This window comes from Salmo trutta, chromosome 39, assembly GCF_901001165.1.
Source record: "Salmo trutta chromosome 39, fSalTru1.1, whole genome shotgun sequence".
NCBI classification, from domain to species: Eukaryota; Metazoa; Chordata; class Actinopteri; order Salmoniformes; family Salmonidae; genus Salmo; species Salmo trutta.
Window position 1 is genome coordinate 17102714 of NC_042995.1, and position 103771 is coordinate 17206484.

Consider the following 103771-nt stretch of genomic DNA (forward strand, 5'->3'; position numbering starts at 1 on the left):
CTGGCGCCTTCTGAGAGCCAATGGAAGCCCTAGAAAATGTCACGTTACAGCAGAGATGCTGTATTTTTGATAGAGATGCCACAGAAGGAGAACAAATTGTCAGACAGGGCACTTCCTGTATGGAATCTTCTCAGGTTTTGGCCTGCCATATGAGTTCTGTTTTACTCACAGACACCATTCAAACAGTTTTAGAAACTTTAGAGTGTTTTCTATCCAAATCTAATTATATGCATATTCTCGTTTCTGGGCAAGAGTAGTAACCAGTTTAAATCGGGTATGTTTTTTATCCGGCCGTGCAAATACTGCCCCCTAGCCCCAACAGGTTAACTAGCCTCTCAAAGCACTTCATGATGACAGGAGTGAGTGCTACGGGGCGATAGTCATTTAGTTCAGTTACCTTTGCTTTCTTGGATACAGGAACAATGGTGGACATCTTGAAGCAAGTGGGAACAGCAGACTGGGATAGGGAGAGATTGAATATATCCGTATAACACTCCAGCCAGCTGGTCTGCGCATGCTCTGAGGACGCGGCTAGGGATGTCGTCTGTGCCGGCATCCTTCGAGGATTAACACGCTTAAATGTCTTACTCACGTCGGCCACGGAGAACGAGAGCCCACAGTCCTTGGGAGCGGGCCGTATCGGTGGCACTGTGCTATCCTCAAAGCGAGCAAAGAAGGTGTTTAGCTTGTCCGGGAGCAAGACGTTGGTATCTGTGACGCGGCTGGTTTTCCCTTTGTAATCCGTGATTGCAAACTGGATAGGTTTTAATAGTCACAGTGGGAACAATATCCCCTATACACTTCCTGATGAACTCAGTCACGTGTCCGTGTATACATCAATGCTATTCTCAGAGGCTACCCAGAACATATCCCAGTCCACTTGATCAAAACAATCTTGAAGCATCGATTCCGATTGGTCAGACCAGGGTTGAATAGACCTTAGCACGGGTACTTCATGTTTGAGTGACTGCCTATAGGAAGGGAGAAGCAAAATAGAGTCATGATCTGATTTGCCAAAGGGAGGGCGGGGGAGGGCCTTGTGGGCATCCCGGGAGGGGGAGAGTAGCAGTATTCAAGTGTTTTACCAGAGCGAGTACTACAGTCAATGTGTTGATTGAACTTTGGTAGCGTTTTCCTCAAATTTGCTTTATTAATATCCCCAGCTACAATAAATGTGGCCTCAGGTTATGTGCTTTCCAGTTTACATAAAGTCCAGTGTAGTTCCTTGAGGGCCGTCGTGGTATTGGCTTGAGGGGGAATATATACGGCTGTGACTATAACCGAAGAGAATTCTCTTGGGAGATAATATGGTCGGCATTTGATTGAGAGGTATTCTAAGTCGGGTGAACAAGAGGACATGAGTTTCTGTATGTTATCACAATCACACCATGGGTAGTTAATCATGAAACATACACCCCCGCCTTTCTTCTTCCCGGAGAGTTCTTTATTCCTGTCTGTGCAATGTACTGAGAGCCCAGCTGGCTGTATGGATGGGGACAGTATATCCACAGAGAGCCATGATTCCATGAAACAGAGTATGTTACAGTCCCTGATGTCTCTCTGGAAGGAGATCCTCGCCCTGAGCTTGTCTACTGTATTGTCCAGAGACTGAACATTAGCGAGTAATATGCTCGGAAGCAGTGGATGGTGTGCATGTCTCCTGAGTCGGACTAGAAGTCCACTCCGAATGTTTCTTCTCCGCTGGCGGTGTCTTGGAGCAGCCTCTGGGATGAGATCAATTGCTCTGGTGGGTACAAACAAAGAATCCAATTTGGGAAAGTCGTATTCCTGGTCGTAATGCTGGGAGTTAACGCCGCTCTGGTATCCACAAGTTATTTCCGGCGGTATGTAATAGCAAAAAAACGTTCTGAGCTAATAATGTACATAACACACAAAAAAACGAAATACTGCAAAGTTGCTTAGGAGCTAGAAGTAGAGCTGCCATGTCTGTCGGCGCCAACTTGCCATCTTCTGTAGATCAATGGAAACAGGATGCACCTGAGCTCAATTTCGAGTCTCACAGCAAAGGGTCTGAATACTCATGTAAGTAAGGTAATACTGTTTTTATTTTTAATACATTTGCAAAAAATTCTAAAAACCTGTTTTCACTTTGTCATTATGGTGTGTTGTGTGTAGATTGATTATATATTTTTCATCCATTTTAGAATAAGGCTGTAACGTAACTAAATGTGGAAAAAGTCAAGGGGTCTGAATGCTTTCCGAATGCACTGTATAACCTGTCAGGTCCAAAATGATTGGCACCCTTCATAAAGATGAGAAAACATTATTGGCGCCCCTGTTTTGAATGCTCCAGCACCCTCCCCAAGTGAGAATAATGACACAGATTATTTTTCTAAAACGTTTTTTTGAGATTGGAGAACATATTGGGAGCGATCATAGACCATTCCTCCATATAGATCCTTGATATCCTTTATCTGCTCTTATGGACTGCCCTCTTCAATTCAAACCATCAACAGTGTTCAAGTCCAGAGACTGTGATGGTCAATAGAAATTCCTTTGTGGATTTGATGTGTGCTTGGTGTTATTGTCTTGCTGGAAGATCGACTTGTGGCCAAGTTTCAGCCTCCTAGCAGAGGCAACCAGGTTTTGGGCTAAAATGTCTTGGTACTTGGTCAAGTTCATGACACCATTGACCTTAACAAGGGCCCCAGGACCAGCGGAAGCAAAATAGCCCCATTACATCAAAGATCCATCACCATATTTGACAGTATTTTACACCAGTGGTAGGTTTGGCGTGGGAAGAAAGATGCAGAAAATATCCAATAGTGTTAATGTAATATTTGTTTTACCATAAAACAACAGTACAGTGCATAATTGTAATCTTATTTTGGTAATTGTAACGAATGGATGAATTAAACTCAATAAGAGCAGATGGGGTTTATATTTTACAGTATTTTACAGTAATTGCATGGGATTCGTGAAAGTATGTTGGCTGCTAGGTAATGTGTTTACATATTACAGAATATCAATGAATGCCAGTTTGGAAGTCTTTGCTAAGGCCTCTGAAAGTGCAAGTGCTATAAAATACCACCTTTTGGTATTCCAAACTGGAGGTGAGCACAGGGCAAAGGACATGGCAAATACTGTACTCAACCATTAAAGGTTTGAGACTTGCTGCCACTTCAATCTGTCCGCAATACACATTTAATTGTTGTGGCACTACTACCACATATCAGTTAAATTGGTACAACACTCTCACTAATGTGTAGCACAAATGTAGCTTCTTTCTGGCTCATTAAAATAGGTTAATGAGCCAGAAACAACAATACCATGCAACCACAAAATAACTTCTTATAGCAACAAAATAACTTATCTTAAAACAATTTCTTTGTAATTAACGGTAACATACTGTAAAAAAAATACAGTAACTTACAGGTAACTGGCTGCCAATAAGTTACCGTAAAAACAAGTTAAAGTTTTTACAGTGTGGTCAAATGGTTTTTGGCGCTCCAAAAATATGGTACAGTACTGTATTCTATGGGGTGGAATTACAGTACCCTTTTGAAATAGAGCAGTTATTTCCCTGCCCACAACATTTTCCCACAATGCACCATAATTTACAGTATGCTGGAGTGTAGTGCTTCACAGTATTTCACTGTTGATAAATGTAAAAATGTACCATGTAGATCACAGTTTTCCATTACAGTGTAATATTCAGACATCTTTCAATCCTATCACTCAGAACTGTTTGAAAAGTTGCCAGTTGCCAATCCAACAATGCTGTGCAGTTACAGTAATGTACTGTTAAACCAAAGTTTCTTTGGAATTTACGATATCATTTACTGTTTACGCCTAAAATCACCCAGAGTGCATTGTCATTTATGGCAATTTACTGAAAATAATGAATATGATACTTTACTGTTAGTTTTATTGTATAATACTGTCAAAACAACAAGACAGTTTTACAGTGTGGTGGAGAGAGAGGTGGTGCGGTAGGGTGTTAGAAGGTTGGGGGAAGTGTTGCACTTTGCATGTAAATGGTTGTAAGACTGCTGCAGAGACCTGTATAGAGACTGAAAGAGAATGACGATGACGACATTTAAGCACTTGGAAAGATAGTTGAGGACAGAGTTAATCAAGGGCAACCATTATGACGTACTGTGACCTGGAATGACGTATGATCCGATCTATGACGTCTCAGACAAAGAAAGGGTTTGTTTCTGTTTGGAGGTGATGAGAGCACTTTGTACACCCCACCAAGACCTAAAGTGAGAGGATTATTTAACCCTGTCAGTCCCGAGACCCCAGCAAAAACACACATTTATGTCCAGCCCTTATATTTAAACTCACAATTAAATGTTTTACCATTTTCTTTTCAGGACAACCAGGGCTACAAGAACACCCAACTATTTGATATAAACAGTTGGAATCATGAGTTTTATTGACAAATGTTGAAAAATGTCAATAAAAACCCCTGATAAAAAGGAATTGATGAATGCTGTAAGTACAGAAATGGTTTGCTCAGTGCGAAATGAATATTCAACTAGTCAGTGACAACTGTATTGAGTTTAGAGTTTGTGACAGCAACAATGTAAGATTATTACAGTATTACAGATACTATGTCCTGGGATTTACTATTATCTTCTATATAGAAGTGTCATAGAGCAAATATGTTTGTGTTCGTGAGTCTCAGCCTTTCATAGACAGCCTTTAATAGTTTTTAGTTCAAATCATTCAGACACTATATACTATATAAAAAGACCTGGCCCCGGGCCCCTTCAGGCATCCTCCCTTGTCTCACAAACACAGATTTAGCTCAGCCCCTGTTAATCACACAGACTAGTGGTACCAACAGATGCGGAAGAAACAGACAAATCAAATGTTACAACCCAGAAGTTTGCTCAAACGCACAATGTTTAAAAGGAGTTAGAAGCCGAAAACGTGCTGGCGTCGTGGTGGGACTCATTGGGTTAAGGACACTTTAATTATTTATTTAACCTTTATTTAACTAGGCAGGTCAGTTAAGAACAAATTCTCATTTACAATGACGGCTTACCCCAGCCAAACCCTAACGCGGACGACGCTGTGCCAACTGTGCGCCGCCCTATGGGACTCCCAATCACGGCCAGTTGTGATACAGCCTGGAATAGAACCAGGGTCTGTAGCAACACCTCTAGCACTGAGATGCAGCGCCTTAGACTGTTGCGCCACTCAGGATCTCAATGCAGCGGATACAAAAGAGTGGCAGACTCTAATGTCTCATCAAGATGACTCAATCGATTTTGTGCCACAATCATGAGATTACCTTTCTGAGGCAAAAAACCCATCAGGACTTCAAATTTGTTCGGTTTTCCTGAAATTCAAAACATCAATCCCTTTTCTGTGAAATGAGTCTGATCCCTCATTTTAAAAGGTCACCATTGTTATTGTCTTCTGATTGACTGAACAAGACTATAACATAAGATATCACAAATCACGCAAAAGACAACTTTGTTAGGACAAACTTCATAATGCTTCTGATAAACAATATTTTATATTGTTGGGACAAACTTCATATTGCTTCTGATAAATTATATTTTATATTGTTGGGACAAACTTCACATTGCTTCTGCTAAATTATATTTTATATTGTATTTTTTTAAGAGAGATACTATAAATACAATATTTTATTTAAATAATAAATGACAAAAGAAAAACTTTCATATGTCACTTCAATAGATTTATGCTTCATATTCCAGTTACCTCTGTTTGGTTTCCATGTCTGTATTCCACCCAGAGCATCTTAGTATGCTTCATATTCCAGTTAGTTCTGTTTGGTTTCCATGTCTGTATTCCGCCCGGAGCATCTAAGTGAAATATGTTCACAGCATATGCCATGTCCAGAAAAGGCATCAGGAGGCCGGAGAGTCAGAATAAGTTAATTAAACGCTGAGGTGGTAACTAGGCATGGCATTGGGCTGCCCTTCGGCTATTAGACAAGGTCACTCACACTACAATGCTCGCCCACGCTCTGGTGAGAAAACAAACCTCAACCCGGACCAACCCGGACCAGTAGAGCACCCATGTGGCCATTATTTTTTATGATTTGGTTTTAGATTACATTAGAAAACTTTATTATCCTCTATTATTTCCCTCTATGGGTTGAAATGTCACATTTTGTCGTTCTCAAATAATTCTGAAGTGTCATTAAAAATTCCCTGTGAGTCAATGTATACCTGACTGTCCTCCTCTGTCCCTGTCAGTAATTTAGTGGCCGGTCTTCACTGCATACTGCATAAAAGCCAGACATGACCAGTATCTCTCTTTGGGGTTGGAACATGGTTTGCCAATCACACATAGAGACTTTGGTGTGAGCCCAGGGGAATACTGGATGAATACTGGATGTGAAAAGAGAGAGGACTTTAAATCTCTTCTGTTTCCTCTTTGGCTTCTAACCAGAACGGCCTGGATTCTGTCTTAAGGTCCTAGAGGGCAGAGGGTGATTTAGTTAGAGTAGACCTTTCATGCAGATGTAGGCTATGTCTGATGTTTTGAGTCTATGAAGTTTATGATGAAAGTGATTGTTTTCGATAGACGTTTGTGCCATTTAGCATGAAAGCTTGTGACAGAGGCCTAGGGATCGTTGTAGAAATAGTTCTGTCTGATGAGACATGACAGAAACATCATATCCACTTTCCCGTTACCTCATCTCACATGTCAATAAGCAACACTGATCTTTGCTGATTATTCTCCAGTGTCACGTGACCACGTCGCCTGCGGCTTCAGGGAGGTGCTTTCATCAAGTTCTGCCTGTCCTGTGTGGATTATGATGATGCATAGGAACCATCTATCTGGACCATCATAAACTTCTTAAATTTGAGCTATTGTCATTTTTCTAAGTGAAAGAAACTAGAGGAGCTGGGATCATATGAAAATATCTGTTTTTCTATATGCGGGCATCCTCAACCATGGAGGGGTTCGAGAGAAAATGACTCACATCCCGGTAGAGGTAGATGATCTGTCAATGGAGCTCCAACTGCAGTTGCTCTAACTTGTCTGTTTGACGAGCCAGATTCTCATCCCAAAGTGGTTTTACTTCATAGCATGTGGTGCAGAGTGGAAGTGCTTAGGCTGTTAGCAAGCTGTGCTGGAGTCAAACAAGCATTGAATGACATACAGTTGAAGTTAGAAGTTTACATACGCCTTAGCCAAATACATTTAAACTCAGTTTTTCACAATTCCTGACATTCAATACTAGAAAAAATTCCCTGTCTTAGGTCAGTTAGGATCACCACTTTATTTTTAAGAATGTGAAATGTGAGAATAATATTAGAGAGAATGATTTATTTCAGCTTGTATTTCTTTCATCACATTCTCAGTGGGTCAGAAGTTTACTTAAACTCAATTAGTATTTGGTAGCATTGCCTTTCAATTGTTTCACTTTGGTCAAATGTTTTGGGTAGCCTTCCACAAGCTTCCCACAACAAGTTGGGTGAATTTTGGCCCATTCCTCCTGACAGAGCTGGTGTAACTGAGTCAGGTTTGTAGGCCTCCTTGCTTGCACATGCATTTTCAGTTATGCCCACACATTTTCTATGGGATTGAGGTCAGGGATTTGTGATGGCCACTCCAATACCTTGACTTTGTTGTCCTTAAGCCATTTTGCCACAAATTCGGAAGTATGCTTGGGGTCATTGTCCATTTGGAAGACCCATTTGCGACCAAACTTTAACTTCCTGACTGATGTCTTGAGATGTTGCTTCAATATATCCACGTAATTTTCCTCCTTCATGATGCCATTTATTTTGTGAAGTGCACCAGCCCCTCCTGCAGCAAAGCACCCCCACAACATGATGCTGCCACCCCCGTGCTTCATGGTTGGGATGGTGTTCTTCGGCTTGTCACAGCTCTTCTAAAGCCATGACATAATTTTCTGGAATTTTCCAAGCTGTTTAAAGACACAGTCAACTTAGTGTTTCTGACCCACTGGGATTGTGATACAGTGAATTATAAGTGAAATAATCTGTCTGTAAACAATTGTTGGAAAAATGACTTGTAGATGTCCTAACCGACTTGCCAAAACTATAGTTTAAGAAGAAATTTGTGGAGTGGTTGAAAAACGAGTTTTAATGACTCCAACCTAAGTGTATATAAACTTCCGACTTAAACTGTACATTTTCAAACTCATCTACATTGACTGAACCTGGGACCTACTTCCATCATCCTTGATAGAAAAAATGTATACCGGTATTCTATTTTTATAAATTGCAGGAAACATGTCAGTGACACTCGCAGTTATATTGTCTTTAATTAGTGCATCATAAAAATGTGTGCGTGTGTGTCTCTCGGTGTGTGTCTCTTTGTGTGCGTGTGGCATCAGTTCCATCAACTTAGCTAAAGTAAAGATTCACCCATTTTGAATGTTATATCGTATTTGTGCATCTTTGAGCTATTCACCATGCAAGCAGGCAGAAATACAGCCAGTATGATGCGTCATACAGGCTGTATTTCTGCCTGTTTGAACGGCGAAGCACTCAGATACACATGAAAATATGAAATGACCCCAGGAATCGATAGAACACAAATACGATATAACATTACTTTAACCGCCACATTTCTACTGTATTGGCCCACCGCTTCTCCAATCTCATCACACAAATCTATAATATGATGGACTGTTTGAAAATAAAGATAGATCCTATATTCCAATGGATTGTATCAACATTAATATAGAATGACTTGTTAGACCCTATATTCTACACAGTAATTAAACACTCCAGTCTCCAAGTGCCTTGCTAGTATTTATCTACAACACCTGCCTCTTAGACCTCTTCTCATGTGAGACGGACAGCTATTAAGCCCTCTGGCTCGGCCCTTGTTTAGCTCTGTAGCCTATGGCCATGCAATACACATCCTCCACTAAGCAGAGCGCTGATAAACAAACCCAACTCAATTAAATTAATCCATGACATCCCCCCTGAGATCTACGGCTCTGAAAGAGCATTTGTCTAATGAACTGAAACTGTCATGTAGAAGCTATGTTGTGCTGATGGGCTGAGCTGTTTGCTGGGGTGTATAGTGTCCCAGAGGCATGCATCCAAGGCCGTTGATTAAATGATAGTCAACATGCCATTTTTTAAAGCTATAATCCTTAGTTGCTACATCAAATGTTTTTAGCAATAAATTAATGATATATACCCATTGATTGTCAAAGAATAGAACTTATAAATGCCTCATGACCTTAGTTCAACTGTCATACCCCATCAGAACACAAATTAGAAGCTTTTTTTACACCAATGTTTGCAAACAATATAAAACACTGTAAAGCATCAAAATATGGTTAAAACTAAAACATTAATACCATGGATATTCAGTCCTTGCATCCACAGGTCTCTACATGAATTTGAGAGTGGTTATGTTTCTCCAGGCCCATCCCTCAGCTTTTTACCAAAACAGAGTCAGGGGGGTGCTTTGTTATTGTTTCAATTAAGGATTCTAGCTTTAAGGCAATACATTCTCCCTGATGTCTCTCATTCTTTTATAGCAGGTTTCCAGTTGTATTCTTTCCAATTCTGGTGTCACGTCTACTCCCGCTCCCCCCTCCCTCCCTCCCTCCCTCCCCCCCTCCCTCCCCCCCTCCCTCCCCCTCCCCCTCCCCCTCCAGCACCCGACGTTGTGGTCTACTAACCACCGGTCCTGGCAACCAGAATTGCGCACACCTGCTCCCCATCGTTACACACACCTGGACTTCATCACCACCCTGATTACTCTCCCTTCATATAGCCCTCAGTAAGTCTCAGTCATCAGGCAGTATTGGTTTTGGGTTCCTGTTTAGTATTAACGTCATGATTACTACCAATCCCACCTTCTGTGCCTTTCCCTGCATATATGTACCCACAAATGCTGATGCTCCAGATACTCAACAAGTCTAAAGAAGGCCAGTTTTATTGCTTCTTTAATCAGGACAACAGTTTTCAGCTGTGCTAACATCATTGCAAAAGGGTTTTCTAATGATCAATTAGCCTTTTAAAATGATAAACTTGGATTAGCTAACACAACATGCCATTGGAACACAGGAGGGATGGTTGCTGATAATGGGCCTCTGTACGCCTATGTAGATATTCCATAACAAATCTGCCGTTTCCAGCTACAATAATCATTTTTCAACATTAATGTTTACGCTGTATTTCTGATCAATTTGATGTTATTTTAATGGACAAAAAAATTTGCTTTTCTTTCAAAAACAAGGATATTTCTCAGTGACCCCAAACTTTTGAACGGTAGTGTACATTATTATTGAAATCTATGACAGATCAACTTGTTTGTGTTACAAATTAGAGGCAGGAACTCTAAATGGCTGCGATAAGGCTGATTTGTGTGAAATAGAAAGATGGGAAACAGTGATGTGTGAATGTAGCTATTCTCAGAGGAAATATTCTGACTTCTGTCCCTGCGGTGAGGCGGACAGAGCAGGGAGCAACCTCCCTGGTGTAGTGTTGACAGAGAAGTAGTTTTGACAAGATGGTACACAGCTTATTTCAGAAATGACTTTCGCAGCAGGTCAGGAGAACTTATGAGATGTACAGTAAGCTAGGGATATGAAAGCAATAACATACCGCTCAGAACTTTACTCCCGGTCCATACTGCTGTTTGTCTACAAAGTCGTGCCCCCTTTTCAGATTTGTTTAGTGTGTGTGTGTGGGTGTACAGCAACTGCAAAATTCAATAGTTAACTACAAGACTCTGTCTTATCTGTAAGAGACAATGGACATGAACAAATCACTGACAGATATTCCATTGTGCTTCAGAGTGGAACATTTATCATCCACTGTTGCTCGTTTCTGACTGTTGACAGTTGTATAAGGCAGCCCTATCACAGAGAGCAACTCAAAGAACTCAAACACAACATACTTTAATTACACAGTGGCAGAAACCTTCCCAATCGGTCAGTGCTATCTGGGAACCTTGAGATGTCCCTACTCTGACTTGAACACAATGAAGTTGACATTTTAAATGGTTAAGTTAAGGGTTAAGGTTAGGGTTTAGGGTAGGGACATCCCAAGGATTCAAAATAGCACTAACTCTTCCCAATCACACAGAAAATCAATTTCAGTGGGACAAACCACAGGTTAGAAGCGATAGCACTCACTACCTAGTTTCTCTCCTCTTTTAACCTCCGTCTTTTTCTTCCATTAAACTGTTTGACTGTGGTTGGTGTTGCTGTCTCCTCAGCTTGCTGTGTCGCCCCTCCTTTGCCTTTATTTCACCATGATGGTTTGTTTTTCTGCATCAGTTTAGGGATAGATTGGCATCCAATCTACAGGCTGGTTGAGGTACTGCCTGTATCTGTACGGTCTGCTGGTTCACCACACACTGGACACAACATGTACAAGAGTCATGAATTATTAAAGGTTTTGACGGTCTTTATTTAGTTATTCAGACAGATCAACCCAATGCATTGTGGTCCCATCACAGCATGTACACCAGCAGGTCTCAATCTCCCAGACAGCAAAGGATACAATGTAAAGACCGTGAAACCCAATCCATAGTCTGGGACAGGCATGTCTTAGCTCCATTTCTAGCATTACAGAGAAGGCTACATTACTGTATGTGTGCAGAATAGCATCAGAGGGATACGTTGTAGAAGGCAGAAGAGGGAAGCACTCATGTGATTGGGACAGTTCAGCGATTTTACAAAACAACACATTTGTTTCCTTACTTTGAAGTCGTCTAAGGAAACATATATCTTACTATGTAAAATCGCAGAACTCTCTCTTTAAGCTCATGTGATTGTTGCGGGCCAATTAATAGTAGTCATAATTGACATTGGCGCCGTGTCTGTAGGAACCGGGGTCCTGGGGCACGATGGGGGCGTTCTCGTCATAATGGTGCTGGCGACCTTGGTCTGACGACCGGGCCAGGTCCATCCAGTAGGACAGGTCAGTCTCAAGCCTCTGTGGGATGGATGGACAACAAGAGATAAAACGTTAACAAAATCGAGCTAGAAGACTCGTGAACTTGTTTGAATGAGAGTGAATAGAGACAAGTTGTTAGAATACACAGTGTGTGTGTTTGTGTGACAGATGCAGTTGGAGTGATCCAACTCAAGGACAACTGGAGATACAATGAAATAATATCATAATAGCAGATGCTTTGATCCAAAGTGACTTGCAGTACATTGAGTGCATATATTTTTGTTGTTGTATATAATGTATGACCCCTGCGGGAAATCAACTTAAAGTAGTGTAAATATGTCTGAATAGGTGAAGTCTTGGAAGGGACGGTGTGTCTGAGTTAGAGTATGACTGGCGTTAGAGGGCAGCCTTACGTTTGTGCTTGTTTGTCTTGAATAATTAACTGACACATTTTCTATTAGGCTTTATGTGACGAGAAGGTTTGGACAGGTCCGCCGCTGTTGGACGATGGACGCAGACGTGAGGGAAATATTACGGCCCTTCATCGACTGATGTTGGAGCTGGAATGAACTGACACACACAGGGGGCAGCTGCTGGGCCCGGTAAGAGACATGTGTCACAGATACCGACATTAATCCAATCACACAGCCTCGCTAGCTTTCATATAAATATCAACACACACCCTATAATAGAGCTGGCTGGACAGTGTAGAGAGGTTACACACAGACACACACTTTCTAATCGAGCTGTCTAGACGGCGGAGAGTGGTTGCATTGTGTTGCTAAGACATTGCTGTAGACGGGAAGCCATGTTTCTGTACAGCCTGTATGAGACTGAAGCAAACACAAAGACTGACCTTTTCATATGTTCACCTATCATTCCTGTAAATGCCACCATGGGACTTATACAAGGAAGGAAAAATAGTCAGAGTTTCTATAACCATATTAAAGGAAAATTATTCAGATTAGATTAATGGTATAAGGAACATAACTAGGAACATAATAGGAATGTGCTGGTACTGTGCTGTAATTCTTCCTTTAAGCCAGTTATTTGTAATGTTACATGGAATTGTATATTTAAGCAATAAGGCATGAGGGGGTGTGGCATATGGCCAATACACCACGGCTAATAGCTGTTCTTGCATTGTGCCTGGATACAGCCCTTAGCCGTGGTATATTGGTCATATACCACAAACAATAGAGGTGCCTTATTGCTATTATAAACTGATTACCATCATAACTAGAGCAGTAAAAATAAATATTTTGTCATACCCGTGGTATACCATCTGATATAACACGGCTGTCAGCCAATCAGCATTCAGGGCTCAAACCACCCACTTTATAATACATGATAGTATATGATGCAGTTGTAGTTTACTAGATCGGATTACTCTAAGGACTGTAGGAATGCTTTACTGACCAATGGGTAAAGCGTCTGTGTGTGCAGAGTGCAGTGCATTGTGAAGGGTACAGTGTGCAGTGCACCTACCGCCTCGTCATACCCCATGTGCATAAACTGCATGATCCATTGCTGCACATCTGGCCTGCTGCGGTCCCAGATGTTCCTCTTGGGCCTCCGTAGGGATGTCAGGAACTCTTTGGCCTTGGAGGGGGCCACCGCCACCCACACAGGCTTCGTACCTCCGCCCACTAAGGAAATACAGGTAAGGAGAGGTCATGGGTCAAGGTGTGGATGTAAAGAAGTCAATAAGCACACCTGTTTGCCTACAGCAGGGTCAGAGGCAGGGGAAGTGTGTAGGAAGCAGGGGAGCTGTCAGTGACAGAGAGAGAGAGTGGTTCTGACCGACCAGCAGCAGCCAGGACAGACAGGAGAGGAGCCTAAGGCTGCATCAGCGACACTCTATAAATATCAACGGGTGTTTTTATATTATTAATAAGACTCATGAAGCTATCATCATCTGAGACTGTCACTTATCAGTCCAGGCACTCATCCCACAGAGGACTGCGTGTGCTGCGTGCCATGGAGGTCTGTCTGAACTTGACAGGGCTATTCAAAGCTAGACAAGTGTGAAAAGATTACCGCCTGAGGTGGATTTGTCGATAAAGTTATTTATTTTTATTTCACCTTTATTTAACTAGGCAAGTGAAAGGTGAATTGTTTTCCTGACATTAATGATGCAGACATGTGGATGTAGTTGTAATGAATACGATTGGAGACAGAGTGCTGGTTTAAAGCGCAGGGCGCAGCAGGTGTTTGTTAGCAAAGGATCACAGGAGGAGGCAGGTAGCTGTGTCCAGGGACAGGCAGAAGGTCATACACACGGAATCCAAAAAGGTAACAGAACACGCAGGGAAAAGGCTAATAGCGTAGTGCGGGAGATCAGGCAAGAGGTTGACGACAGGAAATCTGATAGGCTAAAGTACAGGCAGGGAAGAGGCAAAAAGGCGTCGTTAGCGAGGATGGCCAAAAACTATGATACACAGGAGGACTAATACGGAAATAAACAGAGCTCTGAATAGAATGTGTATCAAAACAAACAATACCTCACAATGATGGGGTGCAATGAACTGAACTAAATAGTGTGTGTAAATGACATACAGGTGTGTGAACAGGTGATCAGAATTCAGGTGATTGGGATCTGGAGTGTGAACTGCGTTCAGGGGATCTATGTGTTTGAGAGCGTGAGCTGGAAGCAGACGTTACAGTAGCGTGGCTCAGTGTAGTCAGTGTGTGTGTAGTCTCAGCTGTGAGATGTTTCTCATGAAAAACAGCCATAATCCATATTACCATCTCTTTTCTTCAGTAGTCTGTGGAGCTTGTTCTCCCCTGCGCCATCTGTTGGAGACGCACAGACAAAAATAGGTTAAATAAAGACAAATCAGATACATTCTACTTGATCTAAACATTACAATCAGTTTGTATCAACTATTATATCATTACTATGAAAGACGTACAGTGAGTGTACAAAATATTTGTGTTGAGTTGCCCCCCCTTTTCCCCTCAGAACAGCCTCAATTCGCCGGGGCGTGGACTCTACAAGGGGCTGGCCCATATTGACTCCAGTGCTTCCCACAGTCGTGTCAAGTTGGCTGGATGTTCTTTGGGTGGTGGACCATTCTTGATACACACGGGAAACGTTGCAGTTCTTGACACACTCGCCTGGCACCTACTACCATACCCTGTTCAAAGGCACTTAAATATTTTTGTCTTGCCCATTCACCCTCTGAATGGCACACATATCCACACAATCCATGTCTCAATTGTCTCAAGGCTTAAAAATCCTTTTTTAACCTGATTTAACAAGTGACATCAATAAGGGATTCTAGCTTTCACCTGGATTCACCTGGTCAGTCTACTCTATGTCATGGCAAGAGCAGGTGTTTTGTACACTCAGTGTATATCATTGTTATGCCCTATGACAGAGAGAGAGTTCATGAAAGGAGTATCTAAGAAATCTAATTCTGAAACATTTAAGTGTTACAATTCTCCTATCAAGACGCCAGACCTGTGCAGTATACAAAAAACGAGTATATCTCTCCCTTCATACCCATTCACCATACCAATACTTGAAAAACACTCCAGTTAATCAAAGTGTTACCAAAGCAGGGATGCAGGGTTGTGTTCCAAATGAAACAACTACAAGTATGCTTGCTCTAGATCCTCAATGGCTCAGCTAGGAGCGCAAAAAAACAACAACGTATAATTGAAGACTCTTCTTTGAGTCATAAAAGTGCATTGACATTGCTTAGGAACTGTGCCCACTTTGGAGAGGAGTGTGACCACTTGGAGACACCAGTTAGACCTCTCACTCAAACGCTTTAAACGTTTTTGTTGCACCTACCCCACATTCTCCAGAAATATTATCGTCATGTTATAAGAATATATCCAGAGTATTTTCAGATTTTGTTTTCAACAAATGTGGCAAAAAGTACAGTAAAATACACATAAAATCAACAGTATAATGTTTGGATTCAGTCTTGTGTCAAGTTTGGTCTAATCATTTTCCCATTATCTCCAAACTGTTCCCTTTCAACTGTTACCATGATTATGAGTATGCTTTTCATATTTATTCTGTAAGAAACATTTCAATGTAGCCCTATCCATGTAGGCCCATTCCCACAAGTGTAAAGGGTAATGGATGGGTTGTATCGGTGTAGTTCTTTAAATGTAGTGGGGTCTGGTTTGATATTAGACGGCCGGTTAGAGAGGTAGAGAGCGGAGACCTTCCTCTAGCTAGCAGACAGTAGACGGTAGGAGGGTGATATTCACGGACAAACAATGTGACACGAGGGTGTGAAATCCTCCCTCCAGGAGCTGTGTTTTGGTTTGACCTCCTTTTGTCCTCCACACAGAAATACTTCAATCCCTATCTCTCTCTCTCTCACCCGCTTTTTTTTTACTCTCCCTCCCTCTTGCTATTCCTCTTGGTTTTACCTCTCCTTTTTTCTCCCTCTCTCTCTCTCTTAACCATTATTCTTTCTCCCGGTGGACTTCAAAAATCAAAGCTTCCTACAGAGAATCCAAGATGGTGGCTACAAGGCGGATAGAATAGCCACTGAACTCTTTCAAAATCAGATGTCACACTGTCCTCAGGAAGAAGAAAAAATCCAGTCTCGGCTGATCTCAGCAATTTAAAAAAAAAGAAGGGAGATGGGAAAATGTATCGAGACAGGCATGCAGGCACCCCTTTCCAAATCTCTATTCTTTGTAACAATTTTGTCACGTGGCAACATACTATGACATTTGAATGCATCAACCTGCAAATTTACAGTATAAATGTGATGGTTCAGTGACTACACTCAATCACAAATGTACAATATGGATGTGAGTGACGGAAGGGTTTTACCTGAGTGAGCGCAGTAGGAGAGGAAGGCAGTTAGCAGTAGAACCTGCAGACAGAGGTTGTGGAAAGCCATGGTCTCCGTCTCAGTCCCAGACGTCTCTCTGAGTCTCGGGAAGCAGTGGTTAGAGGAAGCAGGAGGAGAAGCAGGAGCAGTGGAAAGGAGTCTCCCCACAGGCCCAGAGAACAAACATTCTTTCCTGGAGGAAAACCTGCTTGTGCCGGTTCAGGAATGTCGTAAAAGGAAGACCCAGCCAAACAGAAGCACTCAGTTATTCTCTCTCGTTTAATGTGAGGGTGATATGTTTGTTGGATGGGTAACACTTTGTTTGGATAGTCCATCTGAAGATGCTCTACAGACTATCAGTAACACTTCAACTAACTATCTACTAACCATAACCTTATCCTAACCCTAAACTTAACACTTACCCTAACCTTAGCCCTTACCCCTAACCCTTATTCTAAACTGAGCCCTAACCATAGCAAGCAGTTGCTTATCAACAGATCATTTGTTGATAGTATGACCATCTGTAGAGCATGTACAGATGGACTATTCGGACTATCCAAATAAAGTGTGACCGAGCATTGCTACATCTAGAGTAGTGTCCAGCTAAGATATTGTGCTTTCTCTTACTGAGATATTTAGTTGTTTTTCTGTCCAATGTCTTTACACAGAAAGTGGAAATTGTAAATGTCAAACAACTGTCAAGCCTGACCAATGATGTCATAGAAACACTGAGAACAGAAACATTTCCTCAAAGACAACACAGAAAACCTCCATATCATATTTCCTCCACACATTCAGCAGTAAATTATCATTTTCCTGTGTGCTTTTTTCAGACCAAGTAGTAACTTAACAAATAGCATCATGATGCTGCAATCAACAAATCTGGGACCATATTTATGGAACACCGCTCAAGGAAGTGTATGTTTCCATGCAGAAAGAGCAAAATATCTCAAGGGAAGGACAGATGTTTCTGAACATGAAAAAACACATCCCCACAGAGAAAAAAAAAACGTTTGAATTAAATTAAATTTCCTTACTTTTCTTTGAAGTTTGTCAGAGCCCCAAGATCATGGAGACTAGTCCTCTCTACACAGGTAGGGGGCAGTAGAATTGATTTTAAATTGTCCCAATTCTGCACCCTTTTCCCAGTACCAGTCAAAAGCTTGAACACACCTACTCATTCCAGGGTTTTTCTTTATTTGTACTATTTTCTACATTGTAGAATCATAGTGAAGACATCAAAACTTTGAAATAACACATATGGAAACACGTAGTAACTAAAAAAGTGTTAAACAAATTGAAATATTATATATTTGAGATTATTCAAAGTAGCCACCCTTTGCCTTAATGACAGCTTTGCACACTCTTGGAATTCTCTCAACCAGCTTCATGAGGTAGTCAATGCGTTTCAATTAACAGGTGTACCTTGTTAAAAGTTAATTTGGGGAATTTCTTTCCTTTTTCATGCATTTGAGGCAAATCAGGTGTGTTGTGACAAATTAGGGGTGATATACAGAAGATAGCCCTATTTGGTAAAAGACCAAGTCCATATTATGGCAAGAACAGCTCAAATAAGCAAAGAGAAACAACAATCCATCATTACTTTAAGACATGAAGTTTAGTCAATATGGAAAATGTCAAGTACTTTGAAAGTTTCTTCAAGTGCAATCGCAAAAGTGCTATGATGAAACTGGCTGTTATGAGGACCGCCACAGGAAATAAAGACCCAGAACTACCTCTGCTGCAGAGGATAAGTTCATTAGTTACCAGCCTCAGATTGCAGCCCAAATAAATGCTTCACAGTGTTCAAGTAACAGACCAGTGGCGACCCATCATTCAGGGCCCCACATTTTTAGGCTTGCCTGTTTTGCTTGTTATTTTGACATTTATACGTGTCACATATCAGTTTGCAAACAATATAAAAAAACTATTTCCTTTCGTTAATAAAATCATACAAACATGGTCTCTTTTTTGCTTTCTTGAGTAAGGCAGCTCCAAAATGCAGGTGTTTCAGCCTAGCTCAGTGCTTTCTGTGGTGGTGGGGCTAGCCAGCAGAAAATACAGAGCGTTGCGCCTGATTGGCTCAGTTTTCTGTCATGATTGGCTCAGTTTTCTTTCACTCATGGGACAGTACGTCACCCCCAAGTCTAACGTTAGAGCTCGAAAATGTTTGCCCCTTGGGTTCTCCCATAGAGTTATATTAGAAGTGCCCATCCAAGAAGGCTTAAGGTCATTGGCCACAGATAGAATGACATCAAATCACGTTATATCTACAGTAGCTTTGATTGGACTGATCATGTCAACATCTTACTTTCAAAGTCTTAGCTAGTAGTCATCATTTTACAATCTAATAGCAAATCCTTTTTAATTCTTGTCATGTGAAGAGAAATTATAGATAAAACGTATCGGTGCTCATCGGCTATTGGACATAAAGATTACACAACAAGTTAGAAATTGCAAATTCAACAATGAGTCATTTGGAAGGAATCAGTGGCTAACTGCAAGCAGTGCAAAGCAATCAGTAACAGTAGCCTGCTATTCAATGGAGTGGCTGTGTGTTTTTTCTCCCGAGTTCCCACCAGAGAATGCCAGACTTTGATGACAAAACCGCCGCGCCACCTTCATGTTTAAGTGAGCACATCACAAGCCAAGGAGTGAGTCGAAAAATGTATTGTATGCTGCTGCATAAATGCTGTAATATGCCAGGGAGATATGTATACTGTAGCTAAGAAAGTAATACTAAGTGTATGTTGTGTAGTAAGATGTTAGTAACCCTAATCATTTGGGCTATTTTCACCTCTTAATTTCGCCTAACATTACTGTTCTGACTCATGTAACCTGTTTTTGAGAAATGTCATCTAATATCGTCAGAGATTTTAATGTCTGCTTATATACCCCCCTTATCTGACTTGGTGTACAGGGAAAATACTGGAAGAGTGGCCCATGTTCTGCATTCTGTCGCTGTACATTTCAAAAGTGCTGAACATATAGTTATATTGCCTACGTCCGTCATCGCTGGCTCATTAATGTCTTAATCGAAATTACAGAACGCCTCTTATCCGCTCATTGTTCCCGTATGCCATAGTTTGTACATCTCAATTGTCAGTAGAAACTACATTTGTTTAAGCAAGTCAGTCATATCAGCTATGTTTTTTTTAAGGCAGTAAACAAGGCTGAATTAACTGTTTCGCTGCCAGACAAGGCTCTGCTGATAGCCAGGTGTAGCAGTGGTAAGGATTCACTCCATTGTGCTGGAAGGAAAGGTCTGCTGTTCGGACAGCTTTAACAGTTTGTGGGCACCGCTTGTCGCTTATAAAGTGCAATTCATGTATTGTTTAGAGTTGCATTGTTTAGTGTTGTGTTGTGTAGTGTCTTTGCTGGCATGCATCAAAAAAATGTACATGCTAAAATCACCACTGTAACAGACATCTCAACATCAACTGTTCAGAGGAGACTGTGTGAATCAGGCCTTCATGGTCGAATTGCTGCAAAGAAACCACTACTAAAGGACACCAATAAGAAGAAGAGATTTGCTTGGGCCAAGAAACAAGCAATGGACATTAGACCGGTGGAATCTGTCCTTTGGTCTGATGAGTCCAAATTTCAGATTTTTGGTTCCAATCGCTGTGTCTTTGTGAGACGCAGAGTAGGTGAATGGATAATCTCCTCATGTATAGTTCCCACCGTGAAGCATGGAGGAGGAGTGATTGTGTGGGGGTGCTTTGCTGGTGACACTGTCAGTGATTAATTTAGAATTCAAGTCACACTTAACCAGCATGGCTACCACAGCATTCTGTAGCGATACGCCATCCCATCTGGTTTGGGCTTAGTGGCACTATCATTTATTTTTCAACAGGACAATGACCCAACACACTTCCAGCCTGTGTAAGGGCTATTTGACCATGAAGGAGATTGATGATGCTGCATCAGATGACCTGGCCTCCACAATCACCTGACCTCAACCCAATTGAGATGGTTTAGGATGAGTTGGACCACAGAGTGAAGGAAAAGCAGCCAAAAAGTGCTCAGCATATGTGGGAACTCCTTCAAGACTGTTGGAAAAGCATTCCTCATGAAGCTGGTTGAGAGAATGCCCAGAGTTTGCAAAGCTGTCAAGGCAAAGGGATGCTACTTTTAAGAATCTAAAATATATTTGTTTAACCCTTCTTTGATTACTACATGATTCCATATCTGTGATTTCATAGTTTTGATGTCTTCACTATTATTCTACAATGTAGAAAATAGTAAAAATAAAGAAAAACCCTGGAATGAGCGGTAGCGGTATCCAAACCTTTGACTGGTACTGTATATATTTCCATACTTTTGATTCCTGTCAACCAAGATGACACCACCATGTATAAGACATACTATAACCTCGTCCTTGTCCGCTCACTGAACTGAAGGTAGGAGAGGTGTTAAAGGCATTATATGTGAAATCAATAATTGGATATTTGCCATCAGTTATCTTTCTCTTCATTGCAGATGGGGCCAGGAGGCAAGGCAACAATGTGCCCTCTTTTGTTATGTTGAATACCTCATTGAACCTCTCTGCAGCTTGCAAATCAAGGAATGCTGTGTTTGTTAGTGTGGCATTGTGAAAAAGTGTTCGTGTCTATTCTACATTATGGACAAACCATATTTGTCCTTGTCCCTAGGAGAGACGGTACAGCTACCGGTCTATTTCTTACTGTGGTGTACAGACAGTATATCAACAGTAAATAAAAAGCACAGGACACAACTTAAAAACAGAACAAGACTCACCTCCAGGCCTGTTGTCTGTCTCAATCCCAATATGTATTTATATACTCAATATATACCATGTCTGTAATACACACTAATTGGCTACCAGTCTGTTGTTGGTAAATACAGTTGAAGTAGGAAGTTTCCATAAACTTAGGTTGGAGTCATTAAAACTTATTTTTCAACCACTCCACAAATTTCTTGTTAACAAACTATAGTTTTGGCAAGTCGGTTAAGACATCTACTTTGTGCAGGACACAAGTCATTTTTCCAACAATTGTTTAAAGACTTTTATTTCACTTATAATTCACTGTATCACAATTCCAGTGGGTCAGAAGTTTTCATACACTAAGTTGACTGTGCCTTTAAACAACTTGGAAAATTCCATAAAATGATGTCATGGCTTTAGAAGCTTCTGATAGGCTAATTGACATAATTTGAGTCAATTGGAGGTGTACCTGTGGATACATTCAAGACCTACCTTCAAACTCAGTGCCTCTTTGCTTGACATCATGGGAAAATCAAAAGAAATCAGCCAAGACCTCAGAAAAATAATTGTAGACCTCCACAAGTCTGGTTCATCCTTGGGAGCAATTTCGAAACGCCTGAAGGTACCACGTTCATCTGTACAAACAATAGTACACAAGTATAAACACCATGGGACCACGCAGCTGTCATACCGCTCAGGAAGGAGACGCCTTCTGTCTCCTAGAGATTAACGTATTTTGGTGCGAAAAGTGCAAATCAATCTCAGAACAACAGGAAAGGACCTTGTGCAGATGCTGGAGGAAACAGGTACAAAAGTATCTATATCCACAGTAAAACGAGTCCTATATCGACATAACCAGAAAGGCCGCTCAGCAAGGAAGACGTCACTGCTCCCAAACCGCCATAAAAAAGCCAGACTACGGTTTGCAACTGCACATGGGGACATAGATCGTACTTTTTGGAGAAATGTCCTCTGGTCTGATGAAACAAAAATAGAACTGTTTGGCCATAATGACCATTGTTATGTTTGGAGGAAAAAGGGGGAGGCTTGCAAGCCGAAGAACACCATCCCAACCATGAAGCACAGGGGTGGCAGCATCATGTTGTGGGGGTGCTTTGCTGTAGGAGGGACTGGTGCACTTCACAAAATAGATGGCGTCTGGAGGGAGGAAAATTGTGTGGATATTTTGAAGCAACATCTCAAGACATCAATCAGGAAGTTAAAGCTTAGTCGCAAATGGGTCTTCCAAATGGACAATGACCCCAAGTATACTTCCAAAGTTGTGGCAAAATGGCTTAAGGACAACAAAGTCAAGGTATTGGAGTGGCCATCACAAAGCCCTGACCTCAATCCTATAGAAAATTTGTGGGCAGAACTGAAAGGGCGTGTGCGAGCAAGGAGGCCTACAAACCGGACTCAGTTACACCAGCTCTGTCAGGAGGAATGAGCCAAAATTCACCCAACTTGTTGTGGGAAATTTGTGGAAGGCTACCCGAAACGTTTGACCCAAGGTAAACAATTGAAAGGCAATGCTAACAAATACTAATTGAGTGTATGTAAACTTCTGACCCACTGGGAATGTGATGAAAGAAATAAAAGCATAAATAAATAATTCTCTCTACTATTATTCTGACATTTCACATTCTTAAAAATAAAGTGCTGATCCTAACTGACCTAAGACAGGGAATTTTTACTGGGATTAAATGTCAGGAATTGTGAAAAACTGAGTTTAAATGTATTTGGCTAAGGTGTACCTTCCGACTTCAACTGTATATATCATTGTCTGTGGGATCAAATATTTTTCTTTACCTTGTTAGTAAATTAGATCTAATACATTTACCAACGCAAGAATTTGATCACATTCCATTGTTTACTAGGGATGAAATGAATGAAAGGATTTCTCTGCGCTTCAAAGCAAGCCATCCTTGAGCGGGCGATGTTCAGTTAATGGTCGATTAGGCTTTCAGGGAGCCACTGCTTCATCAATCGACAGAGGACGATATGGCAAACATCTGTCAGCGTGCAAACTGACTCTTCCTCAAGAGTCAAGATACACAGAGAACTCAGCTGCTGTGGCTTGCATCGGAGTCACACAACAGACCCCTCTGTCTGTAAGGAACATACACACAGGGGAGATTCCCCTTGTGATTTGTATGTGATAATCTGCGAATAGCATTATAAACTGGGATGGAACACACCTTAACCTTGGGGTTTGAATGGTTTGCCTGCCACGTACCCTGAGAGTGAGAGTCTCAGTCTGCATTCCTGACTGTGCTGCTGTGAGAGGAAGGAACACCTGCACTCAGCTCAGGGCTGGTCTCTGCTGTGAAACAGGGTTCAAAGAGAAGTCACAGAGATGGGCAAAAAGCGCTCTTTCACTCTCACACACACACACTCACTTGTGGAATAACTAACACTTAAGCTGGGTAGATTCGAAGAAATAGGAGAAAGGTCACGCTTCATGAGATTTATACACAACACACAGCTTCTCAATGCTCCTTTTGCCCGTGATTTCTTCGAACCGGCGGCCGTAGATAAGTGTTTAGGTGTACTGTGTATCTATGGCAATGGGGATGATACACTCCCATCTTAACCTGACACCATCCCCTTGGTTCTGGGGCCCATCCTTATAACAACTCTACATCCCCCTATCCTATCCCCTCCGTCCATTCGGTTACCATGGCAACTGGGGGAGGGCTTCCTCTTTAAAGAGTGTGTTATTAATGGTAAAGTCCCCCCCCCCCCCGTGCTGCGTGATCACTCCGCACACCACTACACAGCATGTCCTGTTCCCTGCCCCCGCACAGCGCTACACGGCCTCTCTCTGATCTCTCTCAACATGCAGTTGCTGCCCGCCAGGGGAAAGAACACACAGATATGAAGAGGTAAAAAATGAATTCTTGGAGTATTCAAACACACCCACATCCCTGCTCTTTGAATCACTCAATAGTTACAGACATCTCTGGTATGTGGATTTGCATAGGGTTGATTACACAGATTAAGCCTAGTAAGCAAGTTATTTTTAGTCCAAGAATAAACTAAATCTGTGTTCAGGAAACTAGACCTGAGTAGTAGTTTCAAGCGAGCCAGGATTCTGACAGACAAACATGTTGATAGCCGCTGCACGATTGTACTTTTCCATCAATCAATTGTTTAACAACTTTAACTTCTGCGCCAAGCACATCTTTTGGGAGGAGAGCTTTGCATGCAACGGCTGTTCAAGACAAGTTTAAAGAAACAGACTATTCACAAGAATTAAATCTCCAGGGCCCTGGGAGTTTAATTGGGTCGTGGAAAAGCAGTTTCACACACAGAACGCATACAGATTTATTGTTCATGGACACAAAACAAGGCAAAGTCAAGTGTATGAGAGGCCTGATCTGGTGTCAACGTGTGTTCTCTGTCTATCCCACCTACAGTACTGAGCATCACATGACCTCCATGCAGACATTCCATCCCTTCCCTTTCTCCTCTTTGGTGAGTGTCAATACATGTCTTTTCTAGGGTCCTCTGAGGACATAGAGTAGGCCTCTATATACAAGTAGGCCTACAAGTATATAGAGTAGGCCTCTATATACAATTTACACTAGTTGCATGCAGTAGAGAGATGTTGGTTCTAGTTCTGGTCCCGTAATCATAAAGTGTGTCAGAGTAGGAGTGCTGATCTAGGGTCAGTTTCTTCATTTTAGATCACAATTCAGTAGATTACATGGACAGGGGGGCCTGATCCTAGATCAGCATTCCTACTCTGATCTAGGCTCAGGTTCCCCCCTGTCCATATACTCTTATTCTTTTGGATCTAAAAAGGCAAAACTGATCCTTCACCAGTTTTTATATACGTCGTTGTTGTTGTGGTTCTGGTTCCTCACTCCTCGTCGGGGTCGGACAGCTCATAGCCCAGGCGGCTAGCGGAGGGGAAGTGAGCCCAGAAGGTTCTGGCCAGGTCTTCAATCTTCTCATAACCGGCGTGCTCGCGCAGGGCCTCCACCCAGCCGAAGAAGTCAGAGGAGGTCAGAGCCCAGTTGGGCATGCTGCGCTTCTCACGCCCCAAATCTGCTGCTGGGAACCAATGAGAGCACGAGAAGAGAAGAGGACGTCAAAAGGGAACCAATCAGAGGCTGAGTGAATGATACTGCACTTCACTAAGACTGGACACATGACACAACTTGACATGGATTGATAGCCGTTTACTACATACATTCTTTTCAATGTAATACACAAATCAACACACAATCTGTATTCATTGATTACACATGTGTGTTTGTGACAGTGATAGAACCACTGTACGGAACCTTTGCTAAAGGGAAGTCTGCCTCACCAATGGGAAAATCTACCCTGGCAATTTTCCCACTTCCCAGCCTTCCTCCCTGCTACACCAACCATAGCAGCCTCGTTCATTTCTCAGTGTTCACCTCTCTGTCACCCCTTCACTACAACCTGATCTTAAGCCGCATTCCTTTAATCAAAGTCAATAAAATACCTTGTAAAAAAAACGGCTCTTCTTCGAATTGAAACCAAAGCCCCCGTTGAGCATCTCAGGCTTATGGTTGATTAAAGACCAGTCTGGGGCGAGGGGCGCCGGACATCCCCTAAGCCCAGAGGTAGGCCTCTCACTGTGGGGTGGTGGGAGAGAGGGCCAGGTCCACGCTGGGAAAGCAGGCTAGGACAACAACACTCCACAAGCTCCCAACTCAAACATAACAACGGTGTGAGTGAGAGACTATAGGAATATGATAAGGAACAACACCACGTAGTGTGGAGGCACCAAGGAAGTCTTCTCTTACATCTGTCCCTCTGACCTCTCTCCTTGTCCCTTGCTGTGTGTGTACATACACTGAATGTACAAAACATTAAGAACACCTTCCTAACATTGAGTTGCACACCCCCCCCCTCATCCCTTTGCCCTCAGAACAGCCTCAATTCGTCAGGGCATTGACACTACAAGGTGTTCCACAGGGATGCTGGCCCATGTTGACTCCAATGCTTCCCGCAGTTGTGTCAAGTTGGCTGGATGTCCTTTGAGCGGTGAACCATTCTTAATACACACAGGAAACTGTTGAGTGTGAAAAACCCAGCAGCGTGGCAGTTCTTGACCAACTAAAACCGGTGCACCTGGCACCTACTACCATATCTCATTCAAAGCCATTTAAATATGTAGTGTTGCCCATTCACCCTCTGAATGGCACATATACACAATACATCTATGTTTCAATTGTCTCAAAACTTAAAAATCCTTCTTTAACTCCTCCCCTTCATCTACACTGATTTAACAAGCGACATCAATAAGGGATCATAGCTTTGACCTGGATTCACCTGGTCAGTCTGTCATGAAAAGAGCAGGTGTTCTTAATGTTTTGTCCACTCAGTGTATGTCTTCAAGCTATAGTTGCACAACTCAAAATATTGAATCAACATTGCTAGGTCTGGTTTGGTTGAATCCAACCCCATCTTGGTAACCCCTGGTTACCCAGTCTCCCACGCTCACCTTTGCCTTCTTCTCCTGCTGTTTCCTCGGCCCCTGAGTTCGAGGGAGAAAAGACAGGAATTATTCAGACCGAAGGCACCATATGGGTCTTCATGGTGACTCACACAGCCCTGTTGATGGGTGACTTGTGACAAAACAGAGATAAAGTGAATTAGTCTAACTGAGGAGTGCTTTTTTTTTTATCTCTGTCTATCAACTCTCTCTCCCTCCTTGTCTCTATCGCTGACATTGACCAACACACTGGGCAGGCAGCAGCAGACTGGCAGACGGGGGTGTTGCAGACAGAGAGAGGGAGACAGAGGCAGTGAGGTGTAAGACAGGGGATGAAGAGGATATGGAGGCTCTGACTGCTAAGTGCCATGTGCTGCGCCTAGCCCTGGACTGCTCTGACATTCAGACATTCACAGCCTTTACTAAATCTCCTCAGAGGATAGGAAGGTCGGGGCAGATCAAAGAAGAAGGTAAAGCCCAGTGGAGAGAAACAGACCTGGGTTCAAACACTATTTGAATAAATTCCAACGTACTTTATCAGGGCTTGATTGAGCATGCCTGGCACAATAGAACCAATAGAATAGTCGGAAAAATACAAACCCTGCCCATCTGGCACTCCAGGCAGACCGAAGCAAACGCTAAACGTATTAGAAAAAATCTTGAGTAGTATTTGGACCCAAGTCTGGGAGGACACATAGGGAAGGGGAAAGGTAAACGCTCAGCTTGGTCAACAGAGACTAGAGAGAGCTAAGGAAGGTAGGCACACAGTGTAATAGTTCTATCGTCTCAATGAAAATGAAAAAGGGAGAAAGCAAAAGAAGGAAATGAACTACGACTGGTCTATTCTGACCCACATAACCCACAACCAGATGCTTTTCATCAAAACAACGTCATTTCCACTCAATCAAATGTCTCGGAGTGATGTTGTGACAAAGGCTCTATGTCTCTGAATAGCCAATACTGCACATGCATTATGTAGGCAAGGCACGCAGGAAGAAGCTCTGTTCAATTAAATATACAGTATTGTGGTGTACTGTTGAAGAAATGGTACCAACTGTCCTTCTACCAATACAAAGAACACCATCTATCATGGGAGGGCATCCGTTTCATTTGAAAGAAAAAGCTTCAAAACGTTCTCCTCATATTCCACAATAAAATCCAAGTTGACAGAACAATGTGTGACTATAAACAATGTAAAGAGACATGTTGAGGACTAAACTTCCTATTTGATGCATCGAGACAGAACCCAGTAAAAACACTATAATCAATACCGGTCTTTTATTTGTTGCTGTTGACTGTACCGGCTGTTGAAATGTCAGAGTAGTTTGTCAGAAGGTTACATTCCTAGTGAACTAATGGACGACATTCCCTCCAGAGAAACAAATTGACTGACTGTCCGGCTGCATCTCCAAGGTAATTAGTTCCAGTCGACGGTTTCTGAGAGTTGCTCCAGACTGCAGTAAGAGAACACAGCAGGCCGATAACAGTCTCATTCAGATGTCAAATTTAACTCACTTTTAACGTCTCAACAGTGGAGGATTCCTCTCTCCATCTCCTCTTATCCATCTACAGCACCCAGAGCCGAGAACCCAGTAGAGAGCTAGTGAACTTTTCTCTTTTCTCAGTTCTTTCACATCAGCCCACAGAGATATTGGGAGAGATGAATTGAAGAGAGGAGGCCGCCGCCACCACTTCACACTTGAGTTTCATCCAAGTACACATCACAATCCAATACATCACAATCCAATACCTTATGCGCAAAATAGGTTAAAATGATGTTGAAGAGATGTCTTGTGCTCACCGGGGCCTTTTGGATGCCTTCCATTATCACTGATGAAAATGGCACAGGCTCGGAGGCTCTCCCCTCTGTGGCGTGCTAACAGGCTGACTTACCTATTAGAGAGAGGAGACCCAGCAGGACGACCCAGAGCAGCATTGAGACACAAAGACGAGGCATGGTTTTACACTGTGGTAGGCCGCACAAAGACAGAAACACAACCACAAACAGTGAGAAAATTGTCACAGTTTTTACCCCCGCATGGTTTTGCTTGTTCTGTAACATCTTAAGGTTTCTCTTGGGGAGAGGAGTTGTGTCAGAGAACAACAGAAGGACACAACAAAGAAGGTTTGAATCAAGAAACAAGACTTAGAGCTACATGTAACATTTCAAGGTACATTTCAGATTTTGCAGCAGGTGCAACGTTGGCATTTTTTCCCCCAGTAAACAGATAAAACACCCAAAACAAAATCAATAAACAATCTTAATTTCCACTGAAACAGGTACCTGGTGCTGGATCTGGGCTCTTGGACCTCTTGCTCTGGGCATGTGTGGGCGTCCAGATATACCCAGACCCTGGATGGGAGGACAGATTCAGTAAACAGAGCTGTCCAGGATATGTTGGCCCTTCACACTTCAGATCCACATGCCATACCTCAACTCCGAACCTACCGCCCTCTCTGTTCTACCCAGTCTCCACTTCTCACACCTGAAGCAGACATGTCAACGGACTGAAAGGCTTCCTTTGTGGACGAAGGGGAGATGGAGCATGGGAGCAGGGGAATGTCAACACTCTCTTACCCCTCACCAACTAGGTCCGATGCAGACAAATTGTACCCGTCTAGATAACTTACCATTGCTTATGCTCCTGAGCATGGCAATATTATGGCTGTTAAAATTTGTCCATTCATTTAATAAAACACAATCGTCAATCATCCTTTCATGTACAGTAAAACGTTCGATCAATACCTGCACATCTTGATCTTGAAAGTGACAAAAGTTCATAACCTACATAAGAAAATGTATGCATTTGTGACGTTGGATAAATGCATCTGCTAAATGGCATACATTATAATATTCTAAAAGACAAACTATACAAACACTACATGGTCTTTCACATACTGTAACTGGGAGCCAAGGATTGTGTTCTCTCTTGGTTCCCCTTTATGTATGTCTCCACCGCCTCAACCACAGACGACCACAACGGGGGCCTCAAATACAGTCCACATTTACCTCCGTTTGTCCCTGAGGAGCTGTACAGGAGGATTACGTCTCGGCAAACACCTGTACTGGATCTGGCTAGCTAAACTCAGCAAGAAACGGCCCTTTTTCAGGACCCTGTCTTTCAAAGGTAAAAATCCAAATAACTTCACAGATCTTCATTGTAAAGGGTTTAAACACTGTTTCCCATGCTTGTTCAATGAACCATAAACAATTAATGAACATGCACCTGAGGAACGGTCGTTAAGACACTAACAGCTTACAGACGGTAGGCAATTAAGGTCAGAGTTATGAAAACTTAGGACACTAAAGAGGCCTTTCTACTGACTCTGAAAAACACCAAAAGAAAGATGCCCAGGGTCCCTGCTCATCTGCGTGAACATGCCTTAGTCATGCTGCAAGGAGGCATGAGGAGTGCAGATGTGGCCAGGGCAATAAACTGCAATGTCCGTACTGTGAGACGCCTAAGACAGCACTACAGGGAGACAGGACGGACAGCTGATCGTCCTCGCAGTAGCAGACCACATGTAACAACACCTTCACAGGATCGGTACATCCAAACATCACACCTCCGGGACAGGTACAGGATGGCAACAACAACTGCCCGAGTTACACCAGGAACGCACAATCCCTCCATCAGTGCTCAGACTGTCTTCAATAGGCTGAGAGAGGCTGGACTGAGGGCTTGTAGGCCTGTTGTAAGGCAGGTCCTCACCAGACATCACCGGCAACAACGTCGCCTATGAGCACAAACCCACTGTCGCTGGACCAGACAGGACTGACAAAAAGTGCTCTTCACTGACGAGTTGCGGTTTTGTCTCACCAGGGGTGATGGTCGGATTCGCGTTTATCGTCGAAGGAATGAGCTTTACACCGAGGCCTGTACTCTGGAGCGGGATCGATTTGGAGGTGGAGGGTCCGTCATGGTCTGGGGCGGTGTGTCACAACATCATCGGACTGAGCTTGTTGTTATTGCAGACAATCTCAACGCTGTGCGTTACAGGGAAGACATCCTCCTCCCTCATGTGGTACCCTTCCTGCAGGCTCATCCTTACATGACCCTCCAACATGACAATGCCACCAGCCATACTGCTCGTTCTGTGCGTGATTTCCTGCAAGACAGGAATGTCAATGTTCTGCTATGGCCAGCGAAGAGCCCGGATCTCCACCCCATTGAGCATGTCTGGGACCTGTTGGATCGGAGGCTGAGGCCATTTCCCCCAGAAATGTCTGGGAGGAGATGAGGAGATGCACTGCAGTATTTAATGCAGCTGGTGGCCACACCAGATACTGACTGTTACTTTTGATTTTGACCCCCCCCCCTTTGTTCAGGGACACATTATTCCATTTCTGTTAGTCACATGTCTGTGGAACTTGTTCAGTTTATGTCTCAGTTGTTGAATCTTGTTATGTTCATACAAATATGTTAAATTTGCTTTAAATAAATGCAGTTGACAGTGAGAGGGTGTTTTTTTTGTTGCCGAGTTTATATCTACTCATTTATCTCTAGGAGACAGACAACATGGCTACCATGAGTTAGGTTGTAAGGTATCAGAAGCAGTGTCAGCTTCCCAAATGACATCCTATTACCTAAATAGTCCACTAGTTTTGACCAGGGCCCATATGGTGCCCCCCAGATCTCATGCCATATCAGGATTAAGGAGATGCATTCAACCACTTTTGTGGTTACCAAAGCTCTTGCATCAGGATGGGCCTTCAGGTCCTGAAATGATGAAATCCTACCTACAGTAACTTTGCCATCTGTTGGTGGAAGATGGTAAATACAGAAATGCAATTTGAATTTAAGAAGATTTGAACAATCTTTTAAAAAGATGAAAGGGAATAAAATGACACAATGCAGACAAATGTGCAACCAGAAAGCTTATTTTGGAAAAACTTTTAATTGAACAAAAGTATTTCATTCCTCAGTCACCACACCGTCTTGGAGTACAGTACCTTTTAGCTGTATCTAAATTCATATAATATTCACCTTATTCTTCTTTTTAAATATACATACGCAGCTGAAAACAAGATTTAAATAACAGTGCTCAGTAACATTAAGACAGTTTTTCTTTTTTAAAAGCAGGAAACAAATGTTGAACAGACTCATTGGCAAACAGAACCAACAAAACGTTTTCCTATCGCTCTTGAACCTCCGTCCTCGGTCAGCGACGTTTTCACTCGGACGTTGAGGAAAGCGGTGGATTGGAAGAGAACGTTCCGGGAACATTTGAGCAGTATGGGGGTGTGGCACATGATCGGTTGGTTTACATCCACGGACATTCAAACACAGCTTCCTGACAGTGTCCATTCCACAACACACCGACAGAGTGCGTCCTTTCGTTACCTGGTAAATACAGTACCATTTGTGGTGCCTTTCTTTCTGGTACAACAGTCTTTATGGAAACGTGATGCTACTTTCTGCAAGCGACGGGGTCGCTCGATAACGACAGACAAAGTAACAACACCTGCTGGAGCGAAAAGAGAAGAGCTGTTTCTCTCCTCTAGTTTGTTTTTCCCCAAAAATCTAAAGATCTCCAGTGATAATGTGATGTCAATGTCAACACATGAAATATTCACGTTCATGGTGTATGTAGCTGTTGTGAAGGAACCATTGACTGTAATTCCCCATCCGTGCTCAGTCCAAAAATCTAGAGGCACCGGCAGGGCTATACTAGGAGGTGGAGTTGTCAGCCAAGGCAAAGAGCAGGTGCTTACAGACGGCCCCTTAGTGTAGGCGTTCTCTGGACACTTCTGGACAGGACTCAAAGTCATTATTCTGAAAGGAATCTGAGCTACGGTGGCCAACATGTACCATTTGAGTCTTTCTATGTGCTAACTGTTTTCTGTTGAGTTTATGGTGACTGTTAGCTCCTGTATTGAAGGGGCATGGGCAGACCAGTGGATATTGCTGTGCTCAATCAGTCAGCGGCAAGTCCAGTAATAAGGCTTGTTGTTAGGCCAGGCCGAGCACCGGGGTCCGGATTGTGTGTGTGTGAGTGTGTGTGAGTGTGTGTGTGTGTGTGTGTGTGTGGTCACAGCAGCGGTTTGACCAGGTAGAGTTTGTCTCCATGTTCGCTGGTGAAGATGGGGGCTTTCTTGTAGTGCTCCACCAGTTCATCCATGCTGCTGAAGCGTCTCTGGCCGATACAGTAGACCCCCTCCGCCAGAGCAACCTTGAAGTGCTTGTTCTTTCCCATCGCCTTGAGGGACACGGAGAAATCACTGGGCTGGGAGAGAGAGACAGAGAGAGAGATAAGAAATGGACGATTATTGCCATGTTTCATTCTTAAGCCACTAGAGGGGGCTATAGATCTACTTTAAAGTCCACCCATCCCACTGAATAATGCGGTTTCCCTCAAGACAGCTTTCCCAATAAAAACAGCTCAAAACACAGTATGATAAGGCTATTGTAAACCATAAAGTACATTATTATATACATAATCAGGAAAACAAATCAACTGTTCTCCCCCCATTTCCACCAATCACAATACTCTCTTGACCACTCACCGATGATTCGCTGTCTCTGACCAGGAAGTCTCCCTGACCTCCTCTCTCGTTGAGCGCACACTCTGCCTGATGCCTGGTCACTCCCCCATAGTACCAGTCCTTCCCGGCAAACTTTCCCACGCGGGCCGGCCCTGTGTAGTTGATGTGGGGCGAGTGGGGGCCCGAGCCCATCCCACCCCCGGGGGCCGGATCGTCGCTAAGGATAACCACATAGTTCTTTGGCACCAGGCCCACCTGTCCACGGGCGTTCCGACACCGCCACCACTCAGGGTCATTCTCCGGTTTCTCCAGCACCTCCATCACCTCGCCCTTTTCAAAGTTCAGCTCCTCGTCTGTCACAGAGCTGAAAGGGTACAGCGTCTGGACAGTGTGGAGCGCCCTGGTTGTCCCGTTGATCACCCCTCCCAACCCTGCCCCCTGCCCTGGGTAACCTCCGCTTAGGTCCCCCGAGACGGCCTCCTCCTCCCCCTCCTCCAGGACATAGTTAGAGGGGAACCAGCCTACCTGACCTTCAGAACTCCCTCGCCACCAGCCATCGCTACACTTCTCCATGACAATGACCCTTGACCCCTTCACCAGTGTCAGCTCGTCTTCCCGCTCCGCCGTGTAGGCGAACTTGACCAGGGCTGAGATGCTGAGGTCGTAGATACGCTCGGCGCTGCTACCTCCGCCACCATTGGACGGGCACTCTGCGTCCGTGCTGGGCGTTGGCGAGGCATCGCGGGCACTCGTCTTCCTCTTCGTCTTCCCCAGGCCTTAGAGAGGGAGAGAGAAATAACTTAGTACAATAGACAATAAATATCTATACCACAAATTGAAGATCTCAGCAGTAGTTCCACAACAGAGCAGAATAACATAGTAAAAAGTCCCCCTTCAACATATTAGGTTAAAAGTCCTGAGGCTAGAGTGTCGTGCATCTAGAGAAAATGGCTCCAAAACAGAAAGCCCTACGTGGTCATTGAGATTGAGCAGGCAGCTACGCTACTCAAAAAAACAGCCTGCAAGTGAAGTGCAGCAGCAAGCTGAGCTAATTAGCTCCTAGTACTGCTGGTAGAGGACGGTCCGGGGTTAGGAGGTCACCACCTCTCTCTGAGGCTACAGCCAGGGAGGCAAACACTTCAGCTAGAGTGAGGGGGTCTGGGTAATTAGTGCTGGAAGGAAACTGGAGGTAAGGCCAGAGGAGAGACAAGGGGGGTTCTGGGTATTGACAGGCGATGTTAATTCCTCTCAGGCAGCTACTGAACAGACCACTGTGCAGGAAGGCTGTTTAGGAGACAGGAAACGCAGATCGGATGACACTGAGGTGGGTCGGGAGGGTGGACATGGACTGCATCCAAAATGGCACCCTATTCCCTACATAGTGCACTACTTCTGACCAGAGCCCTATGGGCATCGGTCAAAACACAGGGCTCTGGTCAAAAGTATTGCACTATGTAGGGAATAGGGTGTCATTTGGAATAGGGTGCCATTTGTTCGGGTTGGCTCTCTCGCTGGAAAATATTGACCTTTAACCTCTTTCAATAACAACCCCCCAAACCGTTCCCCCACTGTAAACTACTCCCGTAAAATTAGACTCTCTCGTTACTCCTTTCACTTTAGACTCTCAATCCCTAACTCGCTCTCTGAACATTTACACATCTATTTAAGACAATATAGAGAATCTCTAATGCAAGCAGAAGGAAGAGAATCATTGCCATTTAAAGCCTAGTGTCAGAGAGAATAAACCTCAACCCTCTCAGCCAGGTAGGAGAGCACTCTGAAAGGTCACAAACAACCCCTTTCCTCCGTCTCCTTACCCCCCTCTCTTCGTCCTACACCACTCTCCATCTCATGCATGAAACAAGGCGGCTTTCTGACATTCTGTGTTCTTGACGGTTAACTGGCCTTCTGCTCTGACGGAGCACGCAGCCAACCAGGGAGTGTCTTTGTTGTGAGTGTACAGCAACACTCCGTTCTTAGCAGACTTCCAAGAGCACGCAAACCTGGAGATGAGATGGACTGCAGGCACGAACACAGAGACATACACCTGTATTCAAATGTGGAACTCAACTCACAATTACAAAACACACCTGCTCATGGGAAGCGTCGCATAGTTTTACACATGCCCAGTTCCACGCAACACAGATAACATGGCGACACAAAGCCGGTGGGACCAAGAAACATGATTAAATCGTAGACCTCGTCTCGGTCTCCTGTAATAGTTCTACGCTCGTGAAAAGAGGAGACGATGAATATGACGAGAGCTCCTCTCTGCCCAGAAAGCTACCATTCATCAGCTCCGCCAGCGCTAGAATGTCAAAATACATGTCACTCACTAAACACGCCTTGCCTGCTGCACCTATCGTCATTTACTGCCGTTACGCCCGGTGTGTACTTCCAAATAAAGGACTAAATAAACATTCACAAGGAACCCAAAACATTTCAATGTATTGTTTTGGTCCGGAAGAGGCTCCTTTGCCCAGATACACACACACACACACACACACACACACACACACACACACACACACACACACACGAGACGAACAGCATGACGGGCCGACTGAGTCAAATAAGACCCACAACAAATGTAATAATACTCCCTCAGAGTTAAAATGACGAGCAGACAGCCCTCGTCTCCATGAATCAACCTCCATCATGACACAGAAAGGCCAGTGGCAGCGTCACAGGGACAACTGGGGTAAGAAGCTGCTGCTGTTTCAGCCGGGGGGGGGGGGTGCGATTTGGGAAACAGTGACCTTGAGAGGTGGTAGGGGAGGGGGGCGGAGGATGGTGAAATACCATCACTTAGCCCCTGTCACAACTATCCCCCATCAACAGGCCAGTCCACCCCTCACACAACAAACTGTGAGGAGGAGGCACGGTCACTATTTATAGCTTTCACAGAAATAAAGGAAAAAGCTAACATTGGCTTCCCTGGAGCGTACTGGGCTGTTGTTTGACATGGTAGGGCCGATTTCAAGGGCTGTAGATCAAGTGGCAGGCAGGGAGATTGGCATTTACACACACACACTTGTCTATGAACACACACGCAACTTTTCTAAGCGATGACACACACATATACCTTCCTTCCTTAGCAAACGGACAGCTGATCCATGACTTTCATGCTCATTCCTCTGCAGCATGCAACAACAAACAAGGTACTCTGTGCTGCGCTCACACGCCACAACAGTAACGACACACTAACTCACAGTCGCCCCCACTAAGCAACACTGCGATGACAGTGACAATACTAATTAGACAACAACAAGCGCTAATTGGAACCTGAAAGATAATAAAAAAAATAAGTAGGGATAAATCGTGAGGAAGTGCCTTGAGAGCCTAAAGCACAATTGGCCCAGCGTCGTCCGGGTTAGGGGAGGGTTTGGCCCGGGGGGGCCTTTACTATGCTCATCGCGCTCCAGCGACTCCTTGTGGCGGACTGGGCGCCTGCACGCTGACCTCGGGCGTTAGGTGAACGATGTTTCCTCCGATACATTGGTGCGGCTGGCTTCTGGGTTAAGAACCGCGGTTTGGCGGGTCATGTTTCGGAGGACGCATTACTCAACCTTCGCCTGTTGGGGTGGCAGCGATGAGACAAGATCGAAATTGGGGGTAAAATACAAAAAAATAAAGAGTGGGCCCTCACCAAGTCATCCATTCAACTGGGCCCTCACCAAGTCATCCATTCAACTGGGCTCACACCAAGTCATCCATTCAACTGGGCCCTCACCAAGTCATCCATTCAACTGGGCCCACACCAAGTCATCCATTCAACTGGGCCCTCACCAAGTCATCCATTCAACTGGGCCCACACCAAGTCATCCATTCAACTGGGCCCTCACCAAGTCATCCATTCAACTGGGCCCTCACCAAGTCATCCATTCAACTGGGCCCTCACCAAGTCATCCATTCAACTGGGCCCTCACCAAGTCATCCATTCAACTGGGCCCACACCAAGTCATCCATTCAACTGGGCCCACACCAAGTCATCCATTCAACTGGGCCCACACCAAGTCATCCATTCAACTGGGCCCTCACCAAGTCATCCATTCAACTGGGCCCTCACCAAGTCATCCATTCAACTGGGCCCTCACCAAGTCATCCATTCAACTGGGCCCTCACCAACTTATCCATTCAACTGGGCCCTCACCAAGTTATCCATTCAACTGGGCCCACACCAAGTCATCCATTCAATTGAGCCCTCACCAAGTCAGCCATTCCACCAGGCCCGAGGCGAGTCCCAGTGTGGACCCATACAGCTGACTCGTCGATGCTTAACGATACGCTCTTAATTTACGCTGATTAAGGAGAACAGCCAGGGACAACCCCATCCAGCTCGCTGCAGGGAAGCAATGTGGAGGACCTGGGGACAACTGTTCAATGTAGCACAATGGTGATTGCAGAGTAACACTAATCATGGAGGAGTGAGAAAAGAAAGTCATTAAATGAGAAGTGAATGCCAAGCTATTCAGTATCAATCCCAGATATAGGCTCTTTTCATGTGCTGATGAATGGAACAGGCCGTGCTTAGTCAGAATGTTCTCTTTGCAATATAAAGCTGATGGTCTCCAATAATAGATAATAGCATGGTGGGCAGTGGACCAATTAAGTAGCAGTGTGATCCACAAGAAGAATGTGAGTCCAGGTGGCACTTAGTGTCCATGAAAGCAGCGATGCTCTCTTCCGCTCTGTCTCGCTCTTTTCACTCGCTCCCTCTTCTCTCTCCTACCTCCTCTCTCTCCTCCCACCCCGTCTCGCTCCCTCCTCCCTCCCTCCTCCCACTCTGTCTCTCTCCCCCTCCTTCCTCTCTCTCTCTCTCCCGATGAGACTCTTCACTTAAGGTGTGGTATGAGACCAATGAATCACTCGCCAACAACTTTCGCTTTATTCAATTTTCATAAAGCTGATTTTCTTCTCCATGCCTCGGTCTGAAATTGAATTCCAGCACAAGGAGGATATACTGTAAACGAATACCCAGGCTATTTCTACCTATATCTACCCCACAATCACTGATGAATATCAGAGTAAGATGATTATCTGAGGTTTGACGGGAACTCATTTTCTCTAAATGGCGTTTTTCTTTCCTGGATGATAGCTGGGAAAGCTGTGTGGATGTACTTAGAGGAAGAGACGGATGGAGGAAGATGGAGAGGAAGATAGTGTGGTAGGATGGAGCGAGTAGACGAGGAGAGTGCTCGTCTCCCAGACAACACTCTTATCGTTTAACTCTACACCCCTCTACGGGTCCCCATCGCTCTCTGTCACTTGTCAAACCGAGCCTCAGTCGCTCTTGTCTGACCAGCCATTTCTCTGTCCTTTCTACTGTCCTCAGATCACAGACTCAATCCCCTTGACAACTCTCTTCAATCAGATAGGAAGTAACCTCAGCAGTATCAGCATCTGGCACAGAGTAAGCAGAGACCACTTTTTGTCAAACGCATTTCACAAGTTCCAGACAAACACTAACGTAGGATTGATCTTTATATCAGGACTGCAACACGATCAGCTTGAAAATACACATTTTCAAAACGCTAACATTTAGCACTGACCAGCAACCCTCTGGTTAACTAGAAGACACATCCCCTAGCTGAGCAGCATACTAAATTGGGCCCCGGAAGTTATAAGCAAAGACAACGTGACCATATACATCGCATGGCAACAAATCAATCCGTAACAACAATGTCCATCCGCCAGCCCTGAATGGTTGAACAGCGTGCTGATAGAGCAACAGGCCAGTGGCCTGAACACAACCGTCATTACCATGACATCGTGAGAGAGAAAACATCAAATCAAACGGAAGTAGCACACCAGAATGAGGTCTGCAGAGTGTCAAGACTCAGAGAGAACGTAGTTAATCAAGAGGAAAGGCCTCTGTTAACCACCTTGTTTACAGAATCACTGATAAGCAAGAGTCATTTCTTAAACATATCTGCATCACACTTGGAGGGTTCATTTAAACACAATGCAATCTACTTGACTGCCTTATGTCAACCACTTTTAAACTAGCCTCATCTTCGGCAAACATTATGTATTTGTCATTACGAACTGGGTGGTTCAAGCCCTGGATGCTGATTGGCTGGCAGCCGTCGTATATCGGACTCACACCACGGGTATGACAAGACATTTCTTTTTACTGTTCTAATTACGTTGGTAACCAGTTTCTAAAAGGCACCTCAGCGGGTTATGGTACATGACCAATATACCACGGCTAAGGGCTGTATCCAGGCGCGTTGCGTCGTGCTCAAGAACAGCCCTTAGCTGTGGTATATTGGCCATATACCACACCCCATCGAGCCTTATTGGTTCATTACCCAACTCATGTTTGTTTGTTTAATGTCATGATTATTCAATAGCCCGTAAAGAAACGTTAAGGTGGATTATAGTTTTAGTTGTTTTGAAAGGTTCCTGTTGGCAAGACTGTCTGTGTCCCAAATGGCACCCTATTACCTATATAGTGCACTACTTTTGGCCTTGAGCTCTGGTAAAAAAAAAAAAGGTAGTGCACTATATAGGGAACAGGGCGCCTATTTCTGATGCACCCAATGTGAACTGTTCCATTGAGATGAGTTGAGCTTCATCCTAGCTGGGTTGGCACCAGGTCATTCTCTGTGGGAAGGTGAACGGAGCCAACGTTTCCACAGGCAGAGCATTATACTGACAGGCACCTAATGGAGAGCTAAGAACACACTGGAAGCCTATCAGTAGACGCAGCGCCAAAACAGAAACGGAGGTCATTTCAATCGCTACAAAGGGCTGCAGTTGTGTTGGTAATTATAACACCTCAGTGGTTAGACATGGTTATGTACTGGACAAACCTGATTACTTAGGATGGAACGAACACACACACACACACACACACACACACACAGCTTTCTGACTAAATAAACATAGAAAATAAGTAGGATTCAAATCAACTGGTGACTAAAGCAAATATTGGCTCTCTAGGTGATTCCAGTGAAAACATCGCATAACACCTGCCTTGGAGAAGGCATAAATAACCCTGGTAATAACCAATCAGAAAACAGATGGAGGTCCAGCCATACACATACAGGGGTTGTCCTTGGAGGAAGCCAAGGTTGTTGCAGGTGGCTGGAGATGATTGGTTTATGTTCTGACATTTCTACTCATCCCCACTGGGGATGCAACCAATTCAATACAACAAGAACATAGTCAGCAAGTTCACGTGTGCGGGGGTGCGTTCAAGGCGTGTGTGCGTTTAAGCGTATGTTTAAGCGCGTGTCCGCATTAGGAATCACGGTGTACAGCCTGATTGGTATTTGAGTGCGAGGAATGCACAAGGCAGTAACACTCGCCTCCCACTTCATCTGCCTCGATCTCAAAGAGAGAGAACACTCAATAACTATTCCAGCTATGCTCCTGTGATCTGGCTGTGTGTGTGTGTGTGTGTGTGGCGTGCGTGCGTGCAAAGCTAAAAAGCTCTTTGTCTCACTACAGGCCTGACAACATTATTTCAGTGCTCTCAGCGCTCTGGGCCCAGAGAACAAAGAGAGCTGTAGTGGATTTAGAGTTCCCCCTTTAAACAGTGTCTCCGGGGTTATATTCAATGATCAATAGTTGGATTGATAGGGAAGAGCATGTGTCACTGTTAGCAGCACAAATCACCCTCAGGTCGCTCACTATTTACACAACGGGAGGGTCTAATCCTGGACGCGGATTGGTTAAAAGCGCATTCCAGCCGGTGTTAATTCCACAAGTTACCACCGGCTAAAGCTCTGACGTGGAAATGCCTATTTACACTGTTCCATCTCACTGCGCAATCTACTGTCTCATCAGCCCAGCCAGGCAATTTATAAATGTGATCTCCAGCTGTCCCGTAGTAATGAACGCGTCGGGGTCGGTAGTCAGGACGAGACAGGCAGGCAGCTTTTCTCAGCCAGTCGAAATCATGAATCAGCATCATTTTTATAGACGTATACAAAGAAATGTCAACAGAGAACAGGTCAAAGGAAACGTAGTGCAGATAGTTTGCAGTCTTTCCAGCTTCAGTTGGAAGTGATTGTGTTTGCTGTGTTGTTGGCTAGCTCCTCTGAACAACAGTGTCCTGACGAGAGAGCACATTTTCTATGCCAGGCGAAATTGTGCATCATTAGCTCATTGTTATGGATGTACCCAAATAAATGTCACTAGAAAACAGCTTAAACAAACGCAAATGCAGCTACTTCGCTGTTATTCTGGATGCTTTTTGACGTGACTGTAAATTAGCCGTAGTTGGCTATCTAGCAAGGAAGGGATAAGAACGTTGCCAGCCAGTATGGCAATGGAACATTTAGAACGAACGGCTGGGTCTCTCTCTGTGTGTGTGTGTGTGTGTGCGCACTGGGAACAGACAATCTGCAGGTTTTTAATTGCATTGTCTGTCAAGACCTCTGACAACTAGGCAAAGCAGTGGGAGAAATCCTCTTGGCTAGTTATCCTAATCTTTCAGTTAGACGTCTCATCCATCTTGTGCATTTCTGATGCAAGCGTCTATTCTTCACTGATAACACTGGATGGCAAGGTTCCATCTCATCACAACGTCAGTTCCTATTGCCTAGTATCACTCGAGTGTCGACCATTTAAAAAATAAAAATGGCATTATCTTGCCCTTTCGCTCCATTGGAAATAATCTCCAATTCTCTGTGAGTATGAACATCTTAGTTTGTAGCACCGGAGATGAATTCATTAGCCTAATAAGGGTGAGAGTTCTACCCTATTATTCCACAGTGAGAATTACTGGAGATCAGCTAATCCTAGCGGTTGTCCATCCAAGAAAACCCCTGCACTTCCTATTTAATTAGTCCTTACCTCCTCTGACCTTGGGAAAAGATGCTTCAATGCCGGAATTTCTCCAGATCGATCACACCAGCTTTCCCTGGCTTGATAATTAACAGCCTAAGGGACGCCTTACAAAACAAAACTGTCCTGTATTAAAACATACTGTTTACAAATCACCATCCTTGAGAAATCATTGCTAACTGGAGACTGTTAAGTGTGTGAGGTAGTCAAGCATTTAACATTGTTTCATCCGCATTAATCACATGAGGTGAGACGCCTCTGTGGAGGCAGCCCTAGAAAACAGCAGAGAAGAAAACACACACACACACACACACACACACACACACACACACACACACACACACACACACACCTTAGCCCAAAGTAGAGATCGTGTGTGCCGCGCCGCCTCTGTGCACCCCTAGAAAACAGAAGAGAGATGCCCTGTCTTACGCACACGCATACACACCCACCCACCCACCCACCCACCTACACACTTAACCCAACTCACCGAGTGTGTCTTTGATGTTTTTCACCAGCGAGGCCTTCTTCAAGCTGTTCTTCCTCTCCACGTAGTTAGAGGGGACGTAGCCGGTCCGGTTGGAGGCGTTCCTCACCCTCCACCACGTCTTACTGTCATCCAGGAGCCACAGCCGCTCGTTTTTCCGGATGTCAAGTTCCTGTTCCTGCTGAGCCGAGTAGTCCCACTTGGCTACAACGATCACCTCCTCCGTCATCTTTCATGGGGTCCTTCTGGAACAGAGAGACACAGAGAGAGACACACAGAGAGACACACAGAGAGAGACACAGAGAGAGACACAGAGAGAGACACAGAGAGAGACACAGAGAGAGACACAGAGAGAGACACAGAGAGAGACACACAGAGAGACACAGAGAGAGAGACACAGAGAGAGAGACACAGAGAGAGAGACACAGAGAGAGACACTGTTAGGTCAGGGTGGGGTTAACAGTAGGGCTGTGACGATGCCCTTATCGCGATATTCTTTCCATGGCAAAAATGAAAACGCAAAAAGTCTTTGGTCCTTTAAAAACCTGCTGCATGTAAAATATTGAGTGCTGTAGCTAGGAAAATAAGTTAATGTGACTCTGGATGACAACACGATGATGCTTGTTTACAATATTAGCTCCGTTTTCCTGAAGAAGTTGAATCCACTTTGCGTTTTGTTTCCTTCCCACGATACTAAGGAATCGTCTCTGCCCTACTTAGCAAGGCACTTAACACGCGAAAATGCACACAGACGAACACCGGCAATACACACGCATGAATAAAATGACGAGGTGAGCCGTTTCCGTGCAACCCTAGAAAAACACGAGAGAGAGAACATGTTTCTCACACACAGACACGCACATACACTCTGAAGCCAATCTCAGAGGGGTGGTGCCATCCACCACTACGGTCTGTGTGGGTCTCAGACTGACTGTGTGCAGTGCCATCCACCACTACGGTCTGTGTGGGTCTCAGACTGACTGTGTGCAGGCCTAGGCTTGGCCCTCGAGTGTCTGTCACACAGCTGTTGTTGTAAGACATCTGGCAGAGCGGAGCCTCTCTGCCCTGTAATCCAGGTTGGCTGAGACCTACCGTGTGTGTGTGTGTGTGTGTGTGTGTGTCACTCAGGACTCGAGGTAAGTAATCAAATGAACCACTAAGCTGGGAGTTCACGCTTTACTTCCAAACCACACAAGAGCCTCTCCCTTTTACCAGCTTCTCTTATTCATCTTAAATGTACTGAATTATTCAGCGACACACTGAGCAGAGCACTGTTCTATGTTAAATGTGTCTATCAAACATGGCTTATGGAAAGAGGGAGGGAGGGAGGGAGTAGAGAAAGAGAGAGAGAGGGGGAGGGAGGTAGGGCAGCCAGCACCTGCAGGTCTAATAAGGAATAAATCAAACTGATCCAGGAGATATCTAGTGCTGCTGCACACTGAGGATAAACAACAAAGACTGGTGTCTATTCATGGAGAGAGAGAGAGAGAGAGAGAGAGAGAGAGAGAGAGAGAGAGAGTCAGGGAGGGATGGGAGAGAGAGAGAGAGATGGGGAGGGAGGGATGGGAGAGATGGGAGAGAGAGAGAGATGGAGGGATGGGAGAGAGAGATGGAGGGATGGGAGAGAGAGATGGAGGGAGGGAGGTATGTTAGAGAGAGGGAGGGGGGATGGGAGAGAGAGAGAGAGAGAGAGAGAGAGAGAGAGAGAGAGAGAGAGAGAGAGAGAGAGAGAGAGAGAGAGAGAGAGAGAGAGAGAGGAGAGAGAGAGAGAGAGAGAGAGAGAGAGAGAGAGAGAGAGGGAGGGAGAGATGGGAGGTATGTTAGAGAGATGGAGGGAGGGAGTGATGGATGAGAGAGATGGAGAGAGGGAGGGATGGGAGAGAGATGGAGGGAGGGAGGGATGGGAGAGAGATGGAGGGAGGGATGGGAGAGAAAAAAAGAGTGAGATACCAAGATAGAGACATTAGGGACATGTGGGGGGAAGTAAAAGAGATGAGAGGGGGAGTAGAAAAGGAGACAGAGAGAGAGACACAGAGAGAGAGAGAGAGAGAGAGACAGAGACAGAGAGAGAGAGACAATATGGAGTGCTCTTTTACTGGATGGTGTCTCCAACAAGACTGTGTGGTGTCTGAGAGATATTGCAGTGACAGGCTGTTTTTCCTTCCAGGGCCAGTCAGAGGTAGTTCCCCCATCATCCTGACACCCTCCACAGGGATGAGGCTGTGAGCCAGCCGGCACCGGAGTCCCCAGCCCTCTCACCCATCACCATTCAGCGGGACGGCCTTGACAAGTCAGGGAGGGGGGGCTGGGGGTTCCAAGGCGCCAAGCAAAAATGATAATGCACACACTTCAGAGCTGTCACACTAACCACTGGCCACTTCCCCGCCTGACTGAGACCGCCTTATTCACAGTTCATACGGTCTTTCTTTTCAACTCGGAAGGACAGTTTCGCAGACCCAGATCAAACTCTTTGAATAAAAAGCACGCCTACCTCGATTGAAAGTGCTCTTTAGTCTAAGAATAGGTTTAACCAGGGTCCGGGAAACAAGTATGTAGGTTTAACCAGGGTCCGGGAAACAAGTATATGCTGTCTCCTTACTGATTCGCTGTTATTTCTACAGCCCATTGAGTTTGATATGACTCGGTAAGGCTACAGTAAAGAACCCCAGTGACCCAGCAAGAGAAAGCCACCATTGTCTGAGAGTGATGATGTCACACTCCTGGAATTCTTTCCTCTCTCATCCATGACCGTAGGGCAGGAAGAGCCTGATAAAGGCTGTCAGTCTACTCTCATCAACTGGCAGGGTTAAAGACACAAACAAGTACATTCTTTTCAAGCAGAAGCTGCTTCAAAGCGTATTAAACCATCTTTATCGATTATACAGTTTTAGTTAGTCAACTAGATGTCTGATTTTACTTTAAAAAACCTTCTTTAAAAAACCTTCTGGTTTTATCCCAAACATTGGATGACTCCGTGGGAAAGTCAACCTAAGCATATATGAATAAAGTTAGGCATTTCCAAACGGAACTACGTTCACAATTATGCTTAAGGTCTAAACATTGCAGTTCACCATTTTTTTTTTTTTTTTTACCAGTTTAAAAGAGGAAATTGCATGAAGGCCAAGTCTCAAATTTTTTGGTTTGTTGACTTTTGTATATCATGGCTTTTAGAAAGGGCTCACAGAGCTTGTTTTTCCACTCACAGCTGTCACCCAGTGTTAGTTATGGATGTGAAGTGTTCGTGAAGCAACACAGAACAAATGTAAGTGTTCTGAGTTTTGTTTGCGTGTTCTTCTGTCTTGTAAATATATGACATTATCGCGATACTTAGGTGCATATATGATATGTATTGCAAATCTCACAATTCTATATGTATTGCGAGTCAATACTGCGATTTGATTGCGATTCCACGGTCCAAACATATTGTTCACCATATGTCTGCTGCAGACGGACAAGAGACAGCCCTGAGAAAACCATGGAAATAAAAGTTTTGATGGAAATAAAAGTGCTGAAAACAAATTGGCTCTCCATTTAAAAAAGAAGATGGAGAACAAGCTATGAAGGAAAAACGTTGACATTTTGGTTCAGGTACAGTCAACTAGCAAAAAGAATATTGCGATAGTCAAAACGATACAATATATCGTCAAAATTATTCTCGATATGTAACTGCATCAATTTTCCCCATCACTATTGATGTGATATCTTAGCTTCAGAAGCTTTTGCATTCACCAGATTTAGTGTGCTGGTTCTGAGAAGTAGTCTTTAGAGACTTTTCCTGAAGCAATTGTTGATATCTTGAAATTGTTGATATCTTGAAATTGTTGATATCTTGAAATTGTTGATATCTTGAATATTTTTGATATCTTGAAAATGTATGTGTTCTAGCTAAGATTCTCTTACCAAATATATGCTGAAGTGCATTTCTCATACATGGCAGTACTGTTTTTTTAGACAGAAAGATGAGAAGAGTATTTATCAATCATCTGTGAAAAGCCCTGGAGTGACTTTTCAACTGAAAGCACCCCAAAATATAAAGACTTCATTCAGTGTCCAGAAAAGTGGATTGGCAGTATCTTGGATACAAATCATACTGATGAAGAGACAAAAAGATAACGTATTAGGTTGTGGTGCCTGTCCTTGAACACTATATTCAGACTGCCTGTAATTATACGATCATGATGTACTAGGCATACTGCAGATTTTTTTTTAAACCTCAAAATGACATATGCGTTAAGATAGATTTTGAGCCAAGAAATCTTTAAGATTTCAATGTCTATATAAAGACATCCATAACGGCGGGCGTAACATCAACAACGGCGGGCCTGACATCCATAACGGCGGGCCTGACATCTATAACGGCGGGCCTGACATCCATAACGGCGGGCCTGACATCCATAACGGCGGGCCTAACATCCATAACGGTCGTTTTTCCTCTCTAAAGTAATCATGTACATGACAATCTTTTCAAAATGATCGTTATGGATAGCAATGGCTATCCATGTTTTGACCTGAGACGTACAAACTCAGCTAGGTTGTTGTCTTGTTCCATCAGTGCTCTGCTCCGTCTGTTCAGAACCTGTTCAGCTCGGTGTGCAGTGGAACGCCTGCATCGTGCCGTGGCACGTTCTTCAGGAGATGTAATATTTCATAACAGGGAAATAGAACATTTCTCACACCTTAAAATCAGTCAAAACAGATATGGTAGAGTATAGGAATCTGACAACATGGAGAAATTACTATAGTGCATTTTCTTCTCAGAAGATGGAGACAAGCTGTCCGAGGCTTATTCAGGAGGGTTTGGAAGATCGTGACCTGCTCTGGCATCTCAGAAGAGAACTGAGACAGAAGGTCAAGATCTCAGCCTCATCTAAACACACACACACACACACACACACACACACACACACACACACACACACACACACACACACACACACACAGTGGTCTACAAAAATCACTATTTCTTATTGTGCATCTTGTGTATATTGTGCATTTCCACAAATATAATACTGAACTGAGAGGAAGGTTAAGAAGGTATTATTTAAAGTTATTATTAAAGTCTTTAATAGATCATTAGGGCACAAGGCATGTATTAACCAATAGCAGAGAGTGCTTATGGAGGTCAGGAGAGCAGGGATTACCCTAGAGGGGACAGGACGTGGACCAGTTTTCAGTGTAATTGCATAAATGTGCAGCAGGGTCGGAGCTGCCTGTAGAGAGAGATTCCTAACGAGTTTAACCAGGCCCAACTTAACCAATTCCTTCATCCCCATCTCACCTAGCTCTGGAATCCAATTTGAGGATCCTTTTCATTCGTCTGAGAACCAGGAGAGAAGGGGAGGAGAGGGGGAGACTAAGAGAAAGATGGGGTGGGGAGGTGAGAGAGAAGGTTGGGGCGAGTAATACAAAGGGAGAGGGATAGAGAGGGGGCAGAAAGACAGAGGGAGAAACAAAGAGTGATGTATTTCATTAGAGAAAGGAGGACAGGAGGACCAATGATGATCAATGTGAAGACCAGGAGAGAGACTGGAAGAGCGGCTCGTCGCCATGCCACTGTATGACTCAGTATGAGAGCAGCAGAGTGCTATAAAGACATCGACCTCAAACAGGAAACCTGTGGACCCAGATGGGGATGCAGTGCAGAGCTCCCAGTCCAGACTGGATTAGAGGTTATAAAAGCAGGCAGAGCACACAGAGGCCCAGTAAGGCACAGAGGCTCAGCACAGTTCCCCGTGCCAGCTGTGCTCTCTGCTTCCCCTTCAACCCCCCTGCTGGCTGGGTGGCATGTCTCAGCTCACCTAGGCCTAACCAGCCCTGACAGCAGGGACCACTGCCAGGGTACCATGTCATGCCATGCCAAGGGGAGGGCATGTGACAAGTGTGGAACTAATAGACTCATTTTGTGTGTGTGTGTGTGTGTGTGAGGGTTTCTGTAAACCGATAATAGCAAAAAAAATACAAAAGCTGATAAACAAAATTGGCACAGGAGAAGAAGAAAAAAATCCCATTGTGAAAGAATGCTTTTTATCCTATTGATTGACGGAAATACTAGTCAGTGTAAATACATTTGACTGGTCATGCTTATTGGTCCATAGGTTCATTAACATCATTTAGTGGTATTAAATTGGCGCGCGTGTACATTATATTCGTTACGTATCTCGTTTATTTCATGCGTACAGCATACAGAGTCTCTGAGCGGAAAATCTGTCAGACAGCGCGAGAGCTGCTGCTGCTACAGCGTCTCAAAACAGCAAATGCACAGGCAACGGAAGGCAGGCTTCTTCAGCACGTCACACACCACTTTGCAATGAGCTGGATGAGCTGGAGGGAGTAGGCGTTTTCAAAACATATACTTATATGTTTGAAACCTGAACGTTTTCCTACATATTATGAGGCATGCCTTACCTTGCTTTAAAGTAGCCGAGCCAAAAATCTGACCATATCCGTGGAGTCAATTATTTTATATCAACTTTATTTCATTATCCAGTAGGCAAAGGCACAAACCTAGTCATATTAGTTGTTGCATATTACATCTCCCCTCTTCGAACGGATATTTTCATCTGTGTCATATGAAACTGCTTGCGGTGCGCTTTTGACTGGTGTTTTCCCGCTAATTGCATTATGCTTTGTGCGCATTGCTGCGCTTATAATGTATAGAAATAATAGTTTATCAACATTTTAAGCTAAACGTTCTGACCTGTTGCATTTATGTCGCCTAGGCCTTCTGGTTGTATGACTTTGGAATCTATCATCCCACAACTGTCCCAGAGTCTGTTTGGAATAGGCCATTTTTTTCTCAACAAGCTGACCAAAAGAATATGTCAACTTTTCTACTATGTGGGATAGTAGATTAAAATAGGCTTGTGATTTTGCAGTTTGTTACTCATTTGTTGGCGGAGGAAAAGTAAATGTGGACAATTATTCTAAAATCGTCAAAGTGCGAATCAGAATTTGGTAAGGAGGACCGAACATTGTTGAATCCTATAGACTTGCATGTTCTGTTAATGTGAATTACAATAATCTCAATGTGACGCACCCGATGCATACGAGTCCGGTAAATTAAAATGCCGCCGGCCACATTTTCCTAACTGAAAACCCGGTTGTGTGTAACAGGAGACAGGTAATCCCTAGGATCCACTCTTTCACAACCACTACATGAACTACTCTGTCATCCTCTGATCTCCAACAGGTATCCTGCAGCAACCACGTCTGATGGGACACCAGAGGTGAAGTAGAGTCTTCAAGCACACCACTACTCCCCATACAGTTACACAGAAATGTTTAACCTATTTGAAACATTGAGCCACCCATCAAGCCCTGCAGATAGCCCTGTAGAAGCCAGCTAAGCTTCTCTGGGACCCTCTCAACACAAGGATAAATAACTCATGTCCTTGAGGGCCAGAGTTTGCTACCTTTCCTTATTGCATTTGAATGAGCGCTACATTTACACTTTGCCTGGGAGCAACAAAACCAGGATTGTGGTCCTGGAGGACCGGGTCTGAACACCTGTTCAAACACCGGGCCTACAGCTAGAGTCTACACAGACCAGCAGAACAGAAGGATGAGACATGCAGAGCCAGAGCTGAACACGGCAGTAGCCCGAAAGGCGGCTTCCATTTTTATTACAGCAACATAATGCTCAGAGCGTGGTGTACAGCAGCCAAAAACACTGCACTGGGGGAAGGCAAAGAGAGGGATCATTCTACATCTGGAAAAGCGAGGGGGGGGGGGGAGACGATAGAAAGAGGAAGAGAAAAACGGAGAAAAATATCCTCCATCCATAAATGTCCATTGAGCATGAGGGAAATGACATTTAGACAGGCTGAGTGTGCTGATGCCCAGGCAGACAGAGTAATCCCCATCATCGTAATAATAAATACCCGTGGATATGTCAGACTGGGATGTGATGAATTCATTTCTGCTCTGCTGTCCAGACGGGTCCACAATCCCGTCGAGGGGCTAATGTGTAGTTGTGTATATCTAATATGAAGATGCAAATGGTTAAACTAGCAGAATGTGTGTAGATTACAAAATCAACACATCTGACACAAGAGTTGAAGTCGGAAGTTTACATACACCTTAGCCAAATACATTAAACTCAGTTTTTCACAATTCCTGACATTTAATCCTAGTAAAAACTCCCTGTTTTAGGTCAGTTAGGATCCACTTTATTTTAAGAATGTGAAATGTCAGAATAATAGTAGAGAGAATGATTTATTTCAGCTTTTATTTCTTTCATCACATTCCCAGTGGGTCAGAAGTTTACATACACTCAGTTAATATTTAGTAGCATTGCCTTTAAATTGTTTAACTTGGGTCATACGTTTTGGGTAGCCTTCCACAAGCTTAAATTGGGTGAATTTTGGCCCATTCCTCCTGACAGACATCGCTGGTGTAACTGAGTCAGGTTTGTAGGCCTCCTTGCTCGCACACACTTTTTCAGTTCTGCCCACAAAAATTCTGTAGGATTAAAGTCAGGGCTTTGTGATGGCCACTCCAATACTTGACTTTGTTGTCCTTAAGCTATTTTGCCACAACTTTGGAAGTATGCTTGGGGTCATTGTACATTTGGAAGACCCATTTGCGACCAAACTTTAACTTCCTGACTGATGTCTTGAGATGTTGTTTCAATATATCCACATAATTTTCCTCGCTCATGATGCCATTTATTTTGTGAAGTGCACCAGTCCCTCCTGCAGCAAAGCACCCCCACAACATGATGCGGCCACCCCTGTGCTTCACGGTTGGGATGGTGTTCTTCGGCTTGCAAGCCTCCCCCTTTTTCCTCCAAACATAACGATGGTCATTATGGCAAAACAGTTCTATTTTTGTTTCATCAGACCAGAGGACATTTCTCCAAAAAGTAAAATTTTTGTCCCCATGTGCAGTTGCAAACCGTAGTCTGGCTTTTTTTATGCCGGTTTTGGAGCAGTGGCTTCTTCCTTGCTGAGCGGCCTTTCAGGTTATGTCAATATAAGACTCATTTTACTGTGGATATAGATACTTTTGTACCCGTTTCCTCCAGCATCTTCACAAGGTCCTTTGCTGTTGTTCTGGGATTGATTTGCACTTTTCGCACCAAAGTACATTCATCTTGAGGGGGCAGAACGCGTCTCCTTCCTGAGCGGTATGACATCTGCGTGGTCCCATGGTGTTTATACTTGCGTACTATTGTTTGTACAGATGAATGTGGTACCTTCAGGCATTTGGAAATTGCTCCCAAGGATGAACCAGACTTGTGGAGGTCTACAATTCTTTTTTCTGAGGTCTTGGCTGATGTCTTTTGATTTTCTCATGATGTCAAGCAAAGAGGCAATGAGTTTGAAGGTAGGCCTTGAAATACATACACAGGTACACCTCCAATTGACTCAAATTATGTCAATTAGCCTATCAGAAGCTTCTAAAGCCATGACATCATTTTCTGGAATTTTCCAAGCTGTTTAAAGGCACAGTCAACTTAGTGTATGTAAACTTCTGACCCACTGGAATTGTGATACAGTGAATTATAAGTGAAATACTCTGTCTGTAAACAACTGTTGGAAAAATTGTGTCATGCACAAAGTATATGTCCTAACTGACTTGCCCAAACTATAGTTTGTTAACAAGAAATTTGTGGAGTGGTTGAAAAACGAGTTTTAATGACTCCAACCTAAGTGTATTTAAATTCCGACGTCAACTATACATCCCTCCAATTTGAAAAATAAAGATGAAGGCCTACAAATCATCAAAATGTTGGTTCAAGGTAAAGGGGGAGGGGAACGACAACCCTATGTGAGTGGAATCAGCTGCTAGCTTACAAGTTAACTGTACCATTTACATAAACAGGACTTTAACCAAAACGGTCTTGATAAAAGGTTTGATGATTTGGCCTAAGTCTGCGTATTCTTGCTGTGCAGGCCACAGTAGTAGAGTGGTGTGCACTAGCTTGTGGCTTCCCAGTCTAGAAGAGCTACAGAGAGCCGGGTTTAGCCATGCTCTGGTTCACAGAGGAGCAGACAGACCTGTCCACTCCGGTGCGCTGCTGCTGCACGCTGCAGGCTTTAGTGTAGGTGCGAGGGGTAAGTGTGTGCAGACTGTGATGTTCAGCACATTAATACGGTTGTTGGCATGAGTGTCAACAGACAAAATAAATACTCTGGGAAGAGTCAGACCTACATCTGCACTCATGTAGGCTAGTCCACTAAAAACTTTTCCTCACGTCCCAAAGTACCGTACTCTAGGGACATACCTGCTAACGTAGGGAAGGCTAGTCTTGGACATGCACATGGACACACACACACAGACTTAGGCACCGATGGAGGTGTTGAGTGGTTCATTACTTTGTGCAGATGGACCTGCTGCTCTCTGAGCTAGAGACTACTCCACCACTGAGAGACTCCGTGAAGCATTAGACTGGATCTTATTGGACGGTAAAACACATTCTCTATCGTTCTCACATGGTTGAAACTCTACAGGCTCTTATGGATTGATGTGATACTACAGATTAAAAAAATGGTTGTTTTATATTCGACATTCATGTGAATACAAATTTAAGTGCAGGCTATTTCTGTGCTGGCTTACAGTGACTGGACTGGGAACCGTCCCTACACTCACTGCTGCACCATGAGCACTGCTCCCAAACTGCACTTCCCTAAGAGAGGCAGTTGTGTTCTGACTCAGAGAAGTTTTGACCTGCTAAAATCGCTACATTCCCCCATGCAGTTGAGACCCGGGGACCAGACAGTTCTAAAGGATGAGGAATAAGTAATGTGATGGTCCAACAGCATTCAGTTCCACTTAGCCCACAGTACCATGCTGAACGGCTTTTTTAAAAGGTCAACGTTTTTAATACAGCTCCTCTCTTTCTCTCTCTCCCTCCCTCCCTCCCTCTCCTCACCGCGCAGCAATTTCTTAATTGAAGTGAGGTTCGGTTTGGCTTTTATAACCCATAAATGTCTCTGAGCGCTCCCATTTGCCTTACTCAGTCGTAGTCTATTAAAGATATGGATCTCACTACCAGCTGTAATAGGAAGGTCTTATCTGTTCTCGGTTCTCGCCGATTCTCTTTGAATTTCTAAAGCCTGTCCTTGAATATTTTTATTTATTTATTTATTTATTTTTATTTCACCTTTATTTAACCAGGTAGGCAAGTTGAGAACAAGTTCTCATTTACAATTGCGACCTGGCCAAGATAAAGCAAAGCAGTTCGACAACATACAACAACACAGAGTTACACATGGAGTAAACAACATACAGTCAATAATACAGTAGAAAAAAAAATAAGACTATATACAATGTGAGCAAATGATGTGAGATAAGGGAGGTAAAAGCAAAAAAAAGCCATGGTGGCAAAGTAAATAAAGTATAGCAAGAAAAACACTGGAATGGTAGATTTGTAGTTTGAAGAAAGTTCAAAGTTCAAATATAAATAATATGGTGCAAAGGAGCAAAATAAATAAAATAAATAAATACAGTAGGGGAAGAGGTAGTAGTTTGGGCTAAATTATAGATGGGCTATGTACAGGTGCAGTGATCTGTGAGCTGCTCTGACAGCTGGTGCTTAAAGCTAGTGAGGGAGATAAGTGTTTCCAATTTCAGAGATTTTTGTAGTTCGTTCCAGTCGTTGGCAGCAGAGAACTGGAAGGAGAGACGACCAAAGGAGGAGTTGGCTTTAGGGGTGACCAGAGAGATATACCTGCTGGAGCGCGTGCTACAGGTGGGTGCTGCTATGGTGACCAGTGAGCGGAGATAAGGGGGGACTTTACCTAGCAGGGTCTTGTAGACCTGGAGCCAATGTGTTTGGCGACGATTATGAAGTGAAGGCCAGCCAACGAGAGCATACAGATCGCAGTGGTGGGTTGTATATGGGGCTTTGGTGACAAAACGGATGGCACTGTGATAGACTGCATCCAGCTTGTTGAGTAGGGTATTGGAGGCTATTTTGTAAATGACATCGCCGAAGTCGAGGATTGGTAGGATGGTCAGTTTTACGAGGGTATGTTTGGCAGCATGAGTGAAGGATGCTTTGTTGCGAAATAGGAAGCCAATTCTAGATTTCACTTTGGATTGGAGATGATTGATGTGAGTCTGGAAGGAGAGTTTACAGTCTAACCAGACACCTAGGTATTTGTAGTTGTCCACAAATTCTAAGTTAGAACCGTCCAGAGAAGTTATGCTGGATGGGCGAGCAGGTGCAGGCAGCGATCGGTTGAAGAGCATGCATTTAGTTTTACTTGTGTTTAGGAGCAGTTGGAGGCCACGGAAGGAGAGTTGAATGGCATTGAAGCTCGTCTGGAGGGTTGTTAACACAGTGTCCAAAGAAGGGCCAGAAGTATACAGAATGGTGTCGTCTGCGTAGAGGTGGATCAGAGATTCACCAGCAGCAAGAGCGACATCATTTATGTATACAGAGAAAAGAGTTGGCCCAAGAATTGAACCCTGTGGTACCCCCATAGAGACTGCCAGAGGTCCAGACAGTAGGCCCTCCGATTTGACACACTGAACTCTGTCAGAGAAGTAGTTGGTGAACCAGGCGACGCAATCGTTTGAGAAACCAAGGCTACTAAGTCTGCCGATGAGGATGTGGTGATGAACAGAGTCAAAAGCTTTGGCCAGGTCAATGAATACGGCAGCACAGTATTGTTTCTTATCGATGGCGGTTACGATGTCGTTTAGGACCTTGAGCGTGGCTGAGGTGCACCCATGACCAGCTCTGAAACCAGATTGCATAGCGGAGAGGGTGCGGTGGGATTCGAAATAGTCGGTAATCTGTCTGTTGACTTGGCTTTCGAAGACCTTAGAAAGGCAGGGTAGGATGGATATAGGTCTGTAGCAATTTGGGTCAAGAGTGTCACCTCCTTTGAAGAGGGGGATGACAGCAGCTGCTTTCCAATCTATGGGAATCTCAGACGACACGAAAGAGAGGTATAAGAGAAAGGCCGAAGACTGCAAATTAACAAATGATGTATGGTTTGATTCTAATTGTTATTCTTTTATTAATCATTTTCCTTTAGAGGCTACATTGTGCCGTTTTGTAATATTAGTTTGCCGAGGCTGTTTGATCAGACAGCCAACATATCGCAACACTAGGCTGGTTCAAGACGATTTTATTTTTAATTTAACTAGGCAATCGAACCAGGGTCTGTAGTGACACCTTTAGCACTGAGCTGCAGTGCCTTAGATCGCTGCACCACCCGCAGACTGACAACTGTTTTAGTTGCTGTTTAGTGACCCTGTCAGATAAGACCGTCTATCTGTCGGTGCCTGCCTGGTTAGCACTGGTCTGTAGAGGCTGTTTGTGTTATGACAGCTCCCATGGTGCTCTCTGGACCTGGGGTCACCGAGATCATGTTTCTGACTTCCTGTGTGCAGAGGTCCGCTTGTATTGCTGCCACCGTCACTTCCTGTCTCCCCAGGGTCATCTCCTCCCCTCCTCTAGTGAATCCCTACTTCCCTCCGGGGTCAGGTCTTTCCCAGCAGCTGGTTCATGGCATCCAGGTGTCACATGTTTGACCCTGGGCCAAGAGAGCACAGTGCAAACTGAAACCACGGCACTGTTTACACAGGCAGCCCAACTTGGATATTTTTTCCATTAATTGGTCTTTTGACCAATCACATCATATTTTCACACATCAGATCTTTAAGAGCTCATCTGATTGGTGAAATGACCAAATCAGTATAAAAAAAAAAGGATCAGAATTGGGCTGCCTGTCTAAACGCAGCCCACTAATATCAGAAGACAGACCAGAAGAGGCTGGCTGACACACATAGGCCTGGCCCTGTAGCAGCCAATCCCATGTTGGCACAGCTGTGGTTTAAAGCAAGCATACACACTTTCATTTGACCTCTATCGTAATATTGAAGAGGCACAGAAATTAAAAGAGCCGAGATTACACATATTTCTACATCTAGCATCTAAACAGAAACAGAAGTATACTACGGGATTTAATAACTTTGACACATAAACACACATTTTGATCTCACTGTAAGTGTTGAGGAATGTTCTCGGCTTCGCTGCCTCACTTGCCTGCTTCCTTAATGACAAAGATCCTTTAGTAGGAGTGAAAGCATTGCTGCCAAGAGGCAAATCAATTCTAAAGCTGGGGACATTTGTTTGCATGCCAGCCAGCCGCCAGCTCCTCTGTGATCAATCTCACTGTGCCTTGAGTTGATTTTACAGCCCAGTCAATGCCATTTCCCTCAACCTCAATAGAACAGACAGAGTTCCAGCTCGTTTGAGGAACAGAATGTCTATCATTGTACACTGCTGTCCAAACCGCTGCCAAACCCAAATAAGTTGACCTTGGACTCTGTCTTATATCGTGCTCTAGGGTAGCGGAGGGGAAGGAGAATTCTCTCCATCTCTGTCTCCCACTCGGAGTCACAGCATTCCCATGATTTCTTTACACCAGGGACCAAAAACCAAGACCGATAGTTTTTCATGACCATGTGGCCTGACCAGTTATAGCCGCTTAAAAGATGGCTAATCCGGCTATAGTTTGAGGGTGAAAGCAGCAGTATCCCCTTAAAAGGAGGTAATCCAGTGACGTAAAGGGAGTTTACTGTTATCCCACTGTGAGGCTGAACAAGTATAAGCCATTCAAATTGCCACTGTGACTGTGGAGAAATGATTATATACAGAACAAAAAATATAAACAACGTGTCAAGTATTGTGTCCCGTGTTTCATGAGCTGAAATAAAGGATCCCAGAAATGTCCCATGCACACAAAAAGCTTATTTCTCATCCCTGTTTGTCAGCATTTCTCCATTGTCGAGATAATCCACCCACCTTTTTTAAAATGTATTATTTCACCTTTATTTAACCAGGTAGGCAAGTTGAGAACAAGTTCTCATTTACAATTGCGACCTGGCCAAGATAAAGCAAAGCAGTTCGACACATACAACAACAACAGAGTTACACATGGAGTAAAACAAACATACAGTCAATAATACAGTAGAAAAATAAGTCTATATACAATGTGAGCAAATGAGGTGAGATAAGGGAAGTAAAGGCAAAAAAAAGGCATTGGTGGCAAAGTAAATACAATATAGCAAGTAAAACACTGGAATGGTAGATATGTAATGGAAGAAAGTGCAAAGTAGAAATATAAATAATGGGGTGCAAAGGAGCAAAATAAATAAATAAATACAGTAGGGGAAGAGGTAGTTGTTTAGGCTAAATTATAGATGGGCTATGTACAGGTGCAGTAATCTGTGAGCTGCTCTGACAGCTGGTGCTTAAAGCTAGTGAGGGAGATAAGTGTTTCCAGTTTCATAGATTTTTGTAGTTCGTTCCAGTCATTGGCAGCAGAGAACTGAAAGGAGAGATGGCCAAAGGAGGAACTGGCTTTGGGGGTGACCAGAGAGATATACCTGCTGGAGCGCGTGCTACTGGTGGGTGCTGCTATGGTGACCAGTGAGCTGAGATAAGGGGGTCTTTACCTAGCAGGGTCTTGTAGATGACCTGGAGCCAGTGGGTTTGGCGACGAGTATGAAGCGAGGGCCAGCCAACGAGAGTGTACAGGTCGCAGTGGTGGGTAGTATAGGGGGCGTTGGTGACAAAACGGATGGCACTGTGATAGACTGCATCCAGTTTATTGAGTAGGGAATTGGAGGCTATTTTGTAAATGACATCGCCGAAGTCGAGAATCGGTAGGATGGTCAGTTTTACGAGGGTATGTTTGGCAGCATAAGTGAAGGATGCTTTGTTGGGACATAGGAAGCCGATTCTAGATTTAACTTTGGATTGGAGATGTTTGATGTGAGTCTGGAAGGAGAGTTTACAGTCTAACCAGACACCTAGGTATTTGTAGTTGTCCACATATTCTAAGTCAGAACCGTCCAGAGTAGTGATGCTGGACGGGCGTGCAGGTGCGGGCAGCGATCGGTTGAAGAGCATGCATTTAGTTTTACTTGTATTTAAGAGCAGTTGGAGGCCACGGAAGGAGAGTTGTATGGCATTGAAGCTCGTCTGGAGGGTAGTTAACACAGTGTCCAAAGAAGGGCCAGAAGTATACAGAATGGTATCGTCTGCGTAGAGGTGGATCAGAGACTCACCAGCAGCAAGAAAGACATCATCACACCTGACAGGTGTGGCATATCAAGAAGCTGATTAAACAGCATGATCAAATACCTCCGCTACAAGTCCATGGTGCTTGCCTACGGAGCTGTGAGGGGAACGGCACCTCCGTACCTTCAGGCTCTGATCAGGCCCTACACCCAAACAAGGGCACTGCGTTCATCCACCTCTGGCCTGCTCGCCTCCCTACCTCTGAGGAAGCACAGTTCCCGCTCAGCCCAGTCAAAACTGTTCGCTGCTCTGGCACCCCAATGGTGGAACAAGCTCCCTCACGACGCCAGGACAGCGGAGTCAATCACCACCTTCCGGAGACACCTGAAACCCCACCTCTTTAAGGAATACCTGGGATAGGATAAAGTAATCCTTCTAACCCTCCCCCCCCCCCCAAAAAAAGATTTAGATGCACTATTGTAAAGTGGTTGTTCCACTGGATATCATAAGGTGAATGCACCAATTGTAAGTCGCTCTGGATAAGAGCATCTGCTAAATGACTTAAATGTAAATGTAAATTACACAAGTGCACTTTGTGGTGGGGACTTTCAAAGGCCACTAAAATGTGCAGTTTTGTCACACAACATAATGCCACAGATGTCTCAAGTTGAGAGAGCATGTACTTGGCATGCCGACTGTAGGAATGTCCACCAGGGCTGTTACCAGAGAATTGAATGTTAATTTCTCTACCATAAGCCGCCTACAACTTTGTTTTAGAGAATTTGGCAGTACGTCCAACCGGCCTCACATGGAGCCACGCCACGCCCTCCACATCAGACTTCTTCACCTGCCGGATCGTCTGAGACCAGCCACATGGATAGCTGATTAAACTGTGGGTTTGTACAACCAAAGAATTTCTGCACAAACCGTCAGAAACCATCTCAGGAAAGCTCATCCGCGTGCTCGTTGTCCCCACCAGCGACTTGACCTGACTGCAGTTTGGCGTCGTAACCGACTTCAGTGGGCAAATACTCACCGTCAATAGCCACTGTCACGCTGGAGAAGTGTGCTCTTCACGGAATAATCCTGGTTTCAACTGTACCGGGCAGATGGCAGACAGTGTGTATGGTGTGTGGACGAACAGTTTGCTTGATGTCAACGTTGTGAACAGAGTGCCCCATGGTGGGGTTATGGTATGGGCAAGAATAAGCTATGGACAACGAACACAATTGCATTTTATCTATGGCAATTTGAACGCACAGAGATACCGTGACGTGATTCTGAGGCCCATTGTCGTGCCATTCATCCGCCGCCATCACCTTGTGTTTCAGCATGATAATGTACTGCCTTATGTCGCAAGGATCTGTACACAACTCCTGGAAGCTGAAAATGCTCCAGTTCTTCCATGGCCTGTATACTCACCAGACATGTCACCCTTTGAGCACGTTCGGGATGCTCTGGATCGACGTGTACGACAGTGTGTTCCAGTTGCCGCCAATATCCAGCATCTTCGCATAGCCATTGAAGAGGAGTGGGACAACATTCTACAGGCCACAATAAACAGCTTGATCAACACGATGTGAAGAAGATGCGTCACGTTGCATGAGGCAAATGGTGGTCCACGCCCCTACCTTTTTTTAAGGTATCTGTGAATAACAGATGTATATCTGTATTCCCAGTCATGTGAAATTCATAGATTGGGGCCTAATGAATTTATTTCAATTGACTGATTTCCTAATATGAACTGTAACTCAGTAACATCTTTGAAATTGTTGCATGTTGCGTTTATATTTTTGTTCAGTGTGAATTGGGCCACTGAGCAGTTGTCACACATCTGAAGGCAGAATGCCTGCAGATAGGAATGAATTATTGCAGGTATGTGTGCGTGCGTGTGTGTCTGTCTCTGCGTACGTGCCGTGTGTGTCCCCGTGTGTGTCCCCGTGTGTGTGACAGGGTTGAGCTGGGCTTGCATCATCCCTCCACACAGAGAGAGAGAGACTGTTTATGGGAGCGAGGCGCTACGGGAGAAACATCCTGTGTAGCCTGGGATGATGGTGCGTTTACAGTACGGCAGCACAGTGGCGATCAAGGTAGTTTGGAATCACCGTCTGTCCGCTTCCACACCGCCAGGCATCCATCCAGCTAACAAGGCTTCCAGCAAACAGGGACAAGCCTATCCTATCTCCCGAAAAATTATTCTACCTCCCCAAGTTTTCTTCAAGCTCGACTAGGGTTGCACATTTTGGGGAATATTCAGGAGGAAGAAACTTTCTGGGGGAATTAACGGGAATATATGCAAATTAATATTAACACCATTTAAAATGTAGATTTTTTTTTGCATTGGATATATTTACCATATCATATGGAAACAGAAACATAAACCTTTTACCTTATAAGTAGACATAATTGCAAATGATTAAATCCTTCCAATATAAATAAAAAACACAATTTAGTTACGAATTGAACTTTAATTAAATGAGTTGATTCTTCACATGGGATGATTTCACTGAACAACAAAAGAAAGGGAATATTGAATGATCCCCAATGATCCATCGCATCTCCCAAAAACGTTTCCAACAAACATCTGTAAAACGATAGTCTAGAAACTAAAGCTTTGGTTGTCTTCCTCTCAGGCTTCCATGTCTTCTCCCTGGACCTCCTCTTGAACATCAGACTCTGAGGCCTCATCTTCACTGTCACTTTCCAACCTTGTCAGGCTCAAAAAGCTTAACATTTGCCTGGATGGCCACCAATTTTCTAACCCTTGTATTGGTCAGCCTGTTGCGTGCTTTGGTGTGTGTGTTCCCAAACAAGGACCGGTTGCGCTCTGAGACGGCTGATGTTGGTGGGATTTGGAGGATGATGGAAGCAACAGGGGAAAGAGCCCCAGATCCACAAAGACCCTTCCACCAGGTGGCTGATGAGATATGTTGGCATGACTGCCATATTGCTCTCTATCCCAAAGCCCTTGCTTGGAAGTGCACTTCGCCAGACTGTCAAGAAGCTTTCCCTCATGCAGGCCAAGGTGGCGAGACACGGTAGTGATGACACCATAGGCCTTGTTGATCTCTGCACCACACAGGATGCTCTTGCCAGCATACTTGGGGTCCAACATGTACGCTGCGGCGTGTTTGGGCTTCAGGCAGAAGTCTTCACACTTTTTGATGTATTTCAGAACTGCAGTTTCCTCTGCTTGGAGCAACAGTGAAGTAGGGCAGGGCAGTATGGATTTCTTCTCTTACATCTGCAAGCAGAGTCTGAACATCAGACTGGATGGCATTGTCTCCCTCAATCCGTGCAATGGCTACTGCTATAGGTTTCAGGAGTTTCCGGCTGCTTACCACTCTCTCCCAAAATACATCATCCAGGAGGATCCTCTTGATGGGGCTGTCCATATCAGCAGACTGTGATATGGCCATTTCTTGGAGAGACTCCTTCCCCTCCAGGAGACTGTCAAACATGATGACAACACCACCCCCAACGGGTGTTGCTGGGCAGCTTCAATGTGGTGCTCTTATTCTTCTCACTTTGCTTGGTGAGGTAGATTGCTGCTATAACTTGATACCCCTTCACATACCTAACCATTTCCTTGGCTCTCTTGTAGAGTGTATCCATTGTTTTCAGTTCCATGATGTCCTTGAGGAGCAGATTCAATGCATGAGCAGCATAGCTAATGGGTGTGATGTGAGGGTAGGAATCCTCCACTTTAAACCAAGCAGCCTTCATGTTCGCAGCATTGTCTGGCACCAGTGCAAATACCGTCTGTGGTCCAAGGTCAGTGATGACTGCCTTCAGCTCATCTGCAATGTAGAGACCAGTGTGTCTGTTGTCCCTTGTGTCTGTGCTCTTGTAGAATACTGGTTGAGGGGTGGAGATGATGTAGTTAATTATTCCTTGCCCACGAACATTCGACCACCTATCAGAGATGATTGCAATACAGTCTGCTTTCTCTATGATTTGCTTGACCTTCACTCGAACTCTGTTGAACTCTGCATCCAGAAAATGAGTAGATAAAGCATGTTGGTTGGAGGGGTGTATGCTGGGTGAAGAACATTCAGAAATATCTTCCAATACACATTGCCTGTGAGCATCAGAGGTGAACCAGTTTCATACACAGCTCGAGCAAGACATTCATCAGCATTTCTCTGACTACGTTCCTCCATTGAGTCAAAAAAACTTGTGATTGCAGGACCATGAGCTGTTGCTATCGATAAGATTAATCATTTTCACCCAGAATAGAAGTACAAGGACTTTTGTCAGAGGTTGCTTGTTGTGAACGCTGAGGAAACTTTATGCACTTGACATATGATTTGGCACAGTATTTGCAAATGTACACAGTTTTTCCTTCTACATTAGCTGCAGTGAAATGTCTCCACACATCAGATAGTGCCCGTGGCATTTTCCTGTAAAGATTACAAAGAAATTAGGAAAAAAATAAAAAATACAATTCCATGAATTAACACTCCTCACTTAACAGGCTCAAGCAAGCTAAAACCCACACGGTAGCAAAAACTAACTAGATATAAATGGTTAACAAGTTAGAAATGATTTAAACACACTTTGCTGTAGGCTACTATTTACTAGTTAACAAAAAAATCATGTATGTCACATAAAATATATTCACCCCACCCAGTATTGTAATCAAAACTTACCAGAAAGCATGTAGTCCTTGGCTCAGACAGTGTAGTAGTGTGGGCTCAATAGCATCTCATTAGTGTGCAAGATCTTGAGAATCAGCTGTACATGTGATGGAAGAATGCACTGTGCATGCAGAGGGTTGTAATTCCATTGAATTGGGGATAGTTTAACCAAAATATACCACAAGACCTAGAATTGTCTTATGTGTATCCCACAAAAAAAGGTCCACTGTTATAAGCTAACTTTTTTGATGAATTTAAGCAAAATTCCCCAAATTCCAGGGCTTAACTTCCCATGAAAAATTTCCAGAAGAATTCCAGGAAATTTACCGGAAAGTTTCCGACCCTTTGCAACCCTAAAGCTTGACCCACTTAACTATAGCCTTGTTCCAAATCTGTTGTGTGTTTGGCTTTACAATGACCATACGTGAGTTGGCAAGACAACACAAACAGATCTGGGACCATCCGGCTACCATTAAACATGGTAAGCAGGGCTGCACTACAATTGAGATTTTAACCATATATTGTGATTTTACCAGCGATTTATATTAAAACACTTGGATGAACTGTTGTAATCATATACATAAAATGTGTATTCTGATTCTATGGTTGGTGTTGTTTGTCATGATAACTAATGACAAAGCCAGGTACAGTAGAAGTTGTTGTGACAGGGTAGGAACCAAAGTGTTTGGTCAGTTTCCCAGGGGACCCTTATTACATTTGAATATTACATTCATGGCATTTAAAAAAAATTGCAGCCCCGTGCGATATGGATATTGCACATCTCAATAATGCAATTTAAATTAATTGTGCTGCCCTAATGGTAAGCATCACTTCCATTTCTCAATTAGCCTACAAATCATTCATTTGTGTAAGAGATTGAGTACATAGGAGCCTATCAGACCCCAATGATGTTGACCTGTCCCACATTTCAGATTTCACCCAAGCCATTTGAGGACGTGAAAACCTTGGTGGCTCTGAGAAAACAGCCATTTAATCCCAAACAGATCTCTGAGGCAGCTGTGGGAAGATTAGCATTGACAAACCACAGTGTGTGTAGCCTGTTGGGATGAGAGCAACAGTTAGGAGGATTGTTGGGTAAAAATAGAATGGGAGTGAAGGGACCTAGGGGTCAGGGGTCATAGTGTTGAGGAGAGACAGGAGAGTCCCAGTGGCTGTCAGAACTAGGGCTGGGTGATATGGCCAAAATCTCATATCCCAATATAGGTCATTTCATATCCCGACAACAATACATATCACGATATAGCACATTTTCTGTAAATTCAATTAATAAATAGGCCTTTACATGTGGTAATTTTATAACAACTATTTCTTATTATATTTTGAATTATACTCAACAAATAAAAAGGTACTTAATAAAATATGACTATTTCTCCTTTTATTTAGAACCTTTGTGCAAATTTTCAATTAAGCATGTAACAAAATATAAATATTAATGTATAAAATCTAAAAAAAGGTAAATAGAGAACAATTCAACTATAGTTGCAAACAAAATAAATATAGGCCTAAAATATCTATATTTTGGGGGGGGGCTTGCCTGTTTTGCATGTTATTTTGGCATTAATACGTGTCACACATCAATTTGCATTTGGTACCTTGGGTCGAGTGTCAGCACCAACTCACGAACCCCCCGTTTCTCCACCGTGGAAACTGGGGCCATGTCTTCGCAGATGCAAGTTGTAACGGCAGCTGTTATCTCCTATCTTCGTGATTCTTTGCCATATGGTGTGCCGCGGGCAAAAGCCTCTTGCCACGTCTGAGTCGGGAGTTTGTTTTGAGCACTCAACTGTACTTTTTTTTAGGTCTCATCCGTAGACTCTCTCCGTACTGTTTCACATGATTCTTGCGTAGGTGGTAAAAGAGGTTAGTGGTGTTTGAGCCTGTTGTCGGGACCGGCCTGCGGCATATTTTGCAGAGGACGGTTTTCTGGTCCGTGTCAGACTTTTCATACCCAAACCACGTCCATGCGACCGAAGTAGCCCCTCTTTTAGGTACGAGCTCCGTGTCTCCGTGTTTTGTGCTCCGTGTTTGTTTGTGTTGCAAAGTGCCAAGTGGAAGAACGCAAAGCGGCGTCCAATTGACGAAAATATTGCCGTAAAGTCTGATTTGCGACGACGAAATAAACGATAGAGCATAATATGAAACAATAGACGTTTTTTTATAGTCACGCGATATATATCGTCATGTCGCCCAGCCCTAGACAGAACCATGTAGGCTAGTCAACAAAAAAACACCCTAGTAAACCTTTTGGATGCTTTAAAAAAAAAATTCAAGCCAAAAATAAAACTATTAGGAGAACAAACATGTCCACGCTGACCCTGTTTGAAAAGAGAAATCATTCAAGTTTTACTGCCAGGGCTCCAAGTACAAAGGAGGATGTAAAAACAGTTACAGTCAGTGATTGCTTGGCCCAAAATCCCCCCCCCCATCTCTTTCCTCCCCTCCCCATCCTCCCCTTCTCGCTTTCCCTGAATGCCCCTAAGTGTTAGTCTTTGATCTGGAGGAGCTGCTCGCAACTTGTGACGCACAGAGCATTATTGGCTCTGTAGTACCTCATGTTCCCTGTAACTGTCCTTCCTCCATCTAACTCTCCTCTCCGACACGGACGCAGGCAGAACTCATAAAACACAGTACTCATAAACACACACAGTACTCATAAACACACACAGTACTCATAAACACACACAGTACTCATAAACACAGTGTCCGGAGGTTGAGGATGTTGGAACCGAAAGCAAGATGGCAAAGCAGAGGTGTGGAGTGATGAGGATTGTAGGGAGGACTAACGCTACTCTTTAATTGTATTTTAAATGTGGTGTGCTTTCTGGTGCCAGCTGACTGCCGTAGCTTCACCCAAGCGGGTGCTTCATTTTGGTCATAGTGAAGGGGCAGCTAGCCTAGACCTACTCCAGAGTCCACGAACTGAAACGGTTGAGCTCAAACTTCTTCCGAGTCACACAGAGGGGAGGGACAGCGAGACACCTTGATAACAGACCAGCTTTGCTCGCTCCTCCCCTTTACGACCACTTCCCTCTGATGACCGCTCAAGCCATGAACTTTCCTGACCCTCTCGTGACCTTCTCCTCATGAATGATGTGGTTTTTCTAAATTGATTGTCTTTTGTTGTTGCTTTAAAGCGCTTTGAGATTATTTTAATGAATAGCACTTTAAAAAGTTAAATAATGTATTATTATTATTATTATTATAAACAGAGGCTTGCACAGTCAATGCTATTCACCCTCAGTGGCAGAGCTCTCTGTCTCTCTCTCCCTCCCTCAACACCGTGTGTGACTGACCCAGTACCACCGCAATGGCATTAAAATAACTCTGTCAAAGCTGCTGCTGCTGCTGCAGATGCATTTTTATGACTAAAACAGGTCTGTTTTAGAAGTGGTTTTTTTGGGGGGGGGGGTACATAAATGATTGATCACATCATATTGATGTGGTTCTTGAGACGTTCAACTGTTCTCCGCGCATTGTAAATATTCTATACAGATTGCAGAACTATGTTTCTGGAATACTCCTGACTTCACCTGGCCCGCGGTCTGAGTTGCCTAGTCTAAGGACGGCATTGGTACTAGAAGCAGCTGGAAGAGGATATACAAGGTATAAATACATCTTGGGCCATGAAAAGTGAACTAACCAGTTAGAATTATTAATACATCGTACTTGAGAGAAAAAACGAATTCAAACAAAATCCTTCAAACCTTTTCTTGAAAGCCTACTTTTTTACCTCCGTGCTTATCGACTTCGTCCAAAGCTCCTTAAGTCGTCTTCTGCTCAGTTTAACAGGGACAGTACAGGGATTCGTGGATATGCTACCGCTACCCTTCATGATGATAAAGTCCAACCATTACTACTCTCGGTTATGCAGATGCCTGCAGTATTCCACCACATTAAAATCAGGCTCCTGCAATATAGGCGAGAGTGATAGGTGTGCTCCTTCCACACAAAATAGGAAAGCGCACACACCATGAACATGTGCGCACGTTGATTAAAAAGTGTCTCCTTAATTCATCAACACTGAACACAAAGTCTCACTCTCACTCTCACTCACTCTCTCTCTCTCACTCTCTCAGCATGTGCTTCCAGTGCGCGCTCTCTCTCTTCCCCTAAACCTCTGGGCCGACGTCTGGTTTCAGTTAGAGCTCACAGAAATGACCCGCTACAGTAGCTGCAAGCTAAGCACCTGTCAAAACAACTGGGCCTTCCTCCTCCTGGTGGCCTTGACTACAGGCTCTCATTCACTCACCTGGGACACGGATCTAGTTCCAATTCTAAGCCACAGACCTTGAATGGCCCACTCTTCGGGAAAAAGGTGAACTTGTACGCACCCTTTGGCCCCTGCTTTAAAGGGGATATGTCTCCTGTCCTTGCATGTACACAGATAAGCTAGTGGTCAGTACTCCATTTTAATGTCAGAGTATTTTTCCCTACGACTCAAAGCATCTGCATGTTTAATCCACACTGACACCATTAAAAAGGTAGATCAGACCCCGGCCAGATCATTAATGTACCTACAGACCGTTGAGAGTGCAGATCGTGACTGTCAGGGAGACGCATGGCCGCGGGCAGCCAGGGACACAATGAAACACTCCATAGAGCGTTCACTTGTTGTGAACATGCATCCATTTACAAGCAAGGACCGGGGGAGCCGGGGCCCGTCGGCAGGCAATCATTAGGCTGCGAGAGACTGGCACGGATACAGCAGTATTGTTTCCAGGCCCATCACAATAAATCCCGAGCCTAGCCCTGAGCGAAAAGAGAAGAGACGGGCTGTTGTGCAAGAAAACGAGCATCTCCCGTGAGATTATATGGCAGGCGTGTGTGTGCGCTGTCAGCAGATCCAGAGCTTCACACAACATCTCTTAAAATGCAGCTGTTCTCCCAAAACATGACAGAACACCCAAGTTGCAGAAGCTGGGCCAATTATCACCGTTCCCAGAAGCTAGGCCAATTACCACCGTTCCCAGAAGCTGGGCCAATTACCACCGTTCCCAGAAGCTGGGCCAGTTACCACCGTTCCCAGAAGCTGGGCCAGTTACCACCGTTCCCAGAAGCTGGGCCAGTTACCACCGTTCCCAGAAGCTGGGCCAGTTACCACCGTTCCCAGAAGCTGGGCCAGTTACCACCGTTACCAGAAGCTGGGCCAGTTACCACCGTTCCCAGAAGCTGGGCAAAGTATCACCGTTCCCAGAAGCTGGGCCAATTATCACTGTTCCCAGAAGCTGGGCCAATTATCACTGTTCCCAGAAGCTGGGCCAATTCTAACTGTTCTCTCCTTATCTTGTGATTCTGCAACAGATCTGAATCTCATTAGAATGCTATTATGCTATTGGCTCCATTTGAGCAATTGCTGATTGTTAATTGGTATTCATTGGTTTAATCTTGCAATCCAACTACTATGCAGAAACAGACAGAGAAGACAGTCTTTCTACACCCGTAGAATGGGCCTCCCGAGTGGTGCAGAGGTCTAAGGCACTGCATCTCAGTGCAAGAGGCGTCACTACAGGTTCGAATCCAGGCTGTATCACATCCGGCCGTGATCGGGAGTCCCATAAGGCGGCGCACAATTGGCTCAGCGTTGTCCGGTATTGGCCGGGGTAGGCCGTCATTGTAAATAAGAATTTGTTCTTAACTGACCTACCTAGTTAAATAAGGGTTATATATAAAGAGAATTAAGAGAACATTCCAGCATTACTCTTCTCATTACTTAATATAGGAGAAAGAGAGGTTTTTCTGAACTACCAGGTTCATTCCCCAATCTCATTAAAGGATACAACTGAAAATGTAGGCCTCTGTTCTGCCCCCTCTCAGATTCAGCATTACCTCCTCCTTCCTTTTCAATTACTGTAGATTCTGCCCCAGAGAGTGAGCCATGTTTATCCTGGCTAAGGATGTCATTTAAAAGAAATCCAAAATGACAAGTTTTTGGTCATTTTTCCCTCTCTGTCTTTCTTCTCTCTGCCTCTTTCTAACACTCTCCCACACACAATGTCTGTTCTGGAAAAGGTTGTGTCGTCCAACTGAATACGAGCCCATTTGTTGCCTGCAACTTGGAATAGCCATATTCTTGACAAAAAGTAGCCTGTGTGAGATATCACTTTAATCCAAGAAAATAGGCTACACAAGGCTAAAACACAACAAAGTTGGGACTCGGTTTCTGTCTGTCGGTTTGCTCGGTGTTCCTAATATGACTAGTGTCCCACTTATGCCCCAGAGCCACATAGGGAGGTTATGATGGGGAGGTGAAGAGGTAGTCTTACTCTGTGTTGTTAGCAAGACAAGTCACAGCTGTAACATTCTGTTCTGCAAGAATTTACAATGATGTTTGTCCCCTCAAGCTAACATCTCACTGCTCAATATCACACATCACATCACCCCGTACAATATGTATTTCCCAATGTTTCTCCTCAATAGTTGAACAATAGGTCCAGGCTGATGTGGAATGTTCCAGAAACAGGGAGAGAGAATAGAGAGAGTACAGATAATTGGAGGCAGAAGAGGCAGCCTGACAAAGGGAGCAGAATGAAGTGATATACAACCCGGAGGACACACGTTGCTACTTATTACAGAGAGGAACGTAAACACTGATAATTAAATTAGCCTATTGGCTGACAGGGCCAGGGGAATTCGCAACAGTTAACAGTTGCTCTCAGCTTATAAAAGTAAATTAAACTAAACACAATCCATTCCAATTACTCAGATTTTTTTTTTTTATCTTTCTATTTTCATTTTTGATATTTTAAGCATAGCCTAATACATTCAGGAGTTTTGTAGTGTCCAATCTTAAGCGAAATAAGGAGTTTTTCGTTAAAGAGATCACATGGTCATTGATTGTTATTGAAAGAGACAATATTAGCATTAGCATAGTGCTAGTGATTTCGGTTCCTTCAGTAGTCAGTACAGACCAGGGAGCTGCTGCTACTGCTGCTGAGTGGGAGTCAGCGCTAGGAGTATACACATTGTGACCCTCACTGTACCCACGCAGTGACAGTCTGGTTTGTACATCTGTATCAGAGGCTAAACTAGAGTGCAGGAAGAGTCACGGCACAGAGAGAGAGAGAGGGGAGCTGGTCCAGCTACATCTGTTGATCTGGCCTCGGCCCACAGTGGGTGAGGGACGAGTGTGTGTGTCTGTGTGACTGCCAACTTACCGTCTAGGTCTAATCATCCAACTAGGCTCTCTGACAACACAGCACGGTCCCAGGCGGGAGACGGACTATTCTCCTGAAATAGACGACGGAGCGCGACGCCACACTAACGGTGGACTGACACACACACGCACCCTCCTACGCACACACTGTGTGAGCAAGGAATGATGTCATCTTCGGCCATCCTTTTGCCTGCCCGCTTGGATATTTTGGAGCAGCCAAATATCCCTGCTATGCACGACTTGCTCCAGACGTCGGCCCTAGATCAGACAAAGCATATCGTGACTTAACTGCTGACTGATGGTCAAGCCCTGGTAGAGCAGTAAGACGACCACAGGCTTCCACCGGGCCTTTCCGTGGTGTCAGTTACACAGTCAAGGGTGACAGGTTCCCTAACTAAAAGACATGAAACAATGAATCCTTGGTAATTCTGTTGGGCGTGCAACAGCGTAGATGAGTGATGGATGGGTGAGAGAGAGATGGAAGGAGAGAGAAAGGAAAGAGGGAGAGAGCGCAAGAGAAAAAAGACGAGAGCGAGGGGAAGAGAGAAAGCTTTTAAAAGCCTTATCAGAACGAGGATGCACACGGTAATTGCGTTCCACTTGATTTGCTCAGAGGGGCCTGGTGACACCCACACCTCAGAGTGAACCCATCCTGTGGACGAGCTAGCTGCCAGCTGCGTTAAAAAGAGAATACAACCAGTCTTTATGCTAATCTCCGTTATCGGTCTCTGCCAAGCAGGCTGGAGAGCTGAGGGTTTCAAATGAGACCACATTCAACACATAGTCCATATTTAGACTGGGTCTCTCTCGTGTGATCTCCAGCTTCCTCCACAGGTCTAGCAGAGAGCGATGATGAGATAGCGAAGCCACCAGAAATGGAAAGTTGTGGGATCCATCATGTTCACAGAACGGCTCTTTCCAACAGACAAGAACTGATGACGTCGGCTACCGCTTCAACATGGAGATGAAATATGCATGAAAGCATGACTGAACAGGCCTATCACATCAGATCAGCTGTCTGGAGGGAATGGGAGGCAAGAGGGACGAGATCCATGACCTAAACAGGAAGGAGGAGGGGTCAAAGGTTACCACAACAGCTGGAGACTGTGCCTTAGGGAGCCTCAGGGGCCAAGAAATGTCCCTTTCTCTCCCATAGTATAATCACAATACAGGAAGTACAGGCTCCTCAGGCCTCTCTCTGGAGACTGTTGCTGGCTATTGGAGCAGCAAAGACACCTGGACATGCATATTAACATAGGCCTACATGTTAACTAAACCATAAGGTTAACGGAAGAGGCCTGGGAACCTGTACTTCCTGTGTCGTGACTGGGTCGATACATGTGAAAAGAAGAGATAGAATGAGGATCGGAACCGGAAGGAAGAGCTCCACCGTCTCTCTTTGCAAGTCTATTGATCAAATGTCCCCTCCCCTTTCAGAATTCGCCTTGGAAATTGTGATTTGTCCAAAGCACCGGAAGTAATGCTGCTCATTACCTCACGCATCCGGTTGTATCGTGACAGCTCTACGGTACCATTTATGTCCACACGAGATTATGAGAGCAATTAAGGCAAAATGTCTGACTACCCCCTCTGTCTCAGCAAGGGTTGCAAAGGGGTAGGAAACTTTCTGGTAAATTTCCTGAATTTTTCCTGAAGTTTTCCATGGGAAGTTAAGCCCTGGAATTTGTTCAAGTGAAGGTCCAGCAAATCATAGAGAAAGCAGACTGTATTGCAATCATCTCTGATAGGTGGTCGAATGTTCTTGGGCAAGGAATAATTAACTACATCATCCCCACCCCTCAACCAGTATTCTACAAGAGCACAGACACAAGGGACAACAGACACACTGGTCTCTACATTGCAGATGAGCTGAAGGCAGTCATCAATAACCTTGGATCACAGACGGTATTTGCACTGGTGCCAGACAATGCTGCGAACATGAAGGCTGCTTGGTTTAAAGTGGAGGAGTCCTACCCTCACATCACGCCCATTAGCTATGCTGCTCATGCATTGATTCTGTTCCCCAAGGACATCATGGCATTGAAAACATTGGATACACTCTACAAGAGAGCCAAGGAAATGGTTAGGTATGTGAAGGGGCATCAAGTTATAGCAGCAATCTACCTCACCAAGCAAAGTGAGAAGAATAAGAGCACCACATTGAAGCTGCCCAGCAACACCTGTTGGGGGTGGTGTTGTCATCATGTTTGATAGTCTCCTGGAGGGGAAGGAGTCTCTCCAAGAAATGGCCATATCACAGTCTGCTGATATGGACAGCCCCATCAAGAGGATCCTCCTGGATGATGTATTTTGGGAGAGAGTGGTAAGCAGCCGGAAACTCCTGAAACCTTTAGCAGTAGCCATTGCACGGATTGAGGGAGACATTGCCATCCAATGCCAGTCTGATGTTCAGACTCTGCTTGCAGATGTAAGAGAAGAAATCCATACTGCCCTGCCCACTTCACTGTTGCTCCAAGCAGAGGAAACTGCAGTTCTGAAATGATTCAAAAAGCGTGAAGACTTCTGCCTGAAGCCCACACACGCCGCAGCGTACATGTTGGACCCCAAGTATGCTGGCAAGAGCATCCTGTCTGGTGCAGAGATCAACAAGGCCTATGGTGTCATCACTACTGTGTCTCGCCACCTTGGCCTGGATGAGGGCAAGGTTCTTGGCAGTCTGGCGAAGTGCACTTCCAAGCAAGGGCTTTGGGATAGAGAGCAATATGGCAGTTGTGCCAACATATCTCATCAGCCACCTGGTGGAAGGGTCTTTGTGGATCTGAGGCTCTTTCCCCTGTTGCTTCCATCATCCTCCAAATCCCACCAACATCAGCCGCCTCAGAGCGCAACTGGTCCTTGTTTGGGAACACACACACACACCAAAGCACACAACAGGATGACCAATACAAGGGTTGGAAAATTGGTGGCCATCCAGGCAAATTTGAGGCTTTTTGAGCCTGACAACGAGCCATCCTCAACAAGGTTGGGAAGTGACAGTGAAGATGAGGCCTCAGAGTCTGATGTTCAAGAGGTGGACATTGAGGAGGTCCAGGTAGAAGACATGGAAGCCTGAGAGGAAGACAACCAAAGCTTTAGTCTAGAAACTATCGTTTTACAGATGTTTGTTGGAAACGTTTTTGGGAGATGAGATGGATCATTGGGGATCATTCAATATTCCCTTTCTTTTGTTGTTCAGTGAAACCATCCCATGTGAAGAATCAACTCATTTAATAAAAGTTCAATTCGTAACTAAATTGTTTTTTTTTATTTCAATTGGAAAGATTTCATTTGCAATTGTATCTACTTATGATAAAGTAAAAGGTTTATGTTTCTGTCTCCATATGATATGGTGACTATATCCAATGCAAAAAAACATCTACATTTAAATGGTATTAATATTAATTTGCATATATTTCAGTTAATTCCCATATATTCCCGTTAATTCCCACAGAAAGTTTCCACCTCTGAATATTCCCCCAAAATGTGCAACCCTAGTCTCAGCTACACCCTCCACTTCACCTCGTCATCCTAAATGCCCTAATCTGCCCCTTTCAGTCTCCACTTTCCTCAAATTGGATTTCCAGTGAAGTCTCTGGCTCCAGATCATGGTCTGCATACTGAGAGCTTTAGAAGGACCTTTAGGCAGTGTGACAACGTTCACGTCTACTGCTAGAGCACATACTTTTAATCTTATTGGATGTATAACACGTCTTATTTCCCCAGTGAGGAGAGAGAGAGAGGTGAGGAGAGAGAGAGAGACAGAACACTGCAGCAGTCTGGTTCACCCCAAGGCTCTCATTCAGTAGCGAGGAGAGAGTCTAGGCCTGATATTCAGAAACAATGTTTTTTTGCACTCACTGTCTGGTGCGGGAAAGGGTTTGCAGGAAGCAGATACAAAGAGCAGAGAAAGTAGCCTCATTCAAAGAAAACCCATCTTTATTCTATGAAAATAAGAACATGGAGACTGAACAGCAAAGCGGACAAAACATCTCAGGGTCTGCCCAGAAAGTGCAAGGGAGCAAGATCCTGCCCTTCTGAATAGAAGAGCCTGCCTTTCTGAATTGAAGAGCCTGCCTTTCTTAGAAACCAGTGGGAAAAGACATATTGACCCGTCAACGACAGCAAGCTCTCTTACATAAACCAATCCTTTCCAATAAATATCGATATTTTTTTTACATAACCAACCTTTCGGGAACCACTTCTCAGTTCAAATGTGGTCCCGACTCCTGTTCAGCCTGTCCACGGCTTGTGCCATATCCCTCCCTGCTCGCTGGTAAAAATAGCACTGTAACATGCTGCTGTTGGGAAAGAGCTGCTCGGAATGGAGGTTTGAGTGGAGAGAGTGGATAGATAGAGTGGAGAGAGTGAGAGAGAGACAGGGAAAGAGGGTAAGAGGAGAGAGAGGGAAAGGGAGAGAGAGAGAGACAGCTCTAGAACGTTCTAGAGGAAATAATCACTCCACAGTTAGACTCAGAGGCAGGCTCTGCCTCACTCTACCCTGCTGCCTCTGTTGACAGTGAGGCATGGTGGCACACAAACAGAAACATAACTAAGTATTTCGTTATAGCCTCCAACAGTAGACCAAAATGTAATCTGGATGTCTGTCCGATTTAGCTTCTTCCATGGCCAAAATAACACACTATCACACTGTTACACGGAACCCAAACCGGCTGCGCGCGTGCACCATCGTGCGCTATCGTGCATAAATGTATTTTGTCCCCCTACACCAAACGCGATCACGACACGCAGGTTAAAATATCAAAACAAACTCTGAACCAATGACATTAATTTGGGGATAGGTAGAAAAGCATTAAACATTTATGGCAATTTAGCTAGCTAGCTTGCACTTGCTAACTAATTTGTCCTATTCAGCTAGCTTGCTGTTGCTAGCTAATTTGTCCTGGGATATAAACATTGAGTTGTTATTTTACCTGAAATGCACAAGGTCCTCTACTCCGACAATTAATCCACACATAAAACAGTCAACTGAATCGTTTCTAGTCATCTCTCCTCCTTCCAGGCTTTTTCTTCTTTGAACTTATATGGTGATTGGCATCTACACTTTCATAGTGTTACCACGACAACCGGCAAAACATTCCGTCTTTCAATCACCCACGTAGGTATAACCAATGAGGAGATGGCACGTGGGTACCTGCTTCTATAAACCAATGAGGAGATGGGAGAGGCAGGACTTGCAGCGCGATCTGCGTCAGAAATAGAACTCACTTCTATTTTAGCCCTTGGCAACGCAGACGCTCGTTGGCATTGTGGGTGCAATCTTTGAATAACATAGATTCCTACATTTATTTTGCAACGCTCGCGCACGTGACGCGAGCGGTGTAGTCGGGGTATTAGTGTCATGAGCACAGTAGGTTATTAGAGCCATCAGGTAACATACCTACAAGAACAATGTCCCCAGTTTAATTTTCACAGCAAGCATCCCATCTGCTCAACACTGGATGACCAGTTCCATGAGGCATTCTGACATTCCGGTAAAGGTCAGACTCATGACTCATCGTGATTGAATGGATAGTTCATGAGGTCAGGCGCAGGTCACGACGTAGGCCTATTCTCATCTATGACAAGCATGCTGCAAAGTATTTTTCTTTGTCCATAGTCACAAAACAACCATCTAAAAGTAGTGTGTGCTGTCAGGTGCTGCATCTGAAAAGTGAATTTGCCATCCTCGTGGCTCAAACTTCAGAAGAGCATTGAGCCAGTAATCGAAAGATTGCTGGTTTGAATCCCAGAGCCGACTAGGTAAAAAAAAAAGTTCAACGTGCCCTTGAGCAAGGCACTTAACCCTAATTGCTTCTGTAAGTCGCTCTGGTTAAGAGTGTCTGCTAGATTATTAAAATGTCAAATGTAAGGGTAGTCCTAATCTACATGTTGGGGCCGCAGTCAATGACTGCAAAATCTCTGAATAACTTTGAGCGAAAAGGCTTTTAAGTGGCAATAAAAGTAATCACGATCTGTGCTATTAGTGTATTAGCCTAAACTTGAATTGGCGGCTGCTATGAAGGGTAGCTAGCAAGATTATGCTTTTCAGATCCTTCAAGCTCATTCAAAATGACACAGCAGTGGAATCTAACATCCCATCTCCACAGCAGTTAGCCTAAATACAAGCTCAGAAAGGGCTTGTTTTAAAAGCCATTATGAAAGTCCACATGAATCTGTGCAATTGGCCATCATAGCAGGAAGCTGTGGATGCCTCGGCCGGACAGAGGTTGTTTTGGTGATGACCAGGACCTTCCTGACGTTTCCTGGAAGAAGAGGAATCCCTCATTTGACTGCACACAGCGGTCAGTTTGGAGTTAAAGCCCCTGTACTCTCTAGTATTCATCAAATGAACCTGAACTGAAAGAACTGGAGCTCGAAGCATTTCTGTTGCCAGCATACTGGGTTAGCAGAGACTGTGGCCGTCTGACTGACAGGCATCTTCAGGTTCTCATTGATCTCTCCCGTGATTGAAATCTGCATGTTTCAAACCCTGATTTACGTGAGGTAACAAAATAGATGTTGGGGAATTCGTCTTGGCCCCAATTTCTGAAAAACTCTAGTCACTCTTCCAGGTACGAACTAAGATGTTGAGATTTGAAGTGACGTGATTGCTGTGGAAATCTGGCATCCACTGCACATCCTGAGACTGTTGTGATAGCAACCGCCTCCAAAATGGTGTTAAAATCTGTCATTCTGAGCTGAGGTGCTTAGAAAACAGAGACAGTGAGAAACTGCGAAATCTATATTTCAGAGGAAAAGTGGGACAAAGCAGGTAAAAAGACACTCATGAAATATTCAAATATCTCACATTGGTGGAGTCGGAGGAGCCCTTACTATTCGCCTAGAGACAGAACAGAAGCAGATGCTGTACGTCTCAGAGAATCACAGATGGGAAAATCATCCATTTCACAAACATACCGGTGGAAGATAGAACAGATGGAGAATTTTCAAATGACTTCTTATCAAAAACACAACAACTGACATTTCCACCACCACATGAAAGTAGAGGAAACAGTGCAAGCTAGCAACAAGGTTCCCAGAGACACTGTAACCTACCCATGAGCCATCTTCTAGTGAAAATCTTTTATTAGCGCAGACCAATTAAGGAATAATGCTTCTGAGGTCAGCACATCTTAATGAGATCAATTGCCAAACGTGCCAACTTTTGGGTAACTGTCAGATTTTGTTAGACAAGATATTTCTACAGGGGCTGTTTCTCCTTCTCTCCCTTCGCCTTTTTCCCCTCTCAATCTCTCTCTCTCTCTCCCTCCCTCACCTTGTCCCATTTAGCGTCGACAGCCAGAGTCACAAGTGACAAAGGTGTTCTGTGACAACGATTATGATCTGGTGACACCAGGCTCCGCTTCACTGATAGGATTGCTCTTTGACCTCGGAGTGTAAAATTCCTACTCTGACTGAACCACTCTGACGCGCACACTCAACGCAACAGAAAAAACGTCCCTGCGTTATACTGTGCTCCTGTTGCAGATCACATTACCACGGTAGAGTAACCCCAGTGTCATCCAGCCTGTTGTGAGGCCTGCTCTAGCCTAGGTCAACACAAAGAAGCGTACAAACTGGAAACGGAACGGGGTGTGTATATATTATCTGCATACGGCTTACTTACTTAGTCCTACACGCTAGTCTACGTTGTTAGGCTACATAACATCCTCTTTCACTTTGACTCTGATTCACTGCAGAGTCAATGTTGTAGATTCCCCTTTTCTCTTGGAATCTGCTCCCCTGGAAAAAGGAACAACCCTTTCTTGTTATGTCGAAAGGTTCCCTCTCCTGTTCTGTTTTTCCTTTCTGGATGAGTCTCTGTCTTGGCACACCTGAACAAGCAACGTCGTGGCCCTGTGGGGACGCGGCAACGACATCATTATGTAGCCGGCGCATGAAGCAGAGGAACCACGATGTGTCAGAGTTCCCTAATGACTACCAATCTCAGAGCTCCGGGGTGGAGGAACACTGTCTGTCTTCAGGCTTAACAGGGCAGACCAAAGATGCAGATGCAAACACGTACACACACACTGCAATTAGGCTATCTTATTTAAGCTACAGACGCCTTCATAATCCAAAAAGTGGCCTCCCCTTGACAGGCCTTTGGTCTGCCTACGCACTACAGCCCATGGATTTCCTGACTGGCTTTGACTAGAAGCCAAGTAAATCCAGCGTCTGCGTTTTTTGTTACCTGTCTACAAGCGGAAACTCCCCAATAGGACCCTTTCACACGATAAGAAAGAGCGGTGAGGATTTCTTCCCCAACACAATGTTCTCTTCCGGCAAGCAACCCTCAAGATCACAAGCATCCCAAGGTTTTATGTTTCAAACCCAGTTGTATTCACGTACACCAACACATGCACTGTCTATGCTTGCCCGCTTCAACTCCAAAATGGAGAATGCTCAAATAGCACCTTCACTCGAGAGGCGAGACTCCAACTCTAGCTCCGATACTGGAAATATTCCTGGCTACTGGAACTGGGTTAAAAACTCACTCGGTAAACAATCCTCATAACAAATTAGCAACACTGCTCCTGGCCAACTAGTGACATGTTTTACAGCTACCCTAAAAGTTAGCGCACTACCAAGATCCCACAGGCAGAATCAAAGACTGGTTCAAATGGTGTTCTGAAAGATAGAGAGAGATACAGGAAATTGAACTCCTTCCTCTAGTAAGAAGTGCTAGAGAATATTGTTGTAGGGCAGCCCCCGCAGTGACTCTTCTTATTAACACTCTATGCAAAAGCTACTATCATCTTCTCAGGAATTCAGCCTTCTCTGTTGATCTCACCAACCCCCATTGTCACATCTCTGAGAAGCTGAGGTTCTGTTGTGATTACATCATGTAGGTCTGATATCTGATTGGGGGTTAACTTTACAGTAATGCTATTTGTCAACAACTCAGATTTTGAATCCAACCAACTAACATGGTATTAAAGGTCTTAGATTCATTGTCTGGTTCTCTTTTTTGTTCCTGACCTGCTGTGGTGAGATTCTCCCTCTGATCATGCCTAGAACAGTGCCTTGTAATGCTTTGTAACGTAAGCTTTATGCCCTGTATAATGTATTGTTCCTTTTTACAAAGTAATGAAATACACTTAGAAAAACATAATACTTGCACATGGTCTACATAGCACCTTGCTAAATAATCTTTACCGAGTCAGATATACTTTTTAATAGATTAATTGCATGTGAGGTATATACACAATATAGTGTATGCACACTTATCAAATATTACCACACTACATTCTCCAAGGTGAAGGACAAGTGGAGAGAGAGGAAGGAAATACAATATAAAGACCAGGCATAAGGTCCGGTAACATTAGGTCCGGTAACATAAGGTCCGGTAACATAAGGTCCGGTAACTAGTGTTATACCGCAAGCCACGTAAATGAACCCCTTTGCAATTGAGAAAAGATAGAGCAAGTGGGGCCACACAGAACTATCCTGCTACTGCCAGGGGAACTAGCAGTTCCGCATCCAAATCAGCTAGACATATGCTCCCAACATGAGGGTCCGGGAAGTGCGTCAGCCCTCACTACCAAACAGAGCGGATTATTGGGCCTCCCCTGACCATGCCTCCTCATGTTCAGAGGTTACAGCACGCTATTGGGATAATCTCTCATGTGACGAAAGAAACCATGTTTGAGTGCACTAGGGTAATCAAATGCCCTGTGCATAATCTAGACTACCATTGGGTTAGTTCTGGGTCATACTGACCAGGATGTGGCTCAGCCCGAGGTTTTCTTGGATTCACTGGCCGCATCCCCAATGGCACCCTATTCCCTACATAGTGCAGACCCTGAGCATTAAGGTTGTATTACAGCTCTGTTTCAGTAACCGCTGGCACAGGAGTTTGCTTTATGTGCTGGATAACATTTACCTCATGTAAAAGTAAAGTCAAAGTTTCCTCCAATACTTTAAAGTACCATTACCCAAACTCATCCTTGTTCATGGCATCGATGATTCACTGCACAGCGATTAAATATTAAAAGGCTACTTTTTCCACGTCGACCTCTAATAAAAAAAAAGAAGACTTACTCCAGACCTCCAACATCACTCTCCTTCTCGTTCTGCTTCACCCAACTGTTGGGGAAATAGAGTAGAGGGAGGCCTTCTTATCGATAATGGCCTGCCTGATTGTGCTGTGAGCTGGCTTGGATTGGTCATGGACTTTGCACTACACAAAATTTGCAAGCCAGTTGAGTGTAATTACTTTGCTACAACTATGTAGCTAATGAAGTTCTAACAATATTGCTCTTGGGAGTTGGAACCAGTCCATTTTGTGAAACATGTGCCGTCTACTGTAGCCTGTTAAGTTGACACATTGTGAACTAGCTGAACGCTTAACTAGACTTGGTGCTAATATCACAGTTAAGAGGCAGCTAACGTCATTCAAGAGGAGGCATTTTACAGGCAATTAAACGCTCTGCAGAGAGACATTTCAAACCTGGAGCTTGATATCATTTTTATGTCTCTGTGTCCAGTATGAAGGAAGTTTGACGTAGTGTCGTTAGCTATTGCTAACTAGCATAGCACAATGACTAGTTAGCAATTGGGCTAGCACTAGTTAGCAATTGGGCTAGCACTAGTTAGCAATTGGGCTAGCACTAGTTAGCAATTGGGCTAGCACTAGTTAGCAATTGGGCTAGCACTAGTTAGCAATTGGGCTAGCAATAGTTAGCAATTGGGCTAGCAATTGGGCTAGCTATAGTTATTAGCACTAGTTAGCAATAGTTATTAGCAATAGTTAGCAATTATGCTAGCACTAGTTAGCAAATGTGCTAGCACTAGCTAGCAACTTCCTTCAAACCACACACAAAGACAAAAATTATTGACTCTGGGGAAGTACATAAAGGGTTAGGGTTAGGGTTATTCCAAAGTATCCATCTAAGAGTCATATCATTATTTATGTTTAAAAATACTATGACTGACCAAGTTTAACCATAATCATTCCACGATTCATCTAGCCTACATTCATAGGTCATTCAACAACTAGTCAGTCTACATCCAAAAGACTCATTCTCTCTATTTATAGTTTAGACTGCTATTTTGATTTGCTTTTAATAGCAGTGTGAGAACTGAAGCAGAACTGTTGGAATGCATTTGAGAGTCAAATGATGTTACCAGTGACATTTTGCACCACCCTATGTGGTACATAACTAATTCATGACTTATTGGATTTCAATTATCCATTGTAGCAGACAGATGAAAATAGTATGTCTGTGAAGGATATTACTATTCTCTAAGTTAGTCCTGCGCAGGTAGAGGAAATAATGTGCAGTGAGAAGAACTGAGAGAGTGAATTTCTGGTATCTCTAGCACAGGTGCAGAAGATTCCTTGGCTGCGTTTACACAGGGAGCCCTATTCTGATACTTTTTTCCACTTAGCCTTTTGACCAATCAGATCAGCTCTGAAAAAGATCTTATGTGACTGGTCAAAAGATCAATTAGTGGGAAAGAAATATCAAAACTGTGCAGCTTGTACAAATGCAGCCATAGTGGTGCAAATTAAGCCTCCTATATAGAGCTAGTTAAGATCAAGACTGACTGAACAGACAACGAGGTTAGTATAGGTTAGTGCTTCCTAAATGCTGGTCAGGAGAACAAGCTGTGTGTTTGTCACTCCTTTGTGATGACATGGTTGTGGCCCCAAAAAATTGTTATGTTTAGGTCAGCGGTGATTGGTGCCATTTAAGATTAGGGAGGACATTTTTTTTTTCATGAGCATGGCCTTTTTTCTATTACATCATATTGGATGACTGTCATTCACATTCCATTCACCCAGTTCAATGTATCATCGATAGGTTTAGGCTACTACATGATATTCTAATTTTCCCTATACCCATCATGAGGTTACTACAAACTAGCCTAGGAATGAAAGTTTACAACATAGGTGCACACAGTTTGAAAGAAAGATTTGAGGTGACAGACAGTGACACATTCAACACTGCCTTGCACACTCTTGCCTGCATCTAGCTGATCTAGGGTGTAATCATTAGTCCAACAGTTGCAAGCAAGAGTTTCTATTGGACAAATTCAGGTATGTTTATCCCCATTTCATTCCATTTAAGAAACGTTTTTCAACAGAATCGTCAGAATGAATACAGCCCTGATCGTACGTACACACAGTTCACTTTCATAGCAGCCACGTTGTATTCCTTCTCATCTATGGGCTCTCCTCCTCTCACCTTTTCCCTTTGCTTGTGGACTTCAATGCAGAACACATCAGCTGTGTGACCAGGCAAAAAAACCTTTACAAGCCAAACCATATCATAACCTCTACACACAGCCTACATCGGTGTCACCATATTTGCTAAAGTAACGTCATAGTCAACACACCTAATAGAACTAACAGCAAACCCGCTACAATCATGAAGTAATGTTACAGTGTACAGTCAGTAAGCAGTTCAGTAAACAGTTTAGAAATACATTTGTAAAACCAAAACCTTACCTTGACTTGGCTATGACTATCTGTTGGATAGTCATAGCCAGCTAGCTAACATAGCATCCCTCTGTTTGAGCCGGGTGTTTGAGTAGGCCAGGGAGTGGGCAATTCCAGTCCTCGAGGGCCTGATTGTTGTCACAGTTTTGCCCCAGCCCCAGCTAACACACCTGACTCCAATAATCACCTAATCACGATCTTCAGTTTAGAATGCAATTTGATTAATCAGCTGTGTTTGCTAGGGATGGAGAAAAAGTTTGACACCAATCAGACCCACAAGGACTGGAGTTACCTAAACTAGCTAGCTGCATTTTTTAGCTAAGTAAGTGAAAGAGAGAAAAAAAAAATATATATATATAGCTTTCCTTCATTTTTGAACAAATTTATTTGTTCAAAACTGTTCACATGTCATGCACTGCAGCACTAGATAGCTGTAGCTTATGCTTTCATTCTCTGATCCTTTGATTGGGTGGACAACATGATAGGTTGGAGGACATCCTCCGTAAGTTGTCATAATTACCGTGTAAGTCTATGGAAGCGGGTGAGAACCATGAGCCACCTAGGTTTTGTATTGAAGTCAATGTACCCAGAGGAGGACAGAAGCTAGCTGTCCTCCAGCTACACCATGGTGCTATCCTACAGAGTTGTTTTTTTTATTTAACTAGGCAAGTCAGTTAAGAACAAATTCTTATTTTCAATGACAGCCTAGGAACAGTGGGTTAACCGCCTTTTTCCAGGGCAGAATGACAGATTTTTACCTTGTCAGCTCAGGGATTCGATCTTGCAACCTTCTGGTTACTAGTCCAGCGCTATAACCACTAGGCCACCTGCCTAGTGCTGCTGTTGAGGCTACTGTAGACCTTCATTGCAAAACAGTGTGTTTAATCAATTATTTGGTGACATGACTATATTTACAATTTTATCTAAAAATGATAACTTTTAATGTTTTACTATTTTAATGAAATGCACTGCCTCCAGTGGTTTAGGTGTGGCCAAAGAAAATGTAGGCCTAAGACCTGAAGGTGTTCACTGCACGAAAAGGTTTGAGTCCCATCTTGCAAGCCTACACCCTCTGACATAGAGAGAATAATGGTTTGTATCTTCATCGCCACAGTTTTTCAGGTTGTTACAGTTGAGCAAAAACAGGTACACCACATCTTATCATAGCCATCAAAAAACTATCACCTCACAATGTGAAAACAACATAAACCGATAGGCAGAATGTATTTTAAATATTGGGTTTGTAGTTCAACAACTACACAGGGCATGTATGAGCACGTTTTACAGAGAATTTAAAAAAAAACGCTTATTGCAAATAGGCCTACATGTTGCTCACCAAGACAGTCTAACTACAGTATGTAAAACGAATGAAAATCGAAGCGGAGTGTATTATTCAACAGATATACATGTTAAAGTTTGAAACAACTAATACAAATGTTGCAAAGAATATTAGCAAAAGCGCAAACACCCATGTCTGTCGTAGCCTACCAAGCGGGAATGGGCTTATTGTATTGTACTGCCGCTGACAAAGCCACGGAGGAGACAGAAAAACCGCATGGACAAACACAACAATACTATTCTACTTTCTCAGCGCCGAATCCACTAGCCTTATTCTGACTGTTGTATTTTTATCATCTAAAAAAAATAACTATCTGAATCCGCTCGTAACGGTGTCATTAACCAAAATCCACAAATGCCAGTTATTACCAACCGCACCTCCCGTCAAGCAAGCAACCATAACTTTGCGCTCAGTTCGTCAGCGTTTCGTTGTGTTCTTACCTTGGTGGTTTCTCCAGTTGAATCTGATTATCAGATCGGGAATTTGCAAAAGTAGTCTTCGATATTCACTTTCGAGGTCTAAAAGTTGACGTTTAAAAACCAATACGTTTGGTTATCTTTTTTTTTCTCTCTTTTTTTCCCAACTCGCTGGGTTGCTCGTCTCCTCCTCTACCTCCAGCTCAACCAACTGCCTTGAAATGTGACGTCACGCCTGCCAAAAGGAGTGGGTAGGGAGCACAGAGCACAACACAATTATTGTGCACACATTACATCACATTTGCATTGTCTTGTATAATGTATATCCCTCTCAACAGAGCAATTCATGACTGTTTGTGACTGATTATCATCACATGAATAATGACTGTTTTCCTCCAGATGTGAGGGAGTAACGGTACATAATGCCATCCACACACTACACAAACATCCCCACATCATGAACGCTACTGCTCAGTGCTCTAACACTCTCTCTCCGTCAGCAGTGACCTGCTCTGTGAGGTTCCTTTGACTGAGTGCTGGCGTGTTTGTCAATGACTGTCTGCCGCTGCTGTGGCCCCCCTGTTGGGAGATGCAGTTAGACGTATTGACTCGTGCTCAGCCTCCTCCCTCACCACAGCATCAGCCACAGAGCTAACTGGATATTGGATAAATAGACAGGCAGGGCCTTCAATATCATGTGAAGGACACCATCATGTTCTCTCCCTGGATTTGTCCCAAATGGCACTCTATTCCCTACATAGAGCACTACTTTTGACTAGAGCATATAGGGCTCTGGTCAAAGGTAATGCACTATATAGGGAATAGGGTGCCATTTGGAACACGCATCTCCTCTCTCTGACAGGTCAGGCCCTGCTGCGAAGGAGCCAATAAGGAGAGCTGGTGGTGTGAAACAGTAGCTACGCTGGCACAGTATCAGTCAATATTGTAATATATGGTTATGTGGGGCTTTGGAATTAGTCACTTTATTGTATTGGCTGAGGGACGATTCTGTACTCTTCCTGGATTTAAAGGAATGGACTGGTGTAAGAGAAGTATGGTGAGAACTTGCATGCTAGACCCAGCTTACGCCGATCCAATGCTTTTTTTTTTTAATCCATGAGGGGGAGAGAAGGGTAGGTAAATAGGGAATTGTAATTCAGCAACTTGTCCATCCATAACATACACATCATAATGAACAGCCAATATGAATAATTCATGTTTCTCGTATGACTCATAGATTAAAATGTAAGGGTCAAGAAGATCACTGGCTCGCACATAACCACCGAAACCAAATCCCTTTGTTTTAAAACATGGCATTACAAATGGCAGAGCACTACACTGTTGAAATAGGTTCAAGTAAAGGGTTTGTAAGGCTTTGTAAGATTGGCCTAAGCATAGGCTAAAGAGTTTCCACCATACATCTTACACCAGCTCATTGCTTTTAAATTTAAACAATCTCAGAAATCCCATAGTATCTGTAGGTTAGAATAGAGAGAAGTCTATACACCCATTTTTTCCAACGGCACTCTATTTATTCCCTGTACAGTAAGTAGGCCTGTTTTGTTCCTTGAACATCTGCCCCCCCTGCTGTTCAAACAGAAAAACTACAAGCAGTTAACAAGAAAATAAAAACAGTATTCACTTCATCCAGATTTCATCTAGAGGAATCAACAAAAATACATAACATGTTTATAAAAAAGGGAGTGAAAGACTTAAAAGAATAAAGGATTTATTTAAATACGTTGTGCAAATAGTAGTAGTTAGGGTCCTTTATGCAACTCTGCAAAATCAATGCCGGGAACATGTGAATGAATGCTGAGAATCCTCCATCCCAGACCTCACCAGTGAAGCATATCGTTCATAATGTGTCTTTGTGTTGTGTGGGAGCGCATACAAATGCAACAGGGTCCACTTTTACTGATGGGAGATGAGAAACTGAAGAGGTGTCATCGCTGTCAGGAGGACTGAGCCAGTTCCAACCTACTCTCTGTAGTCGGTGCTTCGATTATCTCCCCAGACATAAATTCCTCCTGGTTAATAGAGAAATACATTAGGCATCATGAACACAATAGTTACAATATCAGAGAAAGAGAAAAAAATATATATTAAATGACAAGTAGCTAGTAGGGTGGGGCCATCAATGCACTAGTCTCGCGAGGCCTCCTAATTCTCGTTTAGTCTCGTTCAGAACATGAACATGAGACACCAAGGCTATCTAAACACCAACCTTGTCGTAGATGACTTTAACAATGAGCGAGCAGCTCGGACACGTCGCTACTTCTTCACCATTTTCCAAATCCTCCTGCAAGTAGAGAGATTAAATACAACCGTCACAGGCTAGTTGGCACAACGTGCCTCGGCAGGGGATCTTCTCACGCTGTACTTACTTTGGTTATGGCAAATCTGTCGCCACATGGGCAGGGAAAATAGTATGTCTCTTCATCCTCGTCATATTCAAAGTCCTCGATCTCAACTTCGTCGTGATAGACCGACATTATCTCAGTAAAATTATTTAATTCGTACCCAGCTAGCTAACTAGTTGACGACATTACTCTGTTACGCGAAAGTGTGACGTACCATCTCTGCACAGTCGCACATCATGTCGTCATTAAAAGTAATGCCAAATATGACCATCAGGGGGTACCATAGAGTCGTGAATCCTCAACTGAGGACAGTATTGTTGGCATGGGCATTTACACCTTCGCAATTACAGATGGTTATGCTCGTAGTGTGTTCGGAAAGTATTCAGACCCCTTGACTTTTTCACATATTGGTACGTTACAGCCTTACTCTAAAATGGATCAAATGAAATGTTTTCATTGTCAATCCACACACTACCCCATACTGACAATGTGAAAACAGTTTTTAGAAATGTTTGCAACTGTATTTGAAAATAAAAACAGAAATGCCTTATTTACATAAGTATTCTGACCCTTTGCTATGAGACTCGAAATTGAGCTCAGGGGCATCCTGTTTCCATTGATCATCCTTGAGATGTTTCTACAATTTGATTGGAGTCCACCTGTGGTAAATTCAATTGGACATGATTTGGAAAAGCACACACCTGTCTATATAAGGTCCTACAGTTGTCAGTGCAAATACCAAGCCATGAGGTCAAAGGAATTGTCTGTAGAGCTCTGAGACAGGATTGTGTCGAGGCACAGATCTGGAGAAGGGAACCAAAAAATGCAGCATTGAAGGTCCTGAAGAACACAGTGGCCTCCATCATTCTTAAATGGAAGAAGTTTAGAACCACCAAGATTCTTCCAAGAGCTGGCCGCCCGTCCAAACCGAGTAATAGGGGGAGAAGGGCCTTGGTCAGGGAGGTGTCCAAGAACCCGATGGTCATTCTGACAGAGCTGCAGAGTTCCTCTGTGGAGATGGGAGAAACTTCCAGAAGGGCAACCATCTCTGCAGTACTCCACCAATCAGGACTTTATGGTAGAGTGGTCAGACAGAAGCCAGTCCTAAGTAAAAGGCACATGGCAGCCCACTTGGAGTTAGCCAAAAGGCACCTAAAGACTCTCAGACCATGAGAAACAAGATTCTCTGGTCTGATGAAATCAAGATTGAACTCTTTGGTCTGAATGCCAAGTGTCATGTCTGGAGGAAACCTGGCACCATCCCTATGGTGATCATGGTGGTGGCAGTATCATGCTGTGGGGATGTTTTTCAGCGGCAGGTACTGGGAGACTAGTCAGGATCGAGGGAAAGATGAACAGAGCAAAGTACAGAGAGATCTTTGATGAAAACCTGTTCCAGAGTGCTCAGGACCTCAGACTAGGCTGAAGGTTCACCTTCCAACAGGTAAACAACCCTAAGCACACAGCCAAGACAACGCAGGAGTGGCTTCGGGACAAGTCTCTGAATGTCCTTGAGTGGCCCAACCAGAGCCCAAACTTGAACTTGATCGAACATCTCTGGAGAGACCTGAAAATAGCTGTGCAGCGACGCTCCCCATCCAACCTGACAGAGCTTGAGAGGATCTGCAGAGAAGAATGGGAGACACTCCCCAAATACAGGTGTGCCAAGCTTTTAGAGCCCTACCCAAGAAGACTCTAGGCTGTAATTGCTGCCAAAGGTGCTTCAACAAAGTACTGAGTAAAGGGTCTGAATACTTATGTAAATGTGATATATCGTTTTTTTTATGAAAAAATTTCCAAACATTTCTACACCTGTTTTTGCTTTGTCATTATGGGGTATTGTGTGTTTTTATTTTAATTGTATTATTATTTCACCTTTATTTAACCAGGTAGGCCAGTTGAGAACAAGTTCTCATTTACAACTGCGACCTGGCCAAGATAAAGCAAAGCAGTGCGACACAAACAACAGCACAGAGTTACACATGGAATAAACAAACGTACAGTCAATAACACAATAGAAAAAATCTATATACAGAGTGTGCAAATGAGGTAAGATTAGAGAGGTAAGGCAATAAATAGGCCGTAGTGTCGAAGTAATTACAATTTAGCAATTAAACACTGGAGTGATAGATGTGCTGTAGATGAATGTGCAAATAGAGATACTGGGGTGCAAAGGAGAAAAAAAATAACAATATGGGGATGAAGTAGTTGGATGGGCTATTTACAGATGGGCTATGTACAGGTGCAATGATCTGTGAGCTGCTCTGACAGCTGATGCTTAAAGTTAGTGAGAGAGATATGAGTCTCTAGCTTCAGTGATTTTTGTAATTTGTTCCAGTCATTGGCAGCAGAGAACTGGCAGGAAAGGCGGCCAAGGGAGGAATTGGCTTTGGGGGTGACCAGTGATATATACCTGCTGGAGCGCGTGCTACGGGTGGGTGCTGCTATGGTGACCAGTGAGCTGAGATAAGGTGGAGCTTTACCTAGCAAAGACTAATAGATGACCTGGAGCCAGTGTGTTTGGCAACGAATATGAAGCGAGGGCCAGCCAACGAGAGCATACAGGTCGCAGTGGTGGGTAGTATATGGGGCTTTGGTGACAAAACGGATGGCACTGTGATATGCTGCATCTGATTTTCTGAGTAGAATGTTGGAGGCTATTTTGTGAATGACATCGCCGAAGTCAAGGATTGGTAGGATAGTCAGTTTTACGAGGGTATGTTTGGCAGCATGAGTGAAGGATGCTTTGTTGCAAAGTAGGAAGCCGATTCTAGATTTAATTTTGGATTGGAGATTCTTAATGTGAGTCTGAAAGGAGAGTTTACAGTCTAACCAGACACCTAGGTATTTGTAGTTGTCCACGTATTCTAAGTCAGAGCCGTCCAGAGTAGTGATGCTGGACGGGCGGGCAGGTGTGGGCAGCGATCGGTTGAAGAGTATGCATTTAGTTTTACTTGCATTTAAGAGCAGTTGGAGGCCACGGAAGGAGAGTTGTATGGCATTGAAGCTCGTCTGGAGGTTAGTTAACACAGTGTCCAAAGAGGGGCCAGAAGTATACCGAACGGTGTCGTCTGCGTAGAGGTGGGTCAGAGAATCACCAGCAGCAAGAGCGACGTTATTGATGTATACAGAGAAAAGAGTCGGCCCGAGAATTGAACCCTGTGGCACCCCCATAGAGACTGCCAGTGGTCCGGACAACAGGCCCTCCGATTTGACACACTGAACTCTGTCTGAGAAGTAGTTGGTGAACCAGGCGAGGCTGTCATTTGAGAAACCAAGGCTGTTGAGTCTGCCAATAAGAATGTTGCGATTGACAGAGTCGAAAGCCTTAGCCAGGTCGATGAATACGGCTGCACAGTATTGTCTTTTATCGATGGCGGTTATATCGTTTAGGACCTTGAGCTTTGCTGAGGTGCACCCATGACCAGCTCGGAAACCAGATTGCATAGCGGAGAAGGTACGGTGGGATTCTAAATGGTCGGTGATCTGTTTGTTAACTTGGCTTTCAAAGACCTTAGAAAGGCAGGGTAGGATAGATATAGGTCTGTAACAGTTTGGGTCTAGAGTGTCTCCCCCTTTGAAGAGTGGCGGATAATTTTAGAAAGAGAGGGTCCAGACTGTCTAGCCCAGCTGATTTGTAGGGGTCCAGATTTTGCAACTCTTTCAGAACATCAGCTATCTGGATTTGGGTGAAGGAGAAATGGGGGAGGCTTGGGAATGTTGCTGATTGATGAATCAATTTTAGAATAAGGCTGTAAAGTAACAAAATGTTGGAAAAGTCTAAGGGTCTGAATACTTCCCGAATGCACTATATGCCAATGTTCCCAATTGGGACTTGAGAATAGAATGGTCTGTATCTGCCGTGATTACGCGAGTGTGATCCACTAATCTACATCCTAATCAAATTCAGATGTCACACCTGACAAAATAAATTCATAGGAATTGGGTATTGTCTCTGAAATACCTCCTGTGCGCAATAATTCAGTGGATAAACGCTTTAACTTATCAATGTAAATGTTACCTAGTTGACTAACAAAGCTTATGGGTTACGTCATAACAGATTAATAAGCACCTGCCTGCACAGGGAGAGAGAAGAAAATATATTGCCGAAACGCTTATGAAGTCGAATGATTTCTTGTTTCCAATTCTAGTCACGGGGTTGAATACATGAATCCAAGCATTCAAGAAGAAAATACCGTTTTTTTCAAGGACCCAAAGTTCGTACATAGGAGGTCAATTAGATTAAAACAGACCCTCGGTTTTGGCTACATAATGGTTTCACCATTACTCCTACCACTTGTCTTTGCCCACCAGCTGGTCAAAGGGTTATGTTTCAGCGACCTTTAATCCCCAAAAGAACATGACCTCTTACACATTACCCACGATTAATTAAGTCAACCCCATTAGAAACTTAATGTCAGCGCTGTAGTCCCACAAGCTTCCTCAGAATGTCTTCCAGTCAGAGAATGCCAAGTCAGTTAAAAAAAACACACACAAACACACACACACACTATGCATTTTGATACTGAGAACTTTTGGTGGAAGATCAGTGCACAAAGCCCTAAGATATTTGCTGGCGGAGTGGAACTACGAAACAAGGCGATTCATGTTATGAGGCTGGATGGACCTCGTGAGGAAGGATGAACACATGAATAGGGGAAACAACAAGAGAACCAGCCTCACGTGATCGTCAGTCGTAAACAACAAACCCGGAGATGATAATTGCATAAGCAGAGTCAGCAAGGGTGAATTAAGTGGATATGTCAATTAAGACTTCAGAAGGCTCAACTACGCTCAACGGAAAAACATCATCCCAAATTCTAAAAGGGATGAGTATACACATGATAGACTGAGATTCAATTGGGACACTTTGAACTTGTTTTTCCAGCAAATGAAAGTTGACTTAGTCTGTATCAGTATTGTGAACTTTGAATGTTCAGGCAGCTGGCCAGTGGTTGCCATTCATCACCGTATCACTGGTTCTAGTGGCCTAAGCGTTACGTAAACCCAACATGAGTTTCTTTAAGGAAATTCAATATACTGTGATTCATCTGTATGTTGTATCAAACTCTTTTTTTGACCAGGAAATTAGACTGAGAATGCATTCTCTTCTTTTCTTACATCACCTCTACAGAGACACTTAATGCTAATACAAAAGGGGGATGCCGTTGGATTACCGCTGAAAAGGATAGTTCAGATGAGAGAACCAAGGCTTCACACGAAATGGCACCCGATTCCTTATACACTACATTACTTTTACCAGCATAACCTCGTCCCCAGTCTAATTGCTATGGAGCCGGCTGGTGGACAAGACTACACACAGCCTTGCATAAACCCGTGGCCCTAGAAAGGGATATCTGGTGCCATTTAGGATTCACCGAAGATACACTGGCGGTCCCAGATCTACGGAATCACCAGCTGAACTGTATTACATGGCTGCCTGTATCACAAGGCTGGAAATTAGGAGGCAATGTCTTACTCATGTTTACTATACATTTTGTGTTCCTCTGTAGCTCAGTTGGTAGTGCATGGCGTTTGCAAGGCCAGGACAGTGGGTTGATTCCCAGGACCACCCGTATATAAAATGAATGCGCGCATGACTGTAAGACACTTTGGATAAAACTGCTAAATTGCATATATTGTTATTATATTATTATTATAAAATAATAGATAATAATATAATGTTAATATATGCCATTTTTTGTTGATTTATTACTGTTGATGACTCCTGTCTGTCTCTTGTTTCTTTAAAGAGTGCTTATTGACGGCTCCTTGCATTCCTGGCCCCTGTCCCTGATCAGGAGACCACCCTCTGGCGTCCAGGCAAAGACATGTCTTCATGGGGATGTTAACGGCACAACATCACAGTCCATATGTTGTACAGTCAATGTAAAAAAAACAACAACGCTGACCCTGTTTGGATGGCGGAGAATGTGTCTCACTCAAGTTGTGTCTCACAACAAATCAAGTTACTATAAGCCTTTGCACACCAAGTCCACATTTTTTATATAGAGAGTACTATTGGAAGAACGTGGTTAATGACAAGCACCAATTTGACCTTATTCTTCTATTTCTCCTTAATGAAAAGCCATTGGACAATGGGGTGACAATAATGGCATTCATTAACTCTTCATTAACCTTAACCACTACGACTGAGGGTGACCATCTGAAGAGTGGCTTCCAACTTTTCTTCTACTGTTCTGTGTGCGTTCAGATTCTATTTTCTCTCTCTTCTCTCTATTCCTTGTCTTCTATCCTCATAGCGCCATGTCGAACGAGGAGCGGACTTTCATTGCCATCAAGCCAGATGGTGTTCAGAGGAGGCTTGTTGGAGAAATCATCAAGAGATTTGAGCTAAAGGGCTTCAAAATGGTGGGGGATGAAATTTGTCCAGGCCCCGGAGTCTCTGCTAAGGGAGCACTACGCTGACCTGGAGGACAGACCCTTCTTCCCAGGCCTCGTCAGCTACATGACCTCAGGACCAGTGGTGGCCATGGTGTGGGAACGGTTCAACGTGGTGAAGACATGCAGAGTAATGCTGGGAGAGACCAACCCTGCAGACTCCAAACCCGGCACCATCCGAGGGGACTACTGCATCCAAGTGGGCAGGAACATCATCCACGGCAGTGACTCAATAGAGAGTGCCAACACAGAGATCAACCTGTGGTTCAAACCTGAGGAGCTTTGCAGCTACACTAGCTGCTCTACCAGCTGGCTCTACTGATCTAGGATCAGTTTACCATCCACAAACCCTAACCATTAGGACGAGGGGGATTGTAATACTGGCCTTAGATCAGAGACAACTTCATCCTACTCTAGCTGGCGACTGAGGACCATTTAAATGTGTGTTTGACTGCCTGTTTTGTTCAACTGAGCTTTCCAATAAAAAACTCACAACCCCCCCCCCCCCCCCAAAAAATGTATAATAATAATAATAAAAAGAAAAATATAACCTTAACCACTACAAATTAGCCTCAGTTTACTTACCCTGTTGACAGATTTGTTTATAAATGACAATACTTTGCCTTATCTGAACTGAGGTCCTGTACATGAACAACCCCTAGTCCTTAGTCCCCTAGGAAAGTTGTAGTTCCGGACCGGAGTCCGTTTTCTGGACCGGGTCTAACTGTTAGTAGAATGCTTGACATACACTGAGTATAGGAAACATTAAGAACACCTGTTATTTCCATGACATAGACTGACCAGATGAAAGCTATGATCTCTTATTGATGTGATTTGTTAAATCCACTTCAATCAGTATAGATGAAGGGGAGGAGACAGGTTAGAGAAGGCTATTTAATCGTTGAGATACTTGAGACGTGGATTGTGTATGTCTGCCATTCAGAGGGTGAATGGGCAAGACAAAAAATGTAAGTGCCTTTAAACGGGGTATGATAGTAGGTGCCACCGGTTTGTGTCAAGAACTGCAACGTTGCTGGCTTTTTCACGCTCAACAGTTTCCTGTGTGTGTCAAGAATGGTCCACCACCCAAAGGACTTCCGGGGGGGGGGGGGGGGGGGGGGGGGGGGGTGTTGCAACTCAATATTAGGAAGGTGTTCCTAATGTTTGGTGTACTCAGTGTATGTTCATCATCAGAAGAACAGGGCACTTAGGCAGTGGGTCATGCAACATTATGGGAAGTCTGTCCTTTGATATGGCTACCCCTGGACTGGTGTAGCACAGTTTTAAGTGGCAGTGGGATCAGGGGAGTTACTGGAGCAGGGGCCCAGGCCCCTCAAGTCGACAGCCTATTCCCTACAGGGACTCTGTCCTGGCGTCCTGTCGTAGCTCTGTGCTGGCTGGCCTCTTGAGCGAGTGCGTCAGAACACAAGCTGGCATGCACTCCACTCACCAACACAAAACATAACTGTTGCTCTGATCCACCTTTTATTTTATTTAACCAGGCAAGTCATTTAAGAACACATTCTTATTTACAGTGACAGCCTACACCGGCCAAAGCCTAACGACGCTGGGCCAGTTGGCGCCGCCCTATGGGACTCCCAGTCACGGCTGGTTGTGATACAGAATGGAATCTTACCTGGATCTGTAGTGACGCCTCCAGCATTGAGATGCTTTGCCTTAGACCGCTGTGCCACTCGGGAACCCACCTAACACTTACCAAACATACTTTTCCTCATAGCTTTGTGAGAGCTTATTGTGTTGTACTGGCACCACACGGCCAGGTCTCTGACCTCCCAATGGGCTGTCTCGTCATTGTCGGTGATCAGGCCTACCACCGTTGTTTTGTCAGCAAACTTAATGATGGTGTTGAAGTCGTGGGTTATGATGATAGTGGAACCCTTTTTGGTGCTATATAGAACCTTTTTCTTTCTTTATAGAACCTTACGAAAGGGTTCTTTATATCATTATAAAGGTTCCATTTAGAACCATATGAGCATGGTTCATTACGAGCCATAGAAATGTTATTTGGCACTATATAGAACCATTTGTTTTTAGTGTGTAGATATACAGTATTAATCCAGCCTTGGCTACAGATCTTTTTCCAGTGTAAATGATTTACTGCTCTACCCTAACCAGGCCTGTTTCTCTGTAAATTATCAGAGGTGCAAGTATTAAGTTCTGGTAGTCTAATCTGCACTCTATATCCAGAGGCCTTATCAGCTGCTGTGGAAAGCCAGCGTAGACTCAGGGGTCAAAGTAACATAGTAAATGTAAATTTGTCTTCCTCCATTTAGTATGATATGTTTTCATTTGTGGATGTCCATCATCCATTTGGTATGATATATTACGTTCTTCAATTCGTATGATACGTTAACAATTCCAATTCATATGATATCTTACACATTTGCAAAATGTTAGCTAGGCTAGGGGTTAGGGTTAAGTGTTAAGGTTAGGGCTAGAGGAAGGATTAGCTAACATGCTAAGTAGTTGCAAAGTAGCTTAAAAGTAATAAGTGGTTACAAAGTTGCTAATTACCTAAAATGCTAAAGTTGTCCGTGATTCGATCAGGCCCCCAGTGTCTGGTCTGCAGTGGGCAGTCACCAGCTTTGTTGGTTGGCTACTGCATAGCAACTTAGCGGTACCAGAAGCCCTGGTCTGCCCTAGAAAGCCTATGTAAATTACGATCGCCAGAATGGCAAAACCATTGTTTTTTACTGACGTTTTGGGGTCTAAAATGTGTTTATTATGATCAAGTTCAATCCCCACTGTGATTTATTTTTAAAGTTGGAGATATTTAATGAAATAGTGATCCATTCTGACTACTACATTTGCCGTCACACATGCTGACACAGACCAATGACGGGCCGGCAGGCTACGAGGAGGCTCGGGGGTTGACTCGCTCAGGCAGGATGAAAACGATTACATCGACCATGATCCTTTGCTTGTTACGGCCACTTTAAACCATTAACCTGTGCAATTTTTGTTGGTGGCATTCAGCCCCATTCAGCAATATGGCACGCTTTAAATTCAAATACTCCCGGCTTCATGCGCCATCAGGAGATTTCCATAGGACTACGTGGATGACGTCGGCGCTATCGTTATAGCTGCAGGTTTTAATGTCTATGGATTTGATTCGAACACGTAACCTTTTGGGTTGCTAGAAGTTTGCCTTATAAACCCACCGATCCTCCTCTACCGACGTCCTTGCTTTCATTTTTGGCTTAAGAAACCTTCTGTCTTATGTAACCATACCAAATCAAACATATCATAGTAATTGGAGGGATACAAATGTACGTTTACTATGTTACATCTAGCCGGTGCGGCCATGCTGGGAGAGCAGGCAGCCTGGCAGGCCAGGCACTCACTGTGGCTCCCATCAGCTGGCCTGGTCTCAGATCTGTTTGTACTCTCTTGCCATATGGTCATTGTCACACTTTGGAACAAACAGATCTGTCACCAGGCTACCCATCAGGCAGTGCTTATAAGATGCCAGGCTGTGACATGGGCCTCTGCCAACACCTCGTATGGGTGAAATGTATGCACTTAATGTATGGGTCATGTACATGTATGTAACTGCCAAAATAAAGGAAACCCCAACATAAAGTGTCTTAATAGGGCGTTGGGCCACCACGAACCAGAACCGCTTCAATGCACCTTGGCATAGATTCTATAAGTGTTTGGAACTCTATTGGAGGGATCTGAGACCATTCTTCCACCAGAAATTACATCATTTGGTGTTTTGTTGATGGTGGTGGAAAACGCTGTCTCAGGCGCCGCTCCAGAGTCTCCGAAAAGTGTTCAGTCGGGTTGAAATCTGGTGACTTAGTCGGCCAAGGCATATAGCTTACCTTGTTTTCATGCTCATCAAACTATTCAGTCACCACTTGTGCCCTGTGGATGGGGGCATTGTCATGCTATGGGGGCATAGCCATGGTAGCAAAATAATGGCCAAAATAATGGCCTGCACAGCATTTTTATACATGACCCTAAGCAATATAGGATGTTAACTGCTTAATTAACTCAGGAACCACACCTGTGTGTAAGCACCTGCTTTCAATATACTTTGTATCCCTCATTTACTCAAGTGTTTCCATTTTTTGGGCAGTTACCTGTATAGGAGCGCTGCCAAAATGCAAAGTACATACTCCACTGAGGGGTCATCTAGGAGCACTTCACTAGCCTGGTCCCAAATCTGTTTACGCTGTAGGTGTTGACAAGACAGCACTTCACTGCAAAGAGAAGAGGCCAGCAGTCACAACATGTCCTCACTCAGTCACTCTCTTTAATTTCCTCAATAGATGTTTCCAAGACCAAGGAACTGTCTAGAGTCATACAAGTCTATACACACTGTCGCTCTCGTAGCTTATCTGTGTCACGACTCTAACGTTCCCCTTATCACATTAAGTCAAGGCTATGTTTGGAACCACACTCATGGTTTGGGTTTCTCCAGGATCATGAGTGGTAGATGACATTTAAACAGGAGGAGAAAAATCTCGCTGTAACCCAGGACCATTTAACATTGTTCGAGTGAACGTTCCAAGACAAAGAAGAATTTCAGAAGGTGGGCCAAAAACCTTCATTTGATAATAAGACACATAATGTTTATGTAATGCCTGTTTAGGAAACAGCTCTTAATGGCTTCCGCATGACTAAGAAGGTATAAAACCATGAAATGTGATTAACGTTGGATTTAAAATCCCTTCAGTTTGGATTAGGGTCCCCGGAAGCATTCAATGTCAGTTCACAAATTCCATATAATCATATGTTCGTATTGGAGTTAAACCAATCTGTATTGGTTGGTTATCATTAACCCATGTTCATATGGTAAAGGCCCTAATATAAACATTGCACAGGCACACACACACCACAAAGGGACTGTTCAGTATGGTCTGAGCAACGTCACAGTGAATGGATGAATTACTGTGAGGAATGGTCAGTGGTTGGCTGCTGATTGTAGACTATAGTCGACATAGCAAGTGGACTTGTACTAGATATTGCAACCACAGACCAATTGGGGAAATTTAGATACATTTTGCTCTTGGAAATTGTGTGTTAACTGATGATGGGTGCAAGGTCCCGACCCCCCAGGCCTGGTAAACATCCACAAACTCTGTGGAATGCCATGTGAGAGGCAGACAAAACCCACAGAAGACAGGTGCTGAGGATCTCTGTTACAACCAGGAGGAGCAGGCGAGGGGGAGAGAGTATTACCTCGATCAGACAGTATCACACCCCCTACTCTACACCTCCCATCAGACAGTATCACACCCTCCCTACTCTACACCTCCCATCAGACAGTATTACACCCTCCCTACTCTACACCTCCCATCAGACAGTATCACACCCCCTACTCTACACCTCCCATCAGACAGTATTACACCCTCCCTACTCTACACCTCCCATCAGACAGTATCACACCCTCCCTACTCTACACCTCCCATCAGACAGTATCACACTCCCTACTCTACACCTCCCATCAGACAGTATCACACCCTCCCTACTCTACACCTCCCATCAGACAGTATTACACCCTCCCTACTCTACACCTCCCATCAGACAGTATCACACCCTCCCTACTCTACACCTCCCATCAGACAGTATCACACCCTCCCTACTCTACACCTCCCATCAGACAGTATCACACCCTCCCTACTCTACACCTCCCATCAGACAGTATCACACCCTCCCTACTCTACACCTCCCATCAGACAGTATCACACCCTCCCTACTCTACACCTCCCATCAGACAGTATCACACCCTCCCTACTCTACACCTCCCATCAGAGAGTATCACACCCTCCCTACTCTACACCTCCCATCAGACAGTATCACACCCTCCCTACTCTACACCTCCCATCAGACAGTATTACACCCTCCCTACTCTACACCTCCCATCAGACAGTATCACACCCACTACTCTACACCTCCCATCAGACAGTATCACACCCTCCCTACTCTACACCTACCATCAGAGAGTATCACACCCTCCCTACTCTACACCTCCCATCAGACAGTATTACACCCTCCCTACTCTACACCTCCCATCAGACAGTATCACACCCTCCCTACTCTACACCTCCCATCAGACAGTATCACACCCTCCCTACTCTACACCTCCCATCAGACAGTATCACACCCTCCCTACTCTACACCTCCCATCAGACAGTATCACACCCCCTACTCTACACCTCCCATCAGACAGTATCACACCCTCCCTACTCTACACCTCCCATCAGACAGTATTACACCCTCCCTACTCTACACCTCCCATCAGACAGTATCACACCCTCCCTACTCTACACCTCCCATCAGACAGTATCACACCCTCCCTACTCTACACCTCCCATCAGACAGTATCACACCCCCTACTCTACACCTCCCATCAGACAGTATCACACCCTCCCTACTCTACACCTCCCATCAGACAGTATCACACCCTCCCTACTCTACACCTCCCATCAGACAGTATCACACCCTCCCTACTCTACACCTCCCATCAGACAGTATCACACCCTCCCTACTCTACACCTCCCATCAGACAGTATCACACCCTCCCTACTCTACACCTCCCATCAGACAGTATCACACCCTCCCTACTCTACACCTCCCATCAGACAGTATCACACCCTCCCTACTCTACACCTCCCATCAGACAGTATTACACCCTCCCTACTCTACACCTCCCATCAGACAGTATCACACCCTCCCTACTCTACACCTCCCATCAGACAGTATCACACCCTCCCTACTCTACACCTCCTATCAGACAGTATCACACCCTCCCTACTCTACACCTCCCATCAGACAGTATCACACCCTCCCTACTCTACACCTCCCATCAGACAGTATCACACCCTCCCTACTCTACACCTCCCATCAGACAGTATCACACCCTCCCTACTCTACACCTCCCATCAGACAGTATCACACCCCCTACTCTACACCTCCCATCAGACAGTATCACACCCCCCCTACTCTACACCTCCCATCAGACAGTATCACACCCCCTACTCTACACCTCCCATCAGACAGTATTACACCCTCCCTACTCTACACCTCCCATCAGACAGTATCACACCCTCCCTACTCTACACCTCCCATCAGACAGTATCACACACCCCCTACTCTACACCTCCCATCAGACAGTATCACACACCCTACTCTACACCTCCTATCAGACAGTATCACACCCTCCCTACTCTACACCTCCCATCAGACAGTATCACACCCTCCCTACTCTACACCTCCCATCAGACAGTATCACACCCTCCCTACTCTACACCTCCCATCAGATAGTATTACACCCTCCCTACTCTACACCTCCCATCAGACAGTATCACACCCTCCCTACTCTACACCTCCCATCAGACAGTATCACACCCTCCCTACTCTACACCTCCCATCAGATAGTATTACACCCTCCCTACTCTACACCTCCCATCAGATAGTATTACACCCTCCCTACTCTACACCTCCCATCAGACAGTATCACACCCTCCCTACTCTACACCTCCCATCAGACAGTATTACACCCTCCCTACTCTACCTCTCCCATCAGACAGTATTACACCCTCCCTACTCTACACCTCCCATCAGACAGTATTACACCCTCCCTACTCTACACCTCCCATCAGACAGTATCACACCCTCCCTACTCTACACCTCCCATCAGACAGTATCACACCCTCCCTACTCTACACCTCCCATCAGACAGTATCACACACTCCCTACTCTACACCTCCCATCAGACAGTATCACACCCTCCCTACTCTACACCTCCCATCAGACAGTATCACACCCTCCCTACTCTACACCTCCCATCAGACAGTATCACACCCTCCCTACTCTACACCTCCCATCAGACAGTATCACACCCCCTACTCTACACCTCCCATCAGACAGTATCACACCCTCCCTACTCTACACCTCCCATCAGACAGTATTACACCCTCCCTACTCTACACCTCCCATCAGACAGTATCACACCTTCCCTACTCTACACCTCCCATCAGACAGTATCACACCCCCTACTCTACACCTCCCATCAGACAGTATCACACCCCCTACTCTACACCTCCCATCAGACAGTATCACACCCTCCCTACTCTACACCTCCCATCAGACAGTATCACACCCTCCCTACTCTACACCTCCCATCAGACAGTATCACACCCTCCCTACTCTACACCTCCCATCAGACAGTATCACACCCCCTACTCTACACCTCCCATCAGACAGTATCACACCCCCTACTCTACACCTCCCATCAGACAGTATCACACCCTCCCTACTCTACCTCTCCCATCAGACAGTATCACACCCCCTACTCTACACCTCCCATCAGACAGTATCACACCCCCTACTCTACACCTCCCATCAGACAGTATCACACCCTCCCTACTCTACCTCTCCCATCAGACAGTATCACACCCCCTACTCTACACCTCCTATCAGACAGTATCACACCCTCCCTACTCTACACCTCCCATCAGACAGTATCACACCCTCCCTACTCTACACCTCCCATCAGACAGTATCACACCCTCCCTACTCTACACCTCCCATCAGACAGTATCACACCCTCCCTACTCTACACCTCCCATCAGACAGTATCACACCCCCTACTCTACACCTCCCACCAGACAGTATCACACCCTCCCTACTCTACACCTCCCATCAGACAGTATCACACCCTCCCTACTCTACACCTCCCATCAGACAGTATCACACCCTCCCTACTCTACACCTCCCATCAGACAGTATCACACCCTCCCTACTCTACACCTCCCATCAGACAGTATCACACCCTCCCTACTCTACACCTCCCATCAGACAGTATCACAATCTCCCTACTCTACACCTCCTATCAGACAGTATCACACCCTCCCTACTCTACACCTCCCATCAGACAGTATCACACCCCCTACTCTACACCTCCCATCAGACAGTATCACACCCTCCCTACTCTACACCTCCCATCAGACAGTATCACACCCTCCCTACTCTACACCTCCCATCAGACAGTATCACACCCTCCCTACTCTACACCTCCCATCAGACAGTATCACACCCTCCCTACTCTACACCTCCCATCAGACAGTATCACACCCTCCCTACTCTACACCTCCCATCAGACAGTATCACACCCTCCCTACTCTACACCTCCCATCAGACAGTATCACACCCTCCCTACTCTACACCTCCCATCAGACAGTATCACACCCTCCCTACTCTACACCTCCTATCAGACAGTATCACACCCTCCCTACTCTACACCTCCCATCAGACAGTATCACAATCTCCCTACTCTACACCTCCCATCAGACAGTATCACACCCTCCCTACTCTACACCTCCCATCAGACAGTATCACACCCTCCCTACTCTACACCTCCCATCAGACAGTATCACAATCTCCCTACTCTACACCTCCCATCAGACAGTATCACACCCTCCCTACTCTACACCTCCCATCAGACAGTATCACACCCTCCCTACTCTACACCTCCCATCAGACAGTATCACACCCCCTACTCTACACCTCCCATCAGACAGTATCACACCCCCTACTCTACACCTCCCATCAGACAGTATCACACCCTCCCTACTCTACCTCTCCCATCAGACAGTATCACACCCCCTACTCTACACCTCCCATCAGACAGTATCACACCCCCTACTCTACACCTCCCATCAGACAGTATCACACCCTCCCTACTCTACACCTCCCATCAGACAGTATCACACCCTCCCTACTCTACACCTCCCATCAGACAGTATCACACCCTCCCTACTCTACACCTCCCATCAGACAGTATCACACCCTCCCTACTCTACACCTCCCATCAGACAGTATCACACCCTCCCTACTCTACACCTCCTATCAGACAGTATCACACCCTCCCTACTCTACACCTCCCATCAGACAGTATCACAATCTCCCTACTCTACACCTCCCATCAGACAGTATCACACCCTCCCTACTCTACACCTCCCATCAGACAGTATCACACCCTCCCTACTCTACACCTCCCATCAGACAGTATCACAATCTCCCTACTCTACACCTCCCATCAGACAGTATCACACCCTCCCTACTCTACACCTCCCATCAGACAGTATCACACCCTCCCTACTCTACACCTCCCATCAGACAGTATCCCATCCACTTGCCTACCTAGCTATACCAGCTACCACTGGACAATGGGCCTTAGGAGTAACATTATAACGCGATAGTAAGGGATTGGCTATGAGACACAAGAGGGGCCTGGTATTGATGATTCTAGCTCGCAATTGACGGATAGCAAATGTGCAAACTATGTAATCTCATGATCATCCATCAGGAATGAAACAGACACCGG

General features: G+C 44.3%; 4 protein-coding genes and 1 pseudogene across 8 annotated transcripts; 1 reads left to right on the forward strand and 4 right to left on the reverse strand.

Annotated features, from left to right (window-relative positions):
* Nucleotides 1-11342: 11342 nt before the first annotated feature.
* Nucleotides 11343-16862, reverse strand: LOC115179601 (augurin-B). The gene is made up of 4 exons (XM_029741214.1): nt 16663-16862; nt 14604-14651; nt 13344-13504; nt 11343-11894 (listed from the first exon to the last, which is right to left on the reverse strand). Exons 1-4 carry the CDS (start codon nt 16730-16732, stop codon nt 11745-11747), a joined length of 429 nt encoding a protein of 142 aa, XP_029597074.1. The 5' UTR covers nt 16733-16862; the 3' UTR covers nt 11343-11744.
* A 7785-nt stretch (nt 16863-24647) lies between these two features.
* Nucleotides 24648-29273, reverse strand: otos2 (otospiralin 2). 2 transcript variants are annotated; one of them, XM_029741458.1, is made up of 4 exons: nt 29153-29273; nt 28762-28834; nt 26878-26910; nt 24648-25448 (listed from the first exon to the last, which is right to left on the reverse strand). In XM_029741458.1, the coding sequence occupies exons 1-4, from the start codon at nt 29192-29194 to the stop codon at nt 25258-25260; spliced, it is 339 nt and encodes a 112-aa protein (XP_029597318.1). In that variant the 5' UTR covers nt 29195-29273; the 3' UTR covers nt 24648-25257. The 2 variants fall into 2 exon arrangements, with proteins under 2 accessions (XP_029597318.1, XP_029597317.1); XM_029741457.1 differs by having other exon boundaries at nt 24648-25451; nt 29153-29272.
* A 2475-nt stretch (nt 29274-31748) lies between these two features.
* LOC115179149 (cytoplasmic protein NCK2) lies at nt 31749-85191 on the reverse strand. Of its 4 annotated transcripts, none has more exons than XM_029740454.1 (4): nt 84671-85191; nt 42645-42883; nt 33377-34131; nt 31749-33096 (listed from the first exon to the last, which is right to left on the reverse strand). In XM_029740454.1, the coding sequence occupies exons 2-4, from the start codon at nt 42868-42870 to the stop codon at nt 32902-32904; spliced, it is 1176 nt and encodes a 391-aa protein (XP_029596314.1). In that variant the 5' UTR covers nt 42871-42883; nt 84671-85191; the 3' UTR covers nt 31749-32901. The 4 variants fall into 4 exon arrangements, with proteins under 4 accessions (XP_029596314.1, XP_029596312.1, XP_029596313.1 ...); XM_029740452.1 differs by having other exon boundaries at nt 42645-42886; nt 84671-85190; XM_029740453.1 differs by lacking the exon at nt 84671-85191 and adding an exon at nt 74629-75018 and having other exon boundaries at nt 42645-42886.
* Nucleotides 85192-86156: 965 nt separating this feature from the next.
* Nucleotides 86157-87261, reverse strand: LOC115179605 (DPH3 homolog). The gene is made up of 3 exons (XM_029741230.1): nt 87034-87261; nt 86874-86948; nt 86157-86676 (listed from the first exon to the last, which is right to left on the reverse strand). Exons 1-3 carry the CDS (start codon nt 87139-87141, stop codon nt 86602-86604), a joined length of 258 nt encoding a protein of 85 aa, XP_029597090.1. The 5' UTR covers nt 87142-87261; the 3' UTR covers nt 86157-86601.
* Nucleotides 87262-93210: 5949 nt separating this feature from the next.
* On the forward strand, nt 93211-93906 carry LOC115179604 (nucleoside diphosphate kinase A pseudogene; annotated as a pseudogene).
* Nucleotides 93907-103771: the final 9865 nt, after the last annotated feature.

Bases quoted from the DNA above. Each gene is read 5' to 3' on its own strand.
- LOC115179149 (XM_029740454.1), bottom strand. From the start codon at position 42,870: ATGACGGAGGAGGTGATCGTTGTAGCCAAGTGGGACTACTCGGCTCAG. The intron at 34,132-42,644 runs GTGAGTTGGGTT...TCCCTCTCTAAG, and splicing joins AAACATCAAAGACACACTCG to GCCTGGGGAAGACGAAGAGG. The intron at 33,097-33,376 runs GTGAGTGGTCAA...TCTCTCTCCCAG, and splicing joins TCAGAGACAGCGAATCATCG to CCCAGTGATTTCTCCGTGTC.
- otos2 (XM_029741457.1), bottom strand. From the start codon at position 29,194: ATGCCCAGAGCAAGAGGTCCAAGAGCCCAGATCCAGCACCAG. The intron at 28,835-29,152 runs GTACCTGTTTCA...GGCCTACCACAG, and splicing joins GAGCCCAGATCCAGCACCAG to TGTAAAACCATGCCTCGTCT. The intron at 25,452-26,877 runs GTGAGCGTGGGA...ATTGGTTCCCAG, and splicing joins AGCAGGAGAAGAAGGCAAAG to CAGCAGATTTGGGGCGTGAG.
- LOC115179605 (XM_029741230.1), bottom strand. From the start codon at position 87,141: ATGTCGGTCTATCACGACGAAGTTGAGATCGAGGACTTTGAATATGAC. The intron at 86,949-87,033 runs GTAAGTACAGCG...CTCTACTTGCAG, and splicing joins ACAGATTTGCCATAACCAAA to GAGGATTTGGAAAATGGTGA. The intron at 86,677-86,873 runs GTTGGTGTTTAG...TCTATTAACCAG, and splicing joins TTAAAGTCATCTACGACAAG to GAGGAATTTATGTCTGGGGA.
- LOC115179601 (XM_029741214.1), bottom strand. From the start codon at position 16,732: ATGGCTTTCCACAACCTCTGTCTGCAGGTTCTACTGCTAACTGCCTTC. The intron at 14,652-16,662 runs GTAAAACCCTTC...CGTCTCCAACAG, and splicing joins CTCCTACTGCGCTCACTCAG to ATGGCGCAGGGGAGAACAAG. The intron at 13,505-14,603 runs GTAATATGGATT...GTATTTCCTTAG, and splicing joins ACTACTGAAGAAAAGAGATG to TGGGCGGAGGTACGAAGCCT.